A 144,179-nucleotide genomic window follows, 5' to 3' on the forward strand; every position below is an offset into this window, starting at 1 on the left:
AAATTACATAATTCCCACCCTGCTATTCACACATCCTCTTCATGTTTCATTGTATATTTTACTAAACAAAACAAAAATTTCTAAACAGCAAAATATTAAAATATATATTTTCATACAAAAATACATACCAGCAAAAGTGTTTCTTACTAAAGTTTAATTTTGGTTTTTCACAACACATACTTGCAGATTCACAAAGAACAGCGCAGACAACCTATTAAACACACAAAAGCAACATATACATATATATTTTACATAGAAAACTGTGCAAAATATACATATGCACACACACACACACACACACACACACACACTGTTTGTCTTACACAGTTTGACACACACTCATTCTCAATCTTCAGCTGACGGATTAAATAGAAACAATAATTCCTAGATCATGTATGAGATATTTAAGGCTGCTTTACATTAATAGTAAGTGCAGATTCAGTATCACACAGACTCCTGAGGTATGGACTGCAGCACAGATGTTCATAGGCACTGAAAACTAAATATATATTGCAGAAATATGTTGACAGGTTCCTCTGAAGGAAACGGTGTTGTTTTGAAGGAGAAAAAAGCATATATTGCTGGACTCGTCGAGAACAACCAACATGACCAATGACCGAGTCCAACACGAGTCCTGAGACGATAGAGAAGCGTCTAGAAACTACAGTAGTTTAATGATGATCCACAGATCCTCAGCAGAAATCACCGTCATTGACCCTCAACACTTCTGGATCCCTGAACTCAGTTTTTTTCCCCCTTCAAGTACTCTCTGTGGAGACGTCTGAATATCACAAAATCAGTCCGAACCATCAGAACCATAATCACAAACACTCCAACCGGCAGCATCCAGTGATCTACAGGTTAAGGAGAAAGTGGGAAGAGAGTTTTTCTAAATGTTGAATTCCCAGTGTAAGAACTCCTGTAAAGCTCTCATGCCTCATGTTTTACTCACTTCGATGTTCAGTGTCGTCAGTTTTGTCTTCATCTGTGTCGATCAGATTTCCCTTCCAGTCTAGAACAGATTCTGTTCAGAATATTGAAAGGTTAGTTGTGCAGTTTAGGATTAATTTACTGATTAAACATAATATCTCTCCTCATCCACTGATCTTCTCTCACCTGTGACTGAGACTGTGATCAAGGTTTCTCCTTCATAATCCAGAACTCTGTATGTTCCAGTGTCAGTGACTAAACTAAATTTGACTGGTTTGTGTGAGATTGTTTTCCACTACTCATTCAGTGTTTTGATGTTGCATTCCTTATTCTCCCTCGACGTAAGAGGTTTGTAACAGTTGGTTTAGTCAATCTTTAGAGTAAACTCAACTTAAATATTTAAGGTTAATTTTAGTAATTCAGTTTGAATTCGGGTAACAAAGCTAACTTAGTCTTAAACAACTATATCATTGCTTAAATGGTTTAAGTTAATCAAACTCAGAGTAATAAAGTTACATAAGACTAAGCAATACCTATTGGCACAAAATAATGACAGAACAGGAGGGTATTCTTAAGTATCTATTGAAATACAACATTCACTTAACAAAACGTTCAACTTAAAGCATAAAACAAAATCAGAATAGTTGACGTGTGCTTCAGACATGATCACGCGCAGGCGTTCCCAAAGCATCATCCACACAACGCGAGTTTCCTCGAAAGGGAACACATTATAGTGAGACGAAGAGATCGCTCAAACCTCCTCACATGGCTATAATTGCATAATTTCGTGGAAAATGAATAGAAATGCTCTGAAATGTGACGTAAACATGATATTTTGTAAATTTTTCTTCATTCCATGATATATACACAATGCCAATCTCCATGCATGCTTCGACTCCCAGACCCCGTGACACATCAATACTTGTAAACATCACCAACTAGTGTGAGATCACCCAAATATTTCTCACGCAATCTACCCAATTCACTACGACAAGACTGTGGTCGCGACTGAACTGACTTTGAACTGATTTTTTTGTGCACAGACTGTGCACTGATTGATCTTTGGATTACAGGTTCCTTATATTCATTACACCCACATTATCTATATTCCCATATTATCAGTTTGTGTTTCTGTGTGGACATTTTATGGACTGAGTTGATAGTGAAGGGACTCTTTGGAGCTGTTGTTTGGTGATTGTGGCGTAGACCTATTGTTGATTTCTGGTGTGAAAAAAAAAAGCAAAAAAAATTGGTATGCATTTGTTCTGAACTGTTGTTTGGCAAATATACTTGGATGTCGTTCCCCTTATTTTTTGTGTTTCATTTTGTCTTTCATTTGAAGTGTTACAACGGAAAGCTGGAAATTTCCATCAATGGCGGGGAAAGAGTTAATAGAGTCATGAACAAAATATTACAATAATAGATTACCACAAATTAAAGAGTTAAAAGTACTGTGAGTTGCTATAAGTTATAGAATAGAACAGAGATAATAGAATTGAGACAAGCATTAATATAGTTAATTTGACAGATAAACCTCACATAGAAAGATCTAGTTAGTTCTTTCAGTCTCTCCATCCAGACATTAATGCTGTAACTCAGATTAGCTGATTTCACTGGTTTGTCCAGAACGGTCACTCTTCATGGACACACAGCTGGACTCTGAGTTTCATCTCTGACGGCTGAATCGACTTATAATAGAATACAGTAAATCATTCATATACAAGATTTAATGTGGAGTTGGCAATAGATTAAAGACAGCATATGAGAATGTATATTCTGCAATTCTAAATGAAAACATGATTAACCATTTTATTACTGAAAGGTGTCCATAGATTATGAATTCAAATTTAAAAAATAGATTTTCATTAAACATTTAAAAGTGGCGATTCATCATTGCTTTTAAATAAAAAAGAAAAAAAAATGCAATAGATGATTTAATTGTGAATGTTACTATAATCAAAGGCATTTGAATATGTTTGGTGGGCTGAATTACTCAGACTGAATTAAGTCATTAAATAAATATTATATATGGAGATGTTTGCAGTATAAATGTCACTTCTGTAGAAACAAAAGTCGAGTCACCTTTATTTATATAGCGCTTTTTACAATACAGATGTTTTCAAAGCAGCTTTTCAGTGATAACAGGAAAATAATGCAACAAAGTTTGTTTCTGCTGTACAACAGATCTAGAAGAAAATAGTGTCATAGTCCAGAGCTTAAGTAAGTTCAGTGTTTATTAATTTCTGTTGTAAAAAATAATATTAATTTAGTTCATTTATCTATACAGCCGCTCTGGAGAAAACTGTGATGTCATCGTCCAGCTCAGTTCAGTTCTCATATAATGGTGTCAATGCAGATCAATAATATTGTTGATTATTAAGTGTGTCCAACTAAGCAAGCCAGAGGCGACAGTGGCAGGAACTCAAACTCCATCAGTGACAGAATGGAGAAGAAAACCTTGGCAGAAACCAGACTCAGTCGCTCAGTTCTCCTCTGACCAACAAACAAACAGTGTATGAATATGATTCAGGCATTACAGGTCAGAGGTCAGATTGGATCTGAACATTCAGAATATTTATCCAGTTCATCTGGTTGAAGGTTTCCTGGTTTGACTTTGGATGAAGGATTGGATCATTCTGTAAAGTTACACAAACACGTGTGTGTGATGATCACTGTGGGTTTGTGTCTGTTGATTCTGTTGAATGTGATTGTGTCTGTAGAGGCTCTTTATTCTCCATCAGCTGATCCAGAGAAGGTCAGACTAACATCTAAACCTGTAAGTAAAACACAGACAGTCAAATGTGTGCGACATTATTGCATTATCAACTTTGGAACAACTAAAAGAAACTACTTGGATGATTAAGTGAGAGATTATAATATAATACTGATATACACTTGTTAAAGCTTATCTATAATCCTGTATGACTGTCCTCTTTCTGTGTCACTGGGTCAGTTTTATTTATGATAAAGAATCTAGTGATAAATATTTACCATTATCTTTTATTGCAATTGACATTGACAATGATAAAAGCAAAATATTGAATTGTTTGAAATATAAAGAAACTTGAAGATATTTGATGGTTGCTATAAACTATACTGAAAAAATAAATGAATTAAACTCTTATTAAACATGTTTATAGTGAGTAATTCACCATCACAACGAAAGTAAACTAAGAAACTAAATTAACTTTCAATTAAAATATGAACAGTTTTAATCATCTCTACTCACCAAAGCGTCTCCAGTTTATAATGAGGATCCTCCTTCAGATCAGAGAGCAGCTTCACACCTGAGTAACTTAGTTTATTCTCAGACAGATCCAGTATTCTCAGGTGTGAGGGGTTTGATCTCAGAGCTGAAGTCAGAGCAGCACAACCTTCATCTGTAACACCACAATCCCTCAACCTGTAGAGAACAATGACACTCTTCAGTCTCTCAGTTCAGGATCTACTGCTCAGATAAGCAGAACTTCACAATCAGAGACTTAATCCACGGCATCATTAACAGGTCCACTCTAAGGTTCAGACCCGCTTCTACAAACTGCTTGAGCAGGTTAGTTTCCATTTCATAAAAATTGCAATAATATTCAATAACACTTTATTTAACAGTGTCCTTGTTACATATGTTACATGAACTTACCATAGTAATAACAGTAAATTATGCATAATTACATGCAACTAACCCTCAACCAAATCCCAATCCTACCCTTACCCTATAGTAAGTACATGTAGTTTCTTTATATTACTCAGTACTTAAATATATAATTACACTGTAACAGTGACACCTTAAAACAATGTGTAACCAAATATAAAACATTTTTTATGCAAATACCCCAAAATCATCAACATATCTGTATATGAACACTGCTGTCACATCTTTACATCATCCAGTCATGTTTAATCTATCATTAATATTGTAAAATGATGTCAGACACATTGGAAAGAATCTAAGGAAAATAAAAATCAACATTTCCATGAGTAATAAATATCACAGTAGATTTTCTTTTTCATTTTTTTATGGCAATCATTATTTACCATTAAAATAGAGGACTATGTTGGGACATTTTATACAATCTTACCTCAGTATCTCCAGTTTACAGTGAGGATCCTGCAGTAGATCAGAAAGCTGCTCGACTCCAGAATCTCCTATTTTATTCACAGACAGACTCAGTTCTCTCAGGTTTGAGGGGTTTGATCTCAGAGCTGAAGTCAGAGCAGCACAACCTTCATCTGTAACACCACAATCCTCCAACCTGTAGAGAACAATGACACTCTTCAGTCTCTCAGTTCAGGAAACACTGATATAAATAATAAGATATATATGAATTTCTCCTTTCTCCTCAACAGATTTGTATATGAAAGCAGTTGTCACCTCTTCACATCATCCAATCATGCTCATAACTATTGTTGTGGAAAATATGCAATTGTCCTGTTACAAGTATGCCTTTTTGTAAACTAGTTAACCTGTAAATAATAAAACTATATTTAATGGAATCTAAGAAGCTCGTCTGCCAAAAGTCTTTGATTTCTAAAATACTGAACTGAACAGATCATAAAGAAGTCTTCTGACCTATAGATTGGGAGTATGAAAATTCAGATGCTTATGATTTAGGATAGATTTGACGTACTTTACCTAACCTGAGAATAATCAAAATAAGGTTAACCTGTTAAGCGTTGCCAGTGCGTCGGCGCACTGAAGCGTTATTTATTTATTTAATTCAAAATTACTATCAGATTTAATGTTATACCTTGACAAACTATACATAATTAAAAAGATATAATACTCAAGTTTCAGTATTTGACCACTATTGTATTCTGAGAAACTCATAGTGACAGTTATGTCTTAATTTGTGTCAGGAGTTATGAAATGAAAAAATGAGTTGATACCTTTAATATGGATTATGCACGTCAGCCGCTTTCATTCATAAAAAACTCCGTGCTGTCGTCATGACAGCGATACACAAAACAACGTGCCTCAGGGCTTTAGCTCAAAAATGTGCAGATTTGGAGAAATATTGATATATTCTCATAGATTTACATCATATTTCTATAGACAGGAATAATATTTATTGAATTTATACCCAAATGTGTCGATGTAATCTTTATGAGCGTTTGGTACTCTGATTCACTGTGTTTTTAATTCATACCAACAGCCTGAGGGCGCTATATGCACAATAATAGTCCATATATGGAACATGAAGAAGAGCCATGATCATGTGACATTCCAGGACGTTAAAAATAAAGTCATTTGACATGGTCTTGAAAAACATTTAACTAAATCCAGAGTTTTGGACTTATTATCTTCAGATTTTAAACATAAAATGTTTAGACATGTGGCTTTAGCTATAGTGCATTTCTAGATTGCTCCAGTGCCAACTTCAATTTTATTTTCATGAGGATGTTTCATAAAAAATAATTTCTAATAACTTTACAAAACTTTGAAGCTAATTATAACAATTTTTTTCATTATGACAATAATTAATTCTACATTTACAATAAACTGCCAGGTGTCAGCTTTCAAATAAGATCATACTTGTGCTTTTAGTGCAAAGGGTTCATGAACTGTATCTGTTTCAGTTTGGGTATGTCATTTCTGTAGCCTGACGTCGTCATACTCAATTCTAGTCAGAATGTGAGTCTGATACTTTTCCATAGAGATTTGATTATGGGGCGTGTCTCAACCAAACCAGGAAAAAAAAAAACTCTGCACTCAATTGGATAGACCTACAACCAATCAGAGCAACGGAGTAAATGACGCATGTTCTTCATTCATATTTTCAACCAACAAAATGTCGCGGCTCTCTGTTCCTCTTTTAAAATGAATGCGCTGTCGATATAACAGACGCGATGGCGGAATCTACACATGATGTTTCATAAACAAAGTTCGGGAGGAGCACGTACAAATAATCAATCCAATATAAACTTGTCATCAAACAATACCATGTCTAACGTTACCCTATCTATCAGCATGAGGAAGCATATTCACTCTGTAAACTTACCTAACACTCCTTGACAGTTTTTCAGCATCCCTCCACCACCCCGAATCCTCACTCTTGTCTTGTTCTCTCACAACCAGGAATACGGGGGAGCATGGCTACCGAGCCCACAGCCCTCTCCTCGGACAGCACGTCATATACGCATTTATTCTATCGACTTATTTGTGTGAAATCTTATAAACGCATTTATTCTATCTGACTTATTTGTAAATGTGAACTCGTGAAATCTCAATTCTCCAGCAGCAGTCGTCTTTGTTGTAAACTAATTCAAATCAAGCGCTCTTTGGTGACGTGGACGATTACGTTGCATTGCTCATCTGTCCATCATCGTATAAAGCCCGCCCTGACAATTTGATTGGTCCGAACAATTTTTGTTCGGGCATAATAGCTCCTCAACGGAGCGAGTCCAGACCGAACTTCCCGACCAAAAAATATTGTGGGCGGGGTTCGGGCTGGCACCCAGGCTATCATTTCTGGGGATTTTTCAAAAGTGGGGTTGCAGCTTAACAGGTTAAAGGTGTCTTACCTCAGTATCTCAAGTTTACAGTGAGGATCCTGCAGTAGATCTGAAAGCTGCTCGACTCCTGAATCTCCTACTTTATTCCCTGACAGACTCAGTTCTCTCAGGTGTGAGGGGTTTGATCTCAGAGCTGAATTCAGAGCAGCACAACCTTCATCTGTAACACCACACTTATATAACCTGTAGAGAACAATGACACTCTTCAGTCTCTCAGTTCAGGATCTACAGCTCAGATAAGCAGGAACTTCACAATAAGAGACTTAATCCACGGCACCATTAACAGGTCCAGTCTAAGGTTCAGACCCGCTTCTACAAAATGCTTGATTAGTTAGTCTCCATATCATAAAAATTGCAAGAATATTCAATAACACTTTATTTAACAGTGTCCTTGTTACATACGTTACATAAACTTACCATAGTAATAACAGTAAATTATGCATAATTACATGCAACTAACCCTCAACCAAATCCTAATCCTACCCTAACCCTATAGTAAGTACAGGTAGTCGCTTAATATTACTCAGTATATAAATATACATAAATATATTGTATAATTACATTGTAACAATGACACCATAAAATAAAGTGTAACCGAATATTATTATTTTATGCAAATACCCCAAAATCATCAACATATCTGTATCTGAACACGGCTGTCACATATTTACATCAATCAGTCATGTTTAATCTATCATTAATATTGTAAAATGATGTCAGACACATTGGAAAAAATCTAATGAAAATAAAATCAACATTCCCATTAGTAATTTCACAGTAGATTTTTTTTTGTATGGCAATCATTATTTACCATTAAAATAGAGGACTATGTTGGGACATTTTATAAAATCTTACTCGAGTTTCTCCAGTTTACAGTGAGGATCCTGCAGTAGATCAGAGAGCAGTTTGACTCCAGAATCTCCTACTTTATTCCCTGACAGACCCAGTTCTCTCAGGTGTGAGGGGTTTGATCTCAGAGCTGAAGTCAGAGCAGCACAACCTTCATCTGTAACACCACAATCCCTCAACCTGTAGAGAACAATGACACTCTTCAGTCTCTCAGTTCAGGAAACACTGATATAAATGATAAGATATATATGAATTTCTCCTTTCTCCTCAACAGATTTGTATATGAAAGCAGTTGTCACCTCTTCACATCATCCAATCATGCTCATAACTATTGTTGTGGAAAATATGCAATTGTCCAGTTACAAGTATGCCTTTTTGTACTAGTTAACCTGTAAATAATAAACTTATATTTAATTGAAACTAAGAAACTTGTCTGCCAAAAGTCTTTGATTTCTGAAATGAAATCTGAATCTGAATAAAAATTAAGATGCTTATGATTTAGGACAGATTTGACGTACTTTACCTAACCTGAGAATAATCTAAATAAGGTTAAAGGTGTCTAGAAATACGCACCATAAAACACTTTCAAGAGTAAAATGACCTCAGAAGTTTTGGAAAGAATCTAATGAAGATTAAACATCCTTTTCAGTGACTTGATGGTAAACTTTTTTTGTGTATTTCTTTTTTGTATATTATTCATTATTCACCACAGAAGAGAAACACACAACGTTGAGAGTATTAAATCATGTTTGATTCAAATTCAGAGTAGTTATTTATTCTTATGGAGCCTGGTTGATTTAGTTTAGGTCTAGTCGTAGTTAAGGATAGCTCTTCATTGGTTCATGATTAGTTCATATCTTCGCTAATCATGAGTTCATGTTGAATTAACTATTGATTCAGGTATTAGGATATGATTATTCATGTACTGTTATTGTAAAGGGTTTGTTATGGTCTACAGTGTCTTTCCACCAGGTGGCGTTGTTCTGTGTTCTGGAGTGAGCGACAGGAACAGGTGTGGTGGGTTACCGGTGATTGCGCTTGCATCAAGAGACAGCGAGTACAAAAGGAATGACGGAGTTGGACTCAGGACGGCTCTTCCTCTTCAGTTCCAGATTGTTTTACTTTTATGTTTTATTTCTTTGAGTTGTAGTATTATTAATTTGACTTATGTTTCCATTAAATCTTTATTTGTTAAACTGAGTTCCATGTGTGGCCTCCCCGTTGTTATGTTGCTTCACCTTGAGCCAGGTGGACGTAACATAATGGGGGCTCGTCTATTAAACTGAGAGAGGCTCAGTTGATAAATTTAAGCATAGTTGGTGAAACGGTTATGTGAGAGTAAATTGGATTGATTATTAGGTAAAGTAATTATTTGATTCAAATTATTCTTGGGGATAAACATGATGGAACAGTTTTGATTGTTTTGATTATTTGGTAGAATATTTGCTGGGACTGGAGAGAAAAACATTGTTTGGCAGTCAAAAATTGGAACTTTGACCGGTTGTTTCCTCCTGTGTATGAGAGGTAAGGCAGATTTGAACTACAATTGCCAGGAGATATTAATGAGACTGGTTAGACCAGCAGAGCCACGTGAACTCCCGTGTTAGGAGGAAGAGCGTCTACGCTGTTTGTTTTTTAATTTTTTTATTTTAGTTTGTTGTTTTTGGTACGTCGGACGCGGGGAGACGGATTAGCCGTTGAGTTGCATGTGGGCGTACTGAAGACTAGGGTTGAGTTTATTTAGTTTATTTTCTTAGTTAGATACGGGACGGCTCTTAATTCTTCTGGCATTGTGGTGCTATCTGCCTTGCGCTGCTCATTGTGGCTTTCGTTTTTTTTCTTTTCTCTTTCTCTCTAACCTGTCATTCAGGAAATTGGATAAAAAAAGGAAATGGTAGAGATGAAATTTGGATAAAATGGATCAACTACAAGATTTTTTGGCGGCTCCTACGGTGGAGAAATTGAATGGTCTTTCAAAAGATCAATTAGGTAAAGTAGTTGAACATTTTAATTTCGAAGTAGCAGTAACAAAGAGTACGAAGGTAAAACATTTTCGGGATATGGTAAAAGAGAAATTAGTTGAGAGGATGATTTTGACTGCAGATGTATCATTAGAAGAAGTGGTTTCACCAGACGGTACGTCCACGCCGTTTGTTATGGGAGTACAGAGCGGGTTTACGTTTGAGCAGCAGTTGGAAATTTTGAACATGCAGAGTAGGGAACGTGACCTAGACAGACAACATGAATTAGAAAAAATGAGACTTGAAGAACGAGAGCGTGAAAGGAACTTTGAGAAATTTAAGTACGAGCAGCAGGTTCAGGAGGTTAAGTTAGCTCAGGAAGCCGAACGCTTAAAGTTGGTTGCTGAGGGGAAAATGGGTAGTATTAGTGGTGACTCCTCGGGTGATCAACTAGTCTCAAATAGGGCATTAAATATTGCTAGTATGACTAAGTTGCTGCCTAGATTTAATGAAAAAAATCTTGACGTTTTTTTCTCTCTGTTTGAAAGTGTTGCTGAGGATAGAGGTTGGGTTGATGCCGAACGAACTCTTTTACTTCAAAGTGTTTTTGAGGGTAAGGCTCAAGAAGCGTATATTTCACTCTCCGCAACGGGTCGAAAAGATTATAAGATTGTGAAAGACGCAGTTTTAAAAGCTTACGAACTGGTCCCTGAGGCCTATCGTCGGCGCTTTAGGGGATGGAAAAAAGCAGAAAGGCAAACTCATGTTGAAGTGGTGCGAGAGGTTATGACCCACTTTAATCGTTGGTGTGATTCTTTTGGAATAGATTCTTTTGAAAGTCTTTGTGACTTGATAATTTTGGAGCAGTTCAAGAATATTATTCCTGAGCGGATAGTGACGTACATAAATGAACAAAAGGTGAAAACTGCGGCTGAAGCTGCAGTTTTAGCAGACGAATTCGTGTTGATTCACAAAAATTCTGGGTTTTTTCAAAGAGATCATTACTTTGAAAATCTAGACAGACCGACGTTGTTAAAGGCAGAGTACAGGCCAAATAGAAAAATCGACAGTATCGACCCAAATTCCATTTGTAGGTATTGCCTGGAAAAGGGTCACTGGAAAAAAGAATGCCCGGTGTTGAAAGGCAAGTATAAGGCCGGTACAAAAGCTGTTGGGCTTGCGTCAGTATGTATTTCTAACGAAACCTCATGGGTTGGGGGAGTCCCTGTTGGAGGAAAAAATCAAAACGCAGTTAAGAACGGAGAGCCCCAGGCAGATTATGGTCCTTTTATTACAACGGGGCATGTTTCTCTAGTTGACTGTTCAGTTAAAGTACCTGTAAGGATCCTGCGCGACACAGGTTCTTCTGAATCTTTTATTTTAGATTCGAAGTTGAATTTTTCTTCAGGATCTAGTACAGGGGATAGTGTTCTGATCCAAGGAATTGGGTTAGAAATATTCTCTGCTCCTTTACACAGGATTCAGTTAAATTCGGAATTGGTGCGTGGGGAAGTTGAAATTGCATTGCGACCTTCGTTACCCGTGGAAGGTGTAGATGTAATTTTAGGAAATAATTTGGTTGGAAATCGTGTGTGGGGTGGGGTGGTACCTCCCGTTGTGAAAACGAATCCAACGTTATCTGCAGAAGCAGATGGGAGTGTGCAGGACTTTCCCAATGTTTTTGTTTCCTGTGCTGTAACTCGAGCCATGAGTACTGGAAAAAATGTGTCCCAGATTAACAATGAAATAGAAAACTCTTCCTTTGATCATTTGGTCAACTTGTCTTTGTTGCCTTCATCGATTTCTCGTAACGAGTTAATTTTGGCTCAAGGCAAAGACGCTGGGTTGACAACGCTGTTTGCGTCTGTTAAATCAAATACAGAAATTGAAAGCATGGCTTCTGGTTATTTCCTGAGTAAGGGGGTTTTAGTTCGTAAGTGGACGCCATGTACTGATCGTGCGGTGGGGGAACCCATATTTCAGATTGTTATTCCAGATGGGTTGCGTGATTTGGTGCTGAAAACAGCTCACGGGGATATAGCAGGGCATTTGGGGGTCAAGAAAACCTACCACAGTGTAATGCGCTATTTTTTCTGGCCTCGATTAAAAAGAGAGGTGGCGAGTTTTATTAAGACGTGCCACACCTGTCAAATGGTAGGAAAACCGAATAAGGTATTGGCTCCGGCGCCGTTGTTTCCCATTCCTGCTGTGAGCAATCCTTTTGAGTATCTTACTATTGACTGTGTTGGGCCCTTAAAACCGTCCAAAGCAGGATCTAGCTACTTATTAACTGTCATGTGTCAGACAACGCGTTATCCCGCTGCTTATCCCCTGCGATCGATTACTACGAGGTCTGTGGTAAAAGCTCTGTCACAGTTTATTTCAGTTTTTGGTATTCCAAAAGTTATTCAAACTGACAGAGGAACCAACTTTACCTCTCGAATGTTTGAGCAGATTTTGCAACAGCTGCGTGTGAAACATCATAAAAGTAGTGCGCATCATCCTGAAAGCCAGGGAGCTCTCGAGCATTTTCATCAAACGTTAAAACAACTATTGAGAGCGTATTGTAATGAACTGAACAAAGACTGGGAGGAGGGACTTCCTTGGTTGATGTTAGCCGCACGTGAAGTGGTTCAGGAGAGCCTTGGTTTTAGCCCCAACGATTTGGTTTTTGGTCACAAGGTAAGAGGCCCGTTGTCCCTTCTGATGGATAACGTGACGGAACCTGAAATGTCAGTAAATCTCTTGGATTATGTTAATGGTTTTCGATGTAGATTATATCTGGCAGGTAAATTGGCCGGAGAAAATCTAGTTAAAGCACAGTTGAAAATGAAGACATGGTTTGATCGTAGGTCAGAGCGTCGTGAGTTCAGTCCTGGAGATCAAGTTTTAATGTTGCTTCCTGTTACTGGGTCGTCTTTTTTGGCAAGATTTACAGGGCCTTATAGCATAGTGAAACGGGTATCAGACCAAAATTATATTGTTTTGACGCCGGATAGGAGAAAATCTACCCAACTGTGTCATGTGAACCTATTGAAACCGTATTTCTGCCGGGTACGTGACAACGCTGTCCCTGGTGCTGAAGTAAAATCTGTGGCGGTAGCTACAGAGCTGAATGATTCCTCAAGTGCGAAGTTAAATGACATTGAAGGCGACAGTCTTATGTCTGATTCTATTGTTCAACCACGACTTTGTAATTCTGAACAACTGGCGAAGTTGGATGTTATGTTGGAACATTTGCCCGAAGAAAGTCGCGATCAACTGATCAGTTTGATTAGGGAGTTTTCATCACTTTTCTCCGATACGCCTTCATGTACTGATTTAATATATCATGATATTGATGTTGGAGACTCTTTACCCGTTAGACAGAGATTTTATCGTGTTTGTCCTACAAAACAGAAACATTTGGAAGATGAGGTCAAGTATTTGATGAATGCTGGGCTTGCGAAATCATCTTATTCTAGTTGGGCGTCACCATGTATTCTGGTCGCAAAACCAGACAAGACGTATAGATTTTGTACTGACTATAGAAAATTAAATGGTGTTACGAAGCCCGACTCTTTTCCACTTCCGCGGATGGAAGATTGTATTGATTCCGTGGGGTCAGCTAAATTTGTAACCAAACTCGACCTTTTAAAGGGGTATTATCAAGTTCCTTTGACTCCTCGTGCACAAGAAGTTTCTGCTTTTATTACACCTTCGGGGTTATACTCATATAATGTAATGAGTTTCGGTCTTCGAAACGCTCCGGCTACTTTTCAGCGCCTTATGAATCGAGTGGTCTCAGAGCTGGAAGGGTGTGCAGTATACTTGGATTACGTCGTAGTATATAGTCAGACGTGGGAGGAACAGCTTTGTCGGTTGCGCGCTTTGTTTGCTCGTCTCGTAGAAGCTAAGTTAACTATAAATTTAGCGAAGTGTGAGTTCGTTAAAGCCACGGTAACTTATCTCGGGAAAGTGGTGGGACAGGGAGAGGTGCGCCCGGTACGGGAAAAGGTGCGAGCTATCGATAATTTCCCCGCTCCTACTACTAAAAAGGAGCTGATGAGATTTTTGGGGATGATTGGATATTATCGCAGTTTTTGCGTAAACTTCTCGACTGTAGTTGCCCCGCTTACTGAGCTGTTGAAGGCTAAAAATAAGTTTGAATGGTCTTCAAGTTGTCAGGGTGCGTTTGTAAATGCAAAACTTCTGCTGAGTACTGCTCCTGTGTTAGTTGCGCCTCGATGGGATCGAGCGTTTCAGCTCCAGGTTGACGCAAGTCAGGTAGGGGCAGGAGCAATCTTGTTGCAAAAGGACGATAATGGGGTTGATAGGCCAGTTAGTTACTTCTCCAAGAAGTTTAATTCTTATCAATCTAATTGTTCCACAATCGAAAAAGAGACATTGGCTTTAGTGTGGGCATTGCAATACTTTGATGTGTATGTGGGTGGTGGTTCGATGCCGGTGGTTGTTTTTTTCAGATCACAATCCACTCACCTTTTTGCAATCATTACGAACCCCTAACCAAAGACTTATTCGTTGGGCTATATTGTTACAGCCATATAGTTTGGACATTCGCCATATTCGAGGGCGAGATAATGTTATGGCGGATGCTTTATCCCGTTCTCTGGTGGATGAATAAAATCAAATGTGTTATTTGCCCGTTGCCTTCGTTTGATCTGTTTAGTGTTCTCAAGGCGTCTGAGAACACTGAAAGATGGAGTTTGGGTAGGTGATGAGAAGAAAAGGGGTAAGTGACATTTGTGTGAGCTTACGATTTTTTTTTTTTTTTTTTTTTTTTTTTGATTGTGTTAAAGTTGGAGTTATTTTTTGGTGTTTGCAGAGTTCCCTTTTAGGGGCCTCTGTTTTAAGAGGGGAGGTGTTATGGTCTACAGTGTCTTTCCACCAGGTGGCGTTGTTCTGTGTTCTGGAGTGAGCGACAGGAACAGGTGTGGTGGGTTACCGGTGATTGCGCTTGCATCAAGAGACAGCGAGTACAAAAGGAATGACGGAGTTGGACTCAGGACGGCTCTTCCTCTTCAGTTCCAGATTGTTTTACTTTTATGTTTTATTTCTTTGAGTTGTAGTATTATTAATTTGACTTATGTTTCCATTAAATCTTTATTTGTTAAACTGAGTTCCATGTGTGGCCTCCCCGTTGTTATGTTGCTTCACCTTGAGCCAGGTGGACGTAACAGGGTTACTTAAGATATATTTGAATTTCTCCTATTACAGTATTGCTTTGGTACGAAAACACATGCTAAAATCATAAATGTGATCAAGTTTTATCAGTGTAATGATTGTTGTCAGAGTGACTTACTGAAGTGATCTGGATTCTTTAACCACAGGCATCAGCTTCTGAAGAACTTCATCTGCTCTATTATTGGCTCCAATAAACTGATTTAGCTCAAAAACATCCATCTTCTGCTCTGATGTCAGCAACACATAAACCAGAGCTGACCACTGTGAAGAGGAGAGTTTGGTTTCTCCTATTCCTCCAGATTTCAGATAATCTTGGATCTCCTGCACCAGAGAATCATCACCCAGTTCATTCAGACAGTGGAATAGATTGATGGATCTCTCTGGAGAGCGATTCTCCCTGATCTTCTGTTTGATGATCTGAACTGTTTCCTCTTTGTTGTAGGAGCAGCTTCCAGTCTGTGTCAGTAGTTCTCGTAAGAGAGTCTGATTGGACTCCAATGAGAGACCCAGAAGGAAACGCAGGAAAAGGTCCAGATGTCCATTCTTACTCTGTAAAGCCTCATCCACAGCTCTCTGATGCAGCTTAGATAATGAGGGATATTTCATCTGGTTTAAGATTTTAAAAAATAAACTTTGTATGGTTGTGTCAAACACATTTCTGTTCTCATTTGTAAAGTGAATGTGTGCATATAGAGCTGCTAGATGTTCCTGGATGCTCAGATGAACAAAGCAGAAGACTTTCCCCTGATACAAGCCCAACTCCTCTCTGAAGATCTGAGTGCACAATCCTGAGTACACTGATGCTTCTGTCACATCAATGCCACACTCTCTCAGGTCTTCCTCATAGAAGATCAGGTTGCCTTTCACAAGCTGCTGGAAAGCCAGTTTCCCCAGTTTGAGAATCATGTCTTCATCTTTCACTCTCTTCTCATAGTCCTTCTCATGTTTGATGTTGGTCTGAATGGTCAGGAAGTGTGTGTACATCTGAGTGAGAGTCTTGGGAATCTCTCCTCTCTCTGCTTCACTCAACATTTCCTCTAGAACAGTGGCTGAGATCCAGCAGAACACTGGGATGTGGCACATGATGTGGAGGCTCCTCAAAGACTTCAGGTGTGTGATGATTGTATTGGCCAGACTCTGATCACTGATTCTTTTCCTGAAGTATTCCTCCTTCTGTGGCTCATTGAAGCCTCGTACCTCTGTCACTCGATGGACACACTCAGAGGGGACGAGATCCGCTGCTGCTGGTCTGGAGGTGATCCAGATGAGAGCAGAGGGAAGCAGATTCCCCTCAATGAGGTTCATCAGCAGCTCGTCCACTGAGGCTGATTCAGATATATCACACAGTTTCACCTCGCTCTTAAAGTTCAGAGACAGACGACACTCATCCAGACCATCAAAGATGAAAAACACTTTATATTCACCACTGGATATTTCCATTTCTTTTGTTTCAGGGAAAAAGACATGAAGAAGATCTGAAAGACTGAGTGTTTTGTCCTTCATCAAGTTGATCTCTCTGAAAGGAAGTGGAAATATGAGCTGGACGTCCTGATTCTCTTTCCCTTCAGCCCAGTCCACAATGAACTTCTGCACAGAGACTGTTTTCCCAATGCCAGCGACTCCCTTTGTCAGCACAGTTCTGATGGGTTTGTCTTGTCCAGGTAAAGGTCTAAAGATGTCATTGCATTTGATCGGTGTGTCCTCTGTTTCTGCTCTCCTGGATTGTGTCTCAATCTGTCTCACCTCATGCTCATTATTGATCTCTCCACTTTCACTCTCTGTGATGTAGAGCTCTGTGTAGATCTCATTCAGGAGTGTTGGGTTTCCCTGCTTTGCTGTTCCTTCACACAGACACTGAAACTTCTTCAGCAGGTTTGATTTAAATCTGCTTTTGACCAGTGAAAGATTGACAGATTACAACATAAAGAGAAAAGTTTTAGTAAAATAACAACACTCTCTAATTAAATAATTAGACAATATCACACGAGCAACAGTGCTGTTGGTCTATATATCAGTAAAACTGTTATTTGGCCGTTTGCACAAGCCTCAAGGAATTGACCTTTCGCCAGCCCCTCCCCCAAAACGGCCATTGTCCAATCACACATCATAGCAACTGTTACTATGTGAGCAGGTCCGACAAACATTAGCAAGATGGTGAAGCGTGCGCCCACGGCGTTTGTAAATCGGACACTAGATACCCCGAGAGATTGTCTGGAGTAGTTGTGTTCTTTCCATTCCCAAAGCCGAAAACACAACGTGAGCGATGCCTACAATGGATAAAACAGTGTGGACGGCCCCACTCCCAGTTAAATGTGTCGAACATTACGAAGCATAAATGCGTCTGCTGGCTGTGGTGTCGATGGCTAACGTTACTTAAAGTTTTTTTTTTTTTTTTTTTCTGATCTGAAAAACTATCCTATCTGTTACTCAAAAAAACATAATTGTCTGAACCGCGAGTTTTATGATCCGTTGCCCCACTAATAAATATTATGGTCTCAACCGCGAGTTTTGTGATCTGTAATTGTCCCCCTAATAAATATTATGGTAAGTGCATTATGAAAGACAAGCAATGAAAGTTATTTAGATGCAAATTAAGGCTATGTCTGGTTAAACAGTTATTGTGTGATTTCGTTTATTGTGCGTTGTCAACTTGAAGCATGAATTTGAGAAAGAAAATCATTTTTGGAAGAAAATGCACCACGTACTTTTGTCAATTATATAAGTTATAGCTAAAAGATTTGTAAAAGCTTTCAGTTCACCCTGCCTAATTGTAGTTGAAAAGTCAAATTAAGCTTGATTAATGATATACTGTGACTGATCAGATAAACTACAGCATCGAGAATATAACTCCCATGTGTTTTGCAGCATTTAAAATTTTAGTCATAGTGTGTTATGCGAAAAAACACACATAAGAAATTATTGCTGACAGCACTTTTATTTTCAGAGAGTTTTTTCTTTCACACAAAAACACAACAGTGAGTGTCTTTCAATGCTTTTAAACACTTGTTTTCTTGTTCTTTGTCATATCACAAACTATGTGTATGAATAATGAACACCGGTAAGCATTAGCCTCGATAGAGACGTAGATAGTAGTTGTGTCTCCTTCATTGCATATTTTTATATTTTGAATATATCCCTCCACTGCATACTGTAACCCCTTTTGCCTCGATCTGGAGGATATCGCGGAGGTATTGCTCCAAAAAAGTTCACTGACACGCACGGGTATACCTCTTCCCGTCATGACAATCTGTCGCGCTGGTCGTGTTTGACCATTTGTTTGTCGGACGTAGCAACAGTAACTAAGGGGGGCTGGGCTCAGCGAAAGGTCAATTGGATATTGATATAAATTTCATTATTTGATTTTTTTTCTCAATTCAAATAAATCTGGAAATATTTGAGATACATGTACATTTTGTAGGGAAAAACCTCTCATCTAATGCAGTAAACTATACAGTGCTGCTTCACTTGGATCATTACTATAATATTAAAGGTAAGAATTAGCAACAATGTCCAAATTATTGAATTCAACTGAATTCAGACAGAATAAATCAACATTCAATTTAATCTGAAAATCTGAAGGCCGGTTTAATGAACTCAGATAACCTGCAGCTCCTGAACTTCCTGAAAGAGTTGAGAGGCTCTGAAAGTCTTTGAAATAATGATGGTAACAATAATCAACTCTTTTTAATAGAAAAAGAAATGACCTGATTCAATTTTCACACTTTGACGCAAACACTTCTATATTCTTTTAATTAAGAATATAACTGAAACAGATTTAAACATACATTAAATAATGAATACATCCCTAACAGGTTAAGATCATAACTCTCTAGTGTTCTTTCTAGCTTACTAATGAACTACTGTATGACCATTGTATAACTTTTCTGAGTTAAATGTAATGTTACTTGGTTCACAAGCTGTTTTATCTCTCCAAGGTTGAAACACATGTCAGTAAGTTGTACCGTATATTTCAACATATATTCTTGTGTTCATGGTTCATTCATGTTTATTTCATGCTATAACTAGAAATAAAGATATGATTGGTTCTTGCTGCCGTTTAAATGAAGGGTTGATAAAGCGTCTGATAAATAATCTGTCATGCCACATTAAAGAGCGGAAAAACATATTTGTATTTTGTGATTAAATTAAACGAATTTGAGAGCGTACACCCTGTTTATAAAATGTAACAAAAGTAACATAGTGCGATAAGTGAACTTTTAGAAAAGTTTTTGTAACCCATATGAAACATAGGGCTACTAAAACCATATATGTTGTTTAGAGGTGTAGTTTTATGTTGTCCCACCAGAGAGCGCAATACACTTGTGCGTCATAAACAGACTGTATCAGGATTGGTAGAGTGTGCTACGCGCAGTTTTCATGTCTTGGTAGATCTCTTCCTGAAACGTCCTGAAATCGTGTGTAAGCTGTGAACAATTGCTGGTATGTAACGCAACATAATAGTGTGAAACTTTGATTATATACACGCATCTATACACTGTAAAAAATCCAACTTGCAAATTGTTTACTCACCTTAAGATTATAAGTTGAGTGGGCAAATGTTTGAGCGCAATGTTGAGTTAACTTATAAAATCTATTTAACTGCATGTTTACTACTATTTGTTCAATGAACACAAAAAAATAAGTTGAGAAAACTTAATGTTTTGATTTCTGCGCTGGAACGTTTAACTTCCCACCATCGCGCATGCGCAGTCTGTCTCTATGTACGTTACACGCCACGGGGTTTCCTCCTTCAACCACGCTATTGAAGGGACTGGATTCATCTCTGAGGTAAGTTTTATTTTGCTTTATGAATGAAAATAAGCTACATTGATTGCAGACATATGTTGGTAAAATATAGTATTATGTTAAAAGATATTTTCTGTGGAGACGATAAGTGTCTATTGTTAGAGATTATCCGCGTAGCACATGGCTAACTTACTTAACTATTGCCACCTAGACTAACGTTAAAGCGAGGAAACATGCTTGAATGAGAAAAGACAAGAACGTGCACGAAGTTTAAAATGTTAAGCGCAGTAAGTCGTTAAAAAAAGACTCAAATCTGGTGCTTACGCTGATTGAGACAGAAGAAAGCTGTTTATCTCAGACAGAATGTGAGTGCGAATTCAGTTATCTATCACGGCTTATTGCTAATTAATAGTGAAATACACACAATTATTTCAAAAAACCCACTGTGTGTGTAGTATTCATGTAAATACAGTCGGCTATGTCTTAAGTGAACAAATGTTGTAAAATCCAGATGTTTCAGTATTAAATCTGTGCAATAGCTCTTAAAGTGACAGTAGTCTATTCGATTTAAATTCAATTTCAAGTTTATTTGTTATATAGGCCTATATACAAATGTCAGTGACAATTTGTACATGCTTAGGTTGAGGCTCAGGCATTCTACAGTAGTGCAATATAATTCAATATAATACAATTTAGAGGGGAAAAAATATAGGCCTATATATGCAAAACAAATGTTATGTTAAAAATACGCATGTTTGCTTTGTATATTAAATAATGTTTAAAGTGAAAATATGTTATCTGCCGCTGTCAGTGTCCTTCCTGTTAATCAACGAAAGACAAAATCGCTCACTGCTCTTTAATAACTTTTGTATTTTTAAGGAAAAATGAATTAATTTTTTTCACATTTGATTATTCCATTTCTGTAGTATTTTTACTAAGTAAATTAATCTACTGTAACTGTTTTTTTTTTTTTTAATATGAATCTTTGTTATGTTGTATTTGTCCCTTTTAGACTAAAGAACATCAGTACAGCAGCAAGAACCTCTGATGTGCTAAAACAGTGGCCTTTGTTTTTGAAAGATCAGGTGAGTTTATAATTTTTAGTTAGTAGAACTGAATTAACGTGTAGGCCTACACTTAATTCTTACTGTTTTAACAATGTTTTTTTTTTTTTTTTTCAGGGTCTGTGCTGAGTATTACAGGTTTACACAAACTAATCAGAAGAGCACCTTTTTCTCTTAGTTAGATGAATACACATCTAATTGTACAAAACAAGTGGTGGAGTGTATCCGATGAGATGAAGATCCTCCTAGACCAACTTAATCATCAGGTAATTATTTTGCATGTGGTCATATCTCTCTGGTTAAAGGCTGAATTTTGCCATCTCCTTTTCAAGGTAATTCCCATGCTTCTCTTTGGATATAACATGCATAGCTTGTTCCATATTTGTTTTCTGTCTTTCAGACACAGAAACTGCAATGTGCTTGCTCAAAGAAAGGCTACAACTCTCAGAGCTCTACCTTTGTTTATGAGGGAAAAGTCAGGAAACATCCTGAAGACTTGCCTGGTAAGAAGATGTGTGTCACCAGCATATACACTCACACTTGATATAATTTCACCTGTTCACCAGATCCCCATGATGTTGTGCCACGTGTAACTATATTAAAGGAATAGTTCACCCAAAAATGAAAATTAGCCCATGATTTACTCACCCTGAAGTCATTAGGTGTATATGGCATTCTTCTTTCAGACAAATACATTTGGAGTTATATTAAAACGATTCTTGGCTCTTCCAAGCTTTATAAGGGCAGTGATATAGTGGCAGACTTGAGGGTGAGTAAATCATGGGTTAATTTTCATTTTTGGGTAAACTATCCCTTTAATACTGATATGGCATCTAACAGCACAGGTGCAGGAAATTGGGAGATGTATTCTGTTTATCAGTTTTAGTTCTATGGCTGAATTTGAACAAGCTTAAAAACATGACCACCTTTACTTTTCAAGTGAAGGTACATGAGCACATGTTTAGGGTCACTCTGTGGTGTAACGTAATTCAAAATAAAAAAAAGTTATGTCAATTCATTTTCTACTGCAGGACACAGAGCCAGAAGACATTCACAAGGGGAGAAGATGAGGATCTTAACTATCATTGAAGATGATGTTGCAACTGTTCCACTCCAACCCAATTATAAGGTGCCTCTCTGTAGTACTATAAGAGCAGATTGGGCTAGATAATGTGCAAGAACTTTGCCACAGCTGTTACTCTCATCTTTGGCTTGATTTATGCCCTCAATGTGAACTGTCCTAAACAATTAAAATACATAAAATACACTTTTGACTAAATTAAAAATTGTTTATTGGTCTTGACTTAAAGTGCTCAGCAAGAGTCCGGTCCTTCAAAAAAAATTTGTTCAAGTAGCTGCAATCCATATGGATAATTGTAAGATTGAGCAATTATTTGTTCCAGTTTGTACTCTTATTTAGTGCATAGTCTTTTTATGGCTTCATTTCTTCTCTAGAACATAAAGATATAAATGTAAACCATGTTTTATATAAATGTAACACATATGATTTAATCCATGTCTTCTGAATACAATCGGATATCAAGATTTAAAAAGAATTGTTAGTTTATTGTTTCTCCCAAAACTGTATTACTTCAGAAAATACAAATTACAGCTGCATGTCTTTGTGTCTTGCACAGAAGAAAATAAGTCCTATGAGTTTGAGACAGAAAAAAGTAAATAATTATGATTTTGGGGTAATATATTCCTTTGAATAAAAAAAGAAAATTCTTGTCATGATGACAGCTAATTGAAATGACATTTTTATTTGCCTTCAACATGCTTCTGAATAAATGTTTTGTTAACATTGACTCACTGGTTTCAGTTTTTGACTTGGGCAAAGTTATTGTAGTTTCCAGTCTTAACATATTATTACTTAGTACCAATTTCCTTTAGGATTTTTTTGTTCACTCAACTTCAGACATTGAGACAAATCTTTTTGAATTGGCTCAACTTAAAAATGTTTGTTAAAAAATAGTTGCACCTCTCCAGAAAACTAACAATCTTAAGTTAACCCAATAAAAAAAAAATTGTAAGACTTACAACTTAATTTCAGTCAGTCTAACTGTTAATTACAAAAGTTGAGTAAACAAAAAAAAGCTGAAGGAAATTAGTACTAAGATTTTTTTTGTTGTACTGGCTTAAATTTTTTTACAGTGTACTGATAAGCTCCTTCATTAGTAGAGCATCAACTGTGAGCACGAGAGGAGCAGCCTCAGTCGGGTTGTTGCTGTTTGAAACTCCGGTGAGTTTAAACATTTATTTTGCTAGCCTGTTGTTAACCACAGTGAGCAGAAAAACCACTGTAAAGTTCAGATACTTAACATAAAAAAACCAATCGGGGTTATAAGACTGTTGTCTAATGTTTCAGTGTACTTTGGTGCATATTGTATCATTGTATTTATGCTCTCAAAAGATCGCTAGCTAATCGCTAACCGTTAATAATTAATGGCTAAGTGCCAAGCTAATAGTTTGTATTGTATTAAGGAGGATTTATAGCTTGGTGGAAGTATTTGAAACTAAAGTGCAATACATTCATTTTTGTTGGTATTAAAATATTTAGTTAATGGAGTTAATGTTAAATGTGTTAGCACTGATAATTAAATTCAATTCATGTTGAAAAAGCGTTAATATTAAGATGTGTGTTATCTTAAAAGCAGCTAAGGAAAAAGGATGTTACATATAAATGTGATGATAAATAATTAATTTGTCAATGCTAAGTACAAATTGTTGATATGTAGAAGTTCATGATATGTATTTAGCGCTAAAATACCAGTTGCCATTACATGTGGTAATTCATTTTGCGGTAAACAAGGTATGTCTTTAGCCATTGGTCATACGCTGTAAGAAATAAGTTAACCTGTTAAGCTGCAACCCCACTTTTGAAAAATCCCAAGAAATGACATACCCAAACTGAAACAGATACAGTTCATGAACCCTTTGTACTAAAAGCACAAGTATGATTTCATTTGAAAGCTGACACCTGGCAGTTTATTGTAAATGTAGAATTAATTATTGTCATAATGACAAAAATTGTTATAAATAGCTTCAAAGTTTTGTAAAGTTATTAGAAATTATTTTTTATGAAATATCCTCATGAAAATAAAATTGAAGTTGGCACTGGAGCAATCTAGAAATGCACTACAGCTAATGCCACATGTCTAAACATTTTATGTTTAAAATCTTAAGATAATAAGTCCAAAACTCTGTATTTAGTGAAATGTTTTTCAAGACCATGTCATGTGACTTTATTTTGATTTGATGCTAAAATGCTACTGATGTTTATTGCCATCTCCTAACCATCTATCCAGTATATTTTCTTTATTGTTTTGTGGTGCAAACGATCCCCATTCAGTCTCAGTCTCCCCCTGCACACATTCACACCTCTCCAGCCTGGTTATGGCTCGAAATATGCATTTCTTTTGTCTGCATTATAGCTACTAACGACTGGCTATTCACAGGCTATTCATATGGTTTCAGTCACTAATTTCTTTTCTCAAAGTTCACCCTTACATTTTAAACTGTATCTAATGCATTTCTTGAATAAAGAAACATTTCAGTAAGCATTAAAAAAATAATAAAAATATAACTTCTAGACGTGGCAGGTGCACCTAGGGCTAGCTAGCATGTTAGCTTAGCACACCATCAATACACGACAATTTATGAGATTAAAACCATGTTTGTGCTTATAAACTTACTTTATAAAGCAAATCGAGTATTTTAAATAATTTTCTGTGATCTAATTTGGCTTCAGATAAAAAATCAGACAGAAAATATACTATTGGATAGTGTTCTGCACAACGATTCTATATAGATTAGCATTACATTATAAATATAATCTATTATTATGGAAATACCTGGCATGGATTGAAAAACACAGGTAACTCAAATATCATAGCAAACATGTTTATTGTCTTCAAAATGTCTGTATCTGCATGTTACAGCCATAGTTACAGCGCGATCTGTTGTTAGCTGTGTGTGTGTTCGAGGCTTCCTGGATTGTCACATGATTATGGCACTTCTTCATGTTCTAATACTGTGCACAGGGCGGCGAGGGCGCCCTCAGGCTATTGGTATGAATTGAAAACACATTAACAGAGTATGCAAACGCTCATAATGATTACATCGACGCATTTGGGTATAAATTCAATAAATATTATTCCTGTCTATAGAAATCTGATGTAAATCTATGAGAATCTATCAATATTTCTCCAAATCTGCACATTTTTGAGCTAAAGCCCTGAGGGACGTTGTTTTGTGTATCGCTGTCATGACGACAGCACGGAGTTTTTTATGAATGAAAGCGGCTGACGCGCATAATTCATATTAAAGGTATCGACTCATTTTTTCATTTCATAACTCCTGACACAAATTAAGACATAACTGTCACTATGAGTTTCTCAGAATACAATAGTGGTCAAATACTGAAACTTGAGTATTATATCTTTTTAATTATGTATAGTTTGTCAAGGTATAACATTAAATCTGATAGTAATTTTGAATTAAATAAATAAATAACGCTTCAGTGCGCGGGCGCACTGGCAACGGTTAACAGGTTAATGAGATCTCATGTTTGAAATGGAGAAATAGAACAGAATAACTTACTACTTTACACTGCGGTGGATGGTCGTGAGAACGGTGTGGCCAGCCGTGGGACCAGCCACCGAGGACGTCGGACTAGTTTCGTTCAGACAGGATACAGATAAGAATACACTTACACTATTAACTCTACCCGGGTAGTAGTAGTGGACTTTATACACCCACACAAAAGGACCAGGAACTGAACTCTGAACCCAATTTCATACTCTTCAACTTAAAGGAGCACTGAGCTGAAGTGTCAGCTCATACGGACAATTTCTTTTCTTTTATTATTGAAAGAGCTCTATTTTTGTTTTATTTTATTTTCATTCTTGGTGCATTACTGCACTGTGTTCCTTGTTGTGTTCCCTGAGGCAATAAAACTGTCAACTGTTCAACTCAATAATAACTCTTTTGTGAGTCACTCAAGGCAGACCACACCCCGGACCTAGATAGATGTTAGTTGCCCTATTCTGGTATTGGTTAGCACTAGGGGGCGCTACACAATTCTTGGCGAGCCAGCCAGGAGTGGTTTTGAGTCCTTATTTAGTGAAAGTTGAACAGTTTGGCACTTCTATTGCATTCCATCTGTGAACATTGGTAATTTGCCTGAATTTATCTTGCTGTCAAAGATAAAGAGGTAAATATTTATAAATGCTGGTAAATATGGATGTAATTCAGTCCCAAAACGTAAAAGTACCTGATTCTGTCTTAGTAGGAGGTGTAACTGGTGATGGGGCAGACAATGAAGTTATGGAGTATTTAGGGCAGTTTGGTTCAATCGGAAGGATAATTCAGGTAACCAGCTCTGAGCCCCAGTTTAAAGACACAGCCATTGTGGAATTCAAGTCAGGCGAAGCAGTTCAGTTCCTTCGGGAAACCTTGCCATGTAAAAGACCCAGTAGTAACCCAAATGTTGTTCACCATATTCGGCTTCTCTCTGAGCTGTATGCTGCTGACAAAAGTTCAAGCTTAACCCAGTCTTACTTAACTGAGCTAAGGTATATTGCTAAGCTAAGTGGAGCAGACTTTGAGATGGTTTTGATAGATGAGCTGGTTAGAATTCAGGAGTCTACCAAGAGCCATGACACAACTGAATTAAATGTGCCAAATGTTAGCCAGGAACCCCAGCCTGCTAGCAGCCCAGACCAAACTGAACCCCCTGCCAATGTTAACCAACCTCCTGTGAAAATAGATAGTGATCCGATCCACCCCCATGCATGTGACTCATTTCCATTTGCTGCAAGTGCAGGGGCATCACCCTCACATGGGAAACAAACCCTTTACTTACCTTCAGAGCAGCTCATCACTCCAGAAGTGCAGAAGGTAGTGGTCGAACATGTCATTAAGAATAGCGACATATCTTCTCAGTATCATGGCCATACCAAACTCAGACCGTTCTCAGGAAAGGTCCCTTGTCCCTATTTAGAGTCTGACTATGACACATGGCGCAACAATGTTGAGTTCCACCTCACAGATGCCACCGTGTCTGACAAACACACTGTCAGGAAGATAGTGGAGAGCCTTCTTCCGCCTGCTGCTAATGTGGTTAAGCACCTTGGGCCTAACTCTACTCCCCATGACTACCTTTGCCTTCTCGACTCTGCCTATGGTACTGTCGACGACGGGGATGAACTCTTTGCAAAATTCCTGAACACCAATCAGAACTCGGGTGAAAAGCCTTCTGGGTATCTGCAACGTCTGCAGACAGCCCTGAGTCAAGTAGTCAAAAGAGGTGGCATTGCGGCCAGTGAGTCAGAGCGTCAACTGCTCAAGCAATTCTGTAGAGGTTGCTGGAATAATAGCCTAATCACAAGTCTCCAGCTTGAGCAGAAGAAGAACAACCCGCCCCCGTTTTCTGAGTTACTTCTTTTGCTACGTACTGAGGAGGACCGGCAAGCTGCTAAGTCCAGCCGCATGAGACAGCACTTAGGGGTTCCTAAATCCAAAGCCCAGTCAAATTCTCTTTCGGTAGGAGACCATGTCACTGATGACATAGACACAGAAACCGCTGCAGATAGGACATCCCCCATTAATGCACCTAAGCTGGAAAAGCAACTTGCAAAGTTACAGGCCCAAATAGCTTCCTTGAAAGCATCCTTAAGCAGCAGCTCAAAACAGGCTTCTGCTAAGCCAAGCCAGAAGTTAAAGTCTAAAACCAAGGCCTCAACTGAAGAAAAATCCTCATCCTCAGGTGAGTCAAAGCTCACAAGAAAGCCTCGCCCAGGATATTGTTTCAAGTGTGGTGAGGAGGGCCACATTGCTTCCTCCTGCAGTAACGAACCAAATCCTGAGCTAGTTGAGATAAAACGTAAAGAGTTGAGACAAAAACAACAAGCCTGGGAAGAACAAAACAGGCATGATTTAAACTGAACTCAGTTTCTGAGGAGGGACTATCAGGAACTGAAATAAAGTATGAATGTCCCAAAACAAAACCCTTGACTAAAGCCGTCAGTAACCCTCACAAAGTGGAGCGCCAAATTAAGCTACCTAAAGGACTTGTAGGACAGAAATGTACAGCTGATGTTATTGTGTCAGGGGTTAACTGTAATTGCCTCCTTGACACTGGGTCTCAAGTGACCACTGTATCTGCTTCCTTCTACAACAGCAATCTGTCAGAACACTCCATTCAGCCCATTGACGGTCTGGACGTTGAGGGTGCTAGTGGCCAAAATGTTCCGTACTTGGGCTACGTACCTCTCATTCTGCACTGTCACTTCTCAGTCAGTCAGTGAACCTACCAAGGAAAAACTAACATTTGACTTTGGTGATTCCCCTCTCCCAAAAGAGTGGAAGGATAGGATAACCCAGAGTCTACATGCTTATGCTGATGTTTTCGCCCAACACGATCTCGATTTTGGACATGCATCCAAAGTGAAGCACCACATAAACCTGAAAGACGAAACACCCTTCAAACAAAAGTCCAGACCAATTCACCCAAACGATTATGAGGCAGTACGGAAACATCTGAAAACACTCCTTGATTCAGGAGTGATTCAAGAATCAGAGTCCCCTTATTCATCGCCAATCGTGGTGGTCCGGAAAAAAAATGGAGAGGTCCGCCTTTGCATTGACTATCGCAAGCTAAATGCGTTGATGATACGAGACGCATATGCTCTCCCTAACCTTGAGGAAGCATTCTCAGCCCTTGCTGGATCCAAGTGGTTTTCAGTAATGGATCTCAAGTCTGGTTATTATCAGATTGAGATGGAGGAACGTGACAAGCCTAAGACTGCTTTTGTGTGCCCCTTGGGTTTTTACGAATTCAACCGTATGCCCCAAGGCATCACCAACGCTCCTAGTACTTTCCAACGATTGATGGAGCGGTGCATGGGCAGTCTCCATCTGAAGGAAGTACTTGTGTTCTTGGATGACGTCATTGTGTTTTCAAGTACATTAGAAGAACATGAAACCAGACTTCTACATGTCCTTCAGCAATTGAGAGAAAATGGCTTGAAACTTTCTCCAGAAAAGTGTCGGTTCTTCCAAGGCTCAGTACGCTATCTAGGGCACATTGTTTCCAGCAAAGTGGTGGAGACTGATCCTGAAAAGGTCAGTGCACTCCGCACTTGGCCAAGACCACAAACCCTCAGCGAGCTCAAGTCCTTCCTAGGCTTCGCAGGGTATTATCGCCGGTTCATAAAGGACTATTCCAAAATAGTCAAACCCTTGAATGACCTCACCGGGGGTTACCCACCTTACAGGAAGGGTAGGAAAGTAACACCATGCCCTGGGAGGTTCTTCAACCCCAAAGAACCCTTTGCCGACCGGTGGACTCCTGCTTGCCAAGAAGCTTTTGTGGCGATTATAGACAAACTCACCTCCTCACCAGTACTTGGATTCGCTAATCCAAAACTACCGTATGTTCTTCATACAGATGCAAGCACTTCTGGTCTAGGGGCTGCCCTGTACCAAGAACAGGATGGTGAAATGCGAGTAATCGCCTATGCTAGCAGAGGGCTTTCGCCAAGTGAAAAGCGGTATCCAGCCTATAAGCTGGAATTTCTAGCTTTGAAGTGGTCCATTGTGGAAAAGTTCCAAGACTACCTCTATGGAAACACATTCACGGTTGTAACAGACAACAATCCGTTAACATATGTGCTAAAGTCAGCTAAACTTGATGCTGCCAGTTACCGCTGGCTAGCTTCACTTTCCACCTTCGACTTTAACATAAAGTATCGGGCTGGGAAAAGCAACCAAGACGCAGACGGCCTTTCCAGGCGGCCCTGTGACACTCTGGCCGATGACCATGTTTCTCTTGAGGAAAGAGAGCGAATTAAACAATTTGCTTCTCACCATCTGTCTTCATCTCCTGTCCAAGCAGACATTCCAGCTGACACAGTCAATGTCTTGTGGCACCGCCATCTTTTAAGTGAGGCTGACAACAACCTACCTTCTATCACCTTGGTAGAGTCCCTTGCCTTTCACACGGATGCAGTGCCTGACATCTATGCAGATGAGGAAGCGATGGGTTGTTCTACTATACCTACGTACAGTGAGGCAGAACTCCAGCAACATCAGAGGTCTGACCCAGTCATTGGTCATGTTGTCAATCTGTTGGAGGTTGGAGATGAAGCAAACCCCAATCCCAGTCCCGATTCTCTGGAACTTAAGTTAATGCTCAAGGAATGGAAAAGGTTGGAGTTGAGAAATGGTCTCCTCTACAGAACCCGCCGAACAGAAGACGACACCACTTACCAGTTTGTGGCTCCCGAGCTCCTAAGGTCCTATATTCTTACATGCCTCCACGACGATATGGGGCATATAAGTCTGGAAAGAACTCTCGACTTGGTCCGATCAAGATTTTATTGGCCTAAGATGGCTACTGATGTGGAGAAAAAGATCAAGTCATGTGGACGTTGTGTAAGAAGAAAAACACCACCTGATAAATCAGCACCTCTTGTGAATATCCAGACAACTCGTCCCATGGAACTGGTATGCATGGACTTTTTATCTTTGGAGCCTGACAGTCGCAACACCAAAGACATCTTGGTTATAACAGATCACTTTACCAAGTATGCTGTTGCCATACCAACCAAAGACCAGAAGGCTACAACAGTTGCAAAGTGTCTTTGGGAGCAGTATTTGGTGCACTACGGGTTTCCAGAGCGTCTGCTCAGTGATCAGGGCAGGGATTTCGAGTCTCAACTCATCAAAGAGCTCTGTACCCTAGCCAGCATTACCAAAGTACGCACAAGTCCCTATCATCCGAGGGGAAACCCGGTCGAACGATTCAACCGAACACTGCTAGGCATGTTAGGAACCTTGAGAGAAAAGGATAAAAATCACTGGCGTGACTATGTAAAACCCCTAACTCATGCCTATAATTGCACCAAGAACGAGGTTACCGGCTTCAGTCCGTATGAGTTGCTGTTCGGGCGCCAGCCAAGGTTACCAGTAGATATTGCCTTTAGCTTACCTGTTAAAGATGGTGCTCCTAAATCTCACTCCCAGTATGTGAGAAACCTGAAAGCACGCCTTGAGGAGAGTTATCAGATCGCCACCAGGAATTCACAAAAGGTTGCTGAGAGAAACAAACGTCGCTTTGACAAAGCAGTAAGAGAATCAACGCTAGAGGAAGGTGACCAAGTGTTAGTAAGGAACTTGCGGTTGAGAAACAAACACAAGCTTGCGGATAAGTGGGAGCCCACTATGTACAAAGTTCTGAAAAAGATGGGCGATTTACCTGTGTACACAGTACACCCCATGAACGGAGATGGTCCCAGTCGCACCCTACATAGGGATCTCCTACTCCCTTGTGGTGACTTATCCGAAACAGAGGAAACGGAACGGCCCGAACCAAAGGCCCGCCGGCCAAGCACTAGGCATAGTCAAACTCAGCCACTTGAGGAGCACTCAGAGTCTGAGGATGATTCACCCTTTTGTCCTACCCAGCTGTCTGTCATTCCTGAGGAAAGGTTCTTTCAGGTGTATGAAATTCAGAGGAGGCAGCAAACCACTGTAACTCCAGCCGCAGGGGGTAACAATTTACCAGCCATGCCAATGACCTCCTCAAACTCCCAGCCTCAGGATGAGCCTATTGTAGGCAGTCCCCCTGAGTCACCTGCAGAACCTGTTGGGACACCTCCTGAGATGATTGAAGGAAATGAGCCAGAGATTATGGATGAGCAAACTGCTACAGAGAAAGGTGTAACTTCACCGGGCGTGACAAATGTAATTCCAGCGGTTATTGAGTACGACAGTGATGTTTCTCCTGTTAGTCCAGAGGACCCTGGAAATGGAGAAGCTGTTGATGAAGTTCAGCAAACCGAGTTGCCTCAAGCACAAACCTCTGAGACAACTGAAAAAACAGAGAAAAGTGAAAATATTGAGGATGGAGAAACAGATGACCCTACACGCAAATCTGAGAGGTCACGGCGACCACCAGACCGTTTCCAGTACATTCAATTGGGGAAACCCTTAATATCCCTTGCACAGAGTATTTTAGAGAGCTTTAACCAAGCTTTTGACATTGTTGGGGGTAATGATAGTTTCCAAAGGGACCCTATATCCAAGCATGAAGGGACCCATGCAGAGTCAAGGGGGGAGGGTGTAACCCATATGAAACATAGGGCTACTAAAACCATATATGTTGTTTAGAGGTGTAGTTCTATGTTGTCCCACCAGAGAGCGCAATACACTTGTGCGTCATAAACAGACTGTATCAGGATTGGTAGAGAGTGCTACGCGCAGTTTTCATGTCTTGGTAGATCTCTTCCTGAAACGTCCTGAAATCGTGTGTAAGCTGTGAACAATTGCTGGTATGTAACGCAACATAATAGTGTGAAACTTTGATTATATACACGCATCTATACTGATAAGCTCCTTCATTAGTAGAGCATCAACTGTGAGCACGAGAGGAGCAGCCTCAGTCGGGTTGTTGCTGTTTGAAACTCCGGTGAGTTTAAACATTTATTTTGCTAGCCTGTTGTTAACCACAGTGAGCAGAAAAACCACTGTAAAGTTCAGATACTTAACATAAAAAAAACAATCAGGGTTATAAGACTGTTGTCTAATGTTTCAGTGTACTTTGGTGCATATTGTATCATTGTATTTATGCTCTCAAAAGATCGCTAGCTAATCGCTAACCGTTAATAATTAATGGCTAAGTGCCAAGCTAATAGTTTGTATTGTATTAAGGAGGATTTATAGCTTGGTGGAAGTATTTGAAACTAAAGTGCAATACATTCATTTTTGTTGGTATTAAAACATTTAGTTAATGGAGTTAAATACTAATGACACACTAATGATCTGTAGCCAACTACAGTGTTGATTTGGTTTATTACAATGTACATGTTAAATGTGTTAGCACTGATAATTAAATTCAATTCATGTTGAAAAAGCGTTAATATTAAGATGTGTGTTATCTTAAAAGCAGCTAAGGAAAAAGGATGTTACATATAAATGTGATGATAAATAATTAATTTGTCAATGCTAAGTACAAATTGTTGATATGTAGAAGTTCATGATATGTATTTAGCGCTAAAATACCAGTTGCCATTACATGTGGTAATTCATTTTGCGGTAAACAAGGTATGTCTTTAGCCATTGGTCATACGCTGTAAGAAATAAGTTAATGAGATCTCATGTTTGAAATGGAGAAATAGAACAGAATAACTTACTACTTTACACTGCTTGTGTAGGTTGGTTTTTTTGTTATTTTGAATACTACGAGAGAAATAGATGAATCAAAGATGGCGAGCCCAGCCCAGAGTGACGGTGGATGGTCGTGAGAACGGTGTGGCCAGCCGTGGGACCAGCCACCGAGGACGTCGGACTAGTTTCGTTCAGACAGGATACAGATAAGAATACACTTACACTATTAACTCTACCCGGGTAGTAGTAGTGGACTTTATACACCCACACAAAAGGACCAGGAACTGAACTCTGAACCCAATTTCATACTCCTCAACTTAAAGGAGCACTGAGCTGAAGTGTCAGCTCATACGGACAATTTCTTTTCTTTTATTATTGAAAGAGCTCTATTTTTGTTTTATTTTATTTTCATTCTTGGTGCATTACTGCAGTGTGTTCCTTGTTGTGTTCCCTGAGGCAATAAAACTGTCAACTGTTCAACTCAATAATAACTCTTTTGTGAGTCACTCAAGGCAGACCACACCCCGGACCTAGATAGATGTTAGTTGCCCTATTCTGGTATTGGTTAGCACTAGGGGGCGCTACATTTTATTTACTAATAAACTGAAAAAAGATTAGATTAAAAGATCAATCTTGGTAACTGATCTTCAGATTGTTCAAATGAAGAATGCAATGCATCAGAAAATCTATATTTCATGCTGATATTCAGACCAACAGCAAGACTGCATGAGTGTTATAGCACTTGTAACAATACTTTAATAAACAAGAAGTTAACTTGCGTTAAAAGTGTTGCTATTTACTATTTACTTTATCTGTTATTAATAATGGATAGTCTGGGTACAGTGAGTTACTATCAGGATGAGTCTCTCTAGACAGAAATACTGTACCTCATTTGAGTTGATGTTTGTCTCCTCTTAAATGTCATGTTGTCCATAGACTGGTCGCTCTTCATGGACACACAGCTGGACTCTGGTGCCTGTGATCTCTGCTGGGGGAATCCACTTCAATAGAATACAGACAAGAATATATACAGTTCATTTTACATGGATAGATTGGTCTCTATATGAGGTTTATCTACATTTATCCATCCATCTGTCTATTCAGGTCTTGCAGTCTCTACTAATGAGCTGATGAGCTGAAACAGGTGTTTTATATGAGGGAGACATAAGAAAATGTGTTGTGGTTGTGTTAGGGGTTTCAGAGAAGATCTGGGAAGAGCTGATCTAGTCTCTCTAGACAAAAATGTTGTACCTCAGACCAGTTGATGTGTGTTTTCCTTTAAAGTCCATTGGCTCTCCCATAGACACTTCACTCCTCATGGACACACAGCTGGACTCCGGTGGGTTTGATTTCTGTCTGCAGCTTTGGCTTCAATAGAACAGACAATTTAAAAATAACATATATGACATAATAGACAAGAATTCATATTGCTAATTTTACATGTAGATAAACGTTGTATAGACTATCCATCCATCCATCCATCTATCAAATTGTATACCTCAGATCTGTTGATGTGTGTTTTCCTTTAAAGTCCATTGGCTCTCCCATAGACACGTCACTCTTCATGGACACACAGCTGGACTCCGGTGAGATTGATCTTTCACCCTTAAACTGACTTTAACAGAATAGAGACAAGAATCAACTTGGCTGATTTAACATGAAAATAAATCCCACATGAGAAGATTGTCTATTAAAGTAACAGCATGTAGTTTTTCAACCTTCATAATATATTTCCAAGACCCTTGTGATGGTACATCGACTTACAATAGGTTGAATGACACGTCTGCCAGAGCCTGACGGGGTCTGTATCGCTTTTACTGGCACTATGTAACTTCGGGGTGCGGGTAGTAACCAGAGCTCAAAAAGAACTACAAAATTCGACTGCTTTACGGCATACGTCACTTCGCCCACCACTTCCTCAAATTCGGCCGTGACAGGCCAACCAGCGCGTTTGTTTTCGTCATGGCTGAAGCAGCAGCGAAACGTAAGAAGTCCAAGGTTTTGTCGGAGTAGAGTCGGAAGAGGAAAAGGGAGAGTGATAAACTGAAAGGCAGGACAAGGATCAATATTGGTCGAGCGTTTGCTCGCTGGCGTGAGCTTATCGTCAGACCGATGCTGACTTGGCCGTCATGCTGTTGAACTAGTAAGTAAATTGCTTGCATACTATCTTTAGTTTTTCTAATCTGTTGTCTGCCTGGCTACGTTACGGAAACTATCTGGTCCTCCATTTATCTTCATGAATCAGCTAACGTTAGTAGATGAGCGAATTATCAATCTGGTAGCTAGTAAACACTAACATGCTAGTTTTAGATGGTTAGGATGCTATCGCTATCATTCTCGTTCAGATTTGAGCATTGCAATCGACATGCAAATCGCAAATGTTTGAGTTAAAATGTTTAGTCTTCTAAACATGTATAAATTATGAAAGGAGGAAGATTAATAATATTATCATTGCCCATATGAAAAAAACCTGCATGCTTCATATACAGTAACAGCCCGTTCTCATCCCAAGTCGTCATATACTGACGCGTTCAAAATTTCTTCAATATCTGACGCACAAAGCATCCTTTAGCGTCCATATGAGACGCATAACCCTACCACAGACCTAAACCTACCCATAACCGAAGCGTCTCATATTGACGCTAAGGGTGCTTTGTGCGTCGGATATTGAAGAATGTTTGAAAGTGACGATTTGGGGATGAGAATGCGTTGACAGTAACCGTAAATCATTTTACGACAGCGGTAATGGACAATTCCGCTTCCAACCTGTAGGGCGACCGCAGAGGAAAAGTTCCATGTTGTTGCTTTAAGACAGTGTGTTGAAGAGTGATGAGACTGTCCAAGGATAATGTCATATATCATCTAGCTGTCTACTGTATCTGTGTGTCTTTGGACAGTGTTAAAAGACCCTGAGTGGCTCCAACTACTGTATATCCCGGACCAGAATATGATAGAGACAACAGATCACTATACCAATCCTGGCAAATACACACAACACCCTGTTATGTGCAGAAAATGAGTCTTCTATAACATTAAGATCATATGAAGATTGAAGTACCTGAATCCTGGAGAAGAATCTCCATGTCTGAATGTGTGTGTGTCGTCCATGATTCATTCAGTCTTCATGGAGCTGCTCGAGTAAGAGATCAGAAACACTCATTCATACACACTCAAACACAATACATTTCATTTTACATTTTCTTCAGTGTGTTCATGGAGATCAAACAAATCAGATTTATGATTTCTAATCATTAATTATTAGACATTATCAACATTTCATTACTGGTTTAATGTGATATTCAATCATGTAAATGAATGTTCAGAACTGGTATCATCTGAGTCAGCAGATTCTCTTCTTCAGTCAGATCTGTAGTGTTTGCACCAGTATTTCATCTGTGTGTTTAATACAGAAATATCTCGGCTGAACAGACTGGGAAGTTTGTAACACTAGAGTTTAATGTTCTTCCACTGAAGCAAATATTGTACAAATGGGACAGTTTACTAGCCTGACGTCGTCATACTCAGATTCTAGTCAGAATGTGAGTCTGATACTTCTCCATAGAGATTTGATTATGGGGCGTGTCTCAACCAAACCAGAAAAAAAAAAAAACTCTGCACTCAATTGGATAGACCTACAACCAATCAGAGCAACGGAGTAAATGACGCATGTTCTTCATTCATATTTTCAACCAACAAAATGTCGCGGCTCTCTGTTCCTCTTTTAAAATGAATGCGCTGTCGATATAACAGACGCGATGGCGGAATCTACACATGATGTTTCATAAACAAAGTTCGGGAGGAGCACGTACAAATAATCAATCCAATATCAACTTCTCATCAAACAATACCATGTCTAACGTTACCCTTTCTATCAGCATGAGGAAGCATATTCACTCTGTAAACTTACCTAACACTCCTTGACAGTCTTTCAGCATCCCTCCACCACCCCGAATCCTCACTCTTGTCTTGTTCTCTCACAACCAGGAATACGGGGGATCATGGCTACCGAGCCCACAGCCCTCTCCTCGGACAGCACGTCATATAGCCTACGCATTTATTCTATCGACTTATTTGTGTGAAATCTTATATACGCATTTATTCTATCTGACTTATTTGTAAATGTGAACTCGTGAAATCTCAATTCTCCAGCAGCAGTCGTCTTTGTTGTAAACTAATTCAAATCAAGCGCTCTTTGGTGACGTGGATGATTACGTTACCGTTGCTCATCTGTCAATCATCGTATAAAGCCCGCCCTGACAATTTGATTGGTCCGAACAATTTTTGTTCGGGCATAATAGCTCCTCAACGGAGCGAGTCCAGACCGAACTTCCCGACCAAAAAATGTTGTGGGCGGGGTTCGGGCTGGCACCCAGGCTAACAGTTTACTGTAAGCCCACATTTAATACATCTGTGAAACTGACTAACATACACAGATATTTGTTCAAGATCTTTTCCAACTATTTTAAAATAAAATGTTTCCTATTGGTTTTTATGTACACCAATAAATGTATTTATTGGTATTAAATGTTCAATAAAAATGACATTACATAAAGGGAGATTGTAAAAACAGCACTCTTTGTAATTGACATTCATTTACACAGAAAATGATATCAAAGTTTAAGAAACACAGCACAAAAAAAAAGTTAAAACAAACACTACAGATGTTAAAGAGAAAAGTGTTACAACACTGCGGTTTCTAGAAACTTTGGTTTTTAGTAATGAAAATTAGACCTAGCAGCTAGGCTGTCTATGTCCAATAATTGATCGATAAGTAAAAAAAAAAAAAAAAAAAAATGCATTAAAAATTTCGTGTGTAATGTAACGTTACTTTAATATTTCATCGTTACTTACGTTAGTGAGGAAGTTAAGTTAATTAGTTAAGTTAAAGTTCATTTTCATGCGCCACACCGGTACTCTTGCTCTGAATAAAGTTATTAAACACCTTGAGGCTCGAGTTTTCCATCAACAACACGTTAAATCAAACTTACATTATACAAACATCACTTTATACTTGGATGATCCGTTGTTCTTATTTAAAGATTCTTAAACCCGGGTGTAAAATGGCGCTTGTAACCAACCAACTAACTCACTCTCAGTAGTTGGCAATAAATTCACAGATCCGAACTTTCCGGGTCAATAACTCGTGAGCTAAACGTCGTTAATACACAAATAACACATATGTTTTAATCGTAGTAACGTAGACAAGCAGCTACAACATAATTTTCCTCGAAAAAGAGCTTTTATTCGCAGTAGACAAAATATTGACCTCTATGCGCAGGCTGAGAGACAGAGCTGAAGGGAGCGTCTGCAAAGTGCAAAACCTGAAAAGCGTTACTAGGAAAAGAGTCAATAACTTAAATGTCAAGCACTATAGTGTCACCAAATTCAGTTTACACACCACTGCTGTCCTGTTGGCTATACTACAACACTTTTTTTTGGAAAAAATAAAATTGAGGAAATATTGAAATATTACATATATGAAAAATATTCAATAACTGTATTGTTGCCAAATTCAGTTCACACATCACTGTTGTCCTGTTGGTTATGCAACAACACTTATTTTTTATTTTTTATTTTTTTATTTGGGGGGGGGGGGGGGGGGGATTTTAATTGTATATACAATTGTAAATGTATAATTTCTATGATTTTTATGAAAAATATTCAATAACTTCTCTGACAGTGAAGTTATTGACTCTTTTCGTAGTAACGCTTTTCGGGTTTTGCACTTTGCAGACGCTCCCTTCAGCTCTGTCTCTCAGACTGCGCATAGAGGCCAATGCATTTTGTCGTTCGGATCACTGTAGGCCCACTTTCACTTTCATTTTCGCAATACAATATGTTTGATCAGCGCGCTCAGTTTTTCTCCTCAGCAGAGCAAGAACTAATAGTCGAAGTTTATTCGGAATTTTAATGTTTAATCAAAACGCCAGGGAACACCTCAAAGTCTGCAAAAGCCAGGAGAGAGGGCTGGCAAAAAGTAGCAGACAATTTAAATCCGTTAGAAGTGGCCATGTTAGATGTTTTTATCACTTATTAGCCTATATATTTGTATTTTAATAATTGCATAATTACTTTGTTCATTGTAATGTCAGAGTGACCATACTAGAACATGGGAACAAATAAAAGTGAAGTACAAAAATATTCTACATAATGGTAATTTTTAGTTATATTATAGTCTCTTTTATAAAAGGCACTGGTAAATAAATGGTTGTCTGTTTATAAAAGCAACCAAGAAAAAGATCTTAGTAGCCTACACTGAAATAATTTTTGCTGCATTAAATTAAGGCTGTATAGTCATTTCAACTGTTAAATCTTGAGTAATGATGAATTGCTTTGACTTGTGAAAGTGAAAACTGATAAACTTATGTTAATGTAAAAATATTTTGCCATGAGTTATTGATCACATTTTTCCCGAGTGTAGTTCATTGTAATGACATTGTGTTTTCCTCTTTTGTGCACTTTTACATAATACACCATCACTTGTATCTGTTCCCAAGAAAGTGGAGCTGAAATATGTGCAGTAAGTGGACATTTTCTAACTTTCCAAAGGAAAGAAAGTATAAGACTTTGTAATGTCCATTTGTTTCCATTGCACTGGACAGTGAATAAACCCTCTCAGATAACTGTCATATGGAGGAACTAGCCTACCCGCAAGTGCATAAATAACTTTTACATAAATTACTTAATTTATACTCGTATGCTTTATGGCTGCAATATAAGTTGCAGGATTCCACATCTACAGATAGGCCTACAGAAGAGTCTGCACAGACAGAGGAGACATAGGCCTACAGGTGGGCAGTGTAGAGCCAACTTTTCCTTTTTATTTGTTGCATGAGGCATGTGTCTAATATCTCTTGTTGCAGACACTTGACCTCTGGCTTTTCTTTACAAAGGACAACTGAAATAAAACTCAAGGAACTAAGCATATTTGTCTTTTATGAAACATTTAATGAAAAGGTTTTTTTTTTTTTTTTTTTTTTTGCCAATGTTGTGTAATATGGCACATGCAACAATGTCACAGGCCCTGTCAGGTGTGCAACCCTCAGACTTCTCAGACACTGAAATCTTCCCTTTAGTTAGCCAAAGTTCATTTCATTGTGTGCCCTTGTCCTGGAGCTGCATTGTAACTGGTTTGGGTCAGGGAATGGGGTCATAAAACACCTGTCTGCAGGCAGGAACATGTCATAATCACCTATGAACAAATGCAGTTCTGTTAGGATCAGCATAAGTGTATGTAATACAGTGAGCATGATATTTAATTGTGGAACTTTCCTACCACTTTCAAATAATGTGCATAAATGTGAATCTCTGAACATTCTTCAGTCATGCACAGATCCTGGCCATTTTGATTTCACATTTGTAATATGGACTATTTTAGTCAAATGCCTTTTTTTATTTGATATAATCTGGAATATTAAGAATCACAATAGTAACTGGGCTGCACATTTACATTGTGAACCCCCTTTCGGTTCACATAATCCCCTTCATTGAGGACTTGATGGCAGCCTATAGTACCAATCACGTTAGTTAAAGGGATACTCCACTTTAAAATGAAAATTCTGTCATCATATACTCACCCTCATGTTGTTTCAAACCTGTATGAATTTCTTTCTTCTGCTGAACAGAAAGGAAGATATTTAGAAGAATGTCAGTAATCAGACAGTTTCTGGTCTCATTGACTTCCATAGTATATTTTTTCCTACTATTGAAGTCAATGAGACCAGAAACTGTCTGATTACCCAGGTGAAAAAAAAGTATACTAAAATACATTTGATTTAAGTGCACTTATTTTGTACTTAATATACTAAAAGCTTATTCTTAAGATAAACTTAAGATCATCTTAGTGTACTCAACTGTGCTATTTTGAGACACACTGAAGATGAACTAAAGTGTATTTTTAATATACTATTTCAGATTAAAAAAAAATGTATTTTGTTACCACTTTTAGTAAAACTGCCCAGGTGAAAAAAAAGTATATCCATCCATCCATCCATCTTCTACCGCTTATCCGGGGCCGGGTCGCGGGGGCAGCAGTCTAAGCAGGGATGCCCAGACTTCCCTCTCCCTAGACACTTCCTCCAGCTCTTCCGGGGGGACACCGAGGCGTTCCCAGGCCAGCCGGGAGACATAGTCTCTCCAGCGTGTCCTAGGTCTTCCCCGGGGTCTCCTCCCGGTGGGACATGCCCGGAACACCTTCCCGGGAAGGCGTCCAGGAGGCATCCGGAAAAGATGCCCGAGCCACCTCAACTGACCCCTCTCGATGTGGAGGAGCAGCGGCTCTACTCTGAGCTCCTCCCGAGTGACCGAGCTTCTCACCCTATCTCTAAGGGATCGCCCAGCCACCCTGCGGAGAAAGCTCATTTCGGCCGCTTGTATCCGGGATCTTGTCCTTTCGGTCATGACCCACAGCTCATGACCATAGGTGAGAGTAGGAACGTAGATTGACTGGTAAATCGAGAGCTTCGCCTTGCGGCTCAGCTCCTTTTTCACCACGACAGACCGGTACAGGGACCGCATTACTGCAGAAGCTGCACCGATCCGCCTGTCAATCTCCCGTTCCATCCTTCCCTCACTCGTGAACAAGACCCCAAGATACTTAAACTCCTCCACTTGAGGCAGGAGCTCTCCACCAACCTGAAGCGGGCAAACCATCCTTTTCCGACTGAGAACCATGGCCTCGGATTTGGAGGTGCTGATCAGGCGCGTCGTTAGACATGGGCATCCGGGGCTCCAGCCCCGGATGTTTTTTTTATAGCCCCGGATCTAAAAAAAAAAAGAATTTATGAATAATTATTATTATTTTTTTTATAATTTTGTATTTATTTAAAAAAATCGACCGGGTCTTTTAATCTATCCTTCGGAATCAATCATGTATTAAAGACGATTAAAATGTGTTCAAGCAGATCAAAGTTACTATGGTTACTCTCACACAGAGACGCACCACGTGAGCGATTTAGCTATCCAAGTTCATCTCCAGGATTTGTGCGCAACAGCAAACAATCTCACAGCAAAAAAAAAAAAAAAAATTTACGCAGTCAGCACCGCTGCACAGTCTTCTGTCAGACCAGATGTTGTCAGGCTATATGTCAGTAAAACTCAGAAAAACTAACTTACTGTCGTGTCAGCCGTTTGCTCGCGGCGCGCACTCTTCAATCACGCGCAAATGCGGCGCGCCCTGTATCACGCAAAATAAACTACTAGCATGTAACGTCGTGTTCTGTCGTCAGTTAAGTATTGAAATAACCAAAAAGGGAGATTAAAGCTGCGTCAAAACTCTATGTCGGGGCTTTTGTATTCCTTTGTAGGCTACATAACTGTTACACATTTTGGCGTAGCCCTACTCATTTTTCATTATTAATATTCTAATATTTTATCAATATTGCAAAGTCATCAAAACTGACTAAATATTTTGTGACCAAAAATGTGAAAAATAGGCCTATATATATATAAGGTCATCGAATGTGTTCGAATATTTCACCAGCATCAGTCTTTTCACAGTTTGTATCACTCCGCTTGTCTGTGTTTGCGCAACTTGCATCATTAAGCCAGTAGGTGGTGACAAGTGACTGTCTTTATGAGTGAACAATTGAAATTTAATTTAACTGATTTAATAGTGCCAAAAACATTGATTAACTCAAGAAAGAACCCAACTTTAATGCTAAAAAGTTTACATCTATGCAAAATAATCCTTGAAAGATTTCTCATTTAAGGCCATTCCTGTTTGGAATATGTGATTGTGTATTGTCAACTATAAGCAGAAACATTTTGCATTTCCATTTTCTAGTGTGGATCATTCATTTCAACATTTATCCTCATTCTCATGTTTAAGAATCTGTTATCTGCTTGACAAATAATTTATGTATACTTCCCACTGACATGCTTTTAAAGCTATTGTTATCAAAAAATGTTGGCCTTCAAACACCTTAAAATGCACATGTACTGTAGGTCCGAGAAATCCAAATTTTCTCGGGGGAGCATGCCCCCCAACCCCCCTAACTACCTCACATTTTAATGTGTGTGTCTGTGTGGTAATATGGGCTGGTGTGGCAACAGTGCCAGGATTGAATTTTTTAACCAGTCTGCCCCCCTGCATATATAGGCCTAAAATATACATTATTCTCTGTATCGAATCATGTTATCTTATTACTCACCCCAGCCCCTGATGTTTCAGGCTCAGCCCCTGATGTTTTTAAAACCTAGAAACGCCCCTGGTGCTGATCTTCATCCCAGCCGCTTCACACTCGGCTGCAAACCGTCCCAGTGCATGCTGGAGGTCCTGGCTTGATGAGGCCAACACGACAACATCATCCGCAAAGAGCAGAGATGAAATCATGTGGTCCCCAAACCTGACCCCCTCCGGCCCCTGGCTGCGCCTAGAAATTCTGTCCATAAAAATTATGAACAGAACCGGCGACAAAGGGCAGCCCTGCCGGAGTCCAACACGCACCGGGAACAAGTCTGACTTACTGCTGGCAATACGAACCAAGCTCCTGCTCCGGTCGTACAGGGACCGGATAGCCCTTAGCAAAAGGCCCCGGACCCCATACTCCCGGAGCACCCTCCACAGGCCGCCGTGAGGGACACAGTCGAATGCCTTCTCCAAATCCACAAAGTACATGTGGATTGGTTGGGCAAACTCCCATGAGCCCTCCAGCACCCTGTAGAGGGTATAGAGCTGGTCCAGTGTTCCACGACCGGGACGAAAACCACACTGTTCCTCCTGAATCCGAGGTTCTACTATCGGCCGGATTCTCCTCTCCAGTACCCTGGCATAGACTTTCCCAGGGAGGCTGAGAAGTGTGATCCCCCTATAGTTGGAGCACACCCTCCGATCCCCCTTCTTGAAAAGAGGGACCACCACCGCCAGTCCAAAGGTACTGTCCCCGACCGCCACGCGATGTTGCAGAGGCGTGTCAGCCAAGACAGCCCCACAACATCCAGAGACTTGAGGTACTCAGGGCGGATCTCATCCACCCCCGGTGCCTTGCCACCGAGGAGTTTCTTGACTACCTCGGTGACTTCAGCTTGAGTGATGGACGAGTCCGCCTCCGAGCCCTCAGCCTCTGCTTCCTCAATGGAAGATGTGACGGCGGGATTGAGGAGATCCTCGAAGTATTCCTTCCACCGTCCGGTGATATCCCCAGTCGAGGTCAACAGCTGCCCACCTCCACTGTAAACAGCGTTGGTAGGGCACTGCTTCCCCCTCCTGAGGCGCCGGACGGTTTGCCAGAATCTCTTCGAGGCCGACCGATAGTCCTTCTCCATGGCCTCACCGAACTCCTCCCAGGCCCGAGTTTCTGCCTCCACAACCACCCGGGCTGCAGTCCGCTTGGCCCGTCGGTACCCATCAGCTGCCTCAGGAGTCCCACAAGCCAGCCAGGCCCGATAGGACTCCTTCTTCAGCTTGACGGCATCCCTTACTTCCGGTGTCCACCACCGGGTTCGGGGATTGCCGCCTCGACAGGCACCGGAGACCTTACGGCCACAGCTCCGAGTGGCCGCGTTGACAATGGAGGTGGAGAACATGGTCCACTCGGACTCAATATCTCCAGACTCCCTCGGGATCTGGTCGAAGCTCTGCCGGAGGTGGGAGTTGAAGATCTCTCTGACAGGGGATTCGGCCAAACGTTCCCAACAGACCCTCACAGTACGTTTGGGTCTGCCGAGTCTGTCCAGCTTCCTCCCCCGCCATCGGATCCAACTCACCACCAGGTGGTGATCAGTTGACAGCTCCGCCCCTCTCTTCACCCGAGTGTCCAAGACATACGGCCGGAGGTCGGATGAAACGACCACAAAGTCGATCATCGACCTCCGGCCTAGGGTGTCCTGGTGCCATGTGCACTGATGGACACCCTTATGCTTGAACATGGTGTTCGTTATGGACAAGCTGTAACTAGCACAGAAGTCCAATAACAGAACACCACTCGGGTTCAGATCAGGGGGGCCGTTCCTCCCAATCACGCCCCTCCAGGTGTCACTGTCGCTGCCCACGTGGGCGTTGAAGTCCCCCAGTAGAACGACGGAGTCCCCAGTCGGAGCACTTTCCAGCACCCTTCCCAGAGACTCCAAGAAGGCCGGGTACTCTGCACTGCCGTTCGGCCCGTAAGCACAAACGACAGTGAGAGACCTATCCCCGACCCGAAGGCGTAGGGAAGCGACCCTCTCGTCCACCGGGGTGAACTCCAACACATGGCGGCTGAGCTGGGGGGCTATAAGCAAACCCACACCAGCCCGCCGCCTCTCACCATGGGCAACTCCAGAGTGGTGAAGAGTCCATCCTCTCTCGAGGAGTGTGGTTCCAGAGCCCAAGCCGTGCGTAGAGGTGATCCCAACTATCTCTAGTCGGAATCTCTGAACCTCACGCACAACCTCAGGCTCCTTCCCCGCCAGAGAGGTGACATTCCATGTCCCTAGAGCTAGATTCCACGTCCAGGGATCGGGTTGTCTAGGCCCCCGCCTTCGACTGCCACCCGATCCACTTAGCACCGGCCCCTTACGGTCCCTCCTGTAGGTGGTGGGTCCACGGGAGGGTGGCCCCACGTCGCTCCTTCGGGCTGAGCCCGGCCGGACCCCATGGGGGGAGGCCCGACCACCAGGCGCTCGCATACGAGCCCCAACCCCGGGCCTGGCTCCAGGGTGGGGCCCCGGCTGCGCCATACCGGGCGAAGTCACGGTCCTCATTTTTTTTGTCATCATAAGGGTTTTTGAACCGCTCTTAGTCTGACCCGTCGCCTAGGACCTGTTTGCCTTGGGAGACCCTCCCAGGGGCATATAGCCCCAGACAACATAGCTCCTAGGTTCATTCGGGTACTCAAACCCCTCCACCACGGTAAGGTGGCAGTTCAAGGAGAAAAAAAAAAGTATACTAAAATACATTTTATTTAAGTGCACTTAGTACACTTAATTAGTACACTTCCATAATGTACTTAAAGTGCTCTATTTTCGCGCACTTATTTTGTACTTAATATACTAAAAGCTTATCTTTAGCACTTCTTAAGATAAACTTAAGATCATCTTAGTGTACTCAACTGTGCTATTTTGAGACACACTGAAGATGAACTAAAATATGCTTTTAACATACTATTTCAGCTTTAATTTATTTTATTTTGTTACCCCTTTTAGTACAATTGAACCCATCTTTAATGCATTATAAATTATTTAAAATTTAAGAATATATAATATATACAAATCATATTTATGTATTGCTCACATATTTTTTTATATAGTAAATCATTTCAAATATGTTTTAACTATGTTAACAGTACCTTTATAAAACATAATTAAATATGTTAATGGTGTATTAAAACACACAGTAAAAAAAATATTTGTATAAAACACACACACTTTGAAAGCTAGTAAACTTTAATGTATTACCCAGTGTACATCAGTACAGCAGCATATGTAAACTGTAAAAAAAAAAATACATTAACATAAAATACAGTGATCTGCAGAGGTATTATAAACAACAACAAAAAAACTAACTTCAATAAACCTAACTAGTCAATAAAGTGCAGTCATTAATAGCTGCAAACAGTAACAGTACTGTTACTGATTGGTCTTTGAGTTTGCCTCATTGTTGCATTTCCTTCGAATCAGTGCTCGCACCTCAGACGTGTTGGAAATTGTTTGATCACAGTGTCTATGAAAGGGGAAAAAGATGAGTTTATTTTTATATTAAAGCAAAATTAACCTCTGTTAAAAGTAACTGTTCCCTATCAAAAGGGAACTTGCACTGCTTCAATGATGCTATTGGGGAACGATGTTCTCTAGGCCGGCCATTCCCAAACTGTGGTCCGCGGACCACTAGTGGTCCGTGAGGGTACTGCAGGTGGTCCGTGGAAAGGCAAAATAAAATATAAAATAGGGTAGTGCCGATGGACGATATCATCGTCCATCGTGATGGCTGACCGACATCACGATGGTGAGCCACCATCGTGATGCCACGCCCCCACCCTGTGAGACCAGCCCAGTGTCACGGCAGTTCGTGTTCGTGTGTACACCAGTGGTTGGGATATGGAAGGCATTTTCTGCCAAATTTAAATAAATAATTAAATGATTAAAATGAAAACGAAAACCAGATTAACGATTTCATTACAGAAATCTGTACGCAAAATATGTGACAAAATTGAGAATTAAAATGAAATGATTTCATTTTCACGGTGACAGTGCATCATCCCTGTCAAATTGAAAAATAAAATGCAATTGGTGATTTTACATTTCATTTTCACTACAGTCTCGAGGCAAGACTGCCAATATTAAAATGAAAAGCCAAACGTGAAAAAGAAACTACAAATACGGGTTTTACAAAGCTCTTTATTAATGCTCACGCAATAATAGTGACACAATTCAAATTCAAATGTAAATTTTCGTTTTCATTTTAATTCCTCTTTTATTTCACAGTTTTCATTTTCGTTTTCATTTTCAAAGACAACCTGCATGCAAATTCTATGTTAATGAGTGGGTGTGGCTTGTAACGGCGCTAGAGGCACGCCTTCTGTAAAGCGAAGTCACCGACGTCCCTGTTGCTGCATGAGTTGAATGTGTAAAACGAAATAATTTAAATGTGATTATATTGTAATCGAGACGACGAGATATGGCGAAATCTGTTAGTGAGCTTTTGCAGGAAGCTGCCGCAGCATTAGTGGAAACAACCAGCCTGACCAGCATACTTCAAACCCTCGGCGCACTGCAGTTTGCACTGAGTCGCGGGCATCTTCAGTTGCCAGAGAAACTGTTCAAACAAGTATCCGGTAGTAAGGCCATTATGATGTTAGACTAGATCATAATCGATGAGGTTCATTCATGTATTAGGCTGTTTTGGAAATTCAACTATTTGGGTGTACAAAAGTCTTAGTAACACAATTTCTACAACAATTATAGCCAGACGGCCTGCATTTACAGTAGGCTAGATATATATTATAGCATTTTCCTTCGGGTCAGTCCTATATTCATAATAAAAAATCCGTTTGAATGTCCGCTGTGATATTTTGTACTTTTAACAGTTAAGGGGTTGTCCGTGCCTATTCATGTCAGTTGCGTCTTTCTTCTCCGTGATCACAAGTTTGAGTCATTTCAAAAGTCTTCTCTACTGACTGACTCACTCATTAAGACAGTCTTTGTCTCCATCTAATGGAGAAATAATGTAAGTTCTCCTGTTGCTTTATGGTCAGGGACTATTTTTTTTTCCAGCGGAAGGAATTGGCTTTTAGTGATTTTACTTCATGAAAGTTGCATAGATAGGCTACATATTTTTCGGGTTTAATATTTGTATTGTGTGGTAACCGTTTTATAAAAGCAATAAGGTACTCTAGGCTAGTGCTGAAGGGCGTTGTTAGGCATGACGCGAATTGGCCGAGGTCCTCGGTTAAAGCTAGTGATCAAGACTTGACTTGACTAACAGTTTCTCTGGCAACTGAAGATGCCCGCGACTCAGTGCGAACTGCAGTGCGCCGAGGGTTTGAAGTATGCTGGTCAGGCTGGTTGTTTCCACTAATGCTGCGGCAGCTTCCTGCAAAAGCTCACTAACAGATTTCGCCATATCTCGTCGTCTCGATTACAATATAATCACATTTAAATTATTTCGTTTCACACATTCAACTCATGCAGCAACAGGGACGTCGGTGACTTCGCTTTACAAAAGGCGTGCCTCTAGCGCCGTTACAAGCCACACCCACTAATTAACATAGAATTTGCATGCAGGTTGTCTTTGAAAATGAAAATGAAAATGAAAACTGTGAAATAAAAGAGGAATTAAAATGAAAACGAAAATTTACATTTGAATTTGAATTGTGTCACTATTATTGCGTGAGCATTAATAAAGAGCTTTGTAAAAACTGTATTTGTAGTTTCTTTTTCACGTTGCTTTTCATTTTAATTTTGGCAGTCTTGCCTCGAGACTGTAGTGAAAATGAAATGTAAAATCACCAATTGCATTTTATTTTTCAATTTGACAGGGATGATGCACTGTCACCGTGAAAATGAAATCATTTCATTTTAATTCTCAATTTTGTCACATATTTTGCGTACAGATTTCTGTAATGAAATCGTTAATCTGGTTTTCATTTTCATTTTAATCATTTAATTTATTTATTTAAATTTGGCAGAAAATGCCTTCCATAGTTGGGAACTGGCAAGGTCTCTCACCCTTTACCAACAAACGATAAAAAAATTAAGACGTGCGTGTTCAGTGCTGCTAACCGCTTACGTTTCTGTGGTAACCTAACAGTTACAGCTCCTGCACTGGGATTCAAGCAGCTGCAGCTTGTTTAAGGTGATGGCGAAAATCATTTTAGAACAGCAGCGAAAATGTAAAAGTAGGCTATATAAACTTTAATATATCCTTTTATTGAAACGGGTGCTTTGCTGTTCAAAGAGACATTTCGAAACATTTCACCGGCTGGCCTCTGGTACTTTCACTTTTGCCGCAGAGACCCTTTATGTCCTATAAATGTGTTGTATTGTTGATAATCCGCGCAGATTTCAGTTGATGATTCTGTTTAAAGTTATTAATAATAAAACATGAATGAATGAGAAAGAAAAGAGCAGGATGTGCTTTATATTGAAAATAAATATTAAAAGCGTGATAAGTCGCGAAAGAGAACTGAATTCTACTGACAGGATGCTGTGCGCGCGCTCCGCAACACGGACAAGCAGCCGAGCTTTGTCTTCGGTTGCGTGCCTAAACGGCCAAATAAACATAGAAATATTTCAAAATGCCAAGCCGAGTATTCCCGTAAACACAGTAGCAGTAGCTACTCTCTCTCTCTCTCTCTCTCTCTCTCTCTCTCTCTCTCTCTCTCTCTCTCTCTCTCTTCGTGATGGTCAGCACGATTCCGTAGCCAAAAATCGCCAAAGGTTTTGAAATGTTCACTATATCCAAGTGTTCTTATTACTGTATAGATTTCATACTCCATTGCTATAGAAATAAGCCTGTTGTTCAAATGAACCTGAAATGCCCTCGGGCGCTTGAGTAACGTTAAATAAATAAATAAAATATGTGGCAGCCGTTGTGTGCAGTAAACTTTATTTTAACAAGCCTGTTGTACTACCAGTTATAGTTTTAGTGCTAGTAAGCCTATTTAGAGGTGCGGGTTAATTCAGGTAGGACTGTGTGTAGACATATTTTATTATGTGTATTATGAGGTGGTCCGCGAAAATTCTTGATTACAAATAGTGGTCCACACACACAAAAAGTTTGAAAACCCCTGCTCTAGGCACCTCTTTAATTCTTCTGAGTCGCACTAGTAGTGTCATAGGCTGTCGCCAGTCAAATTCTATTGCCGTGATTGTACAGCTTTTCAAACACCGGTTCACATGGAGGGTATTCCTCATAGCTTATTACAACACAGTATGATGTTTTGACATTTCCCTATGTTGTACATACAAGGTGAAAAAGACATACTGTTAAATGTATTATAAATGCATTCAAGTATATTTGTTTTGTACTAAAAACATACTTAAGTACATATTTATTACATTTAATAGTAAGTCTTTTTCACCTGGTAAAAATGGAATTCTTTAACATGGCATGTAATGCTTAGTTCATATATTTTAACAGTAGACATTTAATATAAAATGTTAATGTAATTCAGAAAAGGAGTTAATAAAATAGCTCTTGAACAACTGTGAAGTCTACATGGTATGTCACTGTATCACAGGAAAAAAAGGGCAATTTAGGCTAACTGTTTAACTGAAAAAGTATACCCAGCCAACAAGAAGAATAATTATAATGTACAACAAATGCTAATCTTGTTTTAGTCAGCCCCCTTTGACTTTGAGAGCAAAAAAAAAGAAAAAAGTTATGTACAGAAACACATAACGTTACACTCTTCAAAGAGTTAAGGAAATTAGAAGTAGTGCAAAATATTGTAAGCCAGGACAAGTGGCTTGCACCTGTCCCAAAAAAAAAAAAAAAAATTAAATAAACAGATTTTTACATGAATGAACACAAATTAGGCTAGACTAGGAAACTAGGAAAAAATGTTGGAAAAAACTAGGACAAAAACTAAACAGTGAGCTATTTATTTATGCAAACAGCAACTAAAACTTACCAGTAACTTCTGATAGCAGTATCTTCATCTCTTCGAGATTCGACTTGAAAAGCTTGGCTCTGATTGGTCAAACTGAATGTAGCTGAACTGAAAAAGACGTGCTGTTACACAGAGTCAAAAATACGACTAGCAAAGTAAATGTAAATGTAATACAAATCTTACCTAGAATCACAACATAATGAGGTTCCAAATGTCACACGTCATGCAAACTTGAAGATGGGGGAAAAAATAAAAACAACACTAACAGTTACGTTTTCTATTAACGTTAGAAAAAAAAAACTAAATACTGTCATGATCACTCATTAAGTAGCCTAGTTGCAAAACATTTAAGAATTCCGTTAATCTTAGAAAGAAAAACTGAGATATCGTAGGCTAATGAAACCTGAGAGATTTAACTCCCTCTGATGAACGATTCACCAAAACCGTTCACGTTTGAAAAAGTTAATCGCAAAAAACATCACCTAATCCATATGAATCGCGTGGTTTCCTCCAAGTCCTCTAAAGAAACACGATCGCTCCAGTTTAAATTTATGCCGCGTTCCAGGCAACCTGTAACCCGTGTTTTGGGTCGTAACTGGGAGTACATCGATCTAGTACGAGTTCACGGGTGGGAAGTCACGGGTTTGACTGCCGTTCCAGTGCACCTTCACGGGTATAAGGTTGGAAAAACACGGGTTACAGGTCGCCTGGAACGCTACAACGTCGTGAGTCGTGGTTTGAAGTCGTGATTTATGTGCTCAAAAACCTGCCTGGAACGCAGCATTAGAGTACTACGGAGCCGGGGAAGTCACCTGTAAAAAAAAAAAAAAAAAATCCGTGGCGACGGTTTTGCAATCCGTCCGCTCAGTTTATAAACCGTACTCACGAATTCTCAAACTGTTCCCTCGGTTTAACAAATCGTGCCCACGGATTAATAAACCGTACCCACGAGTTTCTAATCCGCGCTCTCAGATTTGTAAACCGTGCCTTCAGTTTTTGCAATCTGTACCCACAAATTCATAAACCATGCCCACGCTTTCGCAATCCGTTCCCACGGGTTTGTAAACTGTACTCACGGATTTGTGGCTCACTCTCATTTTAGAAGAACACGTTGTTAACGAATCTTCGTAGTACGGAAACATTTCTTAATTTCAGTGTTTCATGATGATCTCTGTCAACCATTGAACAAGTGTCTGTGGGGTTTAGCTGATCTCTCATCAGTTTTATACATTAGTATACATTTTATTTAGACATTACTAAAATTAGAAGGAATAATAGTAGGCTAGTTAATAGTTTTTTTTTTATTTAGTTGAGCCATCCAACAAAACAAGTCCTAAAAATTGATAAAATAACCCATATTATATTAGTTAATTGCATTTGATAGATTTTACCTTTAATAAAACATTTGCTATGTGTTTGTAAAAGCTGTTTTTCTGCACGTTTGGTTTGTGTCGCAGTTTCACTGTGCGACCAGCAGGAGTCGCCAGCGGGTGGCGCTTCGAAACAGTGAATCATTTTGCGAAGCTTTGAAAAGCTTATTTTCTCCATGGACCATGATTGTCTACTATATACATTGTTTAAAAAAAGTTATATTAAATATTACAGATATTGAAACAATAAATTATAACACATAGGCTATCTTTTAAATCTATTCGCAACATATCTATAAAATCAAAAATTTTGGATCAAATCTTCTTTATCTTTCATATTTACTATTTACTATTTTCTGAAAATATCATATATCTAATTCACATTGTGTTTACCTATTTTTAACAGTGTTCAAATTGTCGTTGTGTGCTGATCTCCACAAAAATACCCTCATAAGCCCCATCATATTTATTCTGTAGTGTTTCTCCTCTGTATTAGTCTCTGCTCTGCTGTGAGTCTCTGCACTGTAAACTGGTTAAAGACGAGCTTGAGTCTGAACAGATTATTGATATATATCCACCGTAATGCTAACAATAATGCAAATATTCTCCCATATATACCGACAATCCTTCATTAATCCTTTATCAGACTCTGGTATTCTGGAACAATAACTGATACTCTGATTCTATCAGCTCAATTCTTTGATGCATCTGTAAATATCTGAATATAATAACCATGGTAATTATTATCAATGTATTCTTGTATGATACGTGAGTTAAACACAGACGCCATATCCTTGTCTTTCTTTTCTAGTATTGTGAGATTTATTGTTTCGTCAGGAAGTGTGTGTGTGTGTGTGTGTGTGTGTGTGTGTGTGTGTGTGTGTGTACCTACTAACTATATTTTGGTATTAAATTTGTACCCAGAAGTGACCAAAACCTGACAACATCTCAAAAAAATTATTTCTATGTATTGTATATTACAGAAGTCTTTCGGATCTCAAGGACCTGGAGGAGAGCTGACCGGATATTGACCATTTATAGATATCTTACACAACAGTATATCTGATACTTATGGTGTAATTTATGTTCTTATTGGATGAGATCTAGCTTCCCGGCGCTGGTCTTTCTATTCTTTTCTTTTATTCATTCATTACGCCCAATAAAAGGACGGAGACAAGGCACTTTTGTGTTGGAATTCTTTATTTCTAACAGTTATACTTAGGGAAATGACCGTTAAGGGGTTTTATGCAACACTTAACGCTTTTTAAGGGATTACTTAAGTGAAAAAACAGCATTTAAGTGAAATTCTAAGTGTTTATGACGTTTCACTTAAAGAAACCCTTAAGTAACACTTAAGGATTTTTTCTGCAAAAAAAAAAAAAAAAAATTACACTTAATGTCGTTTATGCAACCGGGCACTGGATCTGGAAGGGAACCTAAAGAAATTAATACAAACTATTAGTCTTGAACACATTAAGTTGTAGCTGAGTACACGTGTACACACACAGTGTTGTGTATTACCTGTGTAAGCCCTGTATAGACTTGATCCCAGTCTTCCCAACTGACTTTGGCTTCAGGACAACAAGTTCACTCACTGCCTCTGGATGGACTCCCTTAGTATAAAACAAACAAATGCAGTGTTAACGTATTCTGGAAACACTTTATAATAAGGTTATATACATTGACATTAGTTTATGCATTTAGTCAATATGAAATAATAATGAGAAATAACAGTTAACAGATTGTATTAATCTTGGGTGATGTTCATTTATACCTTTGTTACTTAATCTGTGCATTATTAGTCCATAATGCTTTGATGTTAACATGTATTTACTGGTTTGTTTGAGTTGATACCAGGGCCGGCCCGCGGCATAGGCGGTATAGGCAAATGCTAAGGGCGCCACTCATCCATAGGGGCGCCAGAATGAGTGAACGAGTGAATTTTTTTTTTTTTTTTTTACATATTTTTTTTTATAATAGGCTACTATTTTAAAACCATTAATTCGAAATACTACCAAATAAAGCAAAAAAAGAAAAGAAAAAGAAAAAGTCCGGCTCTTCAATCTTCCCCCGCCCATAGAGGTCTGCTACCCGACCCGAGCCCGACGGGTCCCGAAAAATGTGCGGGTTTCGGGTCGGGTTCGGGTTAATGTTTATTGACCAGCCTCGGGTTCGGGTCGGGTTCGGGTTTGTAACTAAGAAAAACTAAATAGGCTATATATAGTTTGCGTGTCGTGTGCTTTGCCTGCTTGCTGTGTTGTGGTGACCGGCACACGAGAGAGAGAAAGTTGCGTGAGCAGATGTGCAATGTGTGCAATGCATAGGCTACACAGACCACAGACAGGCTCTCTCTCTCAAATTTGATATATATACATACCGTATTTTCCGCACTATAAGGCACACCGGATTATAAGGCGCACCTTCAATGAATGGCCTCTTTTAGAACTGTTTTCATATAGGGCGCACCGGATTATAAGGCGCATAGAATAGAAGATACTGCAGTCAAACGTTTGACTGGGTTTGCGTTATGCAGTGGTCACCAACCTTTTCAAGCCTAAGATCACATCCAAAGTCCAAATGTAAACCAAGATCTACTACTTGCAAAAAATTATGAAAAAACAAGTGGCTGAGCTGTAAAACCTTGTTTATACTCGACGCGTCCGCATGAGCGCGAAGGTAATAAAAAAGTAATATCCGTCTGCTCGGGCAGATTCGGCTCATAGTCGTGCATCTTCGGATTCGGAGGCGCGCGCGCGGCAAAATTACGTCATTGTAACAGCGCGCGCGCCTCCGCATCCGAAGATGCACGACTTTGAGCCGAATCTGCCCGAGCAGACGGATATTAGTACATCTCATCACACCGGCACCCAGTTAAATCAGTTGTATGGTCTGGTGTTCAGTCTAAAACAAAACAGTTGCGTCAAGTAGCCTATAAATGCCTCGTCTGTTTGGGGAGGTGCGCGCGCAGTCAGCTGAGGCTCGCGCTCCGGTGCCAGGCGAAAGTATAAACAAGGTTTAAGTCAGCGGTTGTTTCACAGACAGATCCATATATAAGGTATTGCTGTTGTTCATTTAATTTGTTTAAAAATTCACATTTCATCCAGAGCGGTTTCTTCTCGCTAATATTTTGGGATTCACCTGCACGCCAAAGAAAATAAATTCTGTCAGCTGCCTACCGAGTTTGAATTTGATATAAAATGGTATTTATTTGCTGTGAGAAATAGAGTGGACCTCGGGTTCGGGTCGGGTTCGGGCTTAACATGTAAATGTAATTGTCGGGTCGGGTCGGGTCGGGTTAAATGATCGCGGGTACGGGCCGGGTTCGGGCTTCAGTTTAAAGCCCGTGCAGACCTCTACCCGCCCATCGAGTGCTTGAAGTGCGTCAGAAACAGAGCGCGCGCGCGATCAGTTGTTGGTAATTTGTTGTGTAGCCTGCGCGACGCCGCATCCAATGTAGACAGCACTGCTTTTGTAAACACACAGCTCGTAGAAACCTGGTAGAAACGGGCCTGGCAGCTCGCGCCAGTTCTAGACACGGTGAAAGTTTCCTGATTGTGACGGAAGGCCGAATTTACATGACACATTATAAATGAGCATAGTCTGCGATAGATACAGTGCCAAAAAGAAGAGAAGAGGATAAAGACAGAGGTAAAGTGATGTAGTGAATGAACAATTTATTGCATAGGAGTAAGATACTATAATTTCATGGCAGTTATTTTTACCTTAAACTTAATGTTAGCAGTTGTTCTGAGTTCTGAGTCCCCAGACTGTGATTTTGTAACAATCATGTCAGTTTTAAGACGCATTTTTTATTATCACTTTTTTATTAATGTTTTACTCTACAGTTGTGCAGTTTTGGGGGGATACAGTACAGGTCAAAAGTTTGGAAACATTACTATTTTTAATGTTTTTGAAAGAAGTTTCTTCTGCTCATCAAGCCTGCATTTATTTGATCAAAAATACAGAAAAAAATGTAATATTGTGATATATTATTACAATTTAAAATAATTTGTTTTCAATTTATTGCACTTTAAATTATCATTTATTTCTGTGATGCAAAGCTGAATTTTCAGCATCATTACTCCATTCTTCAGTGTCACATGTGACATCCGGTCTATCACATGATCCTTTAGAAATCCTTCTAATATGATGATTTATTATGAGTGTTGGAAACAGTTCTGCTGTAATGTGTGTGTGTGTGTGTGTGTGTGTGTATATATATATATATATATATATATATATATATATATATATATGCTAAATCATGAACACAATGACAGGGTGAAATGGGCTGTGATGCATGGGGCGCCAGGTAAAATCTTGCCTAGGGCAGCAAATTGGTCAGGGCCGGCCCTGGTTGATACTATAGTGTTCTTACCAAATGCAGAAAAGAAAGAATACATGCCTGTGTTCTTGGACGATGCCGTCTCTGTGGCTCACTCGTGCAGGACAGTGGTGGTGGGACAGACTGTAAATTCAGCTGCACATAGTGGGCCATCTGATACACAAGTGCTGTCCGATGGTTGCACAACCCTTTACCAGCTGCACACACAGGCAGAAATACAAACAACCTCTTCTGTCTCCAATGACACCTGTTTGAGAAGATAATAGTTTAGCTAATGAATTGTAATGTTATGCTGTGAGCTACATTAAAGGGATAGTTCACTTCAAAATGTAAATTAACACCGAAAAAGTTTCTGTTGTCCTCATAGTATTTGTTGCCATATTTGTCAACACCCACTAAGGCTCCTGTCTTGATATCATTTACCCTGAGAAAGACATTTCAATTATGTCTTAATTCCCATTGACTTCCATAATAGGAAAGAAACAATACTATGGAAGTCAATGGGACCAGTAAACTGTCTGGTTCTTGACATTCTTCAAAATATCTTCCTTTGTGTTCAGCAGAAGAAAGAAATTCATACAGGTTTGAGACAACTTTAGGGTGAGTATATGATGACAGAATTTTCATTTTGAAGTGAACTATCCCTTTAAGTGCTGTTAAAGCTGCAAACAGCAGCAAAAGCCAGAAATACAGCTCTAGTCTGTAACCGCAGAAGCAATGAAAGAGACATCACTAAAAACCAACAAAGAAAACCTTAAGATAGGTGAAACTAAAATAAAGGGAAATAAAAATCTGCAACCGCAGTATCTTGATATCAGAACGATCTGACTAACTCATATAAGCATATTACATATAACCTCAAGAGTGTGGGGAGGTTTTCCTCATAGACCGATAACACCTAGCTCTTATTACCACGTTGCGATCAACAACATTAGAGACTGGACACATAAAAATGGTTAGCAATTAGCATTCATAATGTTGCAAGTGCTAGCGCCAGATAGTTGTCAACTTACCTTGATAATTGTGAATAAATTCCTCAATGAAGAATTTATAGCCCTTGCTCAGCCTTGCTTCTTGAACTGTTGAGTGCCATCCAGCAATTCTGTCAACATCCTCAAATCTGAGTCGTGGCAGTGTCGAGAGAGAAGTTGTGAAGTAACGCTCTATGTTCACTCTATATGAAAACACCGTAGTTTCAGCTGTGGCGGAAATCCGTTCACCCGACGTGATGTAGTTTCCAGTTGCGTGTGAAAAAGGCGACTAAACGGCTGGTAGAAACTACACGACATTCCTCCCGGGTTAGTGACATCACCAACCCTAAAATGTACATAAACCCCGCCCCTGAACACGATTTATAGATTATCAAGACAGAATATGCTAATCAATGACTACAATATAACTACACATCAGCTGCATAAATTCATCAACTAACCATTCAGAAATGTCCTGTTGCTTCTACATGTTGTCTCTTCTTCTTGAGTCTCTCCATCATTGTCTGACTCCAGTTTGAACATAAAAGGCTAAACGTTTTTGAAATGTTCAGTGCATGTCTGTGTGAGTGCAAGCTGTTGTAGCTCCGCCCCCTGTGCCGGGAGCAGCAGTTCATTTGCATTTAAAGGAACAGACACAAAACCCTTTAATCCTGATGTTTCTGGTACATGGACTAATCCGCCGCTGTCGTCTCCAGACTCCTCTGGTCATGACCACTCCTCAAGCCGCTTTGGACTAAGATAATCGACGGTCCAGAAACCCAGTCCACTGGCCCAGACGAGGCCCGATCAGGATCCGGAAGTGACGGTGGAAACACGGATATTGACCTCAACACTTCTGATCCCTGAACTCAGTGCTTTCCCCCTCGAGGAAACTCTGTGGAGACGTCTGTATATCATGACACCAGTCAGAGCCAGCATAGCCAGCAGAGCCACAGTCAGTCCAACCGGCAGCATCCAGTGATCTACAGGTGGAAGGAAAGAGATTGTTTGTTTGTTTTTATTCATCATTTAAGAATTTTGATTAAGAATGCCTCATGTTTTATTCACTTCGATGTTCAGTGTTGTCAGTTTTGTCTTCATTCATTCCCTTCCAGTCTAGAACAGATTATGTACAGAATATTGAAAGGTTAGTCATGCAGTTTAGGATTAATTTACTGATTAAACATATAAATAATTATTAATATTATAACTATTTAATAAGTAATAATATCTCTCCTCATCCACTGATCTTCTCTCACCTGTGACTGAGACTGTGATCAAGGTTTCTCCTTCATAATCCAGAACTCTGTATGTTCCAGTGTCAGTGACTGTAAACTCATTAATGATCAGAGTCTCGTCACTGACGGTCAGTCGATCACTGTTGACCCCGTGACCTCTCGTCCACACCTCTGTCCAGCCTTCACTAGAGTTTCTCTCCACTTTATCAGCATTGATCAACAGAACATCCAACTTCAGATTCTCTCCTTTCTTCACAGAGATCTCATCTGAGGAGAAACACAGACATTCATCATTAATCATTATTATAATAGTGTAATTTAATCAAGACCATAATCACATATTTAATATTGGGGGAACAACACTGGAAAACCCCAATCCACTCTGAATATGAAGCTTGTCCGCTTCAGTGTTTGTGCTGTTTCTAGTCCTGCACATAATACCAACACTATTAGAGGAAATCCAGAAACACATGATGATGGTTTGATCAGTTTTGACTTTACCACGAATATGAAGATGATACTCCAGGATTAGTCGCTTCACTTCTGTCTGATCATTATTGTAATAAACTCTCAGAAAGTATTTCCCAGTGTCACTGTAGATCAGATCCTTGATGACGACGTCACATGATCCTTCTTTAAACACTCGACCACTGCAGATTTTCTTCTCACACACACGGATGTTTTTTAACACACTCTTTAAACTGATCTCCACAATCTCTCTGTCCTCAGATCCACATGATAGAGTGATGTTTCCTCCATTTATTCCTGACACAGCTTTAGTGGAGGATCCTGCAAATACACACAGCAATATTCACTCAATACAAACTAGCAATACTGGAAAATAAATGTGGCGTTTCTGTCTATTTTATTAAATCAATATGATCTTAAATATTCTAGTGGAGTTTATTATGTTGCTTCCTAATGTCTTTAGGATGTCTCCAACATAAGAGATACATTTGTACAGTTTTCTTTTGCTTTCTTTTTCTTCGGGCTAGCAATTGGTGGCAGGATGGTATGGCGCTGAGCGGATGTGTTTGACTCCATTGGACTTCAGGAATGCACTGCATTCTTCAGCACAGAATTGAGGTCCGTTGTCCCTCACAAGGATGTGTGGAATGCCATAGTGACTAAAAAGGCCCCTGAGCACTTGAATGGTCATGCTGGCAGTGGTGCTGTCCATGATATGCACCTCAGGCCATTTAGAATGTGCATCCACCGCGACCAAGTACATATGTCCTTCAAATGGACCAGCAAAGTCCACATGTATCCTTTCCCAAGGACTGGAGGGCCACAACCAAAGGTGTAGAGGTGCTAGCCCAGGCTATTTTTGTACGTTCTGACAGGAGTGGCAAGATTTGACCTGGAGCTCAATTTGAGAGTCTATGCCAGGCCACCAAACATAACTGCGTGCCAAGCTCTTCATCCTCACTACACCTGGATGTGCTGAGTGGAGCTCTTCCAGAACCCGGGGGCGCAGTTTAGGTGGCACGACCACTCTCACACCCCACATGAGGCATTCATGTTGTATTGTGAGATCATGCCGACGCAACAGATAGGGCGACAGCTCTTCACCTGCGCCCTTTGCAGCTGGAAAACGACCAGTTGAGACAATTTCTAAGGCACGAGAGAAGGTGGGGTCAGACAAAGTGTCACATCTGATCTCTGTGCTACTGACTGGTAGTGTGTCCAACTGAGATGTGTAGAATACCTCTACTGCGCCCAGCTTCTCTTTATGAGTGTAGGAGAGTGGTAACCGTGAAAGACCATCGGCATTTGCGTGTAATGCACCTTTCCGGTATTGAATGGTACAATCATTCAGGCTGCAGCCATTGACGGTGTACTTTTAAATGGACTCAGGATGGAGGTCAGCGGACGATGGTCAGTGAGTAGGGTGAACTTGTTACCATAGAGGTACTGGTTAAACTTGCGTACTCCAAAGACTATCGCTAGCGCCTCCTTCTCGATCTGAGCATAGTCTTGTTCCGCCTCGCTGAGAGTTTGTGATGCATAGGCTATATGCATCCTCACCATCAGGCATGACGTGCGAGAGCACAGCTCCGACCCCATAAGGCGAAGCATCACATGCGAGGCGGAGGGGCAGCTTAGGATTGTAGTGGTAGTAGTAGTAGTAGTGCTTTAGATGTCTGGAACGCTGACTCACAGGCCGACGTCCACTGCCATTTCTTCCCTTTGTTTAGCAGTTCATTCAGTGGTTTCATGACAGTGGCTAAGTCGGGAATGAAACGTCCGTAATAGTTTAGCATCCCTAGGAACGAACGTAGCTGACTGACATCACCTGGTGCAGTTGCTTCCACAATGGCACGTACCTTCTCTGGTGATTTGAGGAGTCCAGCTGCGTCAATGATATGGCCTAAGTATTCCACGGACTCCTGGAAAAACAGGCACTTCTCTGACTTGAGATGCAGGCCCTGTTCCTCTAGCCTGCCCAGGACTACATCCAGAGTTTTTAGGTGAGTCTGTTCGTCAGGACCACTAATAAGGATGTCGTCCGAGAAGCACTTGGTCCATAGCCTTCTGAAATAAGGCGGGCGATGATGCTACTCCAAACGGTAACCGGTTAAAACGAAATAGCCCTTTTTGTGTAGAGATAGTCAGCAGCTTCTCTAGACTTCTCTTCTACCTCCATCTGTAGATAGGCATTTGATAAGTCTAACTTACTAAAGCGTTAGCCTCCTGCTAGAGAGGCAAAAAGGTCCTCAATGCCTGGAATTGGATACTTATCCACGCAAAGAGCTGGGTTGAGGGTGACCTTGAGATCTCCACAAAGTCTCACTGTGCCATCCTTTTTACTGACAGGCACCAGGGGCATGGCCCAATCACTATGCTCCACTGGTGAGATCACCCCAAGCTCAGTCAGTCGTTTTAGTTCGGCCTCAACTCGAGGTCTAAGAGCATATGGCACATTACGTGGTGGACAGAATTTGGGTACACTGTTAGGTCTAATAGTCAATGTGGCCTTAATTCCCTTCATTGTGCCTATATTTTTAGAGAAAACAGCTGAGTGTCTCTTTAACACCGTCTCCAAGTTGTCTTTCTCTCTTTGCTCAATTGCATGCACAGTCTTTAAGTCTTTCTAGTTCAGTTTAATCACTCTCAGCCACTCTCTACCAAACAGTGTGGGTGCATCAACTTTAACTACATACAAGGGCAAATCAGCACATTGCTTGTTTAACTCTACTTGCATCTTGATGACCCCTTCTGGCGCCAAAGGCTCACCAGTGTATGTCTTGAGGGTTGCAGTGGCAGCTGGCCCAGCATGCTTTTGTACTGTTCCCAAGGAATCAACGACACAGCAGCCCCTGTATCCACTTCCATCTCCATTTTCTTTCCATTTACTACAGGCCGCACTGAGATTCGTGAATATTTCCTTTTATGCGACATGGAATACAGTCCCAACTCACAGTCAGTGTCAGATTTAGTTTCCTCGCTTTCATTTTCATCACCTCTTGCCACAACGTGATAAATTCTCTTCTTTATATTTTTTACAAGGCACTTAATTGCATTACCTTTCTGTTCAGGTTTTTCCACTTTCTGTTTCCATTCTCTGTCTTGGCTGCTTGTGGCTTTGCTCTTACACGTGCACTTAGTGTGGCCTTTCCTCCCACACTGGTGGCAATCACGATCTTTGTACCAGCAGTCCTCTTCAGTATGGTTAATTTTCCCGCAACGGCGGCATTTATAGGAAAACACCGCGTACACTTTGAGCGAGCCACTGAACTGCTGCACGTCGCACGCTGCTGTCTCTGCAGATACAGCGTAATCGACTGCTTTCTGAAACGTGAGATCTTTCTTTTGGAGCAAAATGGGCCTGCAACACTCTCACAATATCGTCATAATCCATATCTCCAGGCTTGTCGGGAGCAACCAAACTTCGAAGTAGTCCATACGTTTTCGATCCCAGCACACTAAACAGCACAGGCACTTTCTTTGTGTCCCTAATCTCATTTGCCAGGATGTAATGTTCAAAACGTTCAATATACGTTGCCCACAGCTCACCGGCCTCATCAGAGGGATCCATATGTTCAATTATTCCAGCCATGATGTGTCTGCTTCTGGTGGCTTGCACTGTAATGTTAAGACTCTTCGGAAGAAGACCGACTCATCCCCTCTTAACAGCTAACATTAGCTCACTAACTAGTTGTTTCCAGCATGGTTGTTCTTTTTTTTCTTCCTCTCAAACTTGACCAACAACGGCTGTTCACTCGCCGATGTAGTGAAAAGTCTTCAGGACTACACAACTCATCGTCAGTTTATATTATGTTGCTTCCTAATGTCTTTATATAAACTATTCTATATTCGCACACAGAGCAACACTCACACGCATTTTAGCTGTTTACTCACTTCTACCAGAAAGACTCGGGAGATAAAATGATATAACAAGAGTAAATTTATTAATAGCTCAGCAAGCATAGTCTTTGGCGTAGGCCCCGTCCTTAGCAAGCAATGCGAGGGTAACGGAATCTGCAAATCCCGCCTGAAGATGAAGGCAGGGGCGCAGCCGACCCCCTGGAGGTAAAGGAAGGGACCATCCTGGTGGTGGTGGGGAGGATGGAGGGAAAGGACCATCTTGGAGGTGGTTGGGGAGGATGGAGGTAATTGGCGCCGTCAGTATCTGCGAACTCAGACGGATGTAAGTACCATTCTTTTATACTGAGAGTGTTAACACATGATTGGTTAGAAGTGAGTTAATTCATAACGCGCTGATTGAGTCTTCCTGGCAGAACTTAACGCTAAGCTTACATTTCTACCAGAAAGACTCGGGAGATAAAATGATATAACAAGAGTAAATTTATTAATAGCTCAGCAAGCATAGTCTTTGGCGTAGGCCCCGTCCTTAGCAAGCAATGCGAGGGTAACGGAATCTGCAAATCCCGCCTGAAGATGAAGGCAGGGGCGCAGCCGACCCCCAAAGATAGGTGGAGGAACACCTCCACCGGGGGACGGAGGAACACCTCCGCCGGGACGGAACCCACCCCCAAGATAGGTGGAGGAATACCTCCGCCGGGACGGAGCCCACCCCCGAAGAAACTGTAAGTAAGAGTACCCACCAGTCGTGGATCCTGCAGTTCCTGGAATGAGAAAGAAACGTTAAGAATAACGTGAAAAAGCTTTATTTAATTATTTAATATATTAAAAAATAAACTGCATAAAGACAAGGTCACGATAGACCATACATGAAAGCCATAATATTGCTTGATTATGACAACCACTTAGACAAGGCCTCAATGGACCATAATACCGAATTTGCTGTGCATAGACATGATGTGATAGACAACATAAAGACAAGGTCCAAAGACCACACATAATAGCTATAAAGCACGAGGTCGTGATGACCACATAGAGACGAAGCAGCGATGGACCACTTGACCCTGATAGGCTGCACATAAAAGCCATTGAGGCCACGATGGACCACACATAACACAAGGTCATGCTTGACCACAAGGCCACGATGGACCGCACATAAACACAAGGTCATGCTTGACCACGAGGCCACGATGGACCGCACATAAACACAAGGTCATGCTTGACCACAAGGCCACGATGGACCGCACATAAACACAAGGTCATGCTTGACCACAAGGCCACGATGGACCGCACATAAACACAAGGTCATGCTTGACCACAAGGCCGGCTCGACCACACATAAGGCCGCGATGGACCAACAAACCTCGATGGGCACATGCAGACGAGCCATGCAGGCTACACGGCCATGATAGACCACATATAGCTGGCCACGATGGCCATAAGATGCAAAAGACCACACACACGGGACAGGCCACGATAGACCGAACGGCCATTGGACCACATAAAACCAAGGCCTCGACGAGCCACGAGGCCATAATAGCCACATATAGGACAAGGCCACGGTAGGCCACACGGCCATGGGAGACCACATAGACGAGACCGCTTAGGAGCCACAACGGCCGCTAATGCCACACAGAGACAAGCCTATAAGACAAGGCAACTAAGCCACACAAAACCAAGGCCTCGATGGACCACAGACCACGATGGGCCACACACAGGACAAGGCCACGATAGGCCACACGGCCATGAAAGACCACACAGAACGCAGGCCGCGATGGACCACGGACCACGAATGGCCACACATAGGACAAGGCTGCAATAGGCCACAGAGCCGCTAAAGGCCACACGTAGACAAGCTAAACATAAACACGGCCATTAAGCCACATGAAACCACGACCTCTAGAGGTCACTAGACCACGATGGGCCTTGCAGGACAAGGCCACGGTAGGCCACATGGCCATGGGAGACCACAGAGACGAGACCGCTTAGGAGCCACAACGGCTGCTAATGCCACACAAAGACAAAACCTAAGACACAAGGCTACTAAGCCACACAGAACAGAGGCCGCGATGGACCACAGACCGCGATGGGCCACACTTAGGACAAGGCCACAATAGGCCACACGGCCATGATAGACCACACAGAACGCGATGGACCACAGACCACGAATGGCCACACATAGGACAAGGCCGCAATAAGCCACAAAGCCGCTAAAGGCCACGCATAAACAGGCTAAACATAAACACGGCCATAAAGCCACATGAAACCACGACCTCTAGAGGTCACTAGACCACGATGGGCCTTGCGGGACAAGGCCACAGTAGGCCACACGGCCATGGGAGACCACAGAGACGAGACCGCTTAGGAGCCACAACAGCCGCTAATGCCACACAAGACAAGTTTCACAAGACAAGGCCGCTAGGCCACACAAAACCAAGGACACGATGGACCACGAGACCACGATGGGCCATAAGGACCAGGCCACAATAGGCTACACGGCCATGAACAACCACACAGAACACGGCTAAGACAGCCACTCAGGACAAGTCCACAAACAGCCACAAGGCCGTGATGGACTACACATAGACGAGAGACAAGACCAAACAGACAACACGAAACGAGGCTGCAATAGCCACATGGAGACAGACCGCATTATCCGCTTATCGAGTGATGCGAGCTATAGTTTCAGTGCAGATTAATTGCAGATTAATTGCAACATGACACCACCACCAGTATTTGCATGAGGATTTACCTGAATCGTTACTGAAGAGCTTGCTGAGCTTCCAGAATGATTTTAGAATTATTTCTTGCATAAACTTGCATAAAGAGGAAAACCATCTGCCCAGCATCTTGATAGCTGAAGTAGAAATGCCACGTTCGGCTGCTGTAGTGGCTGCCCCGATCCTGCAGGAATGACCGGTATGCTGGAAGGGAGACAGCTGTAGCTTTGAGGACAGTCCTGAACCAGGCTTTAGAGAGAGATGCTGCGTTAGGTAGGAAAATAGGGGGAGTGATCTGAGAATCTAGGGCGAATTTGTAGGAATTTAATCATAGATAGAAGGGACAAATTTATTGCTAATTTTAGAATTTGTTAATGTGATAACAGAACTGGAGTTATTTGGAGAGCTTAAGAAAGAGTAAAGCAATTAGGCAAGAACGTGAAACAGAAAAAGACAGAGCAAGATCGGAGTGTTTAGATCTGAAGTAAATTCCCCTGGGTGCATGAGCCAAGAATGCTGTTAAAACATGGCTACAATCTGAATATGAAAACAGAAAGAAGACCATTTCGAATAGAAGGTGATTAGAAAGGGGGGGTTGAATGAATTCCACTTCTGTAATGTTGCTGTTACAGCATTTCAACAACTGCAAAGTTACAACGCACAAGTCAAGCATGGAAGACTTAAAGAGATTGCTTTGTAAGGACTACGACAACGCTGAAAGGGACTGAGCGGCATCCTTCCGGATAAGTGGCATCGCAATCCGTAAAGTTACATAATTCCAGCTCCCGCAATGATTTATAGCATATCGAGAGAATGAGTTAATGGATGACTAAAAGATTTCTACGCAAAAGCTACATAATTCATCAACTAACCATCCAGAAATGGTGTCTACATGTTGACGCTTCTGAGTCTCTCCATCTTTGTCTGAGTTGGGTTTGAACATAAAGCTAAAAGTTTTGAAAATGTCTGTGAGAGTAATCGGAAGCTGCAAAACGAGCTGTTGAAACTCCACCCCCTGTGCCGGGAGCAGCAGTCAGACTGCATCCAAAGGGACAGACAAAACCCTGCGCTTTTACTCACCCTCAATGACAATCCCAGCATAGTAAATGAAAATAACGTTGGAACATTCCAAGACAAACCCCTCACAACACCCTGGGGACACTGGGGACCCACCACACATTGATTTCGTAACTGTAGACGAGGAAGGAACGACCGGCCGTGATCAGGATGAGAAATAAAGGAATCTGAAAAGAAAACCAAAACTTAAACAAATATGTTTAAACATATGTTAAACAAATAATATAAACAAAAGCAGAAATATAAGCTTTTAAGGTGTAGGGAGCCACACCTTCAGTGATATGGTCTAGCTGGATTGAGCAGAGCGACTAAATTAAATGATCGATATTAGAGGAGGCAGGGTGATGGACAAGGGTTGCTGAAGGGCAGAGCCACCTGAAGACTAAGTGTGTAGCTATAGCATTGCAGTGGTCAGGAATGTGCTCACGCGACCTTAATCATGAATTTGGAGACTACTGATTGCCAGATAAAAATCTCAGGAATAGCATGATCGTTTAACAAGAAGATCTGCCTTAGTGATGTAACCGACCTTCGTTAGCACATACAACATAAGTTTTGCTGCCACTACGAACCCAAAAGGATGTTAGCAGCCACTATAGGGCAATTTCTGAAAAGCGCGAATGAACGCGGCTGAGCAGGCTCGATAAATTTTATTTTACCACTAAATCTTAATCTTATAAATCTTAGTGCAATACTTACCTGAAATAAGGTGACGGCATACCGATAAGATACAACCTCAATCACACTTAATATTCTGTTGTTGACTTGAGCGTGGAATCTATTTCTCAGCTGCGCAGCATACACCTGACATTACTCTCGAGGAGCTCTTGTATGAGTGAAATTGTATTCATGGCTGAGAGATCGCTGGCCGTGGCAACCAAGAGAGTCCTTTTAAAAGAAAAATCCGTGAACATTTAAAAGAAAAATCCGTGAACATTTAAATCAAACAGATGAGTAAATAATATCACTTGAGACTTGACTTTTTTTTTTTTTTTAACGGTTTGAATGATATAATTTAAACGTACTATTAGATCTACTGTGTAATCGCATTTTGACAAAGTCTGTGACCTTTGCCTGAGCATCCTTAGTCTGCCTTTGTACATGTAATATCAAATACCTATTACGTAAATATTTCTATGACACATGGTGGATTCGAGTAGTCGCTGAGAACATTTGTGTTACAGCGATTGTACCATATTTCTGTTACTGATGAACTTAAATGTAAGTATTAAAAGATCTTGATGATATGAATAAAAATGTATATCTAGAGTGTGGAACAGTTTTAAAGAATTATCAGCACTGTAAATGTATCATTTACTTGTATGATATACTCCTGCAACATACCCATATAAGCCCAACATATACCCTTCATAGCCATGTCTACTACGGCATGTATAACGTCCAATGACCAACTGGTTTCTTTAAGGTCAGCTTCTTTCTTTGTGGTCAGCTTCTTTCTTTATGATATGGTCATATATTAATATGTAGCCTATCATTTTCACTTTTTTTTTTTTTTTTTTGCGTTGAAGTCTGCAATCATCCAGGTGCCAAGTCTGGATGGGGAAGTGATTGAAAAAACATCTCCATAAATACCGAACAATAACGAATTCAGAGAAGAGCGTAAAACAAGTATGAATAGGTAGGCCTACTGCTCCTTTAAGATGGAAGGCATTCTCACTATGGCGAGTGAGCAGATGAGAAGCGCGAGCTGTAATATAAGGCATAGTAGGCTATGCATAAAAAGCCGATTTAATATCTTAGTTGCTCTTAAGCTTGTTTTAATTTTATTCAACAATCCAGTTGTTAGTATTTTGCAACTGCCCATTAATGCGTGGAATCAACGACGCTGAAAATAGAGAAACCTACCACGTCACCACAGTCGCCATATGAACTTTACCGCTGATGAAGGGAACAGTAGAGTAGCAAGTTAATATACATACCTGAATGAAGTTTAATCATATTAGTGGGGACAAAACAGTGGCGGCTGAAAGCGCCTACCAACGTAAAACCTTGAAAGTGGAACTTGAACTTGAAAAAGCCTGTGTGGAGATCGTCTCTCATGAGATTTCAAGCTGCCACGCGCTTGTTTCCTACACAAGTTTGTCGCACTCGCGCACCGCGAAAATTGCTGAGATCTAATCAAAGATAAGACTTGTGTTGTTATAGTTGGAACCGAAACGCGAGTGAGTGAGTGAACGCCGGCGTCGGTTCCTGCAAACTGAATGGAAGCGTAATTGGCGCCGTCAGTATCTGCGAACTCAGACGGATGTAAGTACCATTCTTTTATACTGAGAGTGTTAACACATGATTGGTTAGAAGTGAGTTAATTCATAACGCGCTGATTGAGTCTTCCTGGCAGAACTTAACGCTAAGCTTACATTTCTTCATGAACTGGTTTATTAACATCCGAGAACTCCACCACTTACAGAACACTGATGCGCCCTAGTGGTCACTCTTCATATAGCACAACATTTAGCTACATGTATAACAGAGATATTTTAATAAACTGGATTAAAATAAATAAATAAATAAATGAATGAAGACAACAAGTAGCCAAAAATATTAGAAGTGCCACATTACACGTTTCAAATGTTGATGACAGTATAAACCTAGAGATGAGCTTAGAGACACAACAGAAAAACAATCCACTAGAATAACTTTAGCTTGAACTAAAAAACTAAATTAAATAAATGACACTGACCGCTATAACTGATAAAGCACAGCAGAAGAAGAAGGAGATTCATCCTGATGAGAAAACAGAAGGTTTGTTATGTGACAGACACACACATTATACACTCACTTTCATTTTAGTTAAAGATGTTCATCCACATGTGGATCTTACATCATTAAAAAATATCAAACTATAATCTTTTTTATCTTCGTTTCTCCAATCATAGAAAGCACAATGGACGTGCGTGTGCGTGTGTGTGTGTGTGTGTGTGTGTGATGCGGATTCATTGAATTCGTCCACAGCGGTGAAACTGTCACGGTTCATGAATTCACTGACTCTTTCTCGCGCTGTGTTGTATTGTGTGTGTGTGTGTGTGTGGGCGTGGTCACTGATCAGTTGCTGATTGTCATCAGCGCCAGCTGATTCTGATCAGCGATCTCTATTTAAGCTCATGGTTTTCGTCTTGTGTTTGTCAGATCGTTGTGGGATTTTTCCCTTGTCCTGTTGGTCTTCGTTGGTGTTCCCGGTCCCCGTTTGAGGTTCACGCTGAGTTCTGCCTGCCTGTCCTCGTCCAAGGATCCTGTCTCGTCTCTTCACTTCACGGGTTCGTGTTGTGTTCCTGTCAGCCCACGTCGTCGGAGGATTCGTCTCTTCTCGTCACCACATCGCGGGATTCGGGTTGCCCATCTGCTCCCTGCGCTACCAGGGATTAAAGGACTGAGCTTTGAGTATTGTTACTCTTTCTACGTGTTCATTCAATAAAACTGAGTTCTTGCATCTGCATCTTCTGTCTTCATTACACGTAACAGAACGATCTGACCTTCACATGGATGCAGCGAGAACCCCAGACCTGGCCGAATTTCTGTCCAGAAGCGCTACGAGAATGGATCAGCAGGAGGAGAATTTAGCCCTGACTGGACGCGCAGTGCAAGCCCTGGTAGCGCAGGTGACCGAGCTCACCCAGCGAATTCAAGATCTAGCTCCTCCCACTGCGCCACCCACACCGCCAACCCCACCTACTACCCCGTCGACGAACCAGCCACACGAGCCCAGAGTACCAGCTCCTGAGAGATACAGCGGTGAGCCACATCTATGTAGAGCATTTCTAAACAAGTGTTCCATGTTTTTTGCTCTGCAACCCCAGACTTTTGCTTCTGAAGACGCAAAGGTAGCTCTGGTTCTCACGCTACTATCTGGACGTGCGGCCCAGTGGGGAACGGCGGTGTGGGAGCAACAACATCTATGCTGTTCCTCGTTCCAGTCACTCGCAGCGGAGCTAAGGAGAGTGTTCGACCGAGCGGCGGTTGGAAGAGAAGCTGCACGTCAACTAGCTGATCTTCGCCAAGGAAGTCAATCAGTCACCGATTACTCAATTGAATTTCGCACTCTTGCCGCGGAGTGCCACTGGAACGAGGAGGCGCAGTGGGATCGCTTCCTGCATGGGCTGGCTGACCGTATCCAACGGGAAATATATGCTTTGGATCTTCCAAAGGATCTTAATGGACTCATCGAGTTGGCCCTGCGGGTGGATGCCCGACTGCAACGGGTGGAACAACACTCCCGCAGGACTCTGGTTCCGGAGACCTTCGCAGCCCCTCGAGCCAGTGGTGGTGATACGGTCAGCCATACCTTCGACCACGAGTCCATGCAGGTGGGTAGAGCTCGGCTCTCCCGGGAGGAGAGAGAACGACGGAGATCCCGGGGCCTGTGCCTATACTGCGGTGGGGCTGGTCATTTCATCAATACCTGCCCCGTAAAAGATCGAGCTCGACAGTAAGCAGGAGGCTACTGTCGGGCGGGATCTCCACCACCAAGACCTCCTCCACTTTCCTCCCGGTGAGACTGCAATGGGCAACCCGATTTTTCAACTGCCACGCACTCCTGGATTCTGGGGCAGAGGGGAATTTTATGGATTTGGCCATGGCACGTAAGCTACGAATTCCCATCAGACCACTCACCAGCCCGATCTCTGTCAATGCACTTAACGGACAAGAACTACCGGTCATTACACTCACTACTGACAATCTGACACTCATAACCTCAGGCAACCATACAGAGGAACTATCTTTCTTACTCCTGGACTCCCCCCATACCCCGGTGGTCCTCGGTCATCCCTGGCTCATACAGCATAATCCCAGGGTTGACTGGGGCCACAATTCTGTGTCTGCTTGGAGCACTAATTGTTATGCGTCTTGTTTAATGTCTGCCTGTCCTTCGTTGTCCAGTTCTGTCTTGCAGGAGGAGTCGGTGAATTTGTCTAACGTGCCCGCGGAGTACCTCGACCTGAAGGAAGTGTTCAGTAAGTCTCGGGCTGCTTCTCTTCCTCCGCATCGTCCCTATGACTGTGCAATAGATCTTATGCCAGGTACGTCTCCGCCTAAGGGCAAGTTATACTCTCTTTCTGTTCCTGAGAGGGAGGCCATGGAGAAATACATTTCTGATTCTCTAGCTTCCGAATTCATTCGTCCTTCCTCTTCTCCAGCGGGGGCGGGGTTCTTTTTTGTGGGTAAGAAGGATGGATCTCTGCGACCGTGTATTGATTACCGAGGGCTGAACAACATCACGGTAAAGAATACCTATCCTTTGCCGTTGATGTCTTCAGCCTTCGAGCGGTTGCAGGGAGCCTCCATATTCACGAAATTGGACTTGCGCAATGCATATCATTTGGTTCGCATCAGGAAGGGGGATGAATGGAAAACCGCTTTCAATACCCCCAGGGGTCATTTTGAATATCTGGTCATGCCCTTCGGGCTGTCCAACTCCCCAGCGGTTTTCCAGGCACTCGTCAATGACGTGCTGAGAGATATGGTAGACCAGTTCATATATGTTTACCTGGATGACATATTGATTTTTTCATCTTCTCTCCAGGAACACGTTCAGCACGTCAGACGAGTGCTTCAGAGGTTGCTAGAGAATGGGCTTTTTGTCAAGGCGGAGAAATGCGCTTTTCATGCACAGTCTGTTCCTTTCTTAGGCTACATCATCTCATCTGAGGGAATACGCATGGATCCTGACAAGGTTAAGGCTGTAATGGATTGGCCAAGTCCAGATTCCCGTAAGGCCCTACAGAGGTTTCTGGGGTTTGCCAATTTTTATCGGCGTTTTATTCGCAACTTCAGCCAACTAGCCGCACCTCTGACTGCCTTGACCTCCCCCAGAACGACGTTCAGGTGGTCCGATACAGCCGAAGCTGTGTTCGCTAACCTCAAGAGCCGCTTCAGTTCAGCTCCCATTCTGATTGCCCCTGATTCCTCCCGTCAGTTCGTGGTGGAGGTCGACGCGTCAGAGGTGGGGGTAGGTGCAGTTCTATCCTAGCGTTCTTCCTCAGATGACAAGATGCACCCTTGCGCGTTTTTGTCCCATCGTTTATCCCCTGCCGAACGTAACTATGACATTGGTAACAGAGAGTTGTTGGCAGTCAAGTTAGCGCTGGAGGAGTGGCGTCATTGGTTAGAAGGGTCGGGGGTACCTTTTATCGTTTGGACCGATCATAAGAACTTGGAATATATTAGATCTGCCAAAAGACTCAACTCCAGGCAGGCTCGATGGGCGCTTTTTTTCGGACGTTTTGACTTTGTTCTCTCGTACCGCCCGGGTTCCAAGAACATCAAGCCCGACTCTTTATCTCGTATTTTTGATCCATCCGAACGCCCGGTTACTCCCGAGTGCATTTTACCTGAGAAAGTAGTTATCTCCACACTCACATGGGAGGTCGAATCGAAGGTCAAGACGGCCTTAGAAGGGGTAATGCCTCCGCCCGGTTGCCCACCGAGTCGTTTGTTTGTGCCAGAGGGGGTTCGGTCCGACGTTATTCGATGGGGTCACTGTTCCAGCGTAGCATGTCATCCAGGTGTAAATCGCACCAGTTTTTTGGTCAAGCAACGATTCTGGTGGCCGTTAATGGCTCGCGACATTCGGAGTTTTGTTTTGGCTTGCTCGGTTTGTGCCACTGGTAAGACTTCCAATCGACCTCCAGATGGGTTACTCCAACCGCTGTCTGTCCCTTCGAGACCCTGGTCCCATATAGCGCTAGATTTTATAACCGCCCTCCCACCCTCCCAGGGTAAGACGGTCGTTTTGACCGTAGTGGACCGGTTCTCGAAGGCGGCTCATTTTATTCCCTTGTCCAAATTACCTTCAGCCAAGGAGACAGCGGTGGCTGTCATAGATCACGTCTTTCGGTTACATGGCCTCCCGACGGACGTGGTTTCTGACAGAGGGTCCCAATTTGTGTCCAAATTTTGGCAGGAGTTTTGTAAATTACTGGGCGCGACTGTCAGTCTGTCTTTGGGTTACCATCCCCAAAGCAATGGACAAACGGAGAGGGCCAACCAAGATCTTGAGAGAATGTTGCGATGTTTGGTGTCCAAGAATCCTTCCTCCTGGAGTCAGCAACTTTCATTAGCGGAGTACGCCCATAACTCGTTACCAGTGTCATCCACGGGCCTATCTCCGTTTCAGTGTAGCTTAGGGTACCAGCCACCAGTTTTTTCTAGCCTGGAATCCGAAGTCGCTGTCCCCTCCGCTCACGCCTTCGTCCAGAGGTGTTGTCGCACGTGGACCAGAGCCCGTGAGACTCTGCTCCAAGTGAGGGCACGCACCAAGGCTAAGGCCGATCGCCACCGGTCAAGGCCTCCCGTATACGTCGTGGGTCAAAAAGTGTGGCTTTCTACTAGAAACATTCCGCTCCGCCCCGTGTCTAACAAACTAGCTCCTAAATTCATTGGCCCGTTCACTGTCACCAAGATCATTAGTCCGGTGACAGTCCGCCTCAAACTTCCTCCAGCGTACAGGAGAATTCACCCCGCCTTTCATGTCTCCAAATTAAAGCCCGTGTTTCGTTCTCAGCTTAATCCGCCAGCCCCGGTTCCCCCACCGCCGCGACTCGTAGATGGGGAACCTACGTATTCGGTAAATCGTATTCTGGACTCTAGGCGGAGGGGACGCGGATTTCAGTATCTGGTGGACTGGGAAGGTTATGGTCCGGAGGAGAGAAGTTGGGTTCCTGCCAGGGACATTCTGGATCACTCCCTTATTGATGATTACAATCAACAGGTAGGTCCTCCTGGGAGCGCCAGGAGGCGCTCCTAGGGGGAGGGGTAATGTCACGGTTCATGAATTCACTGACTCTTTCTCGCGCTGTGTTGTATTGTGTGTGTGTGTGTGTGTGGGCGTGGTCACTGATCAGTTGCTGATTGTCATCAGCGCCAGCTGATTCTGATCAGCGATCTCTATTTAAGCTCATGGTTTTCGTCTTGTGTTTGTCAGATCGTTGTGGGATTTTTCCCTTGTCCTGTTGGTCTTCGTTGGTGTTCCCGGTCCCCGTTTGAGGTTCACGCTGAGTTCTGCCTGCCTGTCCTCGTCCAAGGATCCTGTCTCGTCTCTTCACTTCACGGGTTCGTGTTGTGTTCCTGTCAGCCCACGTCGTCGGAGGATTCGTCTCTTCTCGTCACCACATCGCGGGATTCGGGTTGCCCATCTGCTCCCTGCGCTACCAGGGATTAAAGGACTGAGCTTTGAGTATTGTTACTCTTTCTACGTGTTCATTCAATAAAACTGAGTTCTTGCATCTGCATCTTCTGTCTTCATTACACGTAACAGAAACATACAAGCGTCTGGTTTTTACCTGATCTCTGATCAGTTTTATTCATTTGTAGACGGTGTAATTAGACATTAGTATAATTAAAAGGAATAATAGTAGTTAATAGTCTCTTATTGGCCTGTTTATCTGAGCCATGGGACAAACAAAACAAGCCCTGACCATTAATATAAGAACACATATTATACAGACACTTGATTTTAATCTTATTAGATGATCAGTTAATGGCAGTTGATATTTTACTTTGTTATCTGTTTGTAAAAGCTGTTGTTCTGCATGTTTGGTCTGAGTTTGTTGCAGTTTCACCAGCAGGAGTCGCCAGCGTGTGGGGATTCGAAACAGTGAATCGTTTTGCGAACCAATTGGTTCAATTGATTCAAAGCTTTGAAAAGCTTAATTTCTCTCATCACTACAGGACACTACTAAATAAAACTAACATGCATTTCGTACAACTGCAAAAAAAAAAAAAAAAAAAAGTGCATAATAATAAAAAAATGTTAGGCTACTTAAAGGTAAACAGTTGTACTTCAGACACAAGTTAGTGCGACGCTGAAACTATAGTTCTCTTACGAGAGTCCTCTCGTACTGCGTTTTTGTAAAAACGCTACGGGAAAAACTCTTTTTTCACGAAATACTGAAGCAAAAAATTATCCTTAATTTTCATACATGTAAAGCGCGTTGCAGCAGTACTCAGCTATGGCGAGACGGCTTGCTCGCTCATTCGAGCGAGGCCTGAGGTGACGTCAGGCCATTTCCCGCCGAGACGGGTGTGGCTAACCTCTATATAAGGAGCTCGAAAAGGCTGATTCACTTGATTTTCATCTCTTCAGCGAAGCTCACACATCGCTGGATCACGAGGAAGCAAGCGTCGTCTGAGGCAAGCACTTCAGCGGGACGAGCCCTCGAAGCCGCTGGCCAACGCCGCCTTCTACAGCCGTACCTGCTGCGCTTTCCGACGCCATATCCTTTCTATTATTCTTGTGTGTGTGTGTGTGTGTGTTCGCCCCGCGACACTCACCCCCTAAAAGAGCTGCGTCTTTTTAAAGATGCCTTCATGCGGCTCGTGCCGAGCCCCTCTCACCGAGGGAGACCGCCATGTCATCTGCGTCTCCTGTTTGGGTGAGGACCATGCAGCCCTCGCGCTCGCTGACAGCGGCTGCCCTCACTGCGAGCTTTTGCCGATGGTGACTCTGCGGACTCGCATGGCATCCTTCTCAGAGCCTGCGGCTTCTCCTGAATCACTTCCTGATGCTCAGCGCCCGCAGTCTGCCGCCGCTTCATCAGAGGAAGTCGTTTCCGAGGCCGCGTCGGGGGAGAAGGATTCCTGCTCTCTGCTAGCTTCAGGCAGCGAGGACTGGGCGAGCTCCGAGGATCTCGCGCCTCCTGCCCGCAAGCCAGTACTGGCGGCGAGCCTCGGCCTCGAGTGGTCTGCACCGGAACTCCCCTCTCGCACCCGGCTGGATGGTAGCTTCCTCCCTGGTGATTCTCCGGAATCTAAGCCCGCTCCTTTTCTTCCTGAGCTTCATGAAGAAGTTGCGAAGGCTTGGAATGCGCCCTACTCTGCGTGAACGCGCTCGTCTGTGTCGCCAGCATTTTCCTCCCTGGATAATGCGAAAGACCGAGGCTACCTTTCACTTCCGCCGGTGGAACAGGCGATAGCGACCCACCTTTGCCCACCCTCTGCTGGACGGCGGACTAAACCGGTGTTGCCTTCAAAAGCCTGCTGCATGACGTCGACGCTGCTCGCGCTAATTTTCTCCGCCGCTGGGCAGGCCGCGTCAGCACTACACACCATGGCTACGCTGCAGATATTCCAGGGTGATCTCCTCCGTAAGTTGGACGAGATGGGACCTGACGCTATCTGCATCGCGGATTTAAGGAGCGCTTCAGATCTAACACTCCGCGCTACCAAGTCTGCTGCACAAGCCATGGGAAGGTGTATGGCTTCCGCTACTGTTGCTGAGAGGCATCTATGGCTGACGCTCACGGAGATGGCTGATTCCGAGCGCACCGCGTTTCTCGACGCCCCGCTGTCTTCCACTGGCCTTTTCGGTTCTTCTCTCTCCGAGTTCGTGGAGAGATTTACCGAAGCACAGAAAGCGTCTCAAGCCTTCAAGCACTTCCTCCCGAAGCGCTCCGGTTCTGCAGCGAGTCGTGAAAAACAGACTCCGCGGAGCTCTCAGCCTCAGCCCCCGCCTTCGGCCGCATCTTCACAGCAGCGACAGCAGCACAGCTCTAGGTCCCGCTCTCGCTCTACCAACCGACGCCCCGCTCAGCGCGGGCCGCGGCCGAGGATTGTGGTAAAGCCGGAAGCCCCGAAGAAGTCCTAGCACGCCTAGGAAAGCGAAGGTGTGTGAGTCCCGTTGCGGCCGGTCTCTCACCCAAGCGCGCCGCTGTTTCAGTCCCAAGACTTGCGACTGTTCCAGCGTTTTCTGCAAGAAGCAAGCCCGCACAGTTGCCCGCTTGCCTGCACACAAAATACCCAGATATATCCCGAAAAGAGTGTATTTTCTGGTGTCCCGGCCACGGCCGATGGTGCTATAAATGTAGTGTCGATGCCCACTCCTCAGTGCCCATCCCTACACACAAGCACAGCCCTACACTTAGGGCTCGCGCACATAAAATCGACTCAGGTCGATTGCGCTTCCAATATAGTGAAAGTGCCCACTTCCCAGTGCCCACAAACACTATGTCTCACAGACCACAGGCTCTCTGTAAAAACGAGACCTGTGCGCGCTCGCTCTGCTCAGGCAGTCAGCGCGTCCAAAGCAGTAAATGTGCCCGCTTCCCGCCCGCATTTACTCGCAGACATGAGTCCCGCGAGACTCTCTCAGCCCTCCCTCACTCAGTTAAGCACTGTAGTAAGGTCGAGGACGAGCGCTCTGCCCGCTGTAAGAAGCGCGCCCCCCGCCTCGAATGCCACAGGCATAACGCCTATGTTATTGCGCCCCGAAGCACCTCTGTCGCAAGGCGAACAAAGCGCGCTTCGCATCCAGCCCTTAGCCAGCCATGCAGAAGCATGGGCAGCGCTTCCAGGGGTTTCGGACTGGGTGCTAGGCATTATAAAGAGAGGCTTCTCGCTACAGTTTTGTCTACGCCGAAATATCAAAACTGATAAGCAAAGGGGCGATAGAGCATGTACCCCAAGCTCAAAGCGAAGGGGGGCTATACAGCAAATACTTTCTAGTCCCCAAAAAGGACGGTGGTATCAGACCCATACTGGATCTAAGACGGCTGAACAAAGCATTAGTGAAACGCAGTTTCAAAATGCTCACGGACCAGGAAAATCCTCGCGCATGTTCGCCGAGGAGACTGGTTTATGTCAATAGATCTGAAGGACGCGTATTTTCAAATACAGATAGCGTCACATCACAGGCGATACTTGAGATTCGCCTTCGAGGGTCAGACATACCAGTATACAGTCCTGCCGTTCGGCTTGTCCCTGGCACCTCGTACATTTACGAAATGCATGGACGCAGCGCTCGTCCCTCTCAGACTCAGAGGCATGCGAGTGCTGAACTATTTGGACGACTGGCTGATCCTAGCTCAATCACGATCACAGCTCGTGGAGCACAGAACCATTTTACTCGATCACCTCGAGAATCTTGGTATCACGGTCAATTGGACGAAGAGTTCACTGAACCCCAGTCAAACGATTTCGTTTCTGGGTACCATTCTGGACTCACAGTCTATGACAGCGCGGCTGTCGCCACAGCGCGTGCTGCACATTCAGCGCGCGGCGAGATCCTTCCGCTGCGGCGCGACTACCCCGCTCAGGACGTTTCAAAGGATGCTAGGTCTCATGGCCTCAGCATCACCAGTTCTTCAGCTGGGCTTGCTCCGCATGCGCCCTCTGCAGTTCTGGTTGAAAGCGCGAATATCGCGCGGAGCGTGGGTGTCCGGCCGGTTACGTCTCAAGGTCAATCAGAGCTGTGTGACAGCCCTGATACCTTGGTTGGCGGACGACTGGTACCGATCAGGTGTAAGCCTGGGGACTTCCTCGGGAGTGAGGATGGTGTCGACAGACGCATCCACCTCGGGATGGGGAGCGCTGCTCGAGGGCAGACCGTTCTTCGGCCTCTGGTCGGAACGAGAAAAGCTCCAACACATCAACTGCCTGGAAATGCTGGCAGTGCACAACGCGCTGACGCGTTTTTGTCCCCAAATCAAGGACCAACACGTCGTAGTCCGTTCGGACAACACGGCCGTGGTGTCCTATATAAATCGCCAGGGCGGTCTGAGATCCACATCTCTGTACAGGCTGGCGAAACGCCTCCTAATATGGGCTCAGCACAATTTGCTCTCGCTGAGAGCAGTGCATGTGCCTGGGCTCCAGAATGTGGGCCCAGACAGACTGTCCAGGAACAAGTCCTGTCCCAGATGTGGCCGCGCTGCCCGCTATATGCTTTTCCCCCCGTCTCCCTCCTGCCACAGGTGTTAGAGCGGGTCAGGGAAACAAAATGCCCAGTGCTGCTTGTAGCACCGTTCTGGAAGAACCAAGCATGGTTTCCAGTCCTGATGCAGCTAGCAGACATCGCTCCATGGCCAGTGCCATTGAGGAGAGATCTCCTCTCGCAGGCCGGGGGCTCGATTTGGCACCCACACCCGGAGCTGTGGTCCCTTCACGTGTGGGCGCTCAACGGATATCCGTTGACCTCGCAGAGGGAGTGATAAATACCATCACTCAGGCCAGAGCACCGTCGACTCGGCGGCTTTATGCCTCAAAGTGGTCGGTTTTCTCCGGCTGGTGTACAGCTCGGAGCCTATCACCTCTCGATTGTGAGGTGACGGAGGTTCTCTCCTTCCTACAGGAGCTGTTGGATAAGGGCAGATCCCCTTCCACGCTCAAAGTTTATGTGGCGGCTATTACAGCGTTCTCTGGAACAACGCTGGGTCAGTCACTAGGAAGGAACGATTTAGTCATCCGCTTCCTCAGGCGAGCTAGGAGGCTGAATCCACCCAGACCTCCTTCAGTCCCTATGTGGGACCTTTCTACGGTTTTGGCGGCCATGAAAGGTGCCCCTTTTGAGCCTATCCAATCTATTAGCCTCAAACATTTGTCTTTCAAGACAGTGTTTTTGATGGCTCTCGCTTCGGTGAAGCGCATAGGCAACCTGCACGCGCTCTCCGTGAGCCCAGCGTGCTTAGAGTTTGGACCTAATGATTCTAAAGTCATACTCAAACCTAAGCATGGCTATGTGCCAAAGTCCCTCAACACGCCGTTTCGGGCTCAGGTTATCTCCGTCTGCCCTGCTGGGATCAAGTGAGGAAGGGGACTCAAGTTTTCTTTGCCCCATTAGGGCTTTAAGAGCTTACGTGTCCCGCTCTGCTGTCTTCAGACAGACTGAGCAGCTCTTTGTCTCATTCAGTGGACGTTCCAAGGGAATGGCTGTTTCGAAACAGAGCTTATCCAGATGGATAGTTGATGCCATAGCGCTGGCTTATACTGCCAAGGGCCTCCAGTGCCCGTTGGGAGTTAGCGGGATTTCCTTACAGGATATATGTACGGCGGCGGGCTGGGCCTCGCCGTCTACATTTATTAGGTTTTACAACCTAGAGGTTCCCGCCTTGCAGGCTAAGCTACTATCGGTGTAGTCGATTCAGCTGTCTAACTAGAACACTGAAATCACATGCGCAATGCGCTACCGACTGTCTTATGGGCAGAATTGTGTAAGACCCAGGCCTCGCTCGATAGGCTTATGCAGTTGCTGCAGAGCAGCCAATGAGCGAGCAAGCCGTCTCGCCATAGCTGAGTACTGCTGCAACGCGCTTTACATGTATGAAAATTAAGGATAATTTTTTGCTTCAGTATTTCGTGAAAAAAGAGTTTTTCCCGTAGCGTTTTTACAAAAACGCAGTACTCGTTCCCTCTTCTAGAGAGAACCGAGGTTACGTTAGTAACCGAGTACGTTATCTTGATGAAATAATCAATTAAACGTGCTGATGACGTCAACAATTCTCAGTTGCACACACACTCGCGCATGTCTGAAAAACCTTTTAATATTCATGTATGCTCCAAAATCAACACTGTAAATCAACCAACAACAGCCCCGACACATTTCCTGGTTTATACTTTTAACAGTCTTGTTATCATTAGTTATAACTCAAATTAGTTAGTTGTTCCTGCTGTGATGTAAGGAAATATTCATGGGTTAGTCACGTGACAATCACCTCCACAAATTATTCTTTTAAAAATATACCAGAGCCAAATGACGTCCAGCTCCGCCTCTGTGGACCTAAAGCTAAAGTGAGCAACACATGCAGAGTATTTCATCATGTTTAGCGAAAGTACGCATGCGCAGTATGCGCTCTGGCTGCTCTGTCAACAACTATTTGAGGAAACAGACGTGTGTAGTGGTGTCCGAAACCATAGTGGGCGTTATTGAGTGCACTCATTCAATCCCACATTGCACTGCAATAACGAGAGAGTGTGTGTGTGTGTGTGTGTGTGTGTTACATCCTGTTTTCGGTGGAAGGCCATAGTAATCGATTGTCGAGTTCACGCGCATAGGTTTAGTACCTATGATCACGCGCGTGAACTCGACAATCGATTACTATGGCCTTCCACCGAAAACAGGATGTAAACAAAGGTATGAGCGCTGGCTGAATTAACTTCATTTTTATTAATATCTCTAACATCTACTGCAGTCAGATCCACTCGTGTTCACTCGGAAGGAATCACTCACATTTTCTGTGCATTTGTAATGACACTTAAAGGATGTTAAGAGGCTAAAAAGCAGGCTTACTACTTGCCCCATTGAAGTCAATAGGGTGCAAATTTTAAAAATAGAATAACTCTGTGTAAGCAACACCGATTTTTGTCGTTGTTCTCTGTATTGACAGCACTCCAAATGTACAAAAAAATGAGCTCAATGTTAAAATTGACCGGAGTTCTCCTTTAATATCACTAGCAGGTTTAGTTTTCCACAAACAAGACAAAACCCTTAGGCTAGGCCTATAAGAACATAAAAACTCACAAGCTGGTGTTATATATTTAAAAATATGAAAACTTACATGTTAATAGTTCTGCATGGGTCTAATGTTCAGGTTCATCAAAATCACACAGTTCGCGGATCAGTTACAGAGGAAGAAGTTGTTGACTTCAGTAACAGACAGAGGAAGAAGTGCCTCTGTTGATGAAGTCTCTCAGGGTTCCTCCCTCTCAACTTCATTGGCTGTATTTTTAAAGGCTTGTTTGAGATGCGCCTCTCCTGAGATGTATGTGAGAGTAGGTGGCTGTAGTGAGAGGAGGATTGAAAGAAGCGTGTTGTGATTGAGGAGTGTTGTGCAATTGTGATGCAATTATTAATAATTGTGATGTAATTTTTGCATCACAGTAAGTGTATTGTGATTGTCAAAACATTTTAGTAACTAAACTGAATTGTATTAGGTTTAGTGACAACATGTTACAATGTTTACATGGTTCAATTTCTGGTAAGCTACTCTTTTTTATTATTTCAGTTCAATTCAATTATTGTGATTTGATTTAATATTGACTCATTTGGATAAATATTAGGTAGGCTACACAAGATAGGCATTAATTTTTCTCAATAAAAAAACAACTCACCTAATGCTGTAAACATACAGAGAGCCCTATCAGCTGGCAGTATTATTTAAGGTTAAAAATAACACAAATTAAATATAATGCGTTTTTTTTTTTATTATAATAACAACTTTATTTAATGATATAAGTAAAAATATAATAAACATGCAATATAGTACACATATTTAGCAAAATACTCTCTATAGCTCTTTTTTTCTAGCCAACTAACGTGCTATAGCCTATTATGGTCATTAAATGGCTTTCCTGAGGTAAATGTTATGTGACATAATTGTTCTCCAACTGTTTTATTGACCCCTTTGATTGATGGGTCGATATTATGTATGAGGAATATACATTTCGGTAAGTTGTACTGTATCTTTCAACAGTGTTCATTCGTGTTTAACGTTATTTACTATCAGCTAGAGATGATCGGTTCACGTGCCGCTAGGGATCTGTCGTGTCACATTTACAAGCGCCAAAACGGTATTTATTGTCTGAATTTCATAATAAAATTGACAGAATCTGAGAGCTGAGATTTTTTAATATCATAAGTAACCTGCTCTGTCTAGTCTGTCGGTCTCCGTGTCCTCTTTGCTTCACGATTTTTCTGTGCGTGAGAAAATTACAGAAAATTACACCACAGGGGTGGTGTGGCGCAATGGATAAGACACATGCCTTTGGTGTGAGAGACCCGGGTTCGAATCCACTGTGAGACACCAATGTGTCTCTGAGCAAGACACTTAACCCCTAGTTGCTCCAGAGGCGTGCGACCTCTGACATATATAGCAATTGTAAGTCGCTTTGGATAAAAGCGTCAGCTAAATGAATAAATGTAAATGTAAAATGGATGTGTGGTGTGAGAGCGTGTGAAAAGTGTCAATCGCGTGTGTCTCACGGTGAATGCATGAGAGTTGGCAGCTATGTAGCAGCTAGTAAGTTACGGTACATCCGATAAGGTGCTTAGCATTCGTTCAAATTCGTAGCATGCGTTGTTGCTTGTTGCGCTTCATTGGTTGTCTTGCAATATGCCTGCTTAGATGCTGTCGAATCAAAACAACGTGGGACTACAGTGATTGGATGTCGTGCAGGCAGCGCGCGTGCTCTCTGCATGCATACAGGTGGTGCACATTTTTTCACAGATGCAGATAAACTGAGAGCGGCGCGGCCGTGTGAACATTTTTTCCCCAAGTAGCAAGTCTTCTCGAGTCAAAAGGCGCAAGTCCAAGTGAAGTCACGAGTCATTAGCCGTGTTTCCATTACAGATTTGCGCAAATGTTTTGCGCTATTACCTAAATATCGATAAAAAACTATTGCGAAATGACGGCGTTTCCATTAACCGATGTTATGCGACTAAAACGTCCTTTTTTCTCTCGCGATAAGTCATTCCAAAAATCACGGCAACGGACGTTGGTTTATATAATATCACAGCCACCGCATTAGACATAATTATTATTAATGGAAGGAGAAGTGGCGTGTTATCCAAGCATTAATGGCAGGGAAATACCCTTATACTGCGAACGACACATAAAGCCTATAAGGAGTTTCTGGGTGTTTCGCCCTCATTTCTGCTCCGAGGTTTTGATTGTGGCATTTCTTTGAGATTTAGAATCCAGTATTCCTATAGGCTAATTATTGTTTCTTTTATTAATTTAATAAAGAACTCTGTCTCGTATTCTGTCCAAACGATCCATGTAGGCTACTTTTGTGTCCATTCGTTTTTCCTTTTTTAACCCGTAGGCTAATTGAAAAACGAAAAATGAACGGTTGTTGTCTTTTTAAAACGCAAAGTTGAACACCAACATTTTTATTTGAACTGGCTACACCAGCTGCTGCGCAAAAAAGTAAATATCGACGAATTTTCAGATTTTTGTTTATGACTTTTTGCCCCTTTATTAAACATTTAAAATATTCACAAATTAATATGGGAAACATGTCGATTTTACTGGTTTTCTAAGGCCAAATTAGAACCTGGAATTGAAGTTTTTCCCGCAGTGCTGAATGAGAAGAGCCATTAATATTATTATTTTTTTGGCAAAAATCACATCTCCATCTCCGCTGTTAAGCAGACGGATTACATAATCAGAAGGTATTAGCCTTCGATTCGAATTTGTTCGTTTTAAACTGGACATTTCAAGCTTTAGCCTACATAGGCTATATTTTGTTTCAGTTCTCGCGCTCCAGTTTACGGAGATCATGAAAGTGCGTCTGATTGTTTTCTTTTATTTTACAATTTTATTTTGTTATTGTGAGTTTACACAAATAAAAGTAGTTGAGAATAATGTATTATTATTTTCTGTATGACCAGAAATGATAGAGTATTTTAAGTTGTTTCCACTGTTGATAGGAAAATGCAAGTGTTCGCGGCCGCGCCTCCGTGTCATGCAGTGCGCGCTCCACACTCAGCTTTGTTCTTTTTTTGCATAAAAGCGTCTTCTAAATATAGCCTATTAAATGTTATAATAAAATAATATAAAATTATTATTATTTGCGTAGCTATAGATGGACCTCAAACACACCGCGTCTTCTAAGTCAGGTGACTGTAAATGCGCAAAAACTGTTTCCATTGCAGTTTTGCGAAATATTCCTTTTTCGAATTGCCTGAAAAACCACCTCATGAGAGCGTAAAAACTTTTTTGCGATAAACGGGAGTTTTTGCCAAATTGACGTGTTTCCATTGTGCGTATTTTCAATTCGCAATTTCAATTTGCGCAATTTGAAGGGTAATGGAAACGCGGCTACTGATGTTAAAGTCCAAGTCGAGTTGCAAGTCTTTGTACATTTTGTCGAGTCGAGTCTGAAGTCATCAAATTCATGACTCAAGTCTGACTCGAGTCCAAGTCACATGACTCGAGTCCACACCTCTGCTACATGCTGCTAGCATCACATCTTATTATTGCATTATTAGCAAAGTTATTACTCATGAACAAAGTAGCTGCATTATATTTCATGTACAACCTAACCATAAGCCCTGCTCACCTGCACAATGGTAACGATCAAAACTTTAACATAATAGAAACTCTTTCAAATGTCAAACATAACTGAACAGTAAACATTAACAGATGTTTCCCTTACTCAAAAACACTTAATTTCAATATTTACTCTCCACTTTCAGTCATGTGCAAAGCATGCTGGGAACAGCCTCAAAACTGTGTGTGTTTCCCTAAAAACAAAATTAGGAAAATATATCTACATTTACATTTATTCATTTAGCTGACGCTTTTATCCAAAGCGACTTACAATTGCTATATATGTCAGAGGTCGCACGCCTCTGGAGCAACTAGGGGTTAAGTGTCTTGCTCAGGGACACATTGGTGTCTCACAGTGGATTCGAACCCGGGTCTCTCACACCAAAGGCATGTGTCTTATCCATTGCGCCACCACCACCCCGTATCTCTTGGTTTTATTCTCGTATCTCTTGGTTTTACCTCTTGGTTCATATCTCTTGGTTTTATTAGTGAAATGTTCTCATTATTTTCTATACAATACTGAACCACAATTTTCAAGAAACGGAAATCTTCTATAGAGACCATCTATAGGGAAGCAACATGAAGGACACAAAGACCAACGTCTGCCAATCTAAAGTGAAGTTTATTAAATTATAAAAGGAAAGGGGACTGTAGAGATGACAGTGTTAAAATGGCTTCCTTCAGGTGACAGGTGAGCGACAGGCAACACAACACAGCTAACACTTCCCACATAACAACATGTTTGCACAGAGTGGTTTGATTCAATAAATCTAAGTGGAGATGAACAACTGAACTGATATAGGCTATTTGTATTTATTTATTTAAGCACTATTTAAACAACAGTCATGTAAGACAGGAAATTCACTAAATGAAATAAAATAAATACATAAACAATAATAAATACAGGAATCTATTTCGTATTAAGCCTTTTAAAATATTTACATTTATTCATGTCAAAGTATTATCCCAGCGTGTTTCCTTTCCCTGCTTCAGTCACAGCAGGACGGGCTCACGCCACGCTCAAGAAAAATAACAGGTAACCATTTCAAACTTCTTCATTCATATTTAGGCACCTTTGAACGTTTTCTGTTTTATTCTCGTACCTCTTTTTCTGAAGATTAACCAGCTCAGTAACGCTAATGTGTGTAACTTTAGCTAGCAAACAATCGAGGAGCCAACGCGCTATTACATCAAAGTTATCAACGGCAGGCGTTAAATATGATGTGTTTTACACCCCAGTTTGTCAGTGGGAAATTAAGAAATAATTTTTGTGCTTTCTCACAGTCGGGCACAGTCTGATAAACGCGACTTTTATGTTTTGACTTTTACTTATTTTACATAGACCCACAGATAGTTGAATAAACAAAAAAAGATTTCCTGTGTGGATAATACTTGATTTAAATGAAATTATAATGAAAACAATTTCACAAGAAGTAATCGAGAAGTTCATTTGCTCGCATGTTATCGTCTTTGTTTCCATAGCGACGGAGTCTTGAGAACGTGCACCGTAAACAGGCGTTTTTTTAAAAGACGTCGAGCTCATGTCCGTCCTTTGAACGCAAGAGGCTCTCCAAATATAGATATGAATGGGGAAAAAATTAACTAATGATGAACGTACGGCGAACTACACTGTTTGCAGAGAAGCATTCTGACTTAAAGCAGTATGCCGTGACAGACATAATCCGTGCTTTTATAGGTATAGGCCTATTGTTTTAGGTTTGTTTTAATTTTGATAATTTCTTAATATAATATTCCATAGCAGTAAAAAATTTTACAGTGTATGATTATTATTCAGGCAGCATAATCATAATGCAGAGGCTCTTTATTCTCCATCAGCTGATCCAGAGAAGGTCAGACTAACATCTAAAATCTGTAAGTAAAACACAGACAGTCAAATGTGTGTGTGACATTATTGCATTATCAACTTTAGAACAACTAAAATAAACTACTTAGATGATTAAGTGAGAGATTATAATATAATACTGAGATACACAATTGTTAAAGCTTATCTATAATCCTGTATGACTGTCCTTTTTCTGTGTCACTGGGTCAGTTTTATTTATGATAAAGAATCTAGTGATAAATATTTACCATTATCTTTTATTGCAATTGACATTGACAATGATAAAAACAAAATATTGAATTGTTTGAAATAAAAAGAAACTTGAACATATTTGATTGTTGCTATAAACTATAATGAAAAAATAAATGAATTAAACTCTTATTAAACATGTTTTTAGTGAGTAATTCACCATCACAATGAAAGTAAACTAATAAACTAAATTAACTTTCAATTCAAATATGAACAGTTTTAATCATCACTACTCACCGAAGTGTCTCCAGTTTATAATGTGGATCTTTCCTCAGATCAGAGAGCGGCTTCACATCTGAGTCTCTTAGTTTATTCCATGACAGACTCAGTTGTCTCAGGTGTGAGGGGTTTGATCTCAGAGCTGATCTCAGAGCAGCACAACCTTCATCTGTAACACCACAATCACTCAACCTGTAGAGAACAATGACACTCTTCAGACTCTTCAGTCTCTCAGTTCAGGATCTACAGCTCAGATAAGCAGAACTTCACAATCAGACACTTAATCCACGGCACCATTAACAGGTCCACTCTAAGGTTCAGACCCGCTTCTACAAACTGCTTGAGCGGGTTAGTCTCTATATCATAAAAATTGCAAGAATATTCAATAACACTTTATTTAACAGTGTCCTTGTTACATCTGTTACATGAACTTACCATAGTAATAACAGTAAATTATGCATAATTACATGCAACTAACCCTCAACCAAATCCTAATCCTACCCTAACCCTACAGTAAGTACATGTATTTGCTTAATATTACTCAGTACTTAAATATATAATTACACTGTAACAATGACACCTTAAAATAAAGTGTAACCAAATATTATTTTTTTATGCAAATACCCAAAAATCATCAACATATCTGTATATGAACACGGCTGTCACATCTTTACATCATCCAGTCATGTTTAATCTATCATTAATATTGTAAAATGATGTCGGACACGTTGGAAAAAATCTAATGAAAATAAAATCAACATTCCCATTAGTAATTTAACAGTAGATTTTTTTTTTGTATGGCAATCATCATTTACCATTAAAATAGAGGACTATGTTGGGACATTATAAAATCTTACCACAGTTTCTCCAGTTTACAGTGAGGATCCTGCAGTAGATCAGAAAGCTGCTTGACTCCTGAATCTCCTACTTTATTATCAGTCAGATCCAGTTCTCTCAGGTGTGAGGGGTTTGATCTCAGAGCTGAAGTCAGAGCAGCACAACCTTTATATTTAACACCACAACCCCTCAACCTGTAGAGAACAATGCCACTCTTCAGTCACTCAGTTCAGGAAACACTGATATAAATAATAAGATATATATGAACTTCTCCTCAACAGATTTGTATATTAAAGCATTTGTCACCTCTTCACATCATCCAATCATGCTTATAACTATTGTTGTGGAAAATATGCAATTGTCCTGTTACAAGTATGCCTTTTTGTAAACTAGTTAACCTGTAAATAATAAACCTATATTTAATTGAAGCTTGCCTGCCAAAAGTCTTTGATTTCTAAAAAAACTGAACTGAACAGAACATGAAGAAGTCTTCTGACCTATAGATTGTGAGTATGAAAGTTCAGATGCTTATGATTTAGGACAAATTTGACGTACTTTCCCTAACCTGAGAATAATCAAAATAAGGTTAAAGGTGTCTAGAAATACACACCATAAAACACTATCAAAAACTATCAAAAGTAAAATTACCTCAGAAGCTTTGGAAAGAATCTAATAAAGATTATACATCCTTTTCAGTTACTTGATGGCAGAGCATGTGAGCGGAGTGGAACGGGAGCGAGCGGGGAGCGGGAGCGGGCGGATCTTGGACAGAGCGCAGAGCGGCATTTTTAAAAGGACGGAGCGTCGCCTTATTTATCGCTCCAATTTCGCTCCGCTCACACTACGAGTCTGAAGCATGCTCAGTCAAACCTAAACCAGGATCCATCTGTCTTGCACAGTCATCAACAGTAGGCTAGACTATTTTCAGTCAAAACTCGGCTCAATAATGGAGTTCAAAAAGTAGGCTACTTCAAAAAGGAAAATGAGAAGTCATACAGGTCAGGTGTACTATTAATATAAAACTAAATAACAATGATAATGTGGTACAAGAAAACAAATGTGGAGACATCGTTTCAGTCAGCAAAGATTCATTTTGGAATCTCAAAAGACACATCTCTCGAAAACATGAACGTGAGCTACGCGAACACGCTGGGAAGAAAACAAAAGGTTAGCAAATTGAATACGGTAACTTGTAACAAAGTGTAAATTAAATATAGCGTAATATTCAAACAAATTAGTTTTTTCATTCAAGTAGACCTAATGGTTCGTTTTATTTAGCCAAATTTGTGTCGTCCATAATAATATTTAGATTATTAGGCCCATTTATTCGTTTAATTTTACAGCAGTTTGTGTGTATGGAAGCCAATTTAAATTTTAATCGTGCGCGCTGCGCAAAAGTTCACTTATCAAAATTCTGGCCTTATAGTTAATTTACTTTTAAAAAATGTATCATATTTTTGTTTATATAATTTTTATTTAGATTATTAGGCCCATTTATTCGTTTAATTTTACAGGACTTTTTGTGTAGGCTATATTCCTTCTTACATAGGCCTGTAATTTGAAATAAAACATTTCTATTTGAAAAATGTTGTTGTTACTCATTAGTTCTTTAGGAGGTAAGGCTGTGGTCTAAGCTAAAAGTGATATACATGTAGATTTTTTTCCTTTTTTGGAGCGAGCAGGGGGCGATTTGAGTGGAGCGCGAAGCAAACTGCGTTGGGCGCTGAGCAATAATGAGCGGAGCGGCCTGATGTAGCTTTGAGCGGGGGAGCGGAGGGGTGAACAGTTCCGTGAGCGATGAGCGGAGATTCTCACCGCTCCACTCCGCTCACATGCTCTGCTTGATGGTAAACTTTTTTGGTATATTTCTTTTTTGTATATCATTCATTATTCACCACAGAAGAGAAACACACAACGTTGAGAGTATTAAATCATGTTTGATTCAAATTCAGAGTAGTTATTTATTCTTATGAAGCCTGGCTGATTTAGTTTAGGTCTAGTCGTAGTTAAGGATAGCTCTTCATTGGTTCATGATTAGTTCATATCTTCGCTAATCATGAGTTCATGCTGAATTAACTATTGATTCAGGTATTAGGATATGATTATTCATGTACTGTTATTGTAAAGGGTTACTCAAGATATATTTGAATTTATCCTATTACAGTATTGCTTTGGTTAGAAAGCACATGCTAAACTCATAAATATGATCATGTTTTATCAGTGTAATGATTGTTGTCAGAGTGACTTACAGAACTGATCTGGATTCTTTAACCACAGGCAGAAGCTTCTGAAGAACTTTATCTGCTGTATTATTGGCTCCAATAAACTGTTTTAGATCAAAAACCTCCATCTTCTGCTCTGATGTCAGCAACACATAAACCAGAGCTGACCACTGTGAAGAGGAGAGTTTGGTTCTTCCTATTCCTCCAGATTTCAGATAATGTTGGATCTCCAGCATCAGTGAATCATCACCCAGTTCATTCAGACAGTGGAACAGATTGATGGATCTCTCTGGAGAGCGATTCTCCCTGATCTTCTGTTTGATGTATTGAACTGTTCTCTCTTTGTTGTAGGAGCAGCTTCCAGTCTGTGTCAGTAGTTCTCGTAAGAGAGTCTGATTGGACTCCAATGAGAGACCCAGAAGGAAACGCAGGAAAAGGTCCAGATGTCCATTCTTACTCTGTAAAGCCTCATCCACAGCTCTCTGATGCAGCTTAGATAATGAATGATATTTCTTCTGATTTAAGATTTTAGAAAAGAAACGTTGTATGGTTTTGTCAAACACATTTCTCTTTGCATATGTAAAGTGAATGTGTGCATATAGAGCTGCTAGATGTTCCTGGATGCTCAGATGAACAAAGCTGAACACTTTCCCCTGATACAAGCCCAACTCCTCTCTGAAGATCTGAGTGCACAATCCTGAGTACACTGATGCTTCTGTCACATCAATGCCACACTCTCTCAGGTCTTCCTCATAGAAGATCAGGTTGCCTTTCACAAGCTGCTGGAAAGCCAGTTTCCCCAGTTTGAGAATCATGTCTTCATCTTTCACTCTCTTCTCATAGTCCTTCTCATGTTTGATGTTGGTCTGAATGATCAGGAAGTTTGTGTACATCTGAGTGAGAGTCTTGGGAATCTCTCCTCTCTCTGCTTCACTCAACATCTCCTCTAGAACAGTGGCTGAGATCCAGCAGAACACTGGGATGTGGCACATGATGTGGAGGCTCCTCGAGGACTTCAGGTGTGTGATGATTGTATTGGCCAGACTCTGATTACTGATTCTCTTCCTGAAGTATTCCTCCTTCTGTGTGTCACTGAAGCCTCGTACCTCTGTCACTCGATGGACACACTGAGAGGGGACGAGATCCGCTGCTGCTGGTCTGGAGGTGATCCAGATGAGAGACGAGGGAAGCAGATTCCCCTCAATGAGGTTCATCAGCAGCTCGTCCACTGAGGCTGATTCAGATATATTACACAGTTTCACTCTGCTCTTAAAGTTCAGAGACAGACGACACTCATCCAGACCATCAAAGATGAACAACACTTTATATGCATCACTGGATATTTCCATTTCTTTAGTTTCAGGGAAAAAGACATGAAGAAGATCTGAAAGACTGAGTGTTTTGTCCTTCATCAAGTTGATCTCTCTGAAAGGAAGTGGAAATATGAGCTGGACGTCCTGATTCTCTTTCCCTTCAGCCCAGTCCACAATGAACTTCTGCACAGAGACTGTTTTCCCAATGCCAGCGACTCCCTTTGTCAGCACAGTTCTGATGGGCTTGTCTTGTCCAGGAAAAGGTCTAAAGATGTCATTGCATTTGATCGGTGTGTCCTCTGTTGCTGCTCTCCTGGATTGTGTCTCAATCTGTCTCACCTCATGCTCATTATTGATCTCTCCACTTTCACTCTCTGTGATGTAGAGCTCTGTGTAGATCTCGTTCAGGAGTGTTGGGTTTCCCTGCTTTGCTGTTCCTTCATACACACACTGAAACTTCTTCAGCAGGTTTGATTTGAATCTGCTTTTGACCAGTGAAAGATTGACAGATTACAACATAAAGAGAAAAGTTTTAGTAAAATAACAACACTCTCTAATTAAATAATTAGACAATATCACACAAGCATCAGTGCTGTTGGTCTATATATCAGTAAAACTGTTATTTGGCCGTTTGCACAAGCCTCTGGGAATTGGATATTGATATAAATTTCATTATTTGATTTTTTTCTCAATTCAAATAAATCTGGAAATATCTGAGATACATGTACATTTTGTAGGGAAAAACCTCTCATCTAATGCAGTAAACTATACAGTGGACCTGCTTCACTTGATCATTACTATAATATTAAAGGTAAGAATTAGCAACAATGTCCAAATTATTGAATTCAACTGAATTCAGACAGAATATATCAACATTCAATTTAATCTGAAAATCTGAAGGCCGGTTTAAGAGTTTAAGAGTTGAGAGGCTCTGAAATTATTTGAAATAATGATGGTAACAATAATAAACTCTTTTTAATAGAAAAAGAAATGACCTGATTCAATTTTCACACTTTGACGCAAACACTTCTATATTCTTTTAATTAATAATATAACTGAAACAGATTTAAACATACATTAAATAATGAATATATCCCTAACAGGTTAAGATCATAACTCTCTAGTGTTCTTTCTAGCTTACTAATGAACTACTGTATGACCATTGTATATCTTTTCTGAGTTAAATGTAATGTTACTTGATTCACAAGCTGTTTTATCTCTCCATGGTTGAAACACATGTCAGTAAGTTGTACTGTATATTTCAACATATATTCTTGTGTTCATGGTTCATTCATGTTTATTTCATGCTATAACTAGCAATAAAGATATGATTGGTTCTTGCTGCCGTTTAAACAAAGGGTTGATAAAGCGTCTGATAAAGAATCTGTCATGCCACATTAAAGAGCGGCAAAACGTATTTGTATTTTGTGATTAAATTAAACGAATTTGAGAGCGTACACCCTGTTTATAAAATGTAACAAAAGTAACATAGTGCGATAAGTGAACTTTTAGAAAAGTTTTATTTACTAATCAACTGAAAAAAAGAATAGATTAAAAGATCAATCTTGGTAAATGATCTTCAGATTGTTCAAATGAAGAATGTAATGCATAAGAAAATCTATATTTCATGCTGATATTCAGACCAACAGCAAGACTGCATAAGTGTTATAGCACTTGTAGCAATACTTCAATAAACAAGAAGTTAACTTGCGTTAAAAGTGTTGCTATTTACTATTTACTTTATCTGTTATTAATAATGGATTGTCTGGGTACAGTGAGTTACTATCAGGATGAGTCTGTCTAGACAGAAATGTTGTACCTCATTTGAGTTGATGTTTGTCTCCTCTTAAATGTGATGTTGTCCATAGACTGGTCGCTCTTCATGGACACACAGCTGGACTCTGGTGCCTGTGATCTCTGCTGGGGGAATCCACTTCAATAGAATACAGACAAGAATATATACAGTTCATTTTACATGGATAGTTTGGTCTCTATATGAGGTTTATCTACATTTATCCATTCATCTGTCTATTCAGGTCTTGCAGTCTCTACTAATGAGCTGATGAGCTGAAACAGGTGTTTTATATGAAGGAGACATTAGAAAATGTGTCGTGGTTGTGTTCGGGACTCCAGAGAAGATCTGGGAAGAGCTGATCTAGTCTCTCTAGACAAAAATGTTGTACCTCAGATCAGTTGATATGTGTTTTCCTTTAAAGTCCATTGGCTCTCCCATAGACGCGTCACTCCTCATGGACACACAGCTGGATTCCGGTGGGTTTGATTTCTGTCTGCAACTTTGGCTTCAATAGAACAGACAATTTAAAAATAACATATATGACATAATAGACAAGAATTCATATTGCTAATTTTACATGTAGATAAACTTTGTATAGACTATCCATCTATCCATCCATCCATCCATCTATCAAATTGTATACCTCAGATCTGTTGATGTGTGTTTTCCTTTAAAGTCCATTGGCTCTCCCATAGACGCGTCACTCCTCATGGACACACAGCTGGACTCCGGTGAGATTGATCTGTCACCCTTAAACTGACTTTAACAGAATAGAGACAAGAATCAACTTGGCTGATTTAACATGAAAATAAATCCCACATGAGAAGGTTGTCTATTAAGACAGTGTGTTGAAGAGTGATGAGACTGTCCAAGGATAATGTCATATATCATCTAGCTGTCTACTGTATCTGTGTGTCTTTGGACAGTGTTTAAAGACCCTGAGTGGCTCCAACTACTGTATATCCCGGACCAGAATATGATAGAGACAACAGATCACTATACCAACCCTGGCAAATACACACAACACCCTGTTAAGTGCAGAAAATGAGTCTTCTATAACATTAAGATCATATGAAGATTGAAGTACCTGAATCCTGGAGAAGAATCTCCATGTCTGAATGTGTGTGTGTCGTCCATGATTCATTCAGTCTTCATTAAGCTGCTCGAGTAAGAGATCAGACACACTCATTCACACACACTCAAATACAATACATTTCATTTTACATTTTCTTCAGTGTGTTTATGGAGATCAAACAAATCAGATTTATGATTTCTAATCATTAATTATTAGACATTATCAACATTTCATTACTGGTTTAATGTGATATTCAATCATGTAAATGAATGTTCAGAACTGGTATCATCAGAATCAGCAGATTCTCTTCTTCAGTCAGATCTGTCACGTTTGCACCAGTATTTCATCTGTGTGTTTAAAACAGAAATATCTCGGCTGAACAGACTGGGAAGTTTATAACACTAGAGTTTAATGTTCTTCTACTGAAGCCTCAAATATTGTACAAATGGGACAGTTTACTGTAAGCCCACATTTAAAGGTCCCATGACATGAAATTTTCACTTTCTGAGGTTTTTTAACATTAATATGAGTTCCCCTAGCCTGTATATGGTCCCCAAGTTTCTAGAAATTTGAATCGGTGTAAATCGAGCTTTTGCTATCTTTCTCTGCCTTTGAGAAAATGGAGGCTCAATCAGGCTGATCTTGAATCTCCTCCTTATGACGTCATAAGGAGAAATGTTACCTCTTCTTTCTCTGCTTTGCCCGCCCAGAGAATATTTCCCGACCATGAGAAAATGAGCTAGGAATCAGGAACGCGCGCGCGCGATTTTAGTTTGTCCACGAGAGATATCATGGCTTTTGAGCGAGCGAATAATTGCTCAATAACTGGATGTACAAATGAACACCGAAGCCTTCATCCAAGCCCCAGAAGAACCAGTGGATTAATTTCATTTTCTCTGGAAATGCGCCGACACAACTTCCCAAAGTTTTGCATGTCTGCGGCAAACATTTCACCGACGACTGTTCCCTCAACTTGGGTCAATACAGAGCTGGGCTTGCTGAACGTCTGAAACTAAAGTCTGGATCAGTAGCAACTCTCTTTGGCTCAGCTACACACCTCGGACAAGCAAGTCAACTAATGATATAAGTGTGTTGCTTGTTTACTGTTTATGGTTACCTAGCTTGTTACACGTAGAATGTGGACACACACACTGTAACGCGAGTGTTGTACACTTCTTTGTTATTTGGATAACCGTTTTCCTGTTGGTTATATGGTGCGCGCGATATCCGCATTTCAAGATCGCAGAGCTTGATGTAATTGTAATAAGATAAATTACAGACGTTACAGATCTCTGTACTAGAACATCTAGGCACAATAAACAGTTTTCCCCCCATGCTATATATATATATATATATATATATATATATATATATATATATTTTTTTTTTTTTTTTTTATATATATATATTACTTTTAATATATATGAAATATAAATTATGTAAAAAAATTAATTATGTAATATCATTTTGTCGTTTCATAGATCTAATTTTAAGTATTATTGTTATTCACTAAAGTACCGTATCCAGACATAATATTTTAAACTAACCATTCGGAAACGTCCTGCTGGTGCCGCTGAGTTGCAACTTCTTCATCCGTTGCTTCTCCATCTGGATCCGATTCTGGGTCGAACTGAAATGCTTGAACGACTGCGTGTCTTCGTGCCATTGCAATACAACCAACGTAAACATGCATGGTACCGTTGCAAGATGGTCAAGGCCACACCCAGCCTCCACCTTGCGCCGCCTTTCTACTCCTCATTAACATTTAAAGCTACAGACACCGAAACGGCCCGTCTAAAGGAAGCTCATTCTGGGACTGGCTTGTAGTAGCTATAATTCTGCACCAAGGCTGAATTTTTGGAAAAAGATTTCGGATACAGTACTAGGGACCACTAATGCCTATATTAAAGCCTACAAAAAGTAGCATGTCATGGGACCTTTAATACATCTGTGAAACTGACTAACATACACAGATATTTGTTCAAGATCTTTTCCAACTATTTTAAAATAAAATGTTTCCTATTGGTTTTTATGTACACCAATAAATGTATTTATTGGTGTTAAATGTTCAATAAAAATGACATTACATTAAGGGAGATTGTAAAAACAGCACTCTTTGTAATTGACATTCATTTACACAGAAAATTATATCAAAGTTTAAGAAACAGCACAAAAAAAAAGTTAAAACAAACACTACAGATGTTAAAGAGAAAAGTGTTACAACACTGCGGTTTCTAGAAACTTAGTTTTTTAGTAATGAAAACGAAAATTAGACCTAGCAGCTACATATAGTTATTAGCATATAGGGTGTAGGCTGTCTATGTCCAATAATTGATCGATAAGTAAAAAAAAAAAATGCATTAAAAATTTCGTGTGTAATGTAACGTTACTTTAATATTTCATCATTACTTACGTTAGTTAGGAAGTTAAGTTAATTAGTTAAGTTAAAGTTAATTTTCATGCGCCACACCGGAACTCTTGCTCTGAATAAAGTTATTAAACACATTGAGGCTCGAGTTTTCCATCAACAACACGTTAAATCAAACTTACATTATACAAACATCACATTATACTTGGATGATCCGTTGTTCTTATTTAAAGATTCTTAAACCCGGGTGTAAAATGGCGCTTGTAAACAGTTAACTCACTCTCAGTAGTTGGCAATAAATTCACCGAACTTTCCGGGTCAATAACTCGTGAGCTGTACGTCGTTAATACACAAATAACACATATGTTTTAATCGTAGTAACGTAGACAAGCAGCTACAAACATAATTTTCCTCGAAAAGAGCTTTTATTCGCAGTAGACAAAATATTGGTCTCTATGCGCAGGCTGAGAGACAGAGCTGAAGGGAGCGTCTGCAAAGTGCAAAACACGAAAAGCGTTACTACGAAAAGAGTCAATAACTTCAATGTCAAGCACTATAGTGTCACCAAATTCAGTTTACACACCACTGCTGTCCTGTTGGCTATACTACAACACTTTTTTTTTTTTTTTGGAAAAAATAAAATTGAGGAAATATTGAAATATTACATATTTATGAAAAATATTCAATAACTTCACTGTAATTCACTGTATTGTTGCCAAATTCAGTTCACACATCACTGTTGTCCTGTTGGTTATGCAACAACACTTATTTTATTTATTTTTTTATTGTATACAATTGTAAATGTATAATTTCTATGATTTTTATGAAAAATATTCAATAACTTCTCTGACAGTGAAGTTATTGACTCTTTTCGTAGTAACGCTTTTCGGGTTTTGCACTTTGCAGACGCTCCCTTCAGCTCTGTCTCTCAGACTGCGCATAGAGGCCAATGCATTTTGTCGTTCGGATCACTGTAGGCCCACTTTCACTTTCATTTTCGCAATACAATATGTTTGATCAGCACGCTCAGTTTTTCTCCTCAGCAGAGCAAGAACTAATAGTCGAAGTTTATTCGGAATTTTAATGTTTAATCAAAACGCCAGGGAACACCTCAAAGTCTGCAAAAGCCAGGAGAGAGGGCTGGCAAAAAGTAGCAGACAATTTAAATCCGTTAGAAGTGGCCATGTTAGATGTTTTTATCACTTATTAGCCTATATATTTGTATTTTAATAATTGCATAATTACTTTGTTCATTGTAATGTCAGAGTGACCATACTAGAACATGGGAACAAATAAAAGTGAAGTACAAAAATATTCTACATAATGGTAATTTTTAGTTATAGTCTCTTTTATAAAAGGCACTGTTAAATAAATGGTTGTCTGTTTATAAAAGCAACCAAGAAAAAGATCTTAGTAGCCTACACTGAAATAATTTTTGCTGCATTAAATTAAGGCTGTATAGTCATTTCAACTGTTAAATCTTGAGTAATGATGAATTGCTTTGACTTGTGAAAGTGAAAACTGATAAACTTATGTTAATGTAAAATATTTTGCCATGAGTTATTGATCACATTTCCCCCAGTGTCAGTCCATTGTAATGACATTGTGTTTTCCTCTTTTGTGCACTTTTACATAATACACCATCACTTGTATCTGTTCCCAAGAAAGTGGAGCTGAAATATGTGCAGTAAGTGGACATTTTCTAACTTTCCAAAGGAAAGAAAGTATAAGACTTTGTAATGTCCATTTGTTTCCATTGCACTGGACAGTGAATAAACCCTCTCAGATAGGCTAACTGTCATATGGAGGAACTAGCCTACCTGCAAGTGCATAAATAACTTTACTTCATTTATACATACAAGTAGTATGCTTTATGGCTGCAATATAAGTTGCAGGATTCCACATCTACAGAAAGGCCTACAGAAGAGTCTGCACAGACAGAGGAGACATAGGCCTACAGGTGGGCAGTGTAGAGCCAACTTTTCCTGTTTATTTGTTGCATGAGGCATGTGTCTAATATCACTTGTTGCAGGCACTTGACCACTGGCTTGTCTTTACAAAGAACAATTGAAATAAAACTCAAGGAACTAAGCATATTTGTCTTTTATTAAACATTTAATGAAAAGTGTTTTTTGTTTTTTTTTGGCAATGTTGTGTAATATGGCACATGCAACAATGCCACAGGCCCTGTCAGGTGTGCAACCCTCAGACTTCTCAGACACTGAAATCTTCCCTTTAGTTAGCCAAAGTTCATTTCATTGTGTGCCCTTGTCCTGGCTAGAGCTGCATTGTAACTGGTTTGGGTCAGGGAATGGGGTCATAAAACACCTGTCTGCAGGAACATGTCATAATCACCTATGAACAAATGCAGTTCTGTTAGGATCAGCATAAGTGTATGTAATACTGTGAGCTTGATATTTAATTGTGGAACTTTCCTACCACTTTCAAATAATGTGCATAAATGTGAATCTCTGAACATTCTTCAGTCATGCACAGATCCTGGCCATTTTGCTTTCACATTTGTGATATGGACTATTTTAGTCAAATGCCTTTTTTTATTTGATATAATCTGGAATATTAAGAATCACAATAGTAACTGGGCTGCACATTTACATTGTGAACCCCCTTTCGGTTCACATAATCCCCTTCATTGAGGCCTTGATGGCAGTCTATAGTACCAATCACGTTAGTTAAAGGGATACTCCACTTTAAAATGAAAATTCTGTCATCATATACTCACCCTCATGTTGTTTCAATCCTGTATGAATTTCTTTCTTCTGCTGAACAGAAAGGGAGATATTTAGAAGAATGTCAGTAACCAGACAGTTTCTGGTCTCATTGACTTCCATAGTATATTTTTTCCTACTACACTGTAAAAAATTTGGAGTAGGAATTACTTGAAAAAAGCTTGCTAATTTTTTTCACTCAGAAAATGCTAGTAAATTTACAACGTTTGCCAAGTAAAACCTAAACATATTTATCAGTAGCTTTAATTAGAAATCTTTAAGTTAAATTTACTTGGAATATGTAATTAAGTAAACTTTACTTAACCTAGTTAAGTGAAAGTAACAAAGATAATAAGTCATTTAACTTGGCTAGTAAAAGGTCGATTAACATCAATTCAGTTGAAATTTCCTTTGCATTACATTTCACTCAAACAATAATATTGAATTATACCAATCATTTATAGTATGTGCTTTACTTAGATTATCTAAGTAATTTATACTACATCATGTCAGATGTTAAGTCTCATGTAAATGCAAATACAGTACCTCAATACTTGGTAGACAATACACAATGACGGTAACATTTGATGGATCATTTTTGTGTTTGAATGTGTCATTTTGAGCAGAAAATTTACTTGAAATGTCACAAAATGGCAAATTACTAATCCTGAAAACAAAAGCAATGATAAAACAGTGTAAATACAGCTAGAAAACAGTGAAAAATGAACCTCATTAATTATTCAAGGTCCAGTGCATGATGGGAACCCCAGTATCAGAAAAGTTGAGTAATTTTTACTTAATTTTATTGAGTAGATATGTACGCTTTCATTTCTACTCGCTTGAATTAAGTACTGATATGGAATTTACTTAGTTTTTTTAATTATTGCCTGGACTAACTTTTTCATGTAAATTACATTGGTTTTTTTCAGTAGTATTTACTTAACCAAAAAATCATTTTTTACAGTGTATGGAAGTCAATGAGAGCAGGTTTAAGCTTGCGCACCTGTTGCTATGACAGCAAGTCCAGGATGAGCGTCGAAGAACCAAACAATCCAAGATCATGCCAAATCGTCAACAACCAAATCCAGCTAAGTGAGTTAGAGACGTACGAAGAACGGGCCCCTGTTCTGTTCTGTGACTTCAGTAACCAAAACATACACACGTGACTCTGGATGTCATTATATCGGATGACCACTAGATGTCCTCATAACCTCATATATGTATATCATATATAATATGTTACATCCCCCTTCTTAAGTATATTCCTTTATACTGATGCATACAGTAGAACTTCTGCACAAACTTTTAAACACAACATTTGAGTTTCATTTACCAAACTTTCAGCATAACTACAAAATTCGTCTGAACAGCTTTCCATCAGGAGTCTTTACTATAAAAGAACGTGGCTGTTCATGCTTTTCCAGAACAACAGCTGGCCTCCATGAATCTCCCTTTTGCATCCTTATTCCTTCTCCAGGTTGCAGATCAGGTAAGTGTTTAGCCATCCTGTCATAGTACTGCTTCTGTTTCTCCTGTCTCTGCTTAAGTTGCTCATGCACTTGCGACATTGTCTCCGTGGTAAGCAATGCAGATGATGTTGGTAGCTTCGTCCTGAGACGTCTCCCCATCAGTAATTGTGCAGGTGATAATCCTATCCCTTCCATTGGCGTGGTACGGTACTCCAGTAGTGCTATGTACGGATCACATTGACTCTGCGCTTTCTTTAGGAGATTTTTCACTGTTTGCACTGCTCTCTCGGCTTGTTCATTAGACTGTGCATAACCAGGACTTGAAGTCACATGCTTGAATCCCCATTCCTCTGCAAAACTTGAAAATTCAGCACTTGCATACTGAGGTCCCTTGTTGGATACTACTATATCTGCAATTCCATGTCTTGCAAAGATGGACTTAATTTCCCTGATGACTCCACAGCTTGTCGTGTCCCTGAGTAGATTTACCTCAATGTACTTTGAAAAGTAGTCCACACATAACAGAAATGCTGAACCACTATGGTAAAAAATGTCTGTACCTATTTTTTCCCAAGGTCGCCCTGGCACTTCATGTTGGAGCAATGGCTCTTTTTGATTGTTGTTCCTGTTTTCATTGCAGGTAGCACATCTGGATACTGCATCCTCAATTTGTGTCGACATACCTGGCCAGTACAAAATGTCTCTGCCTCTTGCCTTACATTTGACAATTCCCAGGTGTGACTTGTGTATTTTGTTGATCATTTCCTGTCTTAGCTGATTTGGAACGATGAGCTTATTTGCTTTAAATAACAGACCATCTTCATGACTGATTTCCTCTCGAAATGTCCAGTATTGCTGTCTTGATCTTGGCATCATAGATCGTTCTTTCGCCCATACATTCAGCACTGCCTTTTTCAACATTTGCATCTCTGCATCCTCTGCTGTTGCTTTTTTGAAAGCATCCAGTTTCTGTTCTGAAATAGGAAGTTGTGACGTAATCCAGTTCACTGCTAGATCCTCTTCCAGCAGATTTTCCTTCTGTTCATGTAGATAAGCACGACTTAGAGCATCTGCTATGTATAGTTCCTTACCAGGGGCCGTATTCACAAAGCATTTTATCTTACCACTAGGAGTAATTCTAAATCGGACTAAAAGATTTTAGCTAGGAGTTTTCTCTTAAAAGTTATTCAAAACGCCTTTCAGACCTACTCTTAGTAAAGAAAAATGACAACTCCTAAACTAAGAGTGAGTGTTCGTTGCTATGGATGACGTCATTACTCATGCACGAGCTTGACTGAAGTGACCACCTTGATTGGCTGATGATTGTAACGCAGGAATGATTCCAAACACCTCCCCTTACGATGATGATTGACAGGTGACAGGTCTGAGAATGCGTGCGCTACACAAGTAGTGCGAAGGACAGAAGATGATGAATAACTGAATAAATAGCCTAAATGAATAAAGAGTAAGGCAAAACAAATAGCCTAGTAGCCTAATGAAACATATGGATTGATGCAATATCTTTGCAACATTATTGAATTAATCTGTCACTATATGCCTCTGCCTACGTTTGCAAAGAGAAGAACATTTTAATTTGATTCACAATGAAACATTACAATTAGTTTACATGCAATGAGTAGCCTATAGTTTTGGTTGTTGTTGGTGGCGTTATTGCATCCCTAGTTATGCCTACAATGCAGAATTGTTCCCTCGCGATTGGAAGCTCCTGTAGCCGCCGCACACGCATTTCAAAACATCGCAACGTGAAATGCCACAAAAAGCGGTTTGTGAATCTTAGTGAGTTAGGAGTCCTCTCGACTTCTTTTAAGCTGTCCCAGGCTTATGTGCTACTTTTAGGGCTAAAATGCTTCGTGAATTACTCTTAGTCAAAAAAATTAGGAGTCCTAAAGTTACGAGAGACACGCCCATTATTTTTAGGAGTTGCTCCTAAATTCGCCAGTTAGGAGCTACTTTTAGCCTTAAAATTCTTTGTGAATACAGCCCCAGGTTTGTACATCACCTTCAGATTGTATCTCTGTAGTCATAGAAGCATTCTTTGTAATCTCATAGGAGCCTGATGCAGCGGCTTCTTAAATATACTCTCTAATGGCTTGTGATCACTTTCAACTGTGATTTCCTTTCCGTACACATACTGGTGAAGAAGGTCGCAAGACCGAAAGCTTGCTAATAAATTGATCTTGCACAGTGTTTGAGTGTGCGGCTGCTGTATTTGTACAATTTTCAATGATGATTTAGTTTAGCAGCACCTCACTACAAGACTTTATTGACGGATGAGCGGTGGCTTTTTCTATTTCGTACACATACTGGTGAAATTTCTCACATCCGTAAACTATGGCTAACAACTCCTTTTCAATTTGTGCGTATCTACGCTGACAGTCGTTCAGAGCTCTCGAGCCATAAACCACTGGCCTTCCTTCTTGCAGAATCACAGCTCCTATTCCTTCTGAACTGGAATCTACCGACAATGTGACCGGTTTGCTCACATCAAAGAATTTCAATGTAGGACTTTGAGTAACCAAATATTTCACTCAAATGTATTACATACTTTTATGGCCTCTTCCCCCGCCACGTGCAGAAATGTAGCACACTGCACCGTCTCAGACTTCTCTGCTACTTCGCTAACTAGCGAGAAAAGTTCGAACCTCTGTATCCAGTTCTTCCAATTTTCCGAAAGATTTCCTTGCAGAATCAATGGCGGTGGTGGCTGTAACTGTGCCATCCTCTTTTCCTGCGTTTATATCAGTTTTATTCTGACACCATGTTCTGTTCTTTAGATAGACAGACGAACACGAGCACCTGCTCCATCACGTAACTTTATTTTAACTGACTTCAGTAACCAAAACAAACACACGTGACTCTGGATGCCATTATCACATCATCATATCAGATGACCACTAGATGTCCTCATAACCTCATATATGTATATCATATATAATATGTTACAGACATCATCTGGGGCTGTATTCACAAAGAATTTTAAGGCTAAAAGTAGCTCCTAACTGGCGAATTTAGGAGCAACTCCTAAAAATAATGGGCGTGTCTCTCGTAACTTTAGGACTCCTAATTTTTTTGACTAAGAGTAATTCACAAAACATTTTAGCCCTAAAAGTAGCACCTAAGCCTGGGACAGCTTAAAAGAAGTCGAGAGGACTCCTAACTCACTAAGATTCACAAACCACTTTTTGTGGCATTTCACGTTGCGATGTTTTGAAATGCGTGTGCGGCGGCTACAGGAGCTTCCAATCGCGAGGGAACAATTTTGCATTGTAGGCATAACTAGGGATGCAATAACGCCACCAACAACAACCAAAACTATAGGCTACTCATTCATTGCATGTAAACTAATTGTAACGTTTGATTGTGAATCAAATTAAAATGTTCTTCTCTTTGCAAACGTAGGCAGAGGCATATAGTGACAGATTAATTCAATAATGTTGCAAAGATATTGCATCAATCCATATGTTTCATGAGGCTACTAGGCTATTTGTTTTTCCTTACTCTTTATTCATTTAGGCTATTTATTCAGTTATTCATCATCTTCTGTCCTTCGCACTACTTGTGTAGCGCACGCATTCTCAGACCTGTCACCTGTCAATCATCATCGTAGGGGAGCTGTTTGGAATCATTCCCGCGTTACAATCATCAGCCAATCAAGGTGGTCACTTCAGTCAAGCTCGTGCATGAGTAATGACGTCATCCATAGCAACAAAGACTCACTCTTAGTTTAGGAGTTGTCACTTTTCTTTACTAAGAGTAGGTCTGAAAGGCGTTGTGAATAACTTTTAAGAGAAAACTCCTAGCTAAAATATTTTAGTGCGATTTAGGAGTACTCCTAGTGGTAAGATAAAATGCTTTGTGAATACGGCCCCTGAACTGCACTCCAGTATAGAGGACTGAAGGAGACCCGTTTATTTCATCAAACTCTCAACAACACATTTAACATTGAACACATTTTTAGTTATAGCCGAGCTTTATGTGCTATAAAATAGATGGCATTCATATTTTCCTTAGACTCAGCGTATATGTACATATTAATGCTCCTAAATATATAATGTCTAAAGATTTCTAACAAAAGGTCTATGATATTCAAGCATGTGTTTGTTTGTTTTGGCTGTGACAGAACTTGACTCTTGCTTTTCTTATTGATATAAAAAATGTCAGTTGCATAAAACATGCTACTTAAAGGTAGGGTATGGGATTTGCAAAACGGCCAGCAGATTTTGAAAATACACAACTCAAATGGTCCTACCTTCTTTCCTCCAACGCTGGCCCTGACTGGATGGGGGAGGGGGTATGGTACGACCGATTGATTGACAAACTTACTGTCCAATGATTCTAGGTGGTCTTGGAAATGATTGGCTGGAGTTTTTCGAGTCCTGCCCGTTCCACAGATGATTAAATTGCTTAATTTTCATTTCAGTGCTTCTAACTCAGTGGCTGTAAGTGGGTTAGGAATAGGATTTCAAGTGATTTAGAAAAAATGGGCAAAAAAGAGAATCACATACCCCACCTTTAAACTCTAAGTTTGAATATTGTTTATTGATATTGGATTAATAAATACTGCATTAAAGACAGTGGCAGAAACAGAAGCAGTGCTATTTTACTGAATATTAACCACAAATGATTATGATTGGTTGAGCTTTCAACAGAAGTGTGAGATCTGGCCATCATTTGAACAAATCTAAGAAGATACACTCTTATTTTCTTCATACTCTATGATATTACAATAAATATATATATATATATATATATATATATATATATATATATATATATTAAGGTTATTTATTGGCATCAGTGGTTCCATGAAGAGTCATAAAAAGGTTCTTTATAATGGAAATGTGTTTTTTGATCATTAAAATGTTCTAGAAAAAATGGTTCTTCTAAGATCTGTTCACTGAAAGGTTCTGTGCCGACCCAAAAATGACTTATGATTGTACAGACCGATGAACTTTTTGGCTTTTGCTTCAATAACTTGTATTGCTGAACTAGAACTAGAGTCGTGAGAAAATGAAACACGATGAAGAATAACATCGACTCTCGCCTGTGATCTCCACTTCTTCTGGCGGCTCTGGGACAGAGTTATATTTCTCTGTCAGCTAATCTGAAGATATTTTACACATGTGATCACTTTATCAAACACAAAGAGAAGTTCATTAAGACTAAAGAATATTACAGTTTCAATATTATTATAGCAGCAAACCTCTCCTCAACATCACATGATCTGAGGAATAACTCGTGTCTGGAGCTCAAAGATGAAGATAAAGGTTCTTCATGATCCATCAAATCTTTACGGTCCACAAAAGGTTCATTATAGTGATAAAAGGTTCTTTAGATGATAAAAATGTTCTTCACACTAAGAAAATAAGATCTGATCACTGAAAGGTTCTTTAAGGAACCAAAAATGGTTAATCTATTGGCATATAACATTTTTATGAGTGATGTACAAGTGAAGATTGAAATATATTGAGCAAAAGTAAAATCATGTACAAAAACCTCAACACTGAAGAAGTTATGAAGATAAATCAGAAATAAAGTCCTGAATCTGCCTCTGTTCCTCCAGTAATAACTCGCGTGACTGCAGTGATCTCTAAATCTGCAGCGACTCTCAGATGACTTCTGTTGAGATTGTACGTAACTAGAAGTTTTCTTCCGGCTGTATTGCTGGTGTTTGCAGATATTAGTCGGGTTAGTTGTGGAGAATACTGATGAAACCAGGCGATCTCATATCTGTGGGTCATGTTGCAGTTCAGACTGATCCTGTCCTTCAGCTCGAATCTGAACAGAGTCTCTTTATCTTCAGGAACATCTGGAGGAACATCAACTGAGCCTCAAACATTATTCAGATGAAATCATCTGTTATTTAAGGGTTAAAATGATCAGTTAAAGCATAGAGTAAATTTACCTCTAGAAGTGATGTGAATGTTTTATTTTATGTATAAAATCATTACTTTGCTTTAAATCATTTTCTTTAATCATTAATCATTTTAATCATTTATTTTGTTGCAAAACAACATACAGAGGCGTAATGTGACGCCTAAACGAGAGTCACGCCTGTCTTTTCGCGTGACTGAAACGCCTTGCATAAAACATACGACTTTATTCCTAATGATAATGAATATAATTAATTTGGATGATAAAATGTCCTCAGAACTGTCACTGTTTGTTTATTGGCAGGTTATGGAGTCAGTCGCTCGCAGTATCTTTCGGCTGTGAGTGAAACGCAGGACGGCGGTTTGATAGAAGTTCACCCGCAGAGGCGAGTCCGTCTCCGGCTCGAGAACCAGCGCTGATCCGGTGGAAATTGGATAACAGACCGGTTGATTACACTTGAATTAGGCTACCTGAATGTTTAAATGTTTCATTTTTACTTCTAAAATGTTTGTTAAATAAGTTTAAATGTAGGCAATATTGTATACATGTTAAAACAGTGTAAAATGTACTCATCGACAATAAAGGCCAGTGTCATGTATACTGGTGGTTGTATGGAATACTATTTTACAAAGGTTTAGAGGAAATTAAAAAAGTTAATATTACTCATAAATAAAAACAGTTAATATTAGCCTATTCATAAATATTGTTTTTTAAATGTTTAAATGTTAAATTATTTCTAATCAATTTTATTTGTTAATGTACCACTCAGATTTACTCAATTTATTTACTTGCATTTACTCAATTCATACAGTATATTTCATTGATTTCATAGCTTTAAAATTTAGTGTAAAAATGTTTCACCAAAAAAATTTAGTAAATAATAGTTAAACTTTTTAGAGTGTTGTTTGTTGTGGTGGTGATTAGACAAGATATGTGGTGACGTCACAATTGTAGAGTAGACTCGCTCCCTCTGTCAAAATGGAGGGAACGAGGGTCTATATACACTTCCTCGTCCACTTCATGAAGTGGAACGCACTTCAAAATGGCGGCAGGGATTCCCCCGAGGGGAAGTGCTTAGGGAAGTCTGCAAGTGCGAGTCTAAAAGTGGACTGGAACGCAGGCCAAGAGCCTGTTGGCTTAACTTCCAATAAAAGATGGCTGACACTATGTGTACATTCTGTGAGTGAGATCCCCCTATGGGCGGGTTGAGGACATGCGGGACGAGCTCCTCCTACTGGCTGGAGTCTCCTGCCTCTGGACAAAAAGGGGGATATGAGGGAGAGAAGCGGTAATTCGAAAATACTACAGGTTTTATACTGATAAAAGCTTAATGCTAAATACTGAAGTATCCCTTTAAAGGCAGGGTCGGCAGGTTTTTTCTACAAAAAAATGTTTTCAAAATTTGTTTAAACTTTCTTTATATACCAATACATAATGAAAATGTAAGTACTCTGAAAAAGAGAGTATACAAATCGAGTGTCTGTAGTCCTCTCAGGGCTGCAATAAACACAGCTACTTATTTCCATTCAGAACGAATGAAATGATTGGCTGGGCGACTGTCACTCTCCCTCGCTACCATGGCAACCACCCCCGCCGCTACAGGAGCTGCCCACATGCGCGCACCCGTTTTACTTGACGAGGTGAAGAGGCACGGAGAGATGAAGAATCACAATAATGGCAGAGAAAAAGCAGTCAAAATTCCCAGTACCTGCATATACAGTCAGCGAAGGCAAACAAGGCAAAAAAAGCAACTAGTATGGTAGAAAGGTAGGCTACTTGTCTCCGGAGTGTAACGTTAGTCCTCAGAGCCAACAGTGCTTTCATCGTGGAAGCTCTTACATGCAAAACACCGTATATGTTATGAATCTTACACGAAATTCACCTTCATCACAGTGTAACTGATGGTAATGGGAAAACGTGTATCAATGCAACCTGTTTTTAGCTTTTCCTTATGTTACTAGCTTGTTACCAAATCAAACTCAATATATTTTAAACTTTACCCGTATCGATATGCTAGCTTGATAGTGAGTACTAACAGCCATGTTAGTTGTTTACATTAATAATGATAAAGTTAGGTATTTTATTACATGTGATTCTGACATGATGTCACTACATGCACTGCGCTCCTCTCCGCTTGGCGCTGGCAAACGCGTCCTCCAGCTGAGCGGTCGGCGTCGCGCGTTCATGTGTTTTAGGGGCGTGGCTTTGGAAGGAGCCCAGAAGGGAGGGGGTGGGAGTGAATGGAAATAAGTAGCTGTGCGTGTGACAGAGAGAGACAAATATAAAAAGCTTCAAGTAGACTCTAATATAATATCATATATTGTTTCTTCAACTTCTTAAAATATCTGACTTTACTGCCAATATCTGTTTCTGCTTCTCTATCATATTTATAGTGTGTGATTTACAAAATACCGATCATTCTTCACATCTCATAGGGTGACCAGACGCCCCGGTTTCAGGGAACAATCTCTGTTTTTGGTTGCCTGTGCCTGGATAAATACAGGAAAAATCTTCCTCTGTCCCCGTTTTGTTTTTGAAGACACAACATTAGGTTTTTCAATCAGACTGATAGTCAAACTGGAAATGTCCCCGTTTTCCCCCCTTTTCGGGGATTATGTTCCCAGTTTTGATCTCGGACGTCTGGTCACATTATAATATTTTCAGAATATTCTATTACTGTTAAGCCCACTGTGAATATTAAAATATGCGAACAATGTGTCCTGTGTCATAGCTACATGTATGACCTTTGCAGAAATTTTTAAACACAGCAAAATATTAAAATATTTATATATATATATATATATTAAATATACAGATTCACAAAGAATAGTACAGACAACCTATTAAAACAGACAAAAGCAAAATATACATCAATATTTACATAGAAATCTCACGCGCACACACTGTTTGTCTTCCACAGTTTGACTCATTCTCAGTCATCAGTTGATTAAATAGAAACAATAATTCCTAGAACATGTATTAGATATTTAAGGCTGCTTTACATTAATATAAAGTGCAGATTCAGTATCACACAGACTCCTGAGGTATGGACTGCAGCACATGTTCATACGCACTCAAAATTAAATATATTGCAGAAATATGCTGCCAGATTCCTCTGAAGGAAATGGTTTTGATTTAAAGCAGAAAAAAGCATATATTGCTGGACTCGTCGAGAACAACCAACATGACCAATGATCAATGACCAAGTCCAACACGAGTCAGAGACGATATAAAACCGTCTAGAGCCTGAACTGGAGAACTACAGCAGTTTAATGATGATCCTCAGCAGAAATCACCGTCATTGACCTCAACACTTCTGGATCCCTGAACTCAGTTCTTTCCCCCTTCAATTAATCTCTGTGGAGACGTCTGAATATCACAAAATCAGTCCGAACCAGCAGAACCAGGGTTGCCAACAGAACCATAATCACAAACACTCCAACCAGCAGTATCCAGTAATCTACAGGTGAAGGAGAAAGTGGGAAAACAGTTTTTCTAAATGTTGAATTCCCTGTTTAATAACTCCTGTAAAGCTCTCATGCCTCATGTTTTACTCACTCTGATGCTCAGTGTCGTCAGTTTTGTCTTTATCTGTGTCGATCAGATTTCCCTTCCAGTCTAGAACAGATTCTGTGCAGAATATTGAAAGGTTAGTCGTGCAGTTTAGGATTAATTTACTGATTAAACATAATATCTCTCCTCATCCACTGATCTTCTCTCACCTGTGACTGAGACTGTGATCAAGGTTTCTCCCTCATAATCCAGAACTCTGTATGTTCCAGTGTCAGTGACTGTAAACTCATTAATGATCAGAGTCTCGTCACTGACGGTCAGTCGATCACTGTTGACCCCGTGACCTCTCGTCCACACCTCTGTCCAGCCTTCACTAGAGTCTCTCTCCACTTTATCAGCATTGATCAACAGAACATCCAACTTCAGATCCTCTCCTTTCTTCACAGAGATCTCATCTGAGGAGAAACACAGACATTCATCATTAATCATTATTATAATAGGGTCATATAATCAAGACCATAATCACATATTAGGGAACCAAATGTAAATCATTTAAAAATCAGCCATTGAAAAGCCTGTATTGGAATCATTTAATCTGAATATTGAATGGGATGTGTGACATTTACTATATTTGCTGGTTACTGTGTGCAATTACACTGGCCCCGTTTACATGTAGCATTGTATTCCGATTATAACCAGGTTAAAAGTCTAATCAGAATGAAAATGCTCCATGTCAACACCTCATTCGGAATTAAAATGCTCAAACCGATTGAAATTTCTGTCGGATTGAAGGGGGTGGAATAAACCTTTTTAATGAACCGATCAAACGAAAGATTACACCATGTAAACGAGCTGATCCGATTACTTTGAGTGTACGTCTTTCTGCGCATGCCTGTTTTGTACCAGATAATTCTGTCAGCTAACATAACGCTTCTGTTTGTGATCCGATGTGGATTCTGATCACTGTATAAGGTAGGAATATTTATACCCGACGCAAAAAACTATGCACGCTAACCATTACCATAGTAAACATGGTAAATATGAACGCTTGAAGAAATCAGACTAATCATATTGGTTATAATAATCCTGTTTTTTATTTTATCTGTCAGAAGCCTATGTCTCGTCTCTTTATACCAGACTATCCTCTTCTTCTCTGACTGAAAATATAACTACCCTTACGAAAAAGAAGTTTATTCAAGTGTGCTATTAGTATACTTCTTTTAAACAAAAAAAAAATAAGTATACTTTCAGTCTACTTTTTATATACTTCTCAGAAATATACTTTATGTACTTCTCAGAAATATACTTCAAATTCCACTTAAGTATACTTGACTTATACTGACAGAAAAGTGTAAGTATATTTAGCCTGTAAGAATTGATAAATTAGGAGATTCCAGACGGTCTGTTTTGGGGGTGACCAGGCCCTGAGAGGACAAAAGGACCTCTCTGGAGATTAGCATTTGAACTGGCTCTCATGCACCATCGAGACGAAAGTCTCACCCCCGAGTCATCTAATCTGCATCTCCTTCCCTCTCCCCTCACCCCCTCTCTCTCATGCTCAGGTGACTACCTGATTTCACCCAAGAAAATGTACAGTTTAATGTGAATGATTATCACAGAGTATATTCATGTTTGGTATCGTTTAAAATGTCACAGTGCGACTGGTACAATTCTCTCATCTCAGAATAAGTAAAACACAAGGTAATAAGGTTTTTGAAGGTTTATGGATAACTAGCATACAAGGAGGGGTTGATCTCTCAAGCAAATGGTCACACACCCCCAAGAGGTGCTACAGTGTACCTCTGAATGCAAATTTCTATTGTTAGCACATGGTTCCAGGTGAAAAGGTTTGTCTATTTAAGGAGGTGCAGCAGGGAGATCGGGGCCTTTTCTGTACTTCAGATCGGTCCGTTAGGCTGGGAGATATAGATCTCTCAGCCTAACGTATTTCTTAATGTTGGGTTTGCATCTTCTCTCTATTCCAGAGCATTTGATGTTTTGTATCGATTATCTTTGAATTGATTATGAAATTGGCATGATACATTTACCTGACATAATAAATTGTTACATTTGATTATTCTCACTGACTTTGATATTATTTTCATTGAAGAGTTAGACGGAATAGTAAAACACCCACTCACTTTTAGTGAGGCACAGATATTATTAAAACCTTTCATTTATGGAGTCAGATAAATTAACGAGTAAATACATATGATTAATGTATTACAAATTTAACCACCAATACTTCGCATGAGGAAAGGACAGAGCACGTGAGACCTTCCCTGTGTTATTGGAAAACCTCCATTGGACCAATTTCACGGGCCTTACAAGCCTATACTTGTTGATCGAGATATACTTAAAAGTATAATCAAGTATTCTAGTAGCTTATTAAATACTTTTTTAAAAACATAATATTACACACTGTCATATAAACTAACATGTTCAGCTTTATATAGTAACAAACTTTCGGGTGGAATAGCTTATAGAGTAAATAAAATAAGCATGGAAAATAAGTTTATTCAAGTGTTCTATTAGTATACTTCTTTTCAACTAAAAAGAAGAGAGCATACTTTCAGTCTACATTTTATATACTTCTCAAAAATATACTTAATTACACTTAAGTGTACTTGACTTATACTGAAAGAAAAGTCCAAGTATATTTGGCCTATACTTGTACTCAATCTTTTGATCGAGATACTTAAAAGTTTAATTATTCAAAGTATACTTGGCTTGTAGTTGTGTTAACTCTTTTGATCGAGTAGCCTTTTAAATATACCTTTTTTTACATCGTTTTTCATATACAGTCTTATGAAACTTTGTTTGAAAATATTGATTAAAATATTGATATAAAACAGATATGTTTCTAATTTTGCGTATCTGAACAAGGCGTAGTCTTTGACAAAAATGTGATTTTCTCAACTATTTTGTTTAAAATGTTGCCTTTCTTTATGAAACTTACCAACATTCAAGTGTTGATAAAAAAGGATGCATGAAGCTAATAAAAGGTTTTTAAAATTAGAGTTAAAGGTATTTTTATATATATAAAAATAGTAATAATATATATATATTAATATAAATATATATAATATATATATATATATATATATATATATATATATATATATTATATAATTTTTTATATAAATAGTAAACTATAAGTATAATGTTAAGTTCACTTAAAGAAAACTTGTAGTATAAAACTACTAAACTAGTAGTTTACTGAGAGTACACTAAAAGAGCAAAAATAATATATAAATGGTAAACTATAAGTATGATGTTAAGTTCACTTAAAGAAAACTTGTAGCATAAAACTACTAAACTAGTAGTTTACTGAGAGTATACTTCAAAGTTGCTACAAGTATTAAAATAGTAAACTACTAGTATACTCATAAGTTCACTTGCAGTACAAATGAGAAACATAATTATGAACTAGTTGTGCACTTAAAGTTGACTACTGTTACACTTATAGTACACTTAAACATATACTTTTATATACTTCAAGTGGGCCAATTTAGTCCCAAGCAGTATTAAAATAGTACACTTACAAGTTTACTACTAGTACATATTGACATTAGTATACTTACTACATAAAGTATACTTAAAAATATACTTGAACATTACTCAAGTATACTTCATAAAATGAACTTGAAGTATACTTTTTTTTCGTAAGGGTATCCTTCTGGGAGAGAGTGCTTCTCAGGTCATATTTTTGATGGCATATTTGTAGAAATTATCATTCTTTCTAAATGTGTTGTTAATATGTCCTGTAACTAGGCTACCAAATAAACAGAATCAGACGCGACTGAATAAGTTGTGTGTCCTCTTTCTTTTGTTAAAAAGACGTTCACAAACATCATAAACGGTAAACCACTTTATTTCTGTGTGACTAATGTGCAATTTTGACACAAATTAATTAATTATGATCAATGTATCGCTTTTTATTGTAAACCTGTGGTAAAACATCTAGGGTTTTAAATATTCAATTAAACAACGAAAATGCCAGCAAACGGTCGCTCTTGTTTTGCAATCTTGCTGTTTCCAGTGATTTCTTTCTGATTTGTTTTCTGATAAAACTTCCATTTTGTTTGAAAGGATGGGTTTGACGTTGTTCCAGAGAGGCGTGTTTTAGTGAAGCGCTGTGGAGCTTCTGGCCCGACATTGGAAACGCAGCAGATTTTGGGCACGGTGCTACAGGCCCGAGGCTATTAGCCTGGCACGGCCCGTTTAAAGCCCTGGCTCGCACTGGCCAGACAGTGGAAACGCGGCTAATGCCTACAACTAACGCAACGATTAAGTGATGCACCATCTTGACAGGATTGAAAACGTGGGAAATAATGAGCTTCCAGATCCGGCAGACAAGCTGTGTGCGCATGTCACAAAATGATTTCGATTGAAAGCGTCAGTACATGTAAACACCTGATCGGTTTAGATAACATCCCATGTAAACAGTCAACCAGAATCCGTCAATCAGAACGATCTCAATCAGAATAGCAAAAAAGTGTGCATGTAAACGGGGCTACTGATAACATTATTAAATCCGTTGATCAGTTTTGACTTTACCATGAATATGAAGATAATACTCCAGGATTTGTCGCTTCACTTCTGTCTGATCATTAGTGTAATAAACATATAAAAAGTATTTCCCAGCGTCACTGTAGAGCAGATCCTTGATGACGACGTCACATGATCCTTCTTTAAATACACGGCTATTTTCACTCTCACATTTATCATTCTCACAAATATTAATGTTTTTTGACAAAGTGTTTAAAACAATATCAGAAATGTCTCTGGCCTCAAAGTCACATGACAGGGTGACGTCGCCTCCCCTTCGTCCCGTCACATGGATGAGGGCGTTTCCTACAGCGGCTGTTCCTGCAAACACAGACAGAATAAAATTCATTCAATACAAAGTATCAATATTGAAAAATACATGTAATCTGTGCAATCAAGATCATCATTAAAGGGTTAGTTCACCCTTAGGTTAGTTCAAGGGTTAGTTCATTTCTGTCATTGATTACTCACCCTCATGTCATTCCAAACCCGGAAGACCTTCGTTCATCTTCAGAACACAAATTATTATATTTTTGATGAAATCTGAGAAGTTTCTGAACCATTGCAGCAACATCACTGCCAATTTCAAGGCCCAGAAAGGTAGTAAAGACATCGATAAAATAGTCCATGTGACTCCAGTGGTTCAACCTTAATGTTATGAAGCCACGAGAATACTTTTTGTGAGCAGAAAAACCCAAAATAACAACTTTATTCAATAATTTCTTCTCTTCCACATCATTCTCCTACGCTATTCACGTAGTAAACACAGTACAGCACTTCCTGGTTCTACAGAACACCGGCTGTCTATTGGCCGACGTCAGCATCACACGTATGTGTCGTGGTGCTCATGTGACCAGTGTCGGCCAATACTGTAGAGAGACGGCGTTCTGATGTAGAACTAGGAAGTGTTGCACTGTGTTTAATGGAGGGTCAGAAACCTCTCGGATTTCATCAAAAATATCATAATTTGTGTTCTGAAGATGAACGAAGATCTTACAGGTTTGGAATGACATGAGGGCGAGTAATTACTGACAGAAATGTTCATTTTTGGGTGAACTATACCTTTAAAGGTCCCATGACATGGATTATTTTATTATTTTATAATGTTTCCTGGGGTGCCCTTATAATGTTAGTATGTTTTTTAGATCAAAAATGATAATAATTTAGAAATAAAAGGCATTTTTACTAGCCAGATTTTAGCCTCTGATTTGAACGCTCTGTTTGAAGGGGCGTGTCACTGCTGTGATTGGTTGCTGTGAGACTTCAGTGTAAACGCCCACTGCTGTGATTGGCTGCTGTGAGACTTCAGTGTAAACGGCCACTGCTGTGATTGGCTGTGAGACTTCAGAGTAATCGCCCACTGTTGTGATTGGCTGACATGCTTGCATATGAAATATCTAGCATTACATGTGGAACTCTCTCGAAAACTTTTACTATTACAGCTATTATACGTTTTTACTATTACAGCTATCGGGATTAACGAATCGTGAGAAGTTTTTAAAGTATTTAGATCTATTCCCATCACATAAAAGGTTGCAGTGATGAGCATTGAGCAGATGACAGCCTGTTGATCGCGTGAATGAATATCTTATCATTGCAACGCAGTTTCTGCACTCTCACTAATGATTTCACCAATGCAGACATGAGGTAAGTACAGTAAGAGCTTCGTTGTGCAGCGTAACAGCGTCATTGAGTTTTGGCAAGTGTCCAGATAAACTCGTGTGATTGACAGCTTGGGTGATTGGAAAGGGATTGTTCTTTGATCGCTTTATATTTTAATCACAGTTTAAATAAGATTATTTTCATCCTACCAAGAGAAACGACGTGAAGTTGATCGTTGAGTCACTGGCTTGATTTACTGATGCATAAACAGTATTGAACGACTTTGAGAGAAAGATTATCTGTCTGAACTTGAACAATTACACATCAGACATTCACATAACCCACTGGTTCTTCAGAGGCTCGGATGAAGGAACTAAAAAATACTTTTGTGTTCATTTGTACATCCAAACACTGAGCAACTGCCATGCTTCGCTCGTTTGCAAGCCATGATCTCTTGAGGAAAAACCAATATCGCGCTCGCCCATTTTCTTATGGGTGGGCCAAATTCTTTTTCCGGGCAAAGTAGAGAAAGGGGAGGTAACCTTTCCCCTTATGATGACATATAAAGGGAAGATTTCTTGATTCGCCCGTCTGAACTTTCATTTTCTCAAAAATACCCAGGGCTTGGTTTACACCCATCAAAACGTCTAGCCACTGGGGGACCATAGGCAGGCTAGGGGTACTCATATTAAGGTTAAAAAACCTCATAAAGTGAAATTTTCATGCCATGGGACCTTTAAATATTCGTACTTTACTCAAAAGTATATAAATGAAAGTAATAAGAGCAGTGTTAGCTGTGCCACATTATTTTTGAACATTTTAAAAGTTTCAAATGTTGATGACAGTAGTATAAAGCTGTATCAGGTTTGTCAAGTTCTGTGGTGGAGAGAAACAATCGACTACAATAACTCTACCTGCAACTAAAAATCATGAATTGTTACAATTTATCAACAAAAATGATACTGACCGCAATCACTGACAAAACAAAACCGCAACAGAAGATTCAAAAACCTTTGAGAAACCAGAAGAGCAGGTTTAGGACAGATAATAATCACAAACACATTTATTCAGGGATAAAACTCTTTGCTTATTGGTGAAATATTACAAAAAAATGTACTTCCATTCTGTCTCAATATTTCATACATAATTGTAACAGACTTTGTTGGATTCTGTTATGATGCATTAATTCTTGTTCGCTCGTTGTATGTGTGTATGCAATGTATTTTTCCCCTCGGGCTTGCGGTAGATAGGCATGGGTCTTTTTGCACTGGAGTGTCGCAGTGTGATCTCATGTGTTGCATATAATAAAGTGGAGAATAATTCAAACGGCTATCGTTTCTTGTTTTCTTATTTCTGAGTGTTGAGTGTTGGGCGAACCCTGTTCGAACGCTCGGTCACAATATTTAACACATCTACATGAAAATCTTAATCTTTGGTTTGATTCTTTATGTAGCTTATGTTAATGTATACGTACAATAATCAGTCAAACACAAGCAGGCTTTAGAAATCCAGTGACAATATAATAATTACAGATTAGGCAATATGTATTATTATATAGGGTAGAGTGGAAAACGCCCCCCTTAAGGAAAATGTGACATTACAGTGAAACAAAACATAAATGTGGCTAGAATTGCTATCCCGGTTTTGAGTGACTATGGCAGGAGTTATTCACCAAATATTAAAATTGCTCAGCCTTCATAATTAATTAGTATTTTGTCTGAAAATATTTTTGTACAAAATATATATTAAATATTTTTAAATATAAATTAAATATTTTTGCCACTGGGGCAAAACGCCCCCCAAGGTGGGGTAAAAAGCCCCCTTTCTTACCAACCAGTTTGCTTCATAGATCAACAGCAAAATGAACAGACTATAGTTTTTAATCTCTAAAAGTAAAAGGCAAGTAATGTATCAAAATGTATTAATATTTATTTATTTGTTTCACTGTAATGTCCAAAATAGCCAAATTTAACTACCTTCCATCAGTGAGCTAACTGTGCAAGCAAGCTAGCTAGCTAATGCTCACTTGAGGTAAGTTTTTCATGTTTTGTTCAAAAATTAAGATTTTACCACCTAGTTATACTCACTGATCTATATAGAATGATATAGATCAGTGGTTATACTTCATTAAGTGTAAAACAAAGGATTTGATACACAGAAATATGTTAGTAATTATGATAGAGAGAAACTATGCTCCCTGGGGGGCGTTTTGGATTTACCCCACAACAAGCTATGAGTTTTTAAATGAATGTTTAATGTTTAAAATATTATTATATTCCTTATAAATAACATGATCTCAAACAACAGACTTCACTATTCATCTATCATACATCACTGTGATATCCTGCAGAACAATATTTTCTTAACACTTGTTTATCTGAAATTTATAGCATTTACCATGTAATCCTCTTATCTTCAAATATGTCGCTGGTGTCAGCTTCTCCATGGAGATTTGTATATCCCCGTTATCAACGTAGTGCATAGCAGTTTATATACTGTGATAGCAACAGTAAAAATGTATCTGGATTACCTCTAGTGGTTATTTTGGGGGGAAAAAGGTGGGGGGCGTTTTCCCCCACTCTACCCTATTAATAATCTAGCTAATAAAACCCATCATCATATTCACACATTCGTCATAAACATATTAGTTAGTTTCTGTTAGTTTCCCACGAACAGAAACACAACAATGTGGATAGCTAATTCAATAACACAAACACGCAGGTTTAGGCGATAAAAATACAATTAAATAAAAACTTACATGGTGACAGTTTGTATGAGTCTTATGTTCAGCTGTTAAAATTTTGCAAACTACAGCATGTTTAGAGAGATTTAAATGTAAAGAATGAAACCGAAAGTCTCCTCGGGTGAGCGGTTGCGGTCGAGCTTTTTTCGGAAAGGGTATTCGCCGGCAACGCAGGGACTTCCAAGTTCTAGAATCTGGCGATGGCCGGCCGCTGCACATATATCTGGGATAGATCCTCCACTGGCCCAGGAGAAGGGCATGCCTCTGGTGGAGTGAGCTCTGACGCCTGTGGGGATTGCAGGCCTAGAGAAGCGTAGGCTAGAGCGAGAGCGTCCACCGGCCAACGGGATAATCTTTGCTTCGTGACCGGAAGCCCTTTGGTGTGACCACTGAAGCTCACAGAGAGTGTGTCTTTATTTCCTCTACTGGTTATTATTATACTGCAGATTGAGCTTTATTTCCCTCTACTGGTTATTATTTTAATGCAGATTGAGCTTCTGGAAGATGTTGGTCTGGATTGCTGAGACTCTCGGCTGATAACACAGTTCCTGAATTCAGAAACTCAGACTAGTGTTCAACTCTTACACTTCTGCAGGATCTCTATGACAGAAATAGTAACATCATGCTAGTGTGAGCTTCTGAATTCAGCAAGTGTGTAGATTTATAAGTTTGCAGACACAGTCCAGTAAATACAGTCAATTAATGAGGACTAATAATTTATAATAAGACATGAAACTCCATCATTGTTCTTCTTCTTCTGTTTAAATCCTCATACGGCTCCGCGAGAATTTTAGCAAGTTGTAAACTATTCAAACATCCTCTTTATACATATTTTTTTACACACACACACACACACACACATATATATATATATATATATAATAAAAAAAAAAAAACATTTTCTGAACATAGCAAAATATTAAAATATATATTTTCATTCAAAAATACACACCAACAAAAATGTTTCTTAAAGTGGTTTAATTTTGTTTTTTGACAACACATACTTGCAGATTCACAAAAAACAGTGCAGACGACCAGTTAAATACACAAAAGCAACAGATGTTTAGAAAAAGAAAGAAAAAAAACACTTTAAAAATAATAATTGTGTTCTCTTCCCACTTTTCCTCCCTCTACCTGTAGAGACACCTTTGATAGTTGGAGTGTGTTTGGGGGTTCTGGTGGCTCTGGTGGCTCTGGGGATTTTGGTGGCTCTAGTTTTATTTAAATTTGATGTCAAGACATGTCAATGTCAACGTCGACGGAGGCAGAAGGAAGGCAAGACATACGAAGGAATCAAATCACAAGAAATGAGACCAACTGGACACCAGGCCCAGGACAGCTAGCGACTGGTTAGATCCATCAGATCTGCAGAGGATTCGTTCAGCATATTTCTGCAGCTGTAGGTGTGTGACACGTATCATCTACCATCATATCTTAACTGTTGTTTTAACAAGGTGTGAGAGGGAATTACACGATTTTATCAACTCAGATGTCTTTTACACTTATAGTTATTTGAATTTATATCTATTTGAATCTATTTAAATAATAGTTTTTATGATGAATTAACTGAACACTGAGTCTGTCGTCCTTTCCCATGTTTAACATCATAAGAGTTTGTTTTTCTCCTTACTGCTGTTGCTTTTGACGACTTAATAGAGGATTTGTGTATGTTTCTATTCTTTGTAAAGCTGCATTTGTGTTTTCTTCGGGGTGTTTTTAACCCGTAAATGACTTTTGCTGAATTGTAAAAAAATGTTCTCTTTGTCCAAATGGCATGAAACTTTGTACGGCTCTCAACCCTTCGTAGATCTACACACACACACACACAAAAAGAATTGTAATGATATCTGTTTTTATGTTAGCATGAATAATAGTCACACTTTTGGTTTTCTTGACAGCTGGTAGTGATTGTTTAAAAAAGGTGTAAAGTTTTTTTTCCCCTAGTAATATTTACAGTTTTTGCTGTATTTTATTTATATTGCTACCATACTGTACATGCATACTACATTAATATTATTTTTACTTGTATTATTGTGTAATATACTAGTATGTTTTGAAGCAAGCATTTATAATCCTTCTCTCTTTTCTTTTATTTTATTTTCTTTTCTCCTTTTTGTTGAATCAGAGAGAAATACCTCTGCTTAATTTCATCTGTAATTTTTTGGTCAATATATTGAAACAAACACTGTTTTGTTTTTATTTTATTATCTCTCTAATTGGTAAAACACCAATAAAAAATAGTTAAACCTAGAAATTAGGTAGCACACTTCTAACAGTGCTAAAAACATTCACAATACAAAATTATCATGCTCTCTCACACACACACACACACACACACAGGAATAAATTTGTGAGACTAAAAACTGCTCTCTTATCATTTGTCACATAAAATAGTCCAAAATGCGGAACCACCACAAAAATAAATTTGGTGACACTGACACATTGATAATGTGAACACACACACACACACATACACAGAGAGAGAGAGAGACAAAAGTTACTGCTTTATTTGCTCATTTGTTATTGCTGTTCAGTTCATTGCATTTTGATGTTCATGTCATGTATTTATACTGTACTGTACATATCTGTTCTGTTACAGTAAGTTACTGAAGTGTAGATTACATTTGTACAATTATATGAAAAGAAGAAGATTGAAATAAATGACAAACTCTAAAAACTCAACTTTTATCTTTTTCAGGTTTGATTCTAATCATAATGTAACACTATTGAATAAAAAAAATCAGAACAAAAAATGCTAAACTTTGAACAAAAAAAAAGTCATTTTTATTGTTAGAATTGTGATTTCGTAATATTTAGATATGAATCCAACTGGAAAAACTGAAAAGATATCTTTCAGTTAGTCAAATAGCAAATAGTGGAGCTATATAGCCATCTAGTGGCTAAAATGATCATTTTTTTACTTTTAAAACTACATTTTACAAAATATGGGCAAAAATGTTACACTAGACCATGTAAAATGATCCATGTTATCCCCATAAATTAAATTTAGAAATGTGGGTATTTTATAAAGTGAATTTTACATAAAAAGCTTTTTTGTATAAAAACCTATTTAAAGGGGTCATAGAATTATATTTTTGTACTAGCTAATATGATTCTTTAGGGTCTAAATGAAAAGTTTGTAATATACTTTAATTAAAAATTCTCATTAGTATTGTAAGAAAACACTAATTTTACCTGGTCAAAAACAGCTCTGTTTTCAGCACGCCGTTTAAGTGCATGTGTCTTTAAAGGGATACTCCACTTTTTTCGGAAATAAGCTCATTTTACATCTCCCCCAGAGTTAAACAGTTGAGTTTTACCGTTTTAGAATCCATTCAGCCGAACTCCGGGTCTGACGGTACCACTTTTAGCATAGCTTAGCACAGATCATTGATTCTGATTAGTCCAGTAGCATTTCTTTCAAAATGACCAAAGAGTTTCAATATTTTTCCTATTTAAAACTTGACTCTTCTGTAGTTAAACCGTGTACTAAGATCGACGGAAAATGAAAAGTTGCGATTTTCTAAGCCTATATGGCTAGGAACTACTCTCATTCCAGCGTAATAATCAAGGAACTGTGTGTCTGTACCATGAGTGCAGCAGGCGTAATGATATGACGCAACGCCTGAAAATAGTCCCCAGCTCGGTAACTTCTTCCAACGTGACCGGGACTAAGTTTGTCTAACCTATTAGACCTATTTTCAGGCGCTGCGTCATATCACTACGCCTGCTGCACCCATGGTACAGCCGCACAGTTCCTTGATTATTACGCTGGAATGAGAGTAGTTCCTAGCCATATAGGCTTAGAAAATCGCAACTTTTCATTTTCCGTCGATCTTAGTACACGGTTTAACTACAGAAGAGTCAAGTTTTAAATAGGAAAAATATTGAAACTCTTTGGTCATTTTGAAAGAAATGCTACTGGACTAATCAGAATCAATGATCTGTGCTAAGCTATGCTAAAAGTGGTACCGTCAGACCCGGAGTTCGGCTGAATGGATTCTAAAACGGTAAAACTCAACTGTTTAACTCTGGGGGAGTTGTAAAATGAGCATATTTCCGAAAAAAGTGGAGTATCCCTTTAAATGATAAATGATGCATGTGTCTTTAAATGATAATGAGCTTTGCTCATTTGAAGCACTAACATGCGGTCAGGGCAGGAATGTTTCTAACAGTAGTTGAAGGACACCTAAGAATTTTGTGTTACCATTCATCTTCATGCAGTTATAACTGTTTTTTTTACATGACTTCTTAATCAGTAACAGACACCGTTATAAACCATCTACAAAAGTAAGCTTAGTGTAGTGTTACCACGTTAACTTTAACACCTGCTATCCTATCACAGTTTGTAATAACACATAGCCTGGGTGCCAGCCCGAACCCCGCCCACAACATTTTTTGGTCGGGAAGTTCGGTCTGGACTCGCTCCGTTGAGGAGCTATTATGCCCGAACAAAAATTGTTCGGACCAATCAAATTGTCAGGGCGGGCTTTATACGATGATGGACAGATGAGCAACGGTAACGTAATCATCCACGTCACCAAAGAGCGCTTGATTTGAATTAGTTTACAACAAAGACGACTGCTGCTGGAGAATTGAGATTTCACGAGTTCACATTTACAAATAAGTCAGATAGAATAAATGCGTATAAGATTTCACACAAATAAGTCGATAGAATAAATGCGTATATGACGTGCTGTCCGAGGAGAGGGCTGTGGGCTCGGTAGCCATACTCCCCCGTATTTCTGGTTGTGAGAGAACAAGACAAGAGTGAGGATTCGGGGTGGTGGAGGGATGCTGGAAAACTGTCAAGGAGTGTTAGGTAAGTTGACAGAGTGAATATGCTTCCTCATGCTGATAGATAGGGTAACGTTAGACATGGTATTGTTTGATGACAAGTTGATATTGGATTGATTATTTGTACGTGCTCCTCCCGAACTTTGTTTATGAAACATCATGTGTAGATTCCGCCATCGCGTCTGTTATAGAAGATATCCACAGCGCATTCATTTTAAAAGAGGAACAGAGAGCCGCGACATTTTGTTGGTTGAAAATATGAATGAAGAACATGCGTCATTTACTCCGTTGCTCTGATTGGTTGTAGGTCTATCCAATTGAGTGCAGAGGTTTTTTTTTTTCTGGTTCGGTTGAGACACGCCCCATAATCAAATCTCTATGGAACAGTATCAGACTCACATTCTGACTAGAATATGAGTATGACGACGTCAGGCTAAATAACACAATAACCATAACGCGTTGTTCACACGTCATCAGTTTTGCTGTTCAGTTTTTCTCTTGAGCCAGACTCTGTAGAGGATATCAAAGGTTAGTCACACAGTTTAGCATCAAATTGCTGTTCAAATCATTGATGTATAAACCTCAACTGTCCAAATATTTACAAAATAATATTTCTAAACATCTACTGATCTTCTCTCACCTGTGTCATTGACTGTAAAATTATTAATGGTCAGATTTTCTTCTCTATCATTCCTTCGATCACTGTTGACCCCGTGGACTCTCTTCGAAACCTCCTTCCAGCCTCCATTAGAGTTTCTCTCCACTTTATCAGCATTGGACAACAGATCATCTGAGGCGAAACAGAAAGACATTAATCATTATAATAATGGTGTCAATCAATCAAAACACATTAAGGATTTAGAGGGAAAAGAAGCTTAAATCTTTTTTTTTTTTTTTTTTTAAATCACATTCCTTGTTTAATCAGTTTAGCATGACTTTACCATGAACATGAAGATGGAAGCTCTTTTGGAGACTTTTTGTAATAAAATCTTAACAAGTATTTCCCAAGGTCACTGAAGTTTAGATCCTTTAGGATGATGCCACATGCTCCTGTTTTACATACTCGGACACTTTCATGCTTATATTCCTCATTCACACAAGCAGCGATGTCAGAAAAGCGTGTCGATTTTCCCCGTCTGACATAACGAATATCAGAAATGTCTTCGGCCTGATATCCACAATGCAGGGTGACGTTTCCTATGGCAAGCCGTTTTAACTTTTATTCATTTCCAGGATATGAATTCTTGATATCCACAATTCAATTTTCACTAGTTAAAACGATAGTTAATGATATATATATGCAATAATTCACCTTTTCGAAAGAAATACAAACGAGGAGTAATGCACTAATGAGTTCGCCAACTAACTAGACATTTTGTGTGAATGTGAAATGAATTTCAAGCTCTGGTGGTAGCTAGCCTTGTAGACGGAAGAGTGATTTCTCTTATAGGCAGATATGCGCTTTCTGGATTAGTGGGAGTGGCTTGCGGAGCTGTGCAATGTGGTGCATTGTGGGAGTTGTTGTCTTTCATACAAATGCTTCCTGAAGTTATTTTTTGTCTTTCCTCGGTCACAAAGGCACCAAATTCAAAATTTCTTTTACATTTCGACTACATATATGACCCACTTTAAATAAAAAACAATGTTCAAATGGGTGAAATGCCCCTTTAAGGCGGGCATTTTCGTCCGATTTTGAGCCGAATTCTGACTCGTGCGACTCTTTTTCGGGTCGGGGCGATTTTCAGCTTTGTAGTGCGTCATTTGTCGTGCAATGTTCGTGCAGTGTACAGGGGGAAACGAGAGGCGATTAACCTCTCCCGACCGGCAATCGGATGGTCGGATGAATTTCTGGCATGTCAGAAATTTTGGTCGCTCCTCGTGACTATATCGCACAGTTGAAGCAGAGCTACGAACCGATTGCCCTAAACTCAGTGTTTTTCCCTCACTGCGCCTGCGCCAAAACAGAAGTTTAACCATTTCATCTGTAGCAGAGAAAAAAAAAAAAAAAAAAAAAAAAAGAGGGAGATCTTTATTTTCTGTAGTTCAAACCATAGATATCATATAATAAAGGCTAGATTTCTCGTGCGCGCTGCTGGCCAATGGAGGTCGACGTCCGCACATCTTACCACAGGGGGCTCGCTCACTCTTAACATGGTGCATGTACTTTTAAATAACCATAACTTGCTCAATTTTCAACCGATTTTCAAACGGTTTGGTTTGTTATAAACGTCAGAGATGTAGTTATGACACTGACTGCATACATATGAATAATTATAACAATGGACTTCCATATGAAAGAATTATAGCCACGTTAATGACGTTTGTAAGAAACCAAACCGTTTTGTAAATCCGTCAAGATTTAGATTAGATTAGATTAGATTCAACTTTATTGTCATTACACAAGTACAGGTACAAGGCAACGAAATGCAGTTTAGGTCTAACCAGAAGTGCAATAGCAGCAAGTGCAGGATATACAGTGGTTCCATAAGTGCAGAACATGGATATGTACTGAATAAATATAGAGTTGAATACTATTATAAACAAAAATTTACAGATAGATTGTCCTATGAATATAATATACAGATAACTATTACTGTGAACAGAGTTTACAGCTAGATATGTACTGAATATAATAATATACAGATGGCTATTACTATAAACAGAATGCTTACAGATAGATATGTACTGAATATAATATACAGATGGCTGTTACTATAAACAGAATTTTACAGATAGATATGTACTATGAATATATATACAGATGGCTGTTACTATAAACAGAATGTGAGCATAATATACAGATGGCTATTACTATAAACAGAATTGAACAAATAGATATATGTATAAGTTAGGCTAATGAGCAGTATAACAATGGATTTAAAGTAGTGCAAATAAAGTTGGACAGAAGCTATCCGAGTGAAAGTGCAGTGGAAAGTAATTGCATATTACAGTTAAGGTACGATATTGCAATGTATATATAAACAGTCGGTACTGTAAATAAACAGTCGGCAGTGCAAATTGAGCATATTCCAGTCAAGGTAGTAGTGCAAGATGCATATGTAAACAGTTGTTACTGTAATAACAGTCAGTAGTGCAAATGAACATTATAGTATTGCAAATACAAAATGGAGGCAGGTGTGAGGAGGGAGAGGAGAGTCAATCAGTATATAAGGGGAGTGGGATCAATGAGGGTTAGAGTTTAATAAAGAGACAGCTCTGGGGAAAAAACTGTTCTTTAGTCTGCTGGTCCTGGTCCGGAGGCACCTGAAACGCCTGCCGGAGGGCAGGAGAGAAAACAGTCTGTGGGCTGGGTGAGAGGAGTCCTTAAGGATGCTGCGAGCTCGATGCAGACAGCGTTTCCTCTGGATGTGCTCGATGGCAGGTAGTGGAGTCCCAGTGATGCGCTGGGCGGTTTTCACCACCCGCTGCAGTGCCTTGCGCTCTGCAACAGAACAGCTCCCATACCACACTGTAGCACAGTTGGTCAGGATGCTTTCTATTGCACAGCGATAGAAGTTCACCAGGATAGTGGAGGAAAGCTGATTCTTCCTCAGTGTCCTCAGGAAGAAAAGGCGCTGGTGAGCCTTCTTGACCAGGCTGGAGGTGTTGGTTGTCCAGGTCATGTCCGCCGAGATGTGGATCCCCAGGAACTTGAAACTGGAGACACGCTCAACAGCCATTCCATTGATGTGGATGGTGTCGTGTGTGCCTCTTGACACTTTCCTGAAGTCCACGATGAGCTCCTTCGTTTTGGTGGTGTTGAGGAGCTGGTTATTTTCGGTGCACCATGTGGCCAGGTGCTTGATCTCCTCCCTATAGGCAGTCTCATCGTTGTTGCTGATGAGACCAATCACCGTAGTGTCGTCCGCAAACTTGACGATGGAATTAGATCCGTACACAGGCTTGCAGTCGGAGGTGAAGAGGGAGTAGAGGAACGGGCTTAGCACACAGCCCTGTGGTACACCAGTGTTGAGTGTGATGGATGTGGAGCAGTTGGAGCCTGATCGAACATTCTGGGGTCTGTTGGTCAAGAAGTCCAAAATCCAGTTGCACATGGAGGTGTTGAAGCCCAGGTCTCCAAGTTTGGCTATTAACTTAGTTGGGATGACAGTGTTGAATGCTGAGCTGAAGTCAACAAACAGCATGCGTGCATAAGTGTTCTTATTGTCCAGATGTGTGAGCACAGAGTGCAGTGCCATGGAGACTGCATCCTCTGTGCTCCTATTGCTACGGTAGGCAAACTGGTGTGAGTCCAATGTGGATGGTAGAGAGTCTTTTAGGTGTGCCAGGACCAGCCGCTCAAAGCACTTCATTACGATGGGTGTGAGTGCTACAGGGCGGTAGTCATTAAGGCACTTCGGGCTGGAGTGTTTTGGCACTGGCACAATGGAAGTGCATTTAAAGCATGTTGGTACAGCTGCTTGGGCAAGAGACAGGTTGAAAATGTCTGTAAAAACCCCAGCGAGCTGCTCCGCACATGCCCTGAGTACGCGTCCAGGGATGTTGTCTGGTCCAGCAGCCTTGTGCGCGCTGATCCTGCTCAGTGCATTGCAGACATCTGTGGAGGAGAGTGTGATCGGTGGGTGGTCAGCTGAGGATTTGAGCTTGGTGGCAATTTCTCTGTTGTCTCTTTCAAAGCGAGCATAAAAGTCATTTAGCTCGTTCAGGAAGTTGACATCAGTGGCTGCGGGGGTGGAGTGAGAGGGTTTGTAGTCACTGATGGCCTGAATGCCCTGCCACATGCGCCGAGGGTCAGCGTTGGAAAAGTGTCCCTCTATCTTAAGCTTGTAGCAGTGCTTGGCCTCTTTGATGCCCCTTTTCAGATTTGCTCTGGATGTGCTATAGGCTTGTGCATCTCCTGATCTGAAGGCAGTATTGCGTGTCTTCAATAGGAGTCGCACTTCCCTGTTCATCCATGGCTTCTGATTTGGGTATGTGGTGATCTGCTTCTGGGTTGTAACACTGTCAATGGTGGTATTAATATAATCCAGTACAGAGGAGGTGTAGCAGTCAATGTCCGTGTGAGAGCCACTGGTGGCTTGAGAAGCAAACATACTCCAGTCTGTGTGTAGAAACCTTTCCTGGAGTGAGAAATCTGCCCCCGCAGGCCACACCTTGATGGTCTTCACTGATGGCTTCACGCGATTGATCAGAGGTGCATATTTGGGGGTGAGGAACAAAGAAAGGTGATCTGACTGTCCCAAGTGGGGGAGGGGTGTCGCGACGTAAGCTTCAGCCATGTTTGTGTAAACATGGTCTAAGGTTTTGTTTCCTCTGGTGTGACAGGAAACATGCTGGTGAAATTTCGGTAGCACTGACTTTAAGTTTGAATGATTAAAATCACCCGCAACAATAAACGCAGCTTCCGGGTGAACGGTCTGTTGTTTACTGATGGCTGCGTGAAGTTCTTTCATAGCAAACTTGGCATCAGCATCCGGGGGAATATAGGCTGCAGTTATAATAGTGGAAGTGAACTCCCGCGGTAGATAAAACGGTCTACATTTAACCATGAGAAACTCAAGGTTAGCTGAACAATGTCTCCCAACAATAGCAGAGTTTGTGCACCAAGCTTTGTTAATGTAAATGCACAATCCACCACCTCTGGTCTTACCGGAGCCATCTAGTGTTCTATCCGCCCGGAATGTATGGCGTCCCGCTAGCTCAATAGCGTTGTCCGGTATTCCGCTGTTTAACCATGTTTCCGTGAAAATTAGAACATTACAGTTCAAAAGTCTCTTGCTGTATGTGATGTTGAGTCGAATCTCCTCCATTTTGTTCAACAGCGACCGTACATTGGCAAGGAAAATGCTGGGTAAAGAGAGCCGGTGTGGTGTTAGCTTTAGCTTAGCTCTTAGTCCTCCGCGCTTCCCCCGCCTTTGTTTACGATCTCGCCGGCGCCTGCGAGCACTTCCGCCCGGCCGGGCAGAGTGCATAGCCTCGGGTGATCTGGCGATCTCAGGAAGGAGTCGAAGGTTGTCCATAAAACTGTCGGAAATTCGCAAACCAATATCCAAAAGCTCACCTTGGGTGTACGATGTTAAGGCACAACTGTTCTGGACGAACAGACCCGAAATGAGCAAGAAAAATACTGCTAAATTACAGAATCTGGAGAGACTGCGAGCCTCGCGATGTACTCGCGCCGCCATCTTGGACCATCTTCTCATCTATTTCAGCGAGATAAGAGGATTTGTGTGCGTGCTGATCACTCACCTTCATTCACAACTTCCCTGTGGCAAGATGGCCGCCGGTGATGCCGGAAGTGACTCCGCCGTAAGACATCTAGCCTTTATTATATTATATCTATGGTTCAAACCAAGCGTGCCGCACAAGCCCTGAAAAGTGAAGCCAAAACGTCTCGAACGCCCCCCGGTGACTGGTCCTAGTATAGGTCATAAGCCCCGCCTCCCCGTGTTATTCAACGGGACGTGAGACTACTAAACAATTAACCCTTAATCACTCATTTTTTTAAAGTCATTTTTTTCATTTTCCCATTCATTTTCAATGTGGGGTCATTTTGACCCCAAGGACCTTAAAAGGTGAATTTTTTTTTACACACCTTTAGAACAACCAAATCAAGCCCAGTTTTTTTGTGCATGTTTAGATAGATTATTTAGGAAAAGTCACCGAGTTTCATGCCCCTGAGATGAAGGTAACATTTTTAAAAAATGAAGGAAAAGTCCATTGGGGTCATTTTGACCCCAAAGAGTGATTAAGGGTTAAATTACACTTCAAATATCTTTTTTCCAAAGGTGGTTTCTTTAATTTAAGTTTCAAGTTTAAGTTTCAGTTTCAATACTTTATTGCCATACAACTTGGTGCAAGTTGTTAGGAATTTGCTTCAGTGTGCTCGTAACAAAAAAAACATCAACAAGATACAACCAAAGACATAAAATAGATATATACACAAACAATATCCCACAAGGGATAACACTTAACACAGGCAGATAAAAGTAAAGGGGACACACTGCTCACCACATACCTGGATGACAGTCCAGGAGGCTATAGTGGCTGATGTCAGATAGAACTGACAATTTGCGTAAAGATGCAGAGCGTAAAATCCACAACTTTACAACAATAAATTTGCTGTCGTTTTTTATCACGCTGATGTAAGTTCAAGTGTCTGTTTCAAAAATAAGTTGTTTTTTAGTTAGTTACGTGATGCGGTGGTGTAACGTCATGATTGACAGCTGTGATTGACAGGTTCTCGAGCGAAGTAGTCACTGAAGCACCAGCGGACATTTTTTTCGGGATCTTTGGGGGACTGAGGAGATTGTATTTACTTTATTTTAACAAGCCTCTTGTCTTACTGCAATCAATTTTTTAAAAAGTGTGCAGAATCCACTCTCCCTGAGTGCATCCTGCGAGAGTGAGGGCGGAGCGTTGATCTCGCGGCTTTACTTCCTGCTCACTACTGCGCAGGTCTGGTCCCGAGATCGCTACTGCGCAGGTCTGGTCCCGAGATCGCTACTGCGCAGGTCTGGTCCCGAGATCGCTACTGCGCAGACTCAAGTTCCAATATGTCAGCGCCATATCGGGACTCTGGCGGCTTCAGTTCTCATCAATGGAAGAGAGCGAAGGGGCGTCGTCCATCTTTTTTTACAGTCTATGGTTCAAACTAGCTACAAATTACTGTTGCTTACGTCCAGTTCGTGTTGCAAAATGGATTTACCATTACCCACGTCTTCCAACACCTGCGATGTAGCTACACCGCCTTTTTTTATTAATTTGTTAAACAATGTTTTTAAAATAAAGCTGCTTTTAATTTTCATTGATGACTAAATATTGCAGTGTTCGGACATAGCCTAGACTGTTAATAATTAATTATTTGCCTATAATTCATTGTAATCGACTTAAATGTTTTAGACAATTTTCAATGAGGATAAGCTTCTAATATTTTATTATCCTCACAGCGCGTTGGTTATGTGGTGATGAAATTATTGCGTGGCAAATCAATTATAATAGCCTATCAATTTAATTTATAGGCATTCCCTAATAATATTAATAATAATACAATAATAATAATAATAATTTAATACATAAATTGGAAATGCTAAATCTTGATATTGATAGCTGATGCTTGTTTTGACAATATACATGATATTGTCTATAAGCGCAACCCGGCACGGGGGTTTCACGCACATATTTCACACGTATAGTGTGAGCAGTCAAGACGCAGCTCGACGTTCGGACCGTATAGTGTGAGCACATAAATCCTGAGCTTTGGCTTTAAATCGCATGCAATCTACTCGTTCAGTGTGAGTAGGTAACCTTGCTGAAATCGCACAGACATCGCACAGTGTATGCCCGCCTTTAGTCATTAGACAGAGGTTGATTGACTACTAGGCTACTTTTTAGATAACCGCACCATGCTTGTTAATTTCTAAAAGTTTATTATGTAGTCCCCATAGATGTGAACACACGTAATTAAGGTAAGATTAGCCTATATCTAACCAGAGGTCACGACCATTACAATAGAAATAAGCTGACCAATTTAACTTCTTCTAATGGTAACTTATACAGCTAATCATGCCGTCGTTTCCCACGTACACTTAGTAATAATAATGCTATACAATAATCAGACGTTGAGGCTCACGCTATTTAGATTGGTCTAACACGTTGTTGCTATAAACGGAAAACCCATTATTAGCCTCTGATATAATGCCGATGTGTTACCCTGGATTTCCACCAACTGCGTGTCGGCTCCGTGCTCCGCCGTCCTTCAATACCATAGACAGTATAAGAAGTGGACAGAGCCATCTCATTGGAACTCAATTGAGACAAGTGAAGCCCATTTTTAGCGATTTTTTAGCACTTCAGTTCCTGACGCGCAGACTCAAACCGACTCAAACTAAGCTTGATGACGTGAGCAACCTGTCTGACAGATGTAAATCTTCTAGTAGCTGTGCGTGCAAACTGCCAACGTTAATCTTGCAGAGACGGAGAGCTTGAGCAAAGAGTTCTTTGGCAGGAGTAAGTATTCTGATTAATTATTTTGACAGTATAATATATCTATGGGCTTCTCCCTTGACGTCCCCCCGATTGCCTGCGAGCTTCTCCTCCTGTCCATACAGTAATCTCTCTACTGTGCGACAGAGAGTCGAGTGGTTATGATGCAATCGTTAGCCTATTTTTACAAAAACTGTTTCTACGGGGCCATAATGTAACATAGAAGGTAATGGAGCCTTTTATACATTGTCGTGTTTCTTTAGAAATAAATAATGGACAAATGGAGTCTTTAAACGCCTCAGATGTAAAGTTATTCGCTGTCAAAGTGACACCAGAATGAATGGGAGTCAATGGAATGCTAACGCAAGTGAAGTTCTGCTACAAGATAGCGGCACGCGGCCGGCTTCAACTTCCAGTCGATGGATTACCCGCCTGTTCAATACACACCAGGTCCGGGTTTGTTGCGGAACGGCTGCGGCCATGACTGACAGCTGAAGTCACGAGGCCCCACGAGATCTCGCGAATTCACGTATGATCGCGCGATATAACAGGATGTAGTTTCCATAAACAGAACCACAAACACAGCAACAGTTTAAATGATTTGGTGATGTTGTACTTCCAGAATCAGCATCTCCTCATATGGTGTCAACAGGGTGAACTGGCGTCTGAAAACATCTAACCTGTTGACTTCAGCCGCTGGTGGAAATTACTATTTAGTCGGATCTCTAATACTTCAATCAGTGTGCTCCTTTGCTCCGCCTGGATTTCAGTCCGTTTACTATCCTGGGCTGCGTTTCCCGAAACCTTCTTAACGCTACGTCGTTCTTAAGTTATAGCCTACCTTAAGCTGTACCTTATCGTTAATACGTGTTTACTGAAGTACACCTTCTGTGAGTCATACGTTCGTAAGGTTGGTCTGGACCACTCTTATCATTATCTTATCACTGTTGACAGTCTATATAATTCTTAAGTTAATTCACCCAGTGCAACAGGCTAATTCAAGTGTTTTCATGCTAAGAATAACATTGTTACACTGATTGTTGTTTGCTTTTTAAATATATTATCCAAATGTACATCAGCTGGCAAACAAGAAGACATTCAAAAATCACAGTTTTGAAATCATTTTGAAATCCTTTTTGATCACTGCCGCGCACCGTACGTACAATGTACACTTTTAATACTGAATGCTGGAAAGTATTTACAAGAACAATATTTCTTGTATACTTATTCTTATATACAGCTCCACCTCAGCGAACAAAAATGGGAAGGAGAAGAAAGCAAGGCCGTTATTGTGGCAGCAATATATCATACAATTTACTAAAAAATATGTAGGCTAGGCTTATTACTAGGCTAATACTCAGAGCGAGACAGAAACCTCTTTCAAATGGAAACATGCTAACAATGGGAATTTGCATTTATCACGGTCTCCAGAGTTTAGACCTCTTGAGGACAGGGTTTGCCTGGAAGACCCATCCTCTGTTAGCAAGATATCTCTAAACTATTAAAAACTTCATTACCTTTTGGTTTTACTTCTTTGAGGATGAGTCTCAGTCACTGTACAAATGTTGGCTAGTAGAAGCTGATTTAGCCGGTTGATTACAGACCCACTACAGAGCGTCCAGTGAGAGACTTTTACCAGATATGATCAGGTATTGGGGAATAACCTATTTATTGTCACCATAACTCAGTACACTGAATACATTTGACTTTGCAAGTGTGTGTGGTTTTCTATAAATAAAGATATAAGAAAAATAGATAAGTACAAATAACAATAACAAATAACAGTAGTCACAATAAACATCTCCACAATGAATATTAAATTACAATGATTAATACAGTACAATAGGAACAAATTTGCCATTATATGGAAAACTGCACTAGTGCGCATGCGCCCAAAGAGTGCTTTAGCTCTAGAAGTGAGCGATATATATATATATATTAAATAGACCATATAATGACTAAAAGGCACATAGATTATGTCTTCTAAATATAACAATGAAATACGTGAGGAAAGTGTAAATATACACACAGACATCTTTACGGGTTAGTTCGTATTGTCACTCGCATACATTAACTTTTACACATGCTTTTCTAGACACTAAAAAAAAAGACGCTTTACAGTGAGACATTTCAAATGATACCAAACATATGAACAGTGTTGTACGATCCCAGCAGGGGCGATCCCAGGATTTTATAAATGGGGGGGCACAGGGGGGACCAAGAACCAGTCGTTTTTTTTTGTTTTTTTTATAGCTTTTGGTGGCCTTCTATTCTTCTCAGTGAGCAAGAGTGAGAGTCCCTCCTTATTGTTATTGTAAATGTTTTCATGCAGTCATGGTGTTGTTTTCCTTGTGTTTTCCTCTCAGGGTTGTGTTTGCAGTGGGAAATCAGGATGCGACTGTCAAGGAATTAAAGGACAAAAGGTAACAGAACCTGTAAACATACATACAATCATATCCACACAACAGATGACAATGTAATATTATGTCACAAAACATATTGCTAAGTGATTGCCATTATTTTTATAGTGTGTTCAAAACATCAGCAGAGCTAGTGAGAAATTATCTGGAGTTCATCAAGTTTAACATCCAAGGATGTTCATATTTATACTGAATGTAAATGCTGCCCCCTTCTGCTTTCTTATTTACTCTCCTTATTGGTGCTGAAGCTTCCGTATTTGACACTTAAAGGGGGGGGGGGGGGGGGGTACAATGGTGTTTCATGTATTCAGAGTTGTTTACAGTGTTAAAGAGATGGATTCTCATGCTAAACATGGGCAAAGTTTAAAAAAAATATTTTGGACGAATAACGGAGAATTTCTGTGCTGAAAATCGTACTTCCGGGTTGGTACAAGTTTCGGCTGTTTTTTTCCGATCGTGGATCTAATGACATAGATGAGAGTGGAACTCCTTATATGAGCATTTCTCTCGGAAAAGCTCGCCCGCGCGCACGTCGACCAGAGGAGAGCTAGACCGCGCACATCAACGCGCTTCAACAGGAAATCATCGGCAGCCAGCGCTGCATAGGATTTGTTCAAGAATGTCTCCAAAAAAGTGTGTATCCAGAATTCCACTGGAGGTGATCGCGGGCAAGTGCATACTGAATGGGAGTCTATGGGGCTAGACGGCTAAATGTGTCTCTTTCACCCGATCGCGGGCGAGTGCAGAATGAATGCTAGCGTGTTATGGGCAACAACAACTCAACCTGTAAGAAATCGAAAGGACATAAGTACTCGTTCATTCAACTTTCGACCTATAACCCATGTTGAACTTGCAAAACCTACAATCAAATCTGAGATTTCTCAACGGCAATCGGGTGAGAGACAAATTTAGCCGTCTAGCCCCATAGACTCCCATTCATTCTGCACTCATGGGCGATCGCCCCCAGTGGAGCTCTGGTGGAACTACAACCAAAATTCGGTACAATAGGACTTAATAGGGAGTGTGCAGGCTATCAGGGTAATGATTCCCAGTTGATCCGTAACACCGGCATCAGGGAGCCGCTATCAATTATGCGGGAGACTCCCAGAACTTCTGGGAGACTTGGGATGTCTGCTATAGAGATATTAAAAACTAGAAACTAGAAACTACTATTTAGTTCCCTTAACTGCTTTTGAATTGGAACCGGTATCGTTCAACATCGCAGCACACGAAGCTACACATTAACCCTGTCAGGACCAGACAAAGATACCTACTCACATGTAACCGACTGTTCGAGTTCCAGTGTGATGGCATCGCGTCTGAGGATCGACGTCTGAGGATATCTGCACCCTCCTTCCATTAAGTGGACTTTCTCTGGAATAATTGTTGGGACTTGTTAAGACTGAGTACTCTTATTAACACCACTTCATTACCTTATCTCAACATCATTGTGGCTTTTGAATCAAAGCAGGTTGTTTTATCGTTTGGTTATTTTGCGCAGGCCTACGCTGTTTTATTGTGACATATTTACATTTTGTTGACATTGTGAGAAAATAATTCATTCTTTTATTTGACCAATTAATACATTGAGTGAATTTGACTCGTGACTCTGGCTTTTTTACTCCTCTCCTAGTTACTGGACATTAATGGTGTAAATAATCCTCTAAAGTGATTTAGAACCATAATAGCAATCAGTGCATACTACAGCCTTCACTACACTGGGGTGCGTTTCCCGAAAGCATCGTTGGCCAACTATGGTCGCAAGTTCATCGCAATGTCCATTGAACTCTATTGGTAACGAGGGAACTTGCACCCCTGGCCATGGTCTTGGCTAAGCTAAAAATACATGACCCGGCAGCGCCAGGGTTGAAACATCCCCATGTCCTCCAGTAAAATGTAAAACATAAAAATGACAATAACCAATTCTGGCTCAATAGCGGTTTACTCAATTATATCAAATTAATAATCAGGATGGCAGCTGTCCTCTTGCGCAGTTGCTTGGCGCTAAAGTGGTGATCAGGAACACCTGCTTACGCAATTAGGAGATCCTACGAGGGCTACATGGTTCAGCCTTCGAAGGACGCAGCATTCACATTGGGACACAACTACTTCTAGAACCTTAAAAGGAAATCAGCCATCTTGGTTCAGTTTACTGGAGTTCAAGGACATGAAAAGGTTAAGATTAGAACCTGACTTCAGTGGGAAACAACAGGAGTAGAGCTAAAGACAACAAGCCCAGAGTTGACAACACCTTTGACCCAAAGCGTGATCATCTGCTGTATATATATACCTCTTAACAGTGTTGGGAAAGTTCACTTTCTACATGAACTAGTTCAAAGTTCAGTTCACAAATTTTAAAATGAACTAGTTCAGTTCATAGTTCATATACTCAAAATTTTGAACTAAGTTCACTGTTCCAAAAATGAACTAGTTCGTTCTTTTTTTCCATGTTGCTGCAAGATATTATTTTTCAAAATTATTGCCACAGCCAACATAGAAGAACCACAGACAATTATTTTATCAGTTTTAACACTAAAGCTATGCGTCAGATTTTTCCCATCCTCACTGACCTTAGGTGCGTTCCATTTGACCGTAAGTGGACTGCGAAGTGGACTTCACAGGGTATTCCGCCATCTTAAGTGAGATTCCAATCCGAAGGGAACGAACATGTTCAGTTCGAAGGGCACTGCGCACGGCATAGGGAATAAGGGAACATCGATACATTACTTCACAGGAAGTGGAGAGCGATGAACGCCCAACTGTCATTTCGCGCACGTCATCACCAGTCAGAACGGTCATAACTAACGATGGAGGAGTTTACGTATGTGTGTAAGTTCATACATTTCTCCATTGTTATACAAATGACAGTATTTTTAACGGTTATTGTTGTGAATATTACATATACTATTTTTGATGATTATAATTTACCTCAGTGAATGCAGCCAGCTTAGCTAGTTTGTGAAGTAAAGTGATTTTATTTTAGGTAGTTGTAAAATAGTGCAATATAATTGTAAATATATAATATAATAATAAAAATTAAAATATGAATATAGTCCTATATATATTTATGTTATATCATAATCTGCGCGACCCCGTCGTTGACTTTCTTTGATGACGTTTGCAGGGCGTTTCAAATGAGCGGTTATTGTCCGTGAAGTCCACTTCAACTGATATACTGTGCTCAGGGGGAGTAGGGGAGCAGTGAACACTGCGTATGGACCCTGTCGAATGGAACGCACCTCTTGTCATAAAACTCGTTTAAATGATCATACGACGCCTCCTTGCTGCTTTTTGTTTTGATTTGATTTGTAACGTAAGTGATGAGTCGTTCATGAACAATCCATACATTGCATCTGTCGGTTGTGTTGGTGGCTCCGCCGGATGGACGGTGCTATGAGTCGGCGCCTATGGCAAGCCGGTTTAGCTTAAATTGTACCCAGCGTTACTCGTCGTAATTGCATTTTTACTAGTAAGAATTCAATTAGAGAGCTCAACAATTCAATTCTTACTAGTAACAATTACAATTAGAGAGCTCTACAATTCAGTTATTACTAGTAACAATTAGAGAGCTCTACAATTCAGTTATTACTAGTAACAATTACAATTAGAGAGCTCAACAATTCCATTCTTACTAGTAACAATTACAATTAGAGAGCTCTACAATTCAGTTATTACTAGTAGGAATTACACTTACAGAGCTCTCTAATTCCATTCTTAACAATAACAATTAGAGAGCTCTACAATTCAATTCTTACTAGTAAGAATGCATAGCCTGGGTGCCAGCCCGAACCCCGCCCACAATATTTTTTGGTCGGGAAGTTCGGTCTGGACTCGCTCCGTTGAGGAGCTATTATGCCCGAACAAAAATTGTTCGGACCAATCAAATTGTCAGGGCGGGCTTTATACGATGATGGACAGATAAGCAACGGTAACGTCATCATCCACGTCATCAACGAGCGCTTGGGTTGAATTCAAATGACTGCCGCTGAAGAATTGAGATTTCACGAGTTCACGCTTACAAATAAGTCAGATAGAATAAATGCATATTTGGCGTGCTGTCTGAGGAGAGGCTTCGGGCTCGGTATTCGGCCCGAACCCAAAGTACTCCCCCCGTATTCCTGGCTGTGGAAGAACAAGCCAAGAGTGAGTGCAGGGATGCTGAAAACTGTCATGTTAGGTGAGTTGACCGAGTGAATAAATATATGCTTTCCTCTCATGCTGATAGACGGTTGATTGGATTGATTATTTGAATGTGCTCCTCCTGAAATTTGTTTATAAAACATCATGTGTAGATTCCGCCATCGCGTCTGTTATAGAAGATATCGACAGCGCATTAATTTTAAAAGAGGAACAGAGAACCGCGATCGGAAACATGAATGAAAAACATACGTCACTTACTCCGTTGCTCTGATTGGTTGTAGGTCTATCCAATTGAGTGCAGAGGAATTTTTTTTCCTGGTTCGGTTGAAACACGCCCCATAATCAAAGCTCAATGGAGAAGTATCAGACTCACATTCTGACTAGAATTGAGTATGACGACGTCAGGCTAAAGAATGCAATTACAGCGCTAATTGAATTTTTACTAGTAAAAAAAACGAATTAAAGATATGTATAATTGCAGAGCTCTGTAATTGAATTAAAGAGCTCTCTAATTGGAATTCTTAAAAGTAACAATTAAATTGTAGAGCTCCGTAATTAAAAATGAATGGAAGTCAATGGAGACATATGACTAGTAAAAATTAATTTGTAGAGCTCTCTAATTGTAATTGTTACTAGTAATAATTAATTTGTAGAGCTCTCTTATTGAATTCTTACTAGTAAAAATGCAATTACGACGAGTAACGCTGGGTACAATTTAAGCTAAACCGGCTTGCCATAGGCGCCTCCCCAGCGATTCCTATTGAAAATACGTATATGAGTTGTTGTTTTTTTTGTTAGAAGACATAACTAAATATTTTCCGTACCCTCTAAAAAATCAACGGGCGATACGCCCTCTGGGAATGATGTGTCATCTGCGAATAAAAGCATTTATTGAAATATCTTTTCAATCTTTTCAACTTTAAAAATTATTTTAATTTATGATGAAAAAACGTACATAGATCTTTCAGAATTTCTACTAAATCAGCATCAAAAGATTGGTCAGGTAAAGGCCCTTCTTCTGCTTCATGATGATGATTTGCAGACATAATGTAGACTAGGATTCGCGATTCGATGTTCTGACTTCTTCGATGGTTTGGTGCGTGAATGAATGAATTAGTTTGCTTCCTTTTAAAGATTGTAGCCTACGACAAGATTTAAAAAACACATTTTTCCCGCTTAATTTTTTTTCAAAGAAAGCACCCCCTTTTTCACAAGCGTCGTGATTTCTACAACTAGAAAAACACGTTTTGTTGACATATCCGGATAATCTTTCCAAGATACAACCTGTAATAAAAACGAATTCTCGTACTACAAACATAAAACAGCATGATATCCGCGCAACTGTGCCGACCTGATGGAACCAACCGTTTGTGTGTGTGTGTGTGTGTGGGTGTGGGTGTGGGGGTTTTGCGCTGTAGCCTATAACCTTAAAAACTCTATGGTCTAAACTTTAAAACCATCTGTGACATTTAGACATTGGAAAAGCATGACTATTTAACACATTTCATATGGATGTTCAAAGTGCTTTACAAAAAAAAGCACAAGTAGTATTTCACTCCAAGTTTGCGCTCCTTTTAAACAGCTCATGTGACTGTCAAGCTGTGGGAGGAGGGTTTCCCCCGAGAGTGATGTCATTTTTTAGGGACACCCTTAAATCGAAATTGTCTGTTCGGGCCACTGCACCGTCTTTCACTGGTCATTTAAGTTCGGACAGAGAACTGACCAGACGCGTTTTCTATTTGGGAGCGGAAAGGGACTGTTGTTTTTTCCCACGCTGACACCTGCTGTGGGTGAAGCCTGTGTGTGTCTCTCTGCAACCTTTACAGACTGTCATTCCTGCCAGAACTCTGGAGTGAGTGGACGTTCTTTTACTCTGCTCCAGCACAAGGAAACACTTGTGTATCTTTAAACTCTGAGTCCTTTAGCAAATGGTATGTAAAAACACAAGGCTTTTTTAAACTAGTTTGTGTTTTATGTAAAAGTTTTACAAATACTGTGGAAGTTAAATGCTTACAAATAAAAAAAAAAATTAAATGAAAAAACTCTCTTAACTTGTTTTTACTTTTCTGTAAAATGACTGAACATTGAATTTTTAATGTTTTAACATCTTAAAATAACACTAACTCTTTTAGAGAAAAATGCCATTTTGACTTATTTCATTGATGTTTTAACGTTTTAAAAGTGATGAATGTACATCTGTCTTCTTTAATAAATAAAAAACACTGATCTCATCTCTGACTATGTCTTTATTGTACATTTCTTAAAGTTTATATCGTTTTTTGAACATACATCGTTTCTAACTACTGGCTTCAGGTGTTCAACCCATAAGGAGGCGTGGCACAAGTCCGATTTTCCCACGGTGTACGTGCAGCCCATAAGTGGGAGGAGCTAGCGTGGGGAAATTCTCACTGTCAAAAAGGGGGCGGGGCTTAGGGGCTATATTTGACATATAGTATACCTCTATACTCTCTCTCACAACTATTTAACACAAAAACACACAAGTTGACTTTATATAAATTTTAAAACATGAAAACTTACATGGTAAAGGTTCTGTATGAGTCTTTGTGTGAGTGTTCTTGTGTAAACCACAGCACAATTAGCAAGACTTAAAAAAGTGAAAGTATGACACAAAGATGAGAGCCTCCAGAGACTGAATACGGCTCCTCCAACCAGGTGAAATCTGATCAGGATTATTATTATTACTGAATACACAACACAGACAAAACATTCCTTCATTACACTTCTGTGTTCAGAGTTTAAAACATGTTGAAATTGTATAATTAGACCAAAATGCAGAGACTCTAAACCACAAAGTGTTTCCACTTCCCACCCAGAGCAAAATAAAGCCTTTAATAATAGTTGATTTATTACATCAAGACACTATATGTGCAGTAATGACAATCCTCATGATTTTATAATGTAGTTTTTAATAATGGATGTGGTCTGTTAGCTTGCATAGACACTTGGCTAAATCAATATTCCAGGTTTCATACAAGTTGGGAATCATCTTGCTTTTGGTTAATAATTTTCTTTACACAAATGTACAAATACAAATCATGTCTCTTCCCAGTTTACATGTCATAACATGAATTAAAAGAGTGAATATAACTTTACACAAATCGCAGTTCTCATATTATTCTCATGTTAACACATGTAGGCCCGGTTTCACAGACTGGGTTTAGATTA

At 40.2% G+C, this 144,179-nt stretch overlaps 3 protein-coding genes and 1 long non-coding RNA gene across 14 annotated transcripts; 1 reads left to right on the forward strand and 3 right to left on the reverse strand.

Moving 5' to 3' along the window:
* Nucleotides 1-683: 683 nt before the first annotated feature.
* Nucleotides 684-121,022, reverse strand: LOC311300328 (uncharacterized protein). The gene is made up of 7 exons (XM_084424568.1): nt 120,706-121,022; nt 118,915-118,958; nt 116,355-116,666; nt 112,004-112,249; nt 111,840-111,911; nt 111,588-111,741; nt 684-717 (listed from the first exon to the last, which is right to left on the reverse strand). Coding segments are annotated over exons 1-6 (786 nt in total). The 5' UTR covers nt 120,708-121,022; the 3' UTR covers nt 684-717; nt 111,588-111,631.
* LOC311300288 (protein NLRC3-like) lies at nt 2,996-98,679 on the reverse strand. Of its 7 annotated transcripts, XM_084424496.1 has the most exons (12): nt 98,374-98,630; nt 95,836-95,907; nt 95,392-95,508; nt 95,137-95,253; nt 94,773-94,886; nt 91,668-93,437; nt 89,439-89,612; nt 8,296-8,469; nt 7,450-7,623; nt 5,007-5,180; nt 4,160-4,333; nt 2,996-3,704 (listed from the first exon to the last, which is right to left on the reverse strand). In XM_084424496.1, exons 2-12 carry the CDS (start codon nt 95,883-95,885, stop codon nt 3,692-3,694), a joined length of 3,051 nt encoding a protein of 1,016 aa, XP_084280622.1. In that variant the 5' UTR covers nt 95,886-95,907; nt 98,374-98,630; the 3' UTR covers nt 2,996-3,691. The 7 variants fall into 7 exon arrangements, with proteins under 7 accessions (XP_084280622.1, XP_084280627.1, XP_084280623.1 ...); XM_084424501.1 differs by lacking the exons at nt 89,439-89,612; nt 91,668-93,437; nt 94,773-94,886; ... (2 more) ...; nt 95,836-95,907; nt 98,374-98,630 and adding exons at nt 15,553-17,319; nt 34,303-34,416; nt 34,667-34,783; ... (1 more) ...; nt 36,474-36,545; nt 37,323-38,687; XM_084424497.1 differs by lacking the exons at nt 89,439-89,612; nt 91,668-93,437; nt 94,773-94,886; ... (2 more) ...; nt 95,836-95,907; nt 98,374-98,630 and adding exons at nt 15,553-17,322; nt 34,303-34,416; nt 34,667-34,783; ... (1 more) ...; nt 36,474-36,545; nt 37,323-38,687.
* Nucleotides 20,556-23,052, forward strand: LOC311300369. Of its 2 annotated transcripts, XR_014629272.1 has the most exons (3): nt 20,556-21,510; nt 21,645-21,747; nt 22,276-23,052. It is a non-coding gene; the product is annotated as an uncharacterized lncRNA (long non-coding RNA). The 2 variants fall into 2 exon arrangements; XR_014629271.1 differs by having other exon boundaries at nt 20,556-21,747.
* On the reverse strand, nt 63,762-70,290 carry LOC311300354 (uncharacterized protein). Of its 4 annotated transcripts, XM_084424610.1 has the most exons (5): nt 70,193-70,290; nt 68,191-68,379; nt 67,495-67,658; nt 66,447-66,663; nt 63,762-64,458 (listed from the first exon to the last, which is right to left on the reverse strand). In XM_084424610.1, the coding sequence occupies exons 3-5, from the start codon at nt 67,513-67,515 to the stop codon at nt 64,190-64,192; spliced, it is 507 nt and encodes a 168-aa protein (XP_084280736.1). In that variant the 5' UTR covers nt 67,516-67,658; nt 68,191-68,379; nt 70,193-70,290; the 3' UTR covers nt 63,762-64,189. The 4 variants fall into 4 exon arrangements, with proteins under 4 accessions (XP_084280736.1, XP_084280735.1, XP_084280738.1 ...); XM_084424609.1 differs by lacking the exon at nt 70,193-70,290 and having other exon boundaries at nt 68,191-69,867; XM_084424612.1 differs by lacking the exons at nt 68,191-68,379; nt 70,193-70,290 and having other exon boundaries at nt 63,762-64,001; nt 64,438-64,458; nt 67,495-68,184.
* Nucleotides 121,023-144,179: the final 23,157 nt, after the last annotated feature.

Source organism: Rutilus rutilus, assembly GCF_951802725.1.
Source record: "Rutilus rutilus genome assembly, chromosome: 11".
NCBI lineage: Eukaryota > Metazoa > Chordata > Actinopteri > Cypriniformes > Leuciscidae > Rutilus > Rutilus rutilus.

Bases quoted from the DNA above. Each gene is read 5' to 3' on its own strand.
- LOC311300288 (XM_084424496.1), bottom strand. From the start codon at position 95,885: ATGGACGACACACACACATTCAGACATGGAGATTCTTCTCCAGGATTC. The intron at 95,509-95,835 runs GTACTTCAATCT...ATTCTGTTAAAG, and splicing joins GATTCTTCTCCAGGATTCAG to TCAGTTTAAGGGTGACAGAT. The intron at 8,470-89,438 runs GTAAGATTTTAT...TGTTCTCTACAG, and splicing joins TGTAAACTGGAGAAACTGTG to GTTGAGGGATTGTGGTGTTA.
- LOC311300354 (XM_084424610.1), bottom strand. From the start codon at position 67,515: ATGCTGGGATTGTCATTGAGG. The intron at 66,664-67,494 runs GTGAGTAAAAGC...CTCTCTCTAAAG, and splicing joins TGCTGGGATTGTCATTGAGG to CCTGGTTCAGGACTGTCCTC. The intron at 64,459-66,446 runs GTAAATCCTCAT...TTCTCATTCCAG, and splicing joins GCTCTTCAGTAACGATTCAG to GAACTGCAGGATCCACGACT.
- LOC311300328 (XM_084424568.1), bottom strand. The intron at 116,667-118,914 runs GTCAGTATCATT...CTGTGTTTGCAG, and splicing joins TTGTTTTGTCAGTGATTGCG to GAACAGCCGCTGTAGGAAAC. The intron at 112,250-116,354 runs GTAAAGTCAAAA...GTTTCTCCTCAG, and splicing joins GTATTATCTTCATATTCATG to ATGAGATCTCTGTGAAGAAA.